The sequence below is a fragment of the Acanthochromis polyacanthus genome, chromosome 5 (assembly GCF_021347895.1).
Source record: "Acanthochromis polyacanthus isolate Apoly-LR-REF ecotype Palm Island chromosome 5, KAUST_Apoly_ChrSc, whole genome shotgun sequence".
In the NCBI taxonomy this organism is placed as follows: domain Eukaryota; kingdom Metazoa; phylum Chordata; class Actinopteri; family Pomacentridae; genus Acanthochromis; species Acanthochromis polyacanthus.
In genome coordinates, this window is record NC_067117.1 from 26,784,708 (window position 1) to 26,928,886 (window position 144,179).

The window sequence follows — 144,179 nt, forward strand, 5'->3', positions numbered from 1 at the left end:
CGACACATGGCGGCCATCTTGGGACAGGGCTGCTCCATCACTCATAACATTAAAGTCAATGGAGCATGGATTTTAAAATCAGTGTAGATTGCTCAATTTTCAACTAATTTTTAGAACAGCTTGGTTTGTTATAAACGTCAGAGATGCACTTCTTTTATTGCTTACGTAAGAATAATTAAAACCATCGAATTCATATAAAAATTATATTAAGTAGATAGGTAATAAAGAAATAGCTGTACACACACAGATATTATACTGTCAATCTTTAATATTTACAATATTCAAATAGACAAAATAAATAAATGATGATGAATAAATAAGAAAAAGTAATGCTAAAATGAAAAAAAACAACAATTACATTTGAAAAAAAATAACAATGAATAAAGAAAAATAATAACAAGGTTCCCACTCTTTTCAATAAATCATTTTCCAGGATTTTTGCTGTGTCCCATAACCAACTGAAGTTACAACAATGGAGTGGGCAATTTTTAAGTTAATCTAGCCTTCTTAAAAAAAAACAAGATTAAAGGTTGATGACCAATATCTCTAACTAGCTGCACAGTATCATGTTAAGCTTTTGAATTTATTTATTTCTAAATCTCGGGCGTGAAAATTGTCTGCTAGCTGTCTTTTTAGTCAAAGGTTATTTAGTGTCTTACTATTCTTAATTTATGGTTTATGCTTATATTGTAATCTTTATTCACCCTGCATTTTTATATTTTGCAGATTTACTGTTTAAATAGCCTAAATTTTATATTGTCATATTTTATTATTTCTTTTAGTCACAACTGTTTTGAGTTTTTATGTTTTATTCCTTAACTTGCATTATTTTATCTACTTGTACTTTAAGGCTAATTGTGTATTAGTTACCAAGTCCACTTTTACCTCATTTCTTCAGTCATTTCTTCAATTTCTAAATCAACTTTGTTATAAGTCTAAGGTCTCAATCAAAGTCTCTTAACAAGCAAATAAATACAACCACAATCACAAAGAATGTAATTTCGCCTAAAGATTAGGTTCTCAAAAATCGTTGGTCTCAGGAAAACCTAATAATTTAAAATCAGATTGTGTTCTCAGCCTTGAGTAGCCAGGCAGAAAAGACACACAACTATGCCGCATTTTTCAAAACAAAAAGCTGCGATTTCAACATTTAGCCTGAATCATAGCCATGTTAATAAGGTTTGTAATAAACTAAACCGTTTGTAAATCAATCAAGAATTGAGCGAGTTATGAGTGTTAAAGTGAGGAAATCATCCACCTTACCATTGACTACAGTACAGTGCGCCAGAGCAGTCCCCTGTCCTAAGATGGCCGCCAAGTGACGACGCTGCCGAGTCGACTCTGCCTTGAGACATCTAGCGTTTGTATATATCTATGGTTTTATGTTACTCTCTGGCACTATGCACCATCTAGTGACCTGTTTGAAAATTGCTTTGACACAGAAACCAGTAATACACCATGAAATTCTCTCTTTTAACATACTTAAACACAATGAGATTGTTTTTTTCAAGTATATATAGGGGTCTCTGTTTTTAAACACATTTTTAACATAACCTATTTTTAGCAATTAGTTGTACCAGTTTCAATGACTTTTTAACCTTTTCATATGACATATTTAACCTTTTCACTGTATTTCCATTCATCTCTGAAATAAACATTCTTAACCCTTTACATTAGCTCGAGCAGTAATTTGTTATTCTGAATCAACCTACTAGAAGCTGTCATTGTTAAAGACCACGATTCTTAAATTGCTTTTTATTAAGCTTTAACAATTCTTCTAACTAGCTGGCTTTGGAACTCAGCATCAAAGTGAGGAGTAAGCAGAGTTAGCTAGCTTATTTTAGAATGAGCAACTGCCAGAAAATCTCTGTTATTCAGGTGTTTAATAAACTCAGATTTCAAAAACTCCTGCAAACAGCTGGAAGCAACAAACCAAACTTCAACTCCTGTTAGGGTTTTGTGAAAACCCAGATTACATTTATTACCTCTCTAATCTGGTATGTTTGTCTTCATCGCAGTAAAATGTTATTTTTAGGGACATTTTATTAATTGGAATGTGAAATTGTAGATGACAGTGGATGAGATAGGTATGTCATGATTTTAATTTTGCTCTCTGTGCTGCTTTGAACCAGTACTGGTACTCAAATATGAAAAAGGCCTTAACTAGATCATTTCATACAACTCAAAGTACTGTCGCTTCTGTGCATTTATTAGGTGATATGACAGAATGTAGTTCAGTCTTGTGTCGTGTTGAAATTGTTGCATAAATGTTACTGAGGTCAAACCCAAATGTTACTATGAATTAGAAGCAGACATTTGAAAAAGGGGAATTTCCAAATCAAATGACCTTGCCTGAAAAAAAAAAGGAAGGATAGGAAGTATATTCATCCAATTTATAAGGAAAATATGTTGTTTATTTCATTTTGAGCACTCTGGGGCTCCATTATGTAAATCAAAGCACACATTTGGACACAAGGTGATGCCCTCATTCCTTTTTATTACATCTAATTTACTGAACTGCAATACATTAGTGACATTTAATTCTGTTGCCAAATAGCTGGAAATAGGCAATTGCAAACATTTGTTGCTGCTGTCATTTTCCTAAGGTATGCCCAAAAGTGAAGTTAAATGAAGGAAAGACTACTCTATTACCACTGAGTGAAATGACTTGTTACCTGGTGCATATGAGCATCATATACCTCCAGCTGCTGCTTGCTATTTAGCAGCTGTTGCTTCACAAATTAGATTACAGGAAGGAGTCAGAAGAGGGAGCTGCAGAGGGAAGCACATAATTCAAGGCATGTCTCAAGGACACTTTTCAGCTGAGTCACTGTCCTTGTGTACGTGTGTCTGCGAGGACGTTGTCTTACTAAGCATTTTTGTGCAGGCTTATGTTCTTACAGTGTGTTAGATCGCGTAGTGTGAACAAATGACACAAATTAGAACAAAGTGCCAGAACTTATCTTGTTTCTATTTTTCTGTTCCACCTGAAACAGCAGTTCAGTTGTTTTTAGAAGCTATTGATTTTTATCTTTATCCCAGACCTTGGGAACAGCGAATGACAAATGAGTGCTGTAATGAACTGTGACGGTCGGGAAAACTCCAGGGGATGGCGGTTAGCGGCAGCTTGTGTGTTTCCTCCAATCAAAGTGGTTTAACAGTGTCCTTTAAAGTCAGCAGCAGCACCACGTGTTGGTGACAGGTACAGCACCTGCTGCTGCTCTGAGTGCGTCACCCTCTTACAGCGAGGACATCGAGAGGAGGAGCTATCAAAGAGGGGGAGAGCACCTCTGCAGTATCCTCTCAACTGATCTGAAGAGAGACCAGGAGGAAGAGGAAACCTGAACAAAGGGGAGGTAGTCTGGTCACCTTGCTCTCACACAGGCATCTTCCTTATCATCAATCTTGACACATTCACTCACACGTGGTGCATCTCGTCCCTCCTCCGCCACCACCATCTATTCGTCTGGAATTCGAGGGGGGAAGCCCTCGCAAAGGCGCAACACTCGCAGTGCCTCTTCAGACAAAGTCTGTCCGACGTCACACTCGTCCATCAGCGCCACTTTCTCACAGCTCCCAGCCTGGACAGACACTCCGCCGTTCCCTGGTCAAAATGAGGAAGGGAATCCAGAGCGGTCAAGCTCGCTCAGGGCACCAGCACAGCGACAAGGAGAAGGAGAGGGAGGTGTGGAGGGAGCAGGAAGAGAAGGAGTGGCAGCACAGGAGGGCCGAGAAGAAACTATTGGCATTCTGGATGTCCTTGTCCTACAGGACCTGGACCTTCTTCAGGCCCCGCGAGAGACCGGGCTTCCAGAGGTCTGCCTCAGCCGCCCGGCTGCTCAAGAGTGAGGCATGAGGAGGAAAACGTGTGTGTGTGGCTGGAGTGAATGTGTGTGTGTGCGTGAGGGTCTGTCAGTAGCAGAGTGTTAGAAGAGGCCTAACAGACCTGCTGTCAAGTGTGTGTGAGTGTGTGTGTCTCCATTCAAGTGGATGAAAGGTTCCATTCCTCTGTCTCGTCCACCATTTGCAAAAGTACTTTGTGTCGCTGCCCTGCCACCACTGGAGCGACAGGTGACATTTAAAACAAGCTGGTTCAATCCTTCTTTGCAGCATTATTTTGTTTTTGCAAACCTACTTGGGGAAAAAAAAGGAGTTTTCAGACTAGAATCGCAATCTTTAAAGAATTTGGATTGAGGTGAAGAGAACTTTGAAATATTGTTGCCTTCCCTGGATGTGACTTTTTTTATTTAGTCTAAAAGCCAACTTTGTGGCTCAGAGGAGCTCTTCTTCCCTTCTGAGGCCTCGACATGGGTTAACAGGGATTAGACATGGTGGTGACCCATCTGGCTCTGGAGCTGCGTTTCCAGGGGAAGAAGCTGAGGGGCTTCACATGCAAACTGACCCGCTCGACTCACGGCTTCCTGTCTGAAAAATCGTGGACCATTGCAGCGCAGGTTCTGCTGCCTTACCTGGTGTCCGGCCTGGGCATGGTGGCAGCCGGGATAGTCATGGATATAGTGCAAGTAAGGGAAATCCTGCTCCAAAACTAGCACTAAACTGAAGAAATGTTAGATTCTAAAAATGTGCTATGAATATCACATGGTGATGCTTAGTCGTGTTTTGACTTTTTGTGATCCTCACTGTTCTTTTGTATCCTTGAGGTGAGAGGTTTTGAAGCTTTTGTAATTTGTTGCCTTTGGACAATCCACGAAAGCTGTACAGAAGTAGTTTGAGAATGTAATTAAAAAACATGCTGCATGCAAATAGTACAAAAGTTTAAAATGCTGGTGAACAGATTCTGGCATAAAAGCCTCTGACTGCATTTAAAGAAGAGTGGGGCAGTCTATTTAGCAACCTTTTGCAGAACCTGTACTGTTAACATATAAATTACAGAACATACCATCTGCGTCAGAAACTGAGCCAGACACAACAGAGTCCTTAATAGCTTTCTCCTTGTTCACCCTCTTGTAAATATCCTAACAGCAGCATGAGTGACAATCTGAATCCTGCAGCAGCGCAGCCACCTGCTGACACATTCAGTTTAATGGGATATATATATATATATATATATATATATATATATATATATATGCAGTCACTTATCAAACGATCTGCATTCAAACAATTCGGACTGTCTAAAATCTCTGCTGCATGTGGGAAGTGGTGAAAGGCATGATTAGCCACTTAGAACAAAATGTAATAGGCCCCCATATAATACAAAGTGTCTTTTGAAGGGAATTTTTACAATAGTGCTTAAACAACAGTTAAAGTTCATTCTCTGATGATATTTATTAAAGGATAACTGTCAAAAATGTGCCCAAACAAGACTCTATCAGTCCGGTTTGAGGAAAAAAAAGATGGACTGATAGGTTTGAGTGATGGAACATAAGCAAACAACCCCACAGCTGTCAATTCATTTTAAATTAGATGTAGCTGAAGCCATAATGGTACATTTGACAGAGCATTTTGTGACCACATTGCTTACACTTAGACATTGAGAAAATATGTTTTAGGATCTCTTAAAAGAAGGATTTTATTCAGACTTTTGGCAAAGGTTAAAATGCTCCTAACTGTGTGTTGCAGCTACATAATTGCCATTTTTAGTTCATTGAAAATTAAAAATGATAATCCATTTTAGCAAGAGGCAGTGTTAGATTCCAAGATACAGAAGGAAAAGATTGGTTTTGCGGTGTAGCTTCACTGTGATGTAATCAAACGGTCGGTTTTAAAAGACCACTGTTGTGTTTTTCAGCACTGGGAGGTGTTCAGGGAGATCTCAGAGGTGTTTATCTTGGTGCCAGCCTTGGTGGGGCTGAAGGGGAATCTGGAGATGACATTGGCATCCAGACTGTCAACAGCAGTGAGTGGAAACACACCGGCATGTCCACACGACACACATGTACCTAGAAAGAGATAAGAACAATTATTTTGTATGTATGCAACTTTAAAGCTCCATATATTGAATGTAATTTAGGTTTTTTGAACCAGTTCCATTCAAAACATTACATGCTTTGGGAACAAGAGCCACAAATTTAGCATCCTTCAATAGTAATTCATTATCAAAGGGATTTGCTTTTATTACACAAGATCTGAGTCACTCATTAGTAACACACAGCTTCAAAGCAGGACATTTATCAGGGTAATTCTGGCTTCACTTACCACTAAAACATGTAATAATTATATTGTCTACTATTGGGAGGGAAGTTTCCAAACTGACACTGAATAGCATGCGGTGGAGAAATGCGATTACATAAAGTCATTTCCATCCACAGGCCAACACAGGGCAGATGGATGAGGCCCAGCAGCAGTGGAGGATGGTGCTCTGTAATCTGGCTCTCATTCAGGTGACACTGCAGCACCGCACACTCTTCATCCTATTAATAACACGCTCCGTCATTTAGGCGCATCTCACGGCAATTTAATTTAACTCAAGAAGCTCCGCCGCTGTGATAAGATCATCCTTCCTTTCGAAACATTTCACTAATGCCGCTCAGCCCAATTAAACACACAAAACCGGAGATGGCTTCAAAGTGGCAGTTCTGATAAGATTTTGGAGAATGGGAATTGAAAAAAATTGGCCTCATTCTTTCATTGTCGGCTGAAGGACATTTAGTTTAGACATGTGGGATATCTCCTGACAGCCCACAATCAGATACAGAATAATATTAGTGACAACCTCTAATATTAAAACTGAAGATTTAAGGGAAAGTGATTACATAATAGCCAAAGATAAAGTAAAACTATGAAAAGTCCTACATTTTTATTAGTTATATTGTGTTGCATCTATGCATTTGTTTTTACATGCCAAGTGCTGGTCGGTTCATGGTCAAACCTGAACTGGTATATTTACTAACACTGAATTGATGTCCACAGAAATATCAATTTTCAAATGAAGAATCATATAGCAGCATTGACAGGTTTGTCTGGTTTCAATTTTGAACTAAAAACAAGAGCAGAAGTCATGTTAGATAAGGTACTTCAGGTACTGATTATTATATAATCAGTACCTGAAGTAAATAATTACAATAAATATATATTGTTTAATAGATATAAACAAAACTATTTCTTAAATACTGGAAGAAATTCATTCAAATCATGAATTAATAATTCTTCATTAGTGTTTCTTTTCATATCACTTAGAATGTCCAAAGCCTGTTTTTTTATGCAGTGTTGCTAGTTTTCAGTTACACTTCACTTCACAATGCATTTCCCCTCAGCAGCATACTTAAAGATTTTATCACAAACAAATAAACATTTATGCTTGTGTCCATCCAGACATGCATGTTTAGAAGGGTAAAAATACACCTAAAACCCAACTCTCAAGAAGTTAATAAGTCAGCCCCATCCTCATCATTCAAACATAAAATACATAATACCAACAAAATATGGAAAAATGGAAATGAGGATATGAATGTTAACCTTAGCTGGCAACACTTCCAGAAAAGCTTTGGGTGGACTGGTAATTGTATAGACAGAATATCCTGAACACGCTCTCTTACAGCTGTCCACAACACTTTTTATTTCATATTATAACGTTTTTGTGACGGTGTTGTAACCATCCTCCCTGAAGTAAACAGCCTCAACAGCTGCTATCAAATTTAGCCACTTAGTTCCTGTTAGACAGAGAAACAGAAATGTCAAAGTCATTCTGAATCAACAAACAGAAGCTGCTGCTGTCAATAATTACAGTTAATATTAAAAATAACATTGTAGGGTTTGGAGGAACCAAACGGCATTAAAGGGCAAAACATGATGGCACCATAGAAAGCAGTCAAACAGCAAGGAGTTCCAGTTTTTACTTATTTCCATGTGCAAAATACAACTAAACAAACAAAGGAGCCACCCAGGTGCAGCCGATGATGGCAGTTGCAGCAGCAGCTTCAGCCTGACCCCCTACTCCTCACACACTACACTGATTGCCCACCTGGCTCTTATTTTCTCCTCCCCCTTTGGTGACCTGCCCACACTTCTATTAAAAAGTACAATATTAAATATCTGTTATACTTAAAATACATAAATGCAATTAACAGTCTGATACAAAGGAAAGAAAACATATAATAACCCAAAGAAATACTAAACAAAGATCAAACTTATTTAAAAATCCCCCCTGTAACCCCTCCCCTCTCTCCTCTCTGATCACTCAATTCCATCTAATCAGATAAGTGACAACTGCTGGTGTTCTGTGTCCTCATGTGTGCACTCCAGGGAACACGCCCTCCTGAAGTCACCTTAAGAGAGAGAGAGGTTAACAGGTTTGCCCCCCAACACAAAACAAAATAAAAAAAACTTGTATCAGTCTGTACAATATGCATGTATACTTTCCTTAGTGAGGGGGATGCTCTCCAGCTCCCTCACAAACATTTTTTTCATAATTTAACCTTTATTTATACAGATTATCTCATTGGCACATGACGTCTCATTCTCAAGAGAGACCTGTCCATAAATAACATAACAAAACAACATGGAGTAACTGACAAACAACACTAAGGGATCTGTAGTAGAAAATACAACACTGAGTTATGGACAGGGTCATGACAAAACACAACATAGGCATCAAAAAGGATATGCAAAAGTGCCAAGCAATAAAGTTAAAATGCAAACTATTGCCTTTTGAATGGCCACTGGGAGAACCTCCTTTTTTGTCATCTTTACAGCTTTTTTTAAAATCTTTCTCTGAGAAACATCCCTAAAAGCAACATTAGCTGAATATTTTGTCTGCTTCATTTTTTCCTCCTGACACAGACAGGTAGATGGCACGGCATGTTTACACGATACATAAATATATAAAACTCACTTGTCCCTGTTTTGTCCTTCATGTCAAGGTTCAGGCCACCGTGGTGGGATTCCTGGCAGCGGTCTCAGCTGTGGGTCTCGGAGGTCTGACCAGGGGCAGAGTGGATGCTGTCCAGGCTGCTGTCCTGTGTGCCAGCAGTGTCACCACTGCTTTCATTGCTGCACTCTCTCTAGGTCAGACACAGACACCAACTGCTGCAGAGGAATGAGTCTCTGAGAACGTAGCTGATGAGCAGAATACATTATAGAGAACGGTAGAGCGAATTAACTTAAAGTGTAACTCCTATGTGCTCTGTCAGGTCTGGTGATGGTGGCAGTGATCATCAGCTCCAGGAAAGCAGGAATCAACCCAGACAACGTGGCCACACCGATAGCCGCCAGCCTCGGAGACCTCATCACTCTGTCTGTGCTCGCTGGGGTCAGCAGCCTCTTCTTCTGCTACAGAGGTCAGAGGTCATCTTACAGCAGCGGTCGGCAGATACAACGTGTGGATGTGGTGTCTGTATGAAGTTTGTAGATCATTTCCCGTTATCACAATAATAATTAAATGTACAACACCTTTTAATAACAGTCTGCAAAGTGTTTCACAGACAGGGCAAAAAGAAAAAGAAAGGAAGACATTAAACAACACAAGGCTGATCAGTGGTAAAAGATATACAAAGTGAATCATATAACAACACTAGATAAAATAATAAAAGAACTGCAAATGCCATATCTAAATAAGAAAAAAGACAAGCACAATAACAGACAACAGAAGATAAAACCAAGTAATAATAGTAAATAAATAACCAAAAAGGTACAGAAATAAAAGGAAAAATAGACTTAAACTGACCAATAAAATGAAACAGATGATAAAAACAGATGACATCACATAAAAGCAAGTCTATAAGAATGGGTTGTAAGAAGTGATTTTAAAAATACACTGATATTGCAGCTTCATCTCCTCAGGCAGGTTGTTCCAAAACTGAAGGGCCCTGATGGCAAAACCTCGTTCAGCCTCAGATTTCAGTCTTTGAACAGTCAGAAAGGTTCCATCTGAGAATCTGACCCTGACAAGCTTTGAAATAATCAGTAAAATCTTAAAAGTCTGAGATGGACTGGAAGCCAGAATTTGGGCGACATCTGCTCAAAGCCGAGCTGCTGTACTCTGAGCCAATTGGAGGCCAAATGATGACTTTTGGTCGATACGGGAGAAGGAGAATTTACCGTAACTGATACACCAGAAAATTAATGCAGGAATTACTTTTTCAAGATCTGATAGTCTGGAAATGGTTAGAATATGAAGAAACCAGGACTTTATGTGATTCAAAATGATCAAATTCATACAACTGGAGATTTAGCCAGACGATGGCAGCAAAGCCCACCTTTCATTCTTTAATTCTGCGGCATGACATCTTCCTGTTGGCTTTTATTATTTGCATCCTGGTCAGAATGCTATATTCCTCCCACCTCTCATAATAAGTATAATTTCTGTTCATACACCAATTTCTCATCAGATACATGGACAATGATATGAAGGATTTTGAGATTCCTGCTTTCCTTTGTTGCTATGCAGACATGTGGTACCTGCCTACTGTGGTTTGTGGCTTCTTTCTGCTCCTTATCCCAGCATGGGTCACTATTGCCAGCCAGTCTCCACCAATCAGAGAAGTCCTGAAGTCAGGCTGGCAGCCAGTCATTTTGGCAATGGCCATCAGCAGGTGAACAGGCTACGACAGGAGTTTCCTAATTTCAAAGTCTGTGTCTGTTACATTTGAAGAAATGCATCGTAAAAGGAATGTGAAAGCAGCTTACTGTGCTGTGATGCAGGTGTCCCTCTCAGACTCACTTCTACTGTTTTTTGTCTTTTTCCCAGTATTGGTGGTCTGATTCTGGATAAAACTGTGAGCAATCCAAACTTTGAAGGAATGGCAGTGTTCACCCCAGTCATCAATGGTGAGCAGAAGATCAGTTACATGCAAAACGGACCGTTTAGCAGTTATGAGTAAAATAGAAACACGGTGAGAATTAAAAGCAGATATAGTAACATTTTGGAATTTTTACTAATGCATTGATCATGAATTTCCGTTTTAATTTCAAAAAGCATTTATTAACTCTGCATACATATCTGACACACTGAGAGATGTTGGATTTTAGTTGTTTTCTTCAGTTTTGGACATAGTAATCTTGATTTTCCCTTGGGATTAATAAATTATCCATCTATCTGAATGGTATTTACATTTCAGAATTAAAGATGCCCTGCTGGGTTTTTACTATAAACCAGTAAAAGTTGTGCTTAATGTCAGTGTTGCTCACCAAAACACATTTTGTGCATCCTTGGCAAGCAGCCTTCTCTTTAATGCCTTTGCTGACAGGATATGCATTTATAAGTGAAATACTGTGACACCATCTCATCTCTCATGTTTGTCCTTGAGTGCGTGCATCATGATGTGTATCGTGTGCAACATTAAAACCTCAGTCAAGTGAATAATTTGACAAATATTATGGAAACCTTGGGTCCTGGCATTCATATGGATGTTACTTTGACATGCATCACTTACCTAAACACTGTTGCAGACTAAGCACACTCACAAATGCATCAGTGAAAACTTGTTGAAAAAATGTTCTCACAACTTCGAGCAACTGTATTCGTGTTATAGTGTTCTGAATGCAAAATTGTTGGCTAAGAAAGTATTACTGAGTTTATTCTTCCTCTTGTCCCTCAGTAATTTACATCGACATGCAAACATGCTTAGAGTGCTAACATACTGATGTTAAGATATTTACTGTGTTCACCATCTTAATTTAGCATTTGACAATGTATTTATATATTGACAAAATGATGACAGCCCTAGATGCAAAGTCCATGTCCCTGCAGTGGGATCAAAGTTCTTCTCACAGGGTCATGAATGTCTGTAACAAATTTAATGCCATTTCATCCACTTGTGGTGGATTTTTCAGTCTGATACCAAAGACCAACCACATTAGCTTTACCCCAAACCACTCTGCTAGCATTGGTAAAAACTTGAAAAAGCTCTTCACTTCCTTATATATCCAGAAGGGTTGAGAAATTTAAGGTTTTAGTCAGAACATTCATCAGCACAACTTAAAAAGGAGTGTTTAATTGATATTTACTTGGGTATTCTTGGGGAGATATGGAATATGGAGCTCTGTAGCTCCAATAGCTAATTGCAGCTAACAGCTGACATTTACTTTTTTATGCTGTACCTTTTTTTCAAGGACAAAATCTTAAGTTTGAAATTTAATGTGGGACTTCATCAGATGTTCTCCTTTTTAAAAAAAACCCACAAGTTAACAAAGAATGGTGACTTTAATTGCCTAAAATTAGGCCTTGTTGTGCATAGTGTTTCTTTAATTATGCTTAAACAAACATTGACATTTCTTCCACATGATCAGAGATCTAAAAAATGAACACTGACATGTTTTCCTGAAGGACTACACAGAGCTGGGATTGAGGGCTGTGGTGTTTTAATTCTCCTAATCTTTGAAGAATGACAGTTGAGCTTCATAATTAGCTTAATTGCTATCAATTTAAAGAAAGCCTCATGCCAACTGATGTCATGTGGAAATTATTGGAGCATACAGGAGCCCAGCAGCTAATCCCATTATTTATAAGTCCTGCTGTTTCCACACCCTGATAGTGTATTGTAACCGCTGCTGAAGACTGAGCTCCGCTTTCAAAGGGCTTCAATTTTGAGCTGTTACTCAATCACGAGGCATTAAAGGGCTGCTGAAGTCGAGGAGTCTCCTCCCTGTCAAAGGAACCTCAGAGAGGCGTAGAGGGCCACATCTTCCCCGACTGAAGTCTGTAGACCACAAAGCGGCATACTAAGTGGAGAGGAATAACAATGGTCTTTACATAAACCTCAAGCCTGATCAGAATGCCAACTATGCATTCACTGGGTCCCGTTTCCGCAGCATCTCTGCCAGCCTGAGCGCTACCAAAGACTCCTGCATGTATTGCCATCCCACTACAGGAAGTGCATTTGCATTCCAATTCATCGCTCTCCTTTCCTGCCTTGTTGAACAGAAACACTCCTCCTGTTTTGTTCAAATGATCCATGTGCTTCAAAACTCTGCAAGCCAAGAGGTTTTGTTCTGCTGCTAATGAAATCAGCCTGAGGGGTGAGTGGTGCCACGATGAAAAAAAAGACACGACAACGAGATTGCCTTTTTTCAGACGTACAGAGAGAATAAAGTCCCCTGGGTCACTGTGCTTCAGAAATAACTGCTGAATGGATTTCAATCAAAATTACTGTTTGGACAGTGAATTATATTTCCAAGATTGTTTACTCTGCAATGACTGCTGAGCTTCTCATATAACTCTCAGATGGAAAAAAAAAAGAATAATGGCTTAACAAATGATGATGGTGGTGCAGTTTACCCAATGTGATTGTATCATGAGAACTGCGTATTGGCAAATACCAAAGTAATCCTGCAATATTAACTCATAAATCAAATATAATGCAATCGTTATTAAATGCAAGCCTATTTTCTGTCGTAGACAACAGTGCGACCTCTACTCTGCTGTTGTTTTGTTTCATCGAGTTCATTCTTTTATTTAAATCTTTATGATGGAATTGTTCAGTGCTACATTCAGTATTTTTCCATATCCATACAGGTGTTGGGGGAAACCTTGTGGCCATCCAGGCTAGCAGGATGTCGACCTATCTCCACTACTGGAGCGTTCCTGGAGCTCTTCCAGATAAAATGAATGCAAACTGTCCTGGACCGTGTGCTACGTTCTGCTCTTCAGGTTAGATTGAATAAAAATACACAATTTAAAAGTAGCAGTCACGAAGAGAAGAATTATTATTGAAGCCCCATTTGCTAGGTTTCTCCCTAAACCTGGTCAACATATGTGTCTTTGTTCTCCTTTCCCATGTTCCACCATGTGCTTGGCCATGAACCCACATTAGGGCTGAAACAAAAGACGATCTGAAGCGGGAGTTTTCACTTGTGCGCTAACTGTGTGTGCCCAGTTTCTACAGTCCATGGACTGGAAGAAGGTTTCTCAATGTGCTTTTCTGCTAGCTGTTGGTCTGTTTGTGGATGAGCCAGGCTGGGAAGAGTTGTATTTCAGTCACAGAACTTGTAGTGGAGTTACTGCGTGGACACATTTGTAGAAGGCTGTGCAAACTCTCATGTACTTGGGCAGATGGTGAAAATTATGTCATGCAATCCCTAGCTTACTTGCAGAAGAATAACCAAACCACAAGGCCAGTCTAAACCATGCTTTCCTCAGTATTTCACGCTTGATGTAAATTTCATCATCCACCCAAGACCTTGAGGGTCAGCGGAGATCCCTCTGTGGATGTTTGCATGTAGTCCAACATTTGTGACCAGCCAGACTGTTCATGCTATGCTGACTGCACATGTGCCAGGAAAAGAAATTGTGTTTCAGATCCAAGCTTTGTTATAAGAAGAGGCTGTATGAAGAGATTTCCTGAATTTTGCCGTCTTTCCGAGTCTGTGAGAGTCAACAGCCCAGAATTTGTGTCCATGAAGCGACTATGCAACAAGGACGGGGCATGTTTGGCAGCACTCTGACCAGAGGAGAGGTGTCAGCCAAATTTGACTTTTACAGTGTGTTTCACCCGATGTGCTCTCAGGTTTCAGATATAGAGGATCTCTTTGGTTACTAGTACGTGTGAGGAAGCATTTTGAGTTTTTTTTTAGACAGAATGGAGATGGAAGCTAAATAATTGTAAATGGTGAAATCAGTGGTAAATGACAGGAAAAACTCACTTAACAGGGAGAAATCAAACTCACGGGAGATATAGTTAATTTAAACGTCTTGTTCTGATCACATAGTTTATTTTCATTTTCTTGTAATGCCAAACATCTGGTCACTAACATGTGGAATTACAGAATAGACAATCTTACAAATGTGCATTTTTAGGGAGTACATGAGCAAAAACAATACAGCATTACAAGTATGCATGTGAAAAATCCCAGAGGGCATGTCCTTTTGAATTTACTAGAGAACAGACAGGACAAGCTAACTTTCTGCAGCTTGGTGAAAGAGAAACATTTTGTATCATATCCACTACCATTCATACATTTAAGTTCACTTACAAATGTCCTTATTTTTGAAAGAAAAGCATTTTTTTTTCAGTTAAGATGACATTAAATTAATCAGAAATACAGTTTAGATATTGTTAATGTGGTAAATGACTATTCCAGCTGGAAACGGCTGATTTTAAATGGAATATCTCCATAGGGGTACAGAGGAACATTTCCAGCAACCATCACTCCTGTGTTCTAATGCTACATTGTGTTAGCTAATCATGTTTAAAGGCTAATAGATGATTAGAAAACCCTTGTAAAACTATGTTAGCACATGAATAAAAGTGTGAGTTTTCATGGAAAACATGAAATTGTCTGGGTGACCCCAAACTTTTGAACAGTAGCATACATGTTGTCAAGAAGCTCGATCTGCAACTTGCCGCTTTGGAGCCTGGATTCCACAAATTACATGGGAGCCATGTTTTTAATGCAAAAAAGGCGATTTTTGCTCAAAGATGAGAAGCTGTTATTGCTTCTCTCCATGTTTACCCAGATGTGAACTCCAAGTCAGCCAGAGTCCTGCTCTTCCTCGTGGTCCCGGGTCACCTGCTCTTCCTGTACACCATCCACCTGCTCCAGGGAGGCCACACTGCCATGATGCCCACCTTCATCATCTGCTACCTGTTTGCTGCTCTGCTTCAGGTCCGACGAGAACAAAAACACTCTTAGAAGACTTTGTTAAAACACTGCGTTTTGTAAGACGTCTGTGTGTTCTATCCAGGTGGTGATTTTGCTCTACGTGGCCGGCCTGATGGTGCGCTGGCTGTGGCAAAGGGGTCTGGATCCGGACAACTTCTCCATCCCCTACCTCACAGCTCTGGGTGACCTGCTGGGGACGGGCTTCCTGGCTCTGAGCTTCAGACTGCTTCTGTCGGTCAATTCCGCTGGGATGGGAGTTTGACACAGTCATGTGGCCCTGCACACCATGAAGGCTTCATTTATGCAAGCAGCTGAAACACGTTGCAAAGCTCACTGGGAATATAAAGGATGATAGGATAAGAGCAGACAGGGGGTAAGTATAGCATTGTATTTGAGCCTTAATACTGAGCAGGTGATGGTACAGTTTGACAACAGAAAAATATGTTTTGCAGTCACATAATTATTATAATGGACAGAATTACTGAATTCTAGCAAGCGCAATAAATGTCTACGTGCTTGTTGGCCATTATCTGTCTACTGTAGTAACCTCTCTGTCCGCTTTACTCTTTTATTCTCCGATTCTGTGCTTTGTGTGCTCTCAAACCCTTTAAGATCTGATCACTGTGTTTCTCTTGCTCTGCAAACCTTTCTGTTCTAGTGTGCCAAGCTCAGCACTAAAATATGTTCACACAGACTGTGAAGCAAATTTTAAAGGCAGCACAAGTCCACTGAGAGAAATGTGAGCTGGTAGGTGCAGAAAACTTTGATCATGAATCTGTTTTATAAAATGACATCAGAAGCTAAAAGCACAATCTGGTACTCTGGCATGCTGTATCTAGTACAGATTCTAAACATAGGAGATGAAAACTAATTAGTCAATCCTGAAGAAGTCAGCAGCTCTTTTAAGTATTTTGTGTAAATTTAAATCATATTTATTGTTTTTACTTTATGTTTATTTGATGAAACCTTTCATTAAATAATGTCAATCAGCTTCACTGAATTGGAAGACTGTGAGTTGCTGAGGAAAGAATGATTCTCAGCGCTTTCATTGCATCCTCTGTTGTCAAAATCATAACGAACCCTGCAGCGATCATGTTCAAATAAACAGCAACCTAAACCTACAAAAAATGGCCGTAATCCAAAATGTTATTCAATTTTGCACTTCAGAACATCACCAAACGGCACATAGTTCAGAACAAAAATACTTTAATTTCCTGTTTGTTGGGTTAAAAGTGCTTCCTTCTGGCCATGGCCTTTGATCTGTGCTGGTTTGTGCTCTTGGGCTTCCAGGATTTTGAGGGGAATCTCAAAAACAGTTGTTGATATAGCTGACGTTAGGAGCAGAGTTCCCAGACAGCGAGTAAGCCAGCAGGTCTTACATAAAGATGGTTAGCTGTGCTAATAATCAGGCTAATTTCAGCTCTGTGCTACTCTGCAAACCTTATGCGTTAAGTTGAGTAAGTGTCTGAGCAGCCAAGCCTGTTTGTAGAACAAGAGTACAGTATTCATTTCAGACTCAGGATAAATTTCAAGTCTTCCATTTTCTGTATACCACTTTATCCTGTGTGGGCTCACATGGGGGGGCTAGAGCCTATTCCAGGCCAGGTTAAATCCATTAAAGAGAGACAGAAACACTCACAAATATAGACAATTTAGAATCACCAATTATTAAGTTGTGAAAACCCACACAGGCACATGAAAACAAGTTTTATAGGTAGTTTACACAGGTGTAGGTGTAGCCTGTTATGCTTGTGAGACAGTCACCAGCTTCCTGATTTCTTTCTGACACCATGAGGGTCATAAGTACACCCTACAACTACCTGCTCAAAGATCCAGAGAGAGTTATCTGCTGCAAGTTAGTAGAGGTGTGTACCTCCCTGTTCACGATTACAACAGGTATGGAATTTTTAGGGAATTAATTCAGTTGATAAGTGATGAACTAGCTTCAAATGTGCAGAGTATTATTCAGGCTTATTCAGAGTCTGCATTAACAAGCAGCTTTAGAACATTATAAGAAAGAAATTGCCGGTAGGAAACAGAGTGTTAAAGTTTTTATAAAGGAGGAACTAATTGGGCTCGAGTGCTTTAGGGGCAGTCTGTTTGGAGCCCTTTTAATTTAATTTTTCAAAAGCAGAAGGATGAAAGTGGAGACAAAATAACCAGAATCCATCACAAATGATGTACTCCGTTTTTCACATTTGGCTGAAACTGTGGTACCTTGCAAGACCGAGCTGGAGAGGTAATGAGATGACATCAAAGCGAATGAGAGCACGAGAAGCCCAGAAACGGAGAGTAGAAGCAAGTTAAAACCTTTATGGGACATAGAATACATTTTGTCTGCACCAATGAAATTGTTCTTTATGTGGTAATCCATAAAATATCATTTATTTACTTGCAGAACAACCTTTCTGTGCTCCAAATATCACACTCGGGACTGCGGCTCAAATATAACGATGTCTGAAAACAGGTTACCTAAGGACACCGTGAACTTATTTTGCACTTTGTTCTCCATATTTGCCAGCTCACTGTGGTCAATATGTGTACACTGTTCACTGACCTCTATATCAGCAGCTCCCAGCTTGGCTTTGTAGAAACAACATCCGTTCAGAGTGGATGCAACCGTAATAACTGTCTACACATCTGTACACCTATCGTCAGCTCTTAAATGTTAGATGGCAAATGATTGTATTAAGGCAATAATAACGTATATAATTCAATGTCTATTAAACAGAAATCAGACACTGCACAGTCTGGATGAATGTTAGATTTCATCGTGTTTATTTTATGTAGATTTGTGCCTTTTAAACCGTGATAAGCCTTCCGTTGGTCCTGCTAAATTTTTACGAGATATTTTATTTTTTTGTGCAGCACAGTGCCACTGAGCATAGCCTGTTGTATTTAACCGTCTCTGTGTTAGTATGTGTTCCAGGTATCGACAACACAGACGTTTCTTTGTGCAATTTTTGTGAAGAAATGATTTCGTATGCATCTCTCTGTATGGGGCCTTTTCAACTGTATGATATGCACTTTTAGAAAGGTGCTCATCTTAAACGACCAGGAAGCAGCTTTAGAATACGGTAATAATCCTATTTTCATCAAGCTTGACTGGACTTTGTAGTGCTGTCGCGTTTGTAAAAACTTCTAGATGACACATTTACAGCCATGATTTGCTGTGTCAATAAAAGAATGATGTGAAAGTCATGACTGCTGTATTCTAAACAGAAGGACTCTGATTCTTTTTCCAAATATTATCTAATATTCAAAGCAATAAACACATTTTGCTGAAATGCATTTATTTGAAAATTGTGAGAGAATCTATTTTGGTTTGTCTGACTTTGAAGAGTCTGAAATAACAATAAATAAAAACTAGCATAGTTACACAAAAATCTACAGTAGAAAAAAAAAAACAAATACGAGTCACAGTAACAAAAGTTGACATCTGGAGACAGAATAAGGCCCACAATCAAAGGCACGTACGTTTGGAGACATTCACTGTCCAAATATGATTTTAATACTTATTATGCTACTGCACCTTGTAGAGATAATATTTGTTGTGCAAATACACTTTTGAAACAGCAGACAACAACCAAAATGATATGAAACCAAAAGTTGAATAGTGTTTTACACATTCAAAGGCAGTGACCAACATTCGTTTGATCACCGTTTACAGTAAAATATGGTTTTCCTTCTTTAGGCAACAGGCTTGATCTTGTGATGAAAGTTCCTCACAAAAGTTCTCCATCCTGATCTGTCTCTAAAAATAAATCTTTTTCTTTGGAGCTCCAATCAGGCCACATATTCAGTTTTTCAATTAAAACAGTACTTGCAGTGTCCGTCTTAAGGCCTACAGAGAGCGTCCAGGCTCAGTAAGTTCAAGTCGAGTTTGAAAGTGTGACATCCCAGCCTCATCTAAACTTGAGGTAGGCTGGTATCGAGTAGTTGAAGAGCAGGAAGTCCATGCGATAGAGATTGTACAGCTTCTTCTGGTAAAAAGGGCTGATGTTGTGGAAGAACTGCGCCGCCATGTCTCCTGTAGTCCTGGTGCTCTTGGACGAGGCGGGGAAGCTGATCTGGTCCTCCACCCCGGCCAGCTGCAGCACGTAGCGGGAGTCCTGCTCCAGCGTCTCGTATTTCCCCACCACGTCGTAGTGGATGAGGCAGGGGTGGCAAAGCGAGTGAACCCGCTCCCAGTGCTCGTTGAAGGGCTCCTCTCGCTGGGTGGCCGGGTCCACGAGGTAATATACAAACTCCTCAAACGAGACGTCGTTTCCTCTCTCCAATGCTTCTGGCTGTGGGTCCGGCCTGTGCCGCCGCACTATCTTCGTGCCGTATCGTTTATGAAAAGCGGTGTTGTAGCTACGCGTGAATTTGTTGCGGTACGCTGACACCAGCCGCTCGAAGGGCTCACGCACGAAGACGAACTTCAGGTAGGAGCGCAGGCGCTGGTTGATCTGGGAGGTGGAGTACTCCGACAGGGTTCGGAAGTTTCCTGCGACGTGGGCCTCGTTGGCAGGGATCGCCAGTGGATCTCTGTGGGACCCGTTTACGCCCGTCAGGACCATGAGCACCCGTTTCCAGTTGGTACAGGCCACTTTGGGCACGTAGCAGTACAACAAGCCATGCTGGTCGTCCACGATGACGTGCTTCAGGTCCTCGGGGATCAGGACTCTACGTTTGCGGGTGTAGGAGCGGCAGGCTTCTTCTAACAGCTCCCGTCGCCCCTGATGGATCGCCTGCACCGCTGACTCAACCTGCAAGGAAAGAAAAAAATGAATTAAACAGAATCAAACCATTGGTCCACTTTTAAAGGATGATGTTTAGGTTTGGCCACTTTTTATGTTAGTCATGACAACACAGTGCGCTCCAAAAGACTGAAGTGAAGTGATGAGGTCTGTAAATTAATCAATCTACAAAACTATTCTGCAACTTCTTTGATCAATCATCAAGATATTTTTCCAGCAAAAATTTATAAGCAGTTTTGTTGCACTTTGTTTTTTTTGTACTGTTGGTCTACTTTTTCCCCAACTTCCTGTGGTTTAATGCACAAACGACTGAGGAAATAACCTCAGCTCTGGTAGAACCGATGCAGCACTAAGCATAGTGGATTAGGCAACGCAGATTTTCTTTTTTTTCCAAATTAAAGGCAGAGACATTCTTGCAAAACTAGTTTAATTGATCATCTGTTTTGCCCCCATGTGCCTCCAAAACACTTTCAATGCACCTTAGCATTGATTCTCCAAGTCTTTTCAACTCTATTGGAGGGATGAACACATTTTTTTCAAAAATATTCCATTATTTAATGTTTATCTAGATGTTTGTGTGGTGATTTGATGGACATGTTGGTCCAAAATCTCAACAGTAAATGACTGGCATGATTGTCATCCTTGTTGCCCTGCGGATGGTGATAACATCATGTTGGAAGAGACCACATCAATCAAGATGGAAACATTTCAACATAACATAAAGGTGATCACTGCAAATTAGTACAAAGTTGTTCTGAGTGATTATTGTCATTAACAGGACAAATGGACTTAAAACATGTCAGCAAAATGTTCTGTGATATGCAAGTGAAGGTCAGTTTTCATTCTGGATGTGGTACTGCTTTGTGTCCCAGTTGTAGCTCCAACAGGAAGAGAAGTTCCATTATATCGTGTCGAGTATTGAATGCAGCACTAGCTGGAACACTGGGAGTTGTAACCTGAGAGGAAATGATCACAGACCTTCTTCAAAGTACCCCACTAATTTATTGTTGCACCTGACACATAGGCCTGTCTACTCAACACATTCTTCATCCTCAATTAAAACCTCTTGCCTGCATTACCCACAATGCCAGCTGACTACAGAAAATTCAGAGGCTCAGGTATGTAACGCCAGTAAGCTCAAATCACAGAGGTCTGCTCAGCTCACTTCTTCACAGCTCCTCACTTCCTGATTTCCTTCACACTTGAGTTCTTCAGACCAACATTTAGCTCCATCTGAGGCCATTAAAGATTTTAAGCTATTTTTTCCATGTACTGTAGAAGTTAGCCAAGAGCTGAGTCCTCTTAAATGTGGGAAAAAATATTCAGATTCTTCTCCTCTGGTGGTCTTAATTATGGCCCATCCACATACTAATAAAATCCAGTTGGAGGTCGTTAGGCTTGGCCCCTCCATGGCACAAATGTCGTATTTACTTCTTTCAATTACTCAGCCCGGCTCACCGCTGCAGCGGTCGGAGCCCTGAGACTCTCAGTTTGACTCGGTGCCTATGACCTTATGTGTGGCTCTCTGTGTTTACGGGCTCTGGAACATCAAGGATTCACCAGAGTGACCGCAAGCTGGAGAGACAACGCTGACCTTGTGGTGGTGTGTATACATTCCTGTTTTCACACCGCATACTTCAGTCTCTTCATGTGAGCTATATGCAGTTTTCTGGGGATATTCATATTCATTTGGATGCACCACAAAACAAACATTTAAAGGGGAACTTCGGGGTTTTTTTCATCCTGGGGTCTGTTTTCATATGTAATTTCATACATGAGTGATGAAGAAATGAATTTTCAACATAGCTCCAGTATTTAGCCAGGCAGGCAGCTTAGCAGCTCAGCTAGCGAAAAGTACGGGGCAACTTACTTGCCCCCCCCGCGTAAAAGTCCGCCCTCACGTGCTTTTTTCCCCCCACACTGACCGGCTCGGTCAAACCGTTGTTTTGGCGTGAGCTATCGCGCGATTTCGGAACGAGGTTTGCTTTCTAGTGTCCTGAGATTTGGATACAGACCGCAACAAAGAGCGATCGCCAAGTAATGTGGAGGTTTTCGTTCACTTCTCATCTCTAGTATGTTGTGGGACACTCACTGAGACTATCCGAACCGGTCAGTGTGGGGCAAAAGCAAGTTAGGGTGGACTTTGACACGGGGGGGGGGGGGCAAGTTGCCCCATACTTTTCGCTAGCTGAGCTGCTAAGCTGCCTGCCTGGCTAAATACTGGAGCTATGTTGAAAATTCATTTCTCCATCACTCACATGTATGAAATGACATATGAAAACAGACCCCAGGTTGAAAAAAACCAAAGTTCCCCTTTAAACATTCAGAAAGAAAGGTATAGAGCTGAAAGACTCATCAATTTCAAATCAAAGTCACATTTTGAAACAATGAAATTAGCTGATTGCAAAGGCTGCAATTAGAAACGCATCTTATGCAGCACATCTGACCTGTAGTTTACACTGTCATGTCAATGGTTTTACAAATGAGTGACAATCACTCTTTTTATGCCGTCTCATGTGGTGAGTAATGGATTTAAAAAACGTGTTTTAAATTCATTACTCAGTGAATATACCAAACACAAGTTCACAAACTTTTAAAAAAATAGCGCAAATTAAATCACATTTGCATTACATCTCAGAAAAATTGCACTTTTTCCCAAATCACCCAGGCTTAGTTGGATACACATGTGCGTGTTGAATGTAAAAAAAAAAGTGAGGCACTTCTACATTTAAGGCTAGATTCAAGCTTTTCACCTAAACAAAGGCAACAGAATGAATCACATTAGATTAAAAACACTCCAGTTGGACAGATGTTGCATTACTACTTTCAGATAGAAGATAATGCATTTTCTGAGGTCATGTGATATCACATATTTTACTGAAAGGGTTAAAGCTGCACTAATTTCTATCTTTATGATTATCAAAAATCATATGTGATATGAAAAGGGTCTCTTGTGGTTTTAAACTGTAGTAAGTATTCACTTTACTCTGCTATTTCCTTCAACCTAACGGGACATTTTATCCTCCTTCAGGTCATTGTTTTGGTTTTACGGCCCAAAGTTTTACTATTTTGGTGCACCATCATTGCTGTAATCAAGGCTCCAGCTGCCACAAACAGCTGTGATGAATCCACTGAACACCGCCTGCTCAGCCGTCAGCACAAAGTTAGACTGTAGCTGGTGGACACAGCGTCAGATCCAGCAGCCCGACAGCCTGCTAACTCAGACCCCGGAAATGAAAGCATGTAAATGCTGTTGTTGCTTCTTGCTACTGTTAAAAGTGCAATTAGGCAGTAGTTTCCTAATTAAACTTTATGAGGTAGTTATATGTCTGTGCTTTGTTGACACACGTGTTGCCGTTCCAAGCAGCCTGCAGCTTCAGGTTTAGCGCTTTTGCTAACAAAAAGAAAAAAAATTGAAAAGACAAATAGCATCCAAGGACCTTTGAGAAATAATGTTGACTATATTACCCCAATGCAATGATGTTTAAACATAAAAATAAAAAAAAAAGGTCGCTGGTTAAAGCATAAATCAGTGACAAACACACAGAGGCCATCAGCCTTCACTTCTGTCACTTGGCCTTTCACCTGATTACGTGCTGCACATCAGTGGAGAGCAAAAGAACACAAAATCATTCACATGTTGCCTTTACAGATGTAGATAAAGAAATTAATCTGCCTCGCACAAATCCAGCTCGCTGCCTGTTTCCATCCTGACAGCTTAGTGGTTCCCTCCTGTTGGGTAAGCGTTTAAGTGGAATGGAAGAAAGAAAATATCACAAGCAATTAAAAATAAATGGTGTCTGCTGGAGCTGGTTTGTTTTCTGGCATGTACACCTTCTTTCTCCTCCTCCTCACAGGGAGATTTAAGTGGAAACAGCTGTAACAGAGGTGCTTTTACAGCGCTGCGTCTCCTAATACAGCTCATAGATGAATATTAGAAAACACGTGTGACATGTAGGGAGGGACAGCGTGCATTCAGAGCCCCGCCTAAGGGTATTTATGAGAGAAAAGCCACTCTAATCGGCAAAACACAACAGCAAACACTATTACACTAAATAAAAACAGCCATATAGAACAGACGAGCTATTATTCAACCAGGAAGTTGATTTATTTGTGTTTTCAGTGTGTGAGGAGTTTGTTCTGGAAGGCAGCAGGAGCTGAAAGGTGAAATCTGAAGATCTCAGCCCCCAGCGATGCAGTCCTGCTACTACTGCTAGTACAGGGAGAATTACACATGCAGATAAGCCAAGTAAAATGGGAGGATAGACCCAGGATGAAGTAATTCATGACTACAATGGAAATAAAGAGTGCACGTGGTCAGATGTCTGTGCAGTTCCAAACACATGCTATTCTCCTGATATTCACAGCTCGAGTGCTGTACCCAACTCATTAATTACATTTCCTGACAAACAACTGATTCTAATGGTACTTGTTGTGCTGTATGCAATCTGTGCATGAACAAAACCAACGCCTGCATCACCGAGTCAAACACATCTCTCTCAATAAATGTCACTGGTGCAATAGATGGCCGACCTTTTTTACTGTGGGACGAAATAACATCAAAGTAGCTTTGCTCGACATAAAAAATATCCCAGCTTTGTTTCTTAGCCATATTCGGAGCAGGAGTTTATGATTCCTGGTTCAAAACAGATTTAGTTACACTGGATTTAAGATGCTGATGAAAAGTGGGCATTTATTCTTCGACCAAAGTGCATGCTGGGAGTGTTTCCAACACATCTATCGCTATGCTAGTGCACTCATAATCAGTGCACCACTAATTCAGTCCAAGCTGATCATGAAAAGAGTCATATTATCTTGATGAGGAATAACAGGATCACTGATGGGAATCATATTAGCCTGAATTAGTTAAACAGGCCCCTGGATGCACATATTAAAGGCCAGCTGTTAAACTAAAAAACGAAACTTGCTGGAAGTCAGATGGTAAAACAGAACAAATTATTACATTTTAGGATGAAAATATTCTTTAAAAGGTGAGGTTTAAGGATACAGCAAGCCTGAAATCCGTGCAACAACACAACAGCAACATTTGCGATAATCTGCAGCGTAAATTAACAAAATAAATGTCCCCACTGTGGCATTAGTGAAGGGTTATCTTATCTCATAACTGTACTACAATCAACAGACCGTATTTGTTTAAATTAACAGCTGCTGATGATTTCTTGTTGCTCTCCAGCTCTTTCTACGTAATAGGATAAAAAATAAGGTTTTTGTAAAAGAAAAAAAGCAGTAGCTGCATTGAAAACCTCCCTAATGAAGTCACTGCTTGTTAAACAAGAGGAAGATTTCCAGAATAACAGCAGCAGCAATAATACTAGTAATAAATACACTAATTATGTATTTATTTGGTGCAGAGGGGTATTAAAGCCTGGAGCAGCTATGAACAAATCCAGGTTGTAGGCAGAAACAAACTAAACAATGGGATAAACCAGCTTATAACAGAGTAACGTCCAAAGGATTTCACTTTTTGGCCAAGAAGCATGCCCACAAACACACTACTAGTATTTCTATGATGAGTGTGGTCATTTTACCCTCACAGTCAGATTGTAGACACCACTGTTAGGAACCAGCATGGGTTTATGAGTGAGGTAATGGGAAATGACTGACAATAGAGTCAACTGATTAGATTTGTCAGGATGGAAACAAATGGTGTTTATTAGTAACCAAAGAGACAGAAAATCCTGCTGTCAAAATTCAGAATAAGAAGCTCTAATTCTAAATCTCGTATTTCATGAAAAAAAAAAAGCATTTGGGAACAGCTTGGAAGCACAAGCACAATGCAGTTTCTTTCCTTATTTTTTTCCTTAGTTATCAGCATGTGCACTACCGTTCAGAAGTCTGGGGTCACACAGACAGCTTCATGTTTTTCATAGAAACTCACACTTTTATTCATGTGCTAGCATAACTGCACAAGGGGTTTCTAATCATCAATGAGCCTTTCAACACCATTAGCTAACACAATGTAGCATTAGAACACAGGAGTGAGGGTTGCTGGAAATGTTCCTCTGTACCTCTATGTAGATATTCAATTAAAAATCAGCCGTTTCCAGCCAGAATAGTCATTTACCACATTAACAATGTCTAGACTGTATTTATGGTTCATTTAATGTTATCCTCATTGAAAAAAAAAAAGCTTTTCTTTCAAATATAAGGACATTGTCAGGTGACAGTAGTGTACATCATTGATCAGAATTGCACTATAATGCACTGTGCACCTTGTATTTTCTAGGAAAATGGTACGCCTCAGATTAGATTGAGGGCAAAATACTTTTATCAGGACATTCCTAATAATTAGATTTCATGCCACTATTAAGCTCGCTTCTTAAACTGCTATTTTCCACTTCATTTAAATTCCCTTAGTCAAAAAATTCCACAGAAAGTCTGAGGTGCACTTGCTGGAACATCATTATAAAATCTGTAAAAATCAAACACGTGCTTATCATTAGACATTTGGCCAAGCTGTTTGTGGTTATTTCTGTCTGCCAGCTATTTTTCTGGTTCTTTAATGCTTTGGCCAAGCATGAAAAGCTTCTGTGCCAGGAACACATAAGGAATCACGAGTATCCATTTATTATTCTGTTTGGAAAAAATGCTTATCTGAATTTATCAGTTTGAGCTCAAATGGAGTTCGCAAAGAAAAACAAAAAGGCATGAGTGAATTTGAATGAATCCTAACAAATATATATTTGACGATCGCAGTGAAGAGTTCAGACTCGGTCGTAAAGTTTGGGGGAAAATGTTTAGAAAAGGACTGACCTGGTCACCATCGTACAGCGTCTGCAGAGGACTCCTCCTCGACTTCTGCTCGCTTCTGTCTCCTACTGGCTCTGAGGCTGCAGAGATACAACACATCTGTGATGAAATCGGACGGAAAGACCTTCTAAAGCAAAGATGCACTAAGCTAATGCAACGATCACTTTTAACAACACCACCGACTTTATACTTAATGGAGCAAAGTGGTCGAAAAAGTTAAAAAAATACATGTAGAAGAAAAAAGATGGGTGATAAAACCTGAATTAAATGGCTAAATGCTAATAAATGTGTGTTCACATCGCAAAATATGGCAAATACAAAGCATCTACGAATTAATAAAGGAAAAAAATCAACACTTTTATTTTGAAATTCTGTTGCAAAACTGGGATGGTAGAAACATAATGATGCACATGATGAATGAATTTAAGATCTAAAATTTCTAAATAGCAAATCAAGGTTGAAATAATGTAAGTATGTATTTATCTTTTATGTCTGCACTTTTATTGAATCATAATTGTGAAAACCTTATGCTTCAATGACAGTTTCTTAATTTTTTGTCTCCATTTCACTGCAACATCATCATTTCTTATCACATTAAAACCACACATTTTTACACCTTCCACAGTCTACATGGCAGGAATCTAACTGGCATTATTGACAACACTGACCCTCAAAATGCATCAACCTTAATATGTTCAAGCAACATGTGTTTCTTAACTTAAAGTCATTACAACAAATGTTTTCCCGTCATTTTTCTGTCATGATGTCAGTTGTTTTTGGCTCCAGTCATTGTCAGCTGCAGTCAGAGCTACAGTTTCAGACAAAGGCGGCGGCAGTGTCCGACTCGGTTAAATGGAAAAGTTTCTAAAGCTCAAGGCTTCGAGATGTTGGAAATATAAAAATAAATAAATAAATAAATAAAAATCACACAGCAGAGTTTTGATAGTAGCATCTAAAGAGAAACACTTTACACCTGTCTGCTTCTCTCTGTGCTCACATACTCTGTCAATAAAGCTGAATTCCCAATGAATCTGTTCACATTTCCATTTTTTTTTGTGTCTGTTGTCAGACAAAGAGTATAAAACAGTGACTGAAGTGCGGCTCATTAAGACGACGTGGTACCCAGCGGTCACTTCAAAGTTGCTGTTAGAATACTAAGTTTATAACTGCAATGTCACCTAATAAACTCATCATACACAGAAGAAAATCAAAGCTACGACCAAAGTCAGAAAACAATCTTAAAATAAGGAGTTGGTTTGGCTGCTCTGTGCAGTTTAGTAGAAGCTTCTTTAGGAGATGTACTACTGCCTTAAACAGGTTCTCTGTTTTAGTTGTGTTCCATCATGTTGGAAAATGGTTCAACTCGGAAGATAAATCAATATAAAAACAGCAGCATCCAAAGATATTTGTGCTTTATTTAAAAAAAAAAAAAAAAAAAAAGGACCTATAAAGTCTAAACACTGCAAAGAGATACTTGAATGTGGATCATCAAATGATAAAAATATACTGTAAAACACTAAGGCAAAGTGATAATAAAACATGCTGTGTAGGAACAATGAGGTGAACTGTATCGGTCATTACTGCCGTAGTTTTATCTGCTCCAGTGCCTCTGTAATGGTAGATAAAAATGGTTTTGGCAGTGCAGAACATGTCATTTTCTAGATTTAAAATTAGCTTTTGCCAGACTGTATGTCTGAAAGGAAGCAGAGAGCAAGAAGCCACAGAGGACCTGGGTGAGGTTGGGTATGTTGGGGAGCATTGCTATGGACCAGCTGGAACTATTGTTTGCATGGGTGAGTTTTCACTCCAGTATCAGATTACACAGCTTCACAGACTCACAGTCAAGTACAGAGTTTCACAACTGGATTCACCAATACTTTCATCAAGGAAACTCTACTGAATCTGTAGCTGCAAAGAGGAGATGTGCGACTGTAGCTCTGTAAGTCACAGCAGTGGCAGCTTTACTCCTACTACTCCAACTAAAAAAAAAAGAAAAAAAAGGCTTGTTATAATTGTAGTTTGAATGAAAAAAGACAGTTTGAACATTAAACTTAGAAGGGTTTATAGAAGCAAGTTGTGCTTGGTGTCAAAATTGAGGGAAATTCCTGTAATTTCACATGATGTCTTTTATTTTTTGATACCACCTATGTCACATGCTGATACTGACCTTTGAATCCGAAGGTCGGACAGATATTTTTGATTTTTAGCTGTTCGTATTTCATGCATTATATACCATAGCACTTTCATTTTATACATATCCAAATTATACCACATAAAATTTCTAATGGATATGATGATTAGTTTTTGTGTAATGGGTGGCCAAATGTAGCAGTTTAGAAGTTTGTGTTGGATAAAATCGCAACTTTGTCATCCTCTGTAACATGCAATTATAAATATAAAGTAAATATTTTCACATTTCTGAGGACTATAGGTCACTGTGAAATGATTGTGAAAATTTCAGATCTCTATCTTTTGTTGTTCAGAAGTTATACGAGTCTGAAAATGGTCGAAAATTTCAAGTCTTAATTTTGGCCGCAATTTTAGGGTACCCCCTACCTACTTCAAATGGCCATAACTTTGAAACTAATGACAATACAGCATTCAAATTTGGGATTTTCCCCATCATATATAATGTACTAAATGTATGTAAAAACTTAGCAAAATCTGAGAGGGTCAGGTGGGGACCACTGGAAATGATATGGAATGACCCAGTGGCCCTTCTGAACAATTGATATGTAGTTTTTAAACTCATTAAAATCATTATACTTCTTCACTACAGTCATACATCATACAGAGAAGAAATCAATATTGTGTTTAATTTTATTTTAAATGAAAAAATGTATACTTTGGGGAATATTTACTAGCATACTATGAGATAGATGGCAGGATAACAATTAGTGTTTGTCCATTAAATATGTAACGTTAGCTTAGCAACAAAACCCACCACACATGACTAAAGCTTAGGAATGTGTCATCTTTTTAGAGAAATCCTACTTTTTCTTTTCTTTTGGAAGGGAATTGATTTAAAACATTGAGCAAGATGAAAGATGTTGATTTGTCTTTGTGCTTTGCTGGCCGGACATCAGTCAACCACATAGAAGTCTTTATCACGGTGCTTCTTTACGAGCTGAACTCCCACAATGCTCTCTGCTTGCCAACACAGGATAGCTGTCTCCCCCGGTTGGGTACAGTATGGCTGCATTCTGCATCACATATTTTTCGGTCTTTCTTTAACTACGTACAGCTGAAATCACGAAGTACATACTGTTTAATGCACGATGGAAAAACCTTATTCGGATAGGGGGAGCAAATAAAAAGACACCCATGGTGCCAACAATGTCTCCTGGTGCTCTTTTTTGGCTGTGTTATGTTGGCTATTGTTTAATATGCGGCGTGACAACTTAAAATGCAGGAATTTGTGTTCTGTTAATGCTGGTTCTCTCAGGTTCTCACAACTATTAGGAGTGTATATGAGGAGTCCTTTAAGAGAGAAGCAGGGCCCTGACACTGTCATATGTGTATTTCAAGACATTAAGTATTAGCATTCATTCACTCTTTGACCAGCAGAGTTAGCCTTGATACCGATTTACACAGCAGTAATTCCCCTTTGCGAAGCTAAGCTACCTATTCTCTGGAAATAGCTTTACAGACAAGAGTGGTACTCCTCTTTGACTTTCCTCATTCCCCCCCTACATATTCTGTAGGTACATATGAAGCTATCAGTTTTATCAGAAATTAGCAGAGGTCACATGTTAACAGATTGGGCAGTTATCTGCTGGCAGGCATTGTGAGAGGGTTTAGCTAGTAAAGGGGCACCATGACAAAGTCCTCTGTGAGGTGTAATGACTACCAGTTGGAAAGTTGAAATCTGATGTTTCTTGCAGGACTTATGGTTTCTGATTGTGATAAATGATGCAATATTGTTGATTTTCTTGAATTCAGATAATTCCGCTTCATTTGTATTGCACCAATTCACAACCAGGGCACCTCCCATAGTAAGGTGACGACAGTATATGTTGTAGAGAGAAACAAAATCCACCAGTGGGTTTTGGGGTTTGTCAGAGAATAGCAAAAAACAGCTTACCAATATATTCAAATTGCCAACCAGCAACAAAAAAAAAACAAAAACAAAATATGCTGAGTTCACGTTCAGAGAAAATGATGAAACTAGCAAATCCTCAATAATTCCACGTGCAGCAGGAGTCCATAGCTCCCAAATCTTTGCCTGAGGGTCTCTCAGGAGGTTTATCCATGCATATTTTTTCATCAAAGCAATACTTTTCAAGATGATGAAGTGATAAACATTGAATTCATAACACTTCTTTAGGAAAGTACCTAATAAAGTGTCTTTCAAGTGCACCGCTGTCACTTAGATTATGCTTCACTCGTATCCCTTTGCTTTTCTTGTTCTGCTCGATCGCAAAGCCAAACTGTCATGCATCATATCCACTCCAGTGTTTGCATTCAAATCATCACGGTTCATCGGAAAAAGTTCATGGAAAGTTGAAACACACAAGTTCCCGTGTGAGACCATCTGTTTGGTCACAGAGAGAAAACTAGTTTTCACTGGAATAAATATCTGCAAACAGCTGCACGCCGGGAATCAACAGTGTATCAGTGGAGTCATCCTGTGTCATTAGTCTCATTAACTTCAGTATGCTCTGAAGCCTTGGTCATTAATCACATCCCCTCTGAGAGATAGACACGAGTAACCACATTTCTGTGAGCAGATCGCTGGGATCAGGCCAGTCATGACTGCCAGGATGCTGACTGGCAGTGTGGAGACAATGACACAGCAAAATATGTCGTTATGACTGTCTATTCCTCATAATCTCATTTATTCCTAAGAGTTAGGAACACACAGTTGATGCTGTAAGTTAAATTTAATGCTGTGTTGAAGGACCTCACCAGTGTATCATCTACAATCCCTCATTGTACAAGTCGATCTATACTGACGTGGTGCATTTACCTTTTCAACACCACAGGGAACACTAAAGTTTTATCATCTTGCAGTAATTATAGTGCAACAGATTTACAAGTTATTAAACTCTAATTTTCTTTTATGAGGCTTATAAATACATATATGATCATTAAACATTGTGACTGGCTCCGTGTTTTAATCTGAAACACATTATAGTCATCCCTCGCCATATTGTTGTTCATTTTTTGCGGTCTGACTGTATCACAGATTTTTAAATTGTACATATCTGATTTTGTATCATGGGATTTTAGTAGTATACGGGTATTTTTAATTATTTTTGCAGTAAAATAAGCATTTTGTAGCCTAAAAAATTCAAACTGTTAAAAAAAATAGAAAAATAACAATTAAAACATATTAAAAGAACATTAAATTTAACTAAAATGCATAGCGTACAACGCTGGGCGCTGATTGGCTCAGAAACTGTAGCATCAGTCTCCTCCGTCTCCCGTGTGTAACAGCATTTAGCATCTCGCCTTGTTTAAGAGCATAGGAAGTGTTTGTAAGAGTGTGAGAAAGGTTTATCACAGTGTGGGGAGAGTTTGTAAAGCCTTAAAATATATATAAATAAAAATCAATATAAGGTTGATACTTCGGATTTTCTGGAACCTAACCCTCACGATAGCTGAGGGACCACTATAACCGAAAGCTATGCTCTTTTTGGAACTTTCTTACGCATTTTAACTGAACTAGTTCCACATTTTTAATGTGAACATCAAAGTCAAGCTTCTTCCTTATGGAAATCCAGAATTTTAAATGTGATTAATACTGAATTAATTGTGCAGCCCTACAACTAATGCTGCACTTCGGTTTTTGCAACCAAATCTGTCTTTTCAGTGGTTCTCAGTTTCGAGCTCATTTACCTGTCAGCAAACTCTGCACCTCGTGAATAAAGTAAACAAAAAACTAACAAAAAAACTACAGAAGCAAGATCCAAGTTTAAGAATCAATTAGCCTTAAATTGGAGTAAATACTGTTCTGTCCAACAGACTTCAGTCATGTGTGACAGCTCCTAGGCCTCAGGACCTGTTCCTCTGAGGAAGGACGAAAGATGGAGATGACCCATGGCAAATTAAAGTTAAATTAAATTTATTAAAGAAACTGAGTTACGTGTGCAGTCAGTTCATCAGTAATGTGTGTTGTGACACGTGGAAAATGAAAACTACACAAGTTTTTTTTTTTTTTTTTTTTTTTTTTTTGCATCAAACAGCAAAAACTTTGTTGTAGTCTGAGGAGTTAATTTGCCTAACTTCACACTGCACTTCCAGCAATTTCAACGGTGAAACTATATGCCGTGCAGCGCAGGGTAAAAGACACAGCATCATGTTTGATAATGGCCATTTTCAGTCCAGGAATTAAAGCTCAAGTGCACATGAGGAGCCAGTCTCGTAGTAATTACAGCTAAATCTTCTGACACATGTATAATCCTTTTGTTTAGTGGATTCACCTCTGCCAAGAAGCCAAATGATGCCTTATTACGGGAAAGAAGAGAGACAGAGATGCTGCTGCCAAAAGGAGGTTTTGTCCTCTGCCTTCAGCTACCACAGTGAGAGAAGCACTCAGTACACTGATTTAACTGACCCTTTCTCCAAACACATTACCGCTTCCTTATGGAAACTACCAGTGACTCAGAAACACATTTCCAGCGTGGCCACTCCCAAAGCCATCTTAAATGAAACACCAGTCTGCAGAGGCAACGTCTGAAATAATTTAGGAACTGACAAACAGCTGCCAGACTGTGAGTTTTTCCAGCAACAAGCTGAGATGGCACTCTGAAAGAGCGCTTTGTGTGTCATCACTCTGCTGTTAATGTGGCGTCACTCAGCGAGCGAGGAAATTTACAGTCCACATTTTGTTATAAGGCATTTATGAAAAGATCATGGGGTGAACCGATTACAGAATCAGAATCACTTTATTCATCCCCGAAGGGAAATTCAGTATAATGATATAATACAGAGTTAAACCTCAACATTTGGAGATCAGACAAATGGAAGCAGGGGGTGGAGTACAGTGCAAAGGGAGGAAATCGGCAGAAAAAAAGCGTGCTAAAAAGTTATATTCAGCCATAAACATCTTCGAAATCATGTGCTACACTTTCTCAGCGGTCCTCAACTCCTCCATTGATACAAGACTCATGAGATGCACATTTGGACATCAGACAAATGGAAGTGGGGCATGAAGTATAGTGCACCGTGAAGAAACTGGCACAAAAAAAGTGACCTAAAAAATTATATAAAGCCAGAAACATCTTGAAAAAACCATGTGCAATGCTTTATCAGCCCTCCTAAGCTCCTCCATTGATACAAGATTCATGAGATTCAACAAGTGACAAACTGATTACAGTGATAAACGTGAACAACTGGACATCAGACGAATGGAAGCAGGAGACGGAGTATAGGGCACCAGGAGGAAGTCAGCAGGAAAAAACATGCTATAAAGTCATAAAAATGCTTGAAACCAGCAGTCCTAAACTCCTCCATTGAAGACTCATGAGATTCCCCGACTTTTCCAATTCAAAGGAAGCAGTAGTTGCTGTTGGTTTAACCCGGGATGGACCCAGAACCCTGCAGCATTCCTCGCGGTACGCACAGAACCGAGGGCTTAGGAAATGCGGAATATAGAAAGGCCGATGTGTGTTCCTCCTGTCCCGGCCATAAACAGAGCTCTATGTTTAGGTCCCAGTGGGAAAACTGGGGCCCCCCTTCTCCCCTCCTAGTCGACCTCTCCTGCCAAAGAGGAGCTTTACTGAGAGACACACTATACAAGGGAAAGCCTGATCCTTTTAGGCCACGAAATGTGTGTGTAAAGGGTGTTAGTGCAAAGGCATGTGGGTGGTGTACTGTCTGTTTATTGAGCCTTAGAAGAATGTATGCAGATGTGACCCTTTCTGGAGACGACATTATGAATTTGTTGGGTGACACATGTTATGTTAGTTTAACAGTTGCACGTTTCCAGCACACCTGCATTCGGACAGCTAAATATCTGTCAGCAAACGGCATGAATGAGGATTTAGACAAATAACAGTAAATCTAATGCTGAGTTCTGAGAAACACAGTTGGATAAACACATTTCCCTAAATGGCTCATCTGCTCTGAATGTTTAAATCATTAGCTGCAGAGTTGATGGCCCGCCACACTCCGCTGCATGAGTCTCAGTATCTACTCATTAATTATTCACAAACTCAAACACTGACCTGATGATGGTGTTCAATGAAAAGTTCAAGGATCACCAAAGCTAGTGGAGTTTATCCTGTGAGGATAATGAATGTCGCTACAAATTTCACGGCGGTCTACTTGATAGTTGTCGGGACTTTGCACTCTGCACCGTCGTTTCCACTCTGAGCTGCTCAACGTGGTCTGCATCAACAAAACCATGAGCTCACACTACAGGAGGTTTTGAAACAGGCTGCAACCAGCACAAAAACCCTGCAGATACTCCTCACTTTAATCTCAGACATGCACACCCTCCAAGACTGGAAAATAACGGTCATCACACACTGCAGAAGATTATTGTGCCAGAGGGATCAATCAGGGAGCAGAGCAGCACATCATGTGTTCTCATAAGGAAGCAGACGAAACCAAAATGAAGACTGCGGTCCAACACATTGTGTAACACGAACAATACTTTAAAGTAACAAAAGCAGAATGTGAAACAAGTCTAGATGAGGAAGTGGTCAGGAAGATCTGATCTGATTTGTTTACTCTTCATCGAGAACTGGAGTTGAGATTTTCGAGATCAGACCATCGTTATTATTAATATTTGAAGCTAATGGTAGTTTCGAGGGCTAGAATGTTTGGCAGTGCTTAGCACCTGAGCACCTCCATGATAATCACACCATCATACCCATCTCAGCTTAAAGTCCTAAATATCAAACACATTGAATAATATCAGGGCAGCTCTGAGGAGTCAGTTCTGAAGGTTTCACAGTGGATTTGTAAATCTGCCACATCATCAAACAACCTGGACCAGACTTTAGTTCAGACCACTTTCTGGCCAGAGGAGTAAAAAGGGCTAAATCTGGACAAAACTCCAGTGGTGTGAGCCTCTGGGAACCATGAATACATGCACAAAATTTTACTGCAATACAGTCAGATGTACAGATATTGGACTAGATAATTTCAGAAATAAGTCATGGAGAAAATAGATGAAGCCATTAGGATTCTTCCTCTGAGGACCATGAAGGTCAGTGGCAAAAATTCAATCTGGACCAAAATGGTTGAATGATTGAGATTTGCTTTAACAGACTTGCATGAATTTAAACAATGAAATCCTGTAGGGAAAAGGAGTTATTGAGTAATCTCAAATGGTGCAATCATTTTTAAAGCTCTCTCCAGTGTACTGGCTGTATAATGAGCTCCTGTGGTGTCATGAACACACAGCTGGCTGGAGGAGAACATTCAGCAGCAGCAACCACACCGACCTGTCATCCAACAGCCCCCAAGATCTGACAGCAGCTCGGAGGCAGAACCAATTTCAACCGGCAATTGTGCCAGATGTCATATGAATACCGGGTCACATACTGTTCCCTGGTGGATGTTTTGTTCTTTATTTAATTGGACAGCGCCACATCCACATGTTCACGAGATGTCAGGAGTGAGGACTGATGCCATGTGCAAATTCTGTCCTAAGGAGCCCCAGAGCTAATTTGTTTAGTGCACCACGGGTGTTCCAATAAAGCCGGAGCGCTAAACAGCAAGCTCTTATGACTTTCGTGGCCTCAAGTCAAGCCCAGGTATGAGGTCGGGGTACCTCCAGAGAACAGGGATAATGACAACTGCCCCTCAGGCCCCAATGTCTCGAGACCTGCTTGTAATTTAAACAACAAGCTACAAGAACACCTGACGGCTCACATCTGTATCTGTGATGTTACTGGTGACCTATAAATCAATATTTTTGTTTTTTTACTTCCAAAGATGATGACAGTGATGTAAAACATAACACCACATTCCAGACCATCCAGCTTCTTCAGTCTATGTGTCTGTTCACACCTTACAGAGAAACCAAAAGATGCTTTAGCGGTAAAGGAATGACAGACTGCCAGAAATGCCCGTCTTACTGGCAGTTTCTTCTAGAATGGAGCCAAAATAATCCTAAAAAGGTACAAAAATCTGCCAACATGCATTGATTTGAGCTAAGAAAATGCATGAGACTAAAACAAAAGCTCAGTTTTTGCAGCATGAGGAGCACCTTGTGGACTGGAACTCTACTATTTCCATACAGGACATGTACAGAAGATCCATCCTGCATCTGTATAATTATCCCAAATTTAGATTAGGGCTGTGAGACCTGTGTGCAGAAAACATACAATTCAAAAACGCACAATTCTAAAAAAAACACAGCAATCTGATACTGTAACTCTGACATGGCAGTGCATTCCTTTGTTATGTGGCTGCTCTCCTGAAGCTTTATATAGGCTGGTGTTTGAACAAACAATATGACCTTTACCCCAGATGGAAGGTGAACCAGCGCTTAATGCAAATAGGCCTGAGCGGCTGCATATCTGAAGCCAATTTAGTTTAATTTAAAGCGGACATGCAGGCATTAAAGCGGCAACATGAGCTGCATTCCAACTACATTCAAAATTCCAGAAGCAACCTCTTCACATTGGTGGACCCATGTTGGCGACCTTTGGAGCTCTGGTTATGCAAAATACCAGGAGTGACTGTAAACATGAACAGCATAGAGACCAGATACGAGGATGAGAAGAACAGTCAGCAGAAGACTCAAGAAAAGCAAGTGAGTTGTGCCAACGTCACAACTCACTTAAAGCAGTCTAGAGCTGAAATGACTGGTAGAAAAGCAATCAGCAACTATTTTTACATCTCTCCGAGTCATTTTTAAACAAAAAAGGGCAAGGACTCATTGGTTTTCTTGGTTGTAAAGGATGCAGGTTAGTAATTTTGGGACAATACAAGTAAATGAGTTACATTCTGAACCCCAAACATATTACTTTTAAGAAAAAAACCCCACCAAAATCACACCATTTACCAGATAAGCTACAGAAACTAAAGAAACTGCTGGATTATTAGCTTAGCTTTAACTAATCATTCAGTTCCATCAGCAAAATTAACCAAATTTCTTTCTTCTCGACTGAACTGCAGGCTGTGTAGGAGCACCAGTTAAAACTGCAAGTAGGAAAATATACCGTACATAGTATGGAGAGTCACCATTTCTTTCCAATGTTGGTAGAAAATGGGGACACTTGGAAAAATGCTGTACATGTTGATTACAGGTTGCTTTCAATATCTGTAAAGTAAATAATTTCTTTGTTTTGTGAAATGTGGCATTCTTACTGTGTCATTCTGTGCAAAAGACATGATTGTGGTGTTTAGTTAGGAGGTGCAGGACTTCATATTGCAGCCAAAAATGAGCTCACAGTGAGTAAATATGTGACAGGAAAAAAAAAAAAAATCACCAAGCATTGTTTCTTTCTCTAAATCGTGCAAATTATTTTCCCTGTTTCGCTTTCTATTGGAAACTGAGTCCAGTATTGAGAGCATCAGTCAGCGGTAATGTCATCCAACACACCTGTGCTTCTCCTGCTGCGACATGTCAAACGGTCTGCCTTTCTTCTCAGCTGCAATAAATGACCAAGCGCTGGCCACAGCAGGTGCAGCACATACACAACATGAGAGCTTTAACTTGTGCGCCTGATAATTAAATCGGTTTCTGCGCTTTGTCTTGCAGCATGTCTAACCCAGAGTTTAAATGGTTGCGTCAGTGATTTCATAAATTCCTCCTTGTGTGACAGTCATGCTCTTAACAGTCTGTCATGTGGTGCTGCTCCATCACGTTTTAAACTTATTAGACAGAGTCTGCAGTCAGAGTCGGCTTTTAGCGTTCTCTCTTTGAGCGTTTCTGCATGAAAGATGAAAACAAAGGAGTAGAGGTGCATCAAACATCACCTAAAAAAAAAACACCAAAAAAAGATGCTGGAATGCGCTGAAAATGACAGATTGCGTGCATTCAGAGCTTTTTCCTTGAATCCTGACTACTTCTAATAGCCCCTATAATGTATTTGAGCTGTGCAGCAGCGAACTGATAGCAGGAAATCCTTCTAGTGGGGACATGAGGCCGCTCTTTCATAGATTCCTAATAACTCTGGACATCCAGAACTCATTCACAGTATGAGCTACATATGCTTTTAGGGCCCTGATATAGCAAAAGCAACGACTGAATGAGGCCATTGTGTGTGTGGCAGAGTGGGATCCTGGAGGAGGTGGAAGCAGATCTCAGCGAGGGACGACCTCCACTACCAGCTGCAACTGCTTCCTCCACGTAGCAGAGGAAACCCTACAATTATCAGTTTGGTTATGAAGCTGCTCCAAGAGAAAGATCTGTGACTCGTTGGGGAAATAAAGACAAGGGTTTGGAAGCTTAGAGGAACGAGCATGATGGGTGGGAGGAGGCTAAAAGAATCAATAATGCACACAGATAAAGAACTGCTCATGCACCTATTTTCTTGCACTCGTATTGGATTTCTGTCACGCTACAATACATGATAAGAATGGATTTAAATATTAAGACACGGGTGAAACCTTGTGGTGACAGAATAGGCATGCTGCACAGATTAAACTCCCAATAGCCGCATTTAAAACATGTGTTCTAAATGCATGTCACATACAGTATGATTAAATATGAGTGTTAAATTCTCAGTTTTTAAATGGACTTTGGTGCACATAGATTGACATATAGGTAGATGGATTATAAATAGATTTAGGTGGAAACTTGCATTTTTTTCACAATTATTGAGGCATTTAATTCTAATATTTTCCCTTTTTTTAACTAAAATTTTTGTTCAAGTTGTAAGAAGGTTTAAAAGCAATAAATATATGCGTAAAATACAGATCTCTGTTTGATGATGGGGCGTGGAAGCAAATAATAAGAGCAAAACGTGATTTGTGCTCACCTGGCTTCAGACTGCTGTTAAAATAGAAGATGACCATAATGAAACACCCCAGACTCAAGGCAAAAACCATCCGGATCACTTTGGGTTTCCTCATCCTGAGCGTCTTGAACCGACCGGGACGCGGATCCGAGCCCTGCCAGGGTTCATGTAAAAAACGGCCCTTTTTGTGATCCGGCTCGCTCACTTGTTCTTCGTCTCCTCAACTTACTGCACATCCTCGCATGTCGGGGTCAGAGGATGACGGAAGGTAACGGACGGCAGAACCGGCCGAACCCCGGTGGCTGCAGACAGACCTCGCCGGTCCACCGTCGGTTACCGGAGCGTCTCTGGTTGCAGCTGCGGGGGGAGGAGAAGAGGAACCGGCTGCATTACTGCGCTGTCGGTCCGAGCAAGAGGCCGCCGGGCGGTTTGTGCAAAGAAGGGGGATTTATGTTTCCGAACAGCGGCTCTCCAAACGTTTGGCTTTAACCCCTCACTGACCGAAACAACCAGGACACCACGGTTCCGCTTACACTTTTCAAAATAAAGGTTCTAGAAAACGAGGGCTTCACCTGACAGAAACCTGACTCTTTCATGTTAAACTAAAAAACAAACAAACAAGGAATTAAAACTATAAAATGCAAAATAAATAAATAAATAAATAAAGTGGCTGTATAAGCATTCGCCTTCTTCAAAGTGATTACATAACTCAACACAGGTGCAGCTAATTGGCGCAGGAAGTCACACAACTAGTGAAAATGAGATAAACTCAGTCAATGTCTCTCTAGTGACTGTAGTATAAAAACACTTTTATCTAGAATGTCCACTTGTGAATCAGTACTTCTGGCTGTAACTACACCCTGAAGAAAGCACAGTAAACTTCGCGAAAGGTTACTGAAAAGCATCAAAGATACAAGAAAATTTTCCAAGTCACTGGAGATCCCTTGGAGAACAGTTAAATCCGTCATTAAGAAATGGATGAAATAGGGCACATGGGTAAGTTCTCAAAATACCAGGTGACCGTGCAAGATAGAGACTAGTAATTGAGGCCACCAAGACACCGATGACTCCTCTGAAGGAGTTACAAGCTTCAACTGTAGAGATGGAAGAGGCTGTGTATGTAAAAATGATTGGGTTCTTTACTAATCAAAGCATTATAGATGAGTGGCAAGAAGTCCACAGTGGAAAAAAGCTGTTTAATCTTAGCTAGACTTCACCAGTAGGTATGTGGGAGACTCTGAAGTGAACTGGAGTAAGGTTCTCTGATCTGATGAGAACAAGACCTAAGTTGGGTAGACACCAAACACTGTACCTTATCACAAACACTATGTGAAGCACGGTGGTAGCAGTATCATAATGTTGGGATACTTCTCAGCTGCAGACCCTGGAAGGTTTGTAAAGGTAGAGGGTAAAATTTCTGCAGCAAAGTACAAGGAAATCCTAGAGGACAACCTCATGGAGTCTGCAAGAAAACTTTGGCTTGGGAGAAGGCAATGACCCAAATCATACAACCAAAGCTATACAGCTACAAGTTATTTAAAGACAGTAAGGTGAATGTTCTGGAATGGCTCTGTCAGAACTCAAAATCAAAACTGTGCTTTTTTTAATAGATTAAATTACCCATGCATGAGTAGTAATGATTTGCAGTGAATACTTCTGATACATTAAATTTGTGTAACAGTGTAGTATTACCTCTAGCAGTGATTTGGACCGACAGTCCAAATTTCTGAACTAAACTCAGCGGTCTCTACTCCTAATATAAGGGAAGATTTATTTATATTGCCATAAACACTGAATGAATCAAACAAGCAAAAATAAGATAAATTTAAGCATCAAAGTGAAGGGAAACAAGTGTTTTTTGAGACGTGAATGAACTGGATAATCTAATAGTAAGAAAATGACAGCAGGATGAAACGGATTCATTTTGCTTGAATCCAAAAAAGCCAAGAAATATATACCAAACAACACCATCTATATGACTGCCAGGACACAAGGTTTAATAACACAAAACTGCAGTACAAGGACATGTTTTTGACTTCACCTGGCAGTGATTTTATTATTGTGTACTAATCTGTTTCTTTGCTTACTTTAAAGTGATGGAGTAAATGTTTATTGCACAGATCAGTGCAGTGGTGAGCATCACAGAAAAACTTATATAACAACTATAAACAAAAGTACTGATCAAGAACCATGTTATTTGTATTATACAGTGTTATTTTTAATGTCAAAAGGTGATGTATTGAACAAAAGGAAGCCCCAGACTGCCATCATCCTCACTTATGTTGGGATGTTTGCAGGACCTGCAGGAACTTACACTCAACAGAGACTCACTTTAATCACATTACTGAGCACAATTACAAAGCTGACAGAATTATTATGTCGATGACGATCAGTTTTTTCATTAAATCTTCATGACCTACTGGACACAGGCCCTGATTCACAGCAGCAAATGAGACATCAGACTACAAATACAGAAACAGAAGTACTGCAAACAGTATTTGAAATATCCGTATATAGTGTGACAAGCCTATTTGCAGATTGTTTTAAAGTATGTCGTATGAATTTTTAAGGTGAAAGTAAGTTATAAGAATGGTAAATAATTTTTTGTGAGGAGTGACATGCTAAAAATATTGAAAAAAATATGTTAGCATAGACATTGATTGTGATCCTTCCAATAAATGCAATAATAAATCAAAAACATTTTGGTGATGATACTCCACCGTCAGTCTTGGATTATAGAGAAAAGTCTTGCCAGTGTAAATAAAGCAGATCACGTCATGGGAATGTGATCGCAACCCAACCAAAAAATTAGCTCCTCTTTCACTTTGGGACTTGCACTATGTTTAAAACATCAGCAAAGATAAGGCCAGGATGGAAACATAATGTAAAGAAATGCATGTGGCACATATGGTATCTCATGAAAAAGCACATGACTGCAGCGAACCCATCAGCGAACCCGTGTGATTTGGCTGCTCCCAATCTGAACTTCCTGGCCCAGAAATGTTGAAGCAAATGGCATCTTGTAGCTCCATCTATCACAGGACAGGTTGAGCTCATTAGAACAAGGAGGGCTTCCTGCAGAGCTGCTTTTGACCTCTTCCACATTCCTCATGTCCATCGTTCCAGGCATCATGGATCAGATCCCTGGGAGAAGTCAGGATGGGTTAGGAGACACGCGGCTGATCAAACTCCAGGCCTGATAGCAGCCCGGTGTGAAGCCTGTCACTGTTTACTGTCTGAGAATGGAATGATGGGTAATGGTCAGTGGGTTAGTGCTGGCAGGGAGTCAGTGCACATTCCCCCAGTGGCTGACCAATCAGACAAGAGGTGTCAAGCAGAGTCAATACATGGTCAAAGGTTAGAAAGGCAGGCTTGGCACGGAAAGCTGCCAGTTTGAATCTGCGTGTTTGGGAAGTGATAGATGGATTACTAACAGGCTTATATGGGCACAGGAACAGAGAGACACAAAAGACATGCAAAATAACAAAAGAGGTTTAAAATAGCAACAAAGAGATGCAAAATGAGGAGAAACATATGTAAAACAACCACACAAATCAACAGAACAGTCACTAAACGATCGCACATACACAAATGTGAAACAATCACACAAATGCAAAAATAACCACAGAAGAAGTACAAAAAGATAAAAACAGCAACAAAAACTGGAAAAGAAAAATGAGGTAATCAAAACAAACGGATTCAAAATGAAAACACAAAGAAGTGCCAAATGCAAAATGACTACAAAGAGATGCACAACAGCTACAAAATATGTGTAAAACAACCACACAAACACACAAAACAGCCACAAAACATTCACAAACAGCACAAAATTACCATAAAGCAATGCAAGAAAACCACAAAAAGTACAAAAAGATCAAAACAACAGCGAAGAAATGCAAAAGAAACACAAGGTAATCTAAAACGACTGCACTAGCAAACTCAAAATGGCTACAAAGAGACTTAAAATGGTGACAAAAAGATGCAAAACGACCATAAACATGTGAAACAACCACACAAACACACGGAACAGCCACAAAGCGATCACAGTCAGCACAAAATGACCACAAAAGGATGCAGAACTACAATAGAAATGCAAAAATAACCACAAAAGATGTACAAAAAAGAGCAAAAATATCACCATATAAAGGCAAAATAAACACAATGAGATGCTAAATGCAAAAATGACAACAAAGCGATTCAAAATAACCACAAAATAGAAGTAAAACAACCACACAAACACACAAAACAGCCACAAAATGTTCACAAACAGCACAAAATGACCATAAAGAGATGCAAAAAAATTTAAAAAGTACAAAAATGGCCAAAACAACAGCAAGAATTGCAAAAGAAAATGTGATCTAAAACAGCTGCACAGACTCAAAATGACTACAAAAAGGCTTAAAATGGCAACAAAGAGATGCAAAACAACCATTAATATGTGTAAAACAACCACACAAACACACAGAACATCCACAAAATAATCACAATCAATATAAAATGACCAGAAAGGGATGCAAAACAAAGGCTAAATAACCACAAAGGAAGTACAAAAAGACCAAAATAACAGCAAAGAATTGCAACACAGACACAAAGTGGCTACAAACAGATTCAAAATAATCACAAAATATATGTAAAGCAACCATACAAACACATGGAGCAGCCACACAAGAATCACAAACAGCATTAAACGACCACAGACGCATGCAAACAACCACAGAGTTGCAAAATAATGACAAAACAAGAACAAAATTTGGACTTCAAGCAAACATGTTGCCCAATACCTGCACAAAAACTGATCAGTAAAATCTTTATACCAGATAGTAAACAGTGAGTAAAAGAAAACAACAGGACAGCAGTGGGAATTGCAGGACAGTTTCTTATAACTCAGTTGTTCTGCTTCTCTTCTGTCCAACAGTTTGGCAAAACCAGTAAACAGTGACATAAGTGCTGCTGTGAAAGCAGAGATGTATTCCATCTCTGTGTATGTGACACAGGTCCAAGGATCAAATCTCAGCTGCAGAGACACTCGATACACTGCAAAGCCTCCTCCCCTGGACAGTCATTACAAACACATTTTCTGCAGAAGAGGAGGAGGAAGAAGAGGAGGAGCCGGCTCACGCTGGTTTATGGGGAACATCATGTACAAAAAGACACTGCAGCTCATCAGTGCAGATGGAAGAGACATTTTGAAAGAAGTAACGATGCTTTGTGGACATGCAGTATGTGTCAGTGAACAGAATCAACTGTACTTGAATCATTTTGATGCAACAAATTTACCGTGTTGACAAAGTTTTCCATATTTTTCTATAGGGTGTAATGCAACGTTCTAGAAACAATGATGTTGTAAATCTGTCATGTTGAGAGTGTGTGAGTGCAGTGAGTGATGGAGTTGTTCTGTCACACTGCTGTACTACAGTAAGTGTTAGAGGCCACAGCAGGATGCAGACATTTGTGTGACTGAGCTGCCCTCTAAAGGCCAAAGACTGTCAGCAGCAGCAAACTCTGAAATCATGCAGAGCAGGTTGCAACCAAAACATGTGAATGAGAGTAAATGGAGATAATATGCTGTTTAATACAAAAACCCAAAGAAAGGAGAGATTAATCCTCATATAATGTAATGAAAGTCATTAGATCACATGAAAACCTGTTTATTTTTGTATATCTAAAATAAGTAATTCAAAAAATTATCAATATCTAAGCGTGTGGCTTTTTTAATTAGGTAATTGTCCTTTAATAGTAATCAGAGATATTCTTCTGCTTTGTCAGCACTCTTCTGGTTCCTGTGAGAAACACTTCCTAGTTAAATCCTTCCGGATTGCACAATTCCCTTTCTGGTAACGAAAATTAATCAATAACTATGTTAAAGAGCATGTCATTACACTCGAGGCAATATGCTTTCAACTCAAACACTGACTTAAACTCGTTTTATGAGATGAAGGTTAACCATTTGTAGAGAGTCAATATAAAAGGATTTTCTCGTCAATGCGTGTGTGTAAAGCTGAAAAAAATTGTGAGATTTGATTACATAAGAATGTGTTTTTACCGTGACTCATGCTGACTAGTAATGGTTATAAGTGTGTTGAAAACAGCAAGTCATAATGAGACAACTATGACTTTTGAGGTCATTACACTTCATTGTGCCCTTCTGGCAACTTCCAGCTTTTCCAGGAAACTTTATCTCGACCTGCGTCACCCACAAAGCTGCAACTAGAATTGCAGAATTAGATATTTTAAGTTATGTCCTAAAATACAATTACACAGCACTTACATCCTACAGGTCTCATATTATCAACCATAACACAGGGAAACACAGAAAAAAATTCCGCTGTGGTTTATTGTTGTCTAGTTAGCTGTTTCAGATGTCACTTCCTTATTGGAGTGAGGTTAAGTAAAAAAGATTTTGGTTTTGCATCAGTTTGAGTTTGATTCAGCACAATTTTCAGAACGCAAGGGAAAGTGGCAGTTTCATTTTGATCAGATGCATGTGATGTACGTAAGCAGAGAAAGATTTGGTGTTTAACACAATAAGAGACATGAAGGATGGCAACAGAGCTGCAAAGGGACAGTCAGGACAAACTAAAAACAACTTATTTTAAAAGCAACATGACTATAAACAAAACAGCCTTAAAGAAGCACAAAATAACAAGAAAGAAATGAAAGGAAAAGAAAAATAGAGACATGAAACAGTCTTAAGGAGATGCAAAACAACCACAAAGAAACACAAAACAACTACAAATACATAAAAGCAACTACAAAGAGGTGCAAAACATGTACGAAAAGGTGACAAAACAACGTCAAAGAGACACGAAACGACTATGAAACAACCAAAACAATCATACCACAGTCCAAAAGAACTCCAGAGACACAAAACTACCACAAAGAGACGTATAACAACTACAAAATAATACAAAGCATCCACAGACAAACAATAACGACCACAAAGAGATAAAAAAAAAACAACTACAAAACTGCAAACAAGTGCAGACGGAATACAAACCAAATGCAGGCATAAAATGGCTACAGAGAGACACAAAACATGTTCAAAATGAGACAAAACAACAACAATGTTGAACGCCCATAGAAAGATGCAATACAAACCACAAAGAGACACAAAACAGCCACAAGGAGATGCAAAACAACCACGCAGATACCAAAAACACAAAAAGAGATGGAAAACAACCTACAAGAGAGATGCAAATGAGCTACAAAATATACAACATAGCCTTGAAATATGCAAAACAACCACAAAGACACAAAGAACAATTTCAAAGAGAAACAAAACAACCTCAAAGGGTTGCAAGATCACTACAAAAACAAACAAAACGACCACACAAACCCTAAACAAAATGACTACAAAGAGACGCAAAACAACCACAAACTACAAAAATGGCTGTTTAGAATAAGGTGAGATAGAATTTTATTAATAAAGAAAAGAAATTCTTAAAAGTAAAAATCCTCAATTAGTGCACTGGAAAAATGCCCTCTCAAAACAAGAAAAAAAAACTTATTTCAAGGAATTTTTTACCTTGAAAAAAGTGAAGAAAAAAAATCTGCCAATAGAAAAATGAAACATGGCTTGGTAAGATTTCTTGAAATAAGATATATTTAGAACATTGAGATCTTAAAATTAGCTGGGAAAACTTATTTTAAGCTATATTTTACCAGGATTGTCAAGCTTAGGTGTCTTAAAATAAACCAGACATGTTAAAGAAAATAGTCGTTTTTCACTCAAAAATAGATTTTTGCTTCAAGTAATCTCCTAATATGAGATGTATTAAACTTATTTTGAGTTTTCTTGCAAAATTCAACTCAAAACAAGATAATTTCAAGATTGTTTGACTTAACAAGATATTTAAGATGCATTGTCTTAAAACAAGTCCCTCCATCTTGCTGAAATGTCACTTAAGTGAATTTATCTTGAATCGATTTTTTTGCAGTGTGCTGAAACCTTCCATAGACCTTTAGATCGTTACAAAAAAGACACAAAACAACCACAAAGACACAAACAATGAATACAAAGAGATGAAAACAGCCACAGAGAGTTACAGTTAACCATTCAACTAATGGTTAAAGACTGTTTGATTCCTGACGAGGACTTTCCAAAAGTCAGTCCACTCTCAGTTCCTTTGTTTCTTAACTTTACTCTGTCTGATCTAATAGAGGCAAAGAAGAGAGAGAGAGACAAAAAACAAACACAAGAAATGCAAAATGGCAGTAAAGAGACGCTAGAACAAGACAACAAGCAGCTACTTGTGTTTTTATTTCATTATACCATAAAAACCTGGAAATTAAAACAAAAGAACTGCAGTATTTATTAAAATAGTCAGTGCTGGGATTGAAAAAGCTTGTGACGCATCAATAATAGAACAGTAAGATACTTTTCTGATTATTATTATTTTTATAATATACTTTTTGGTGAAAAATAACATCGTGATTTTGCATCTTACTTTGGATGTTATTTGCATTTTTTCTTAAATCTAACATGTATGAGCTCCTGCATATCTTAATATCCTTAACTGTGCCCTATAAACATTCAGTCATTTGTTGTTTAAAAGAGCAGATGTAGATAAATCTAATAAATTCAGTGCATGACCAACTACTTAAAGGCATTATGGAGGATGTTTTTTTTTTTGTTTAATTTGTCTGATTCACATAAAATGAATATACTGACCTTGAGTGGACTTGTATGTATGGTCTCTAAAAGAATTTAAAAAAAAAACTGTGGACATGGCAGGACCTGAAAAACATCAGCCAATCAATGCGCTCGGACCGAGGCGTTTGCTTTGCTCCCTTTCCTGTCAATCAAAAATCTTCCGGCTCAGGCCTAGTTACGTAGATTACGTACGCCTTGGACTTACGTGTTTTCTGTATGTGTTGCTTTGGTATAGCTTCGTAGTTAGCTGGCGACTTGTTTTGCTCATCTTTTTTTACATAATGGCAGATAAAGATCCAGGAGGACCCAGCCGTAAAAGACAACTTCAGGAGTCCTACGCAAGTTTCTGGAGGGGGGCGTTTCTTCGTAAATGTTAAGAGGGGGGAGGTTAGAGGGGGGTGAGGGAGAGGTTGTATGTGCGCATGCGCATGCGACGTTCAAAGTCGTAGGAAATTAAATCTCCTCTACTGCCGTTAAAGCAGCTTTTAAACGGATAAATTAGCAAACTGATATTCTGATAGCCCAACACCAAACCCCTTCTTCATTCCTTTGCACGTGTAAGGATGTCAGCAGACTGGGAAAGCCGCAGGATCTCGGCTACATTTCACAAACACCCACACAGGCCTCAGTCTGGCATCACCGGTGAATCAATTAGTTGGTATCGCTGATAGATTGTCCGCTATCAAACGGGCATCACCAAAAATAAAACTCATCAAAGCGCCAGTTGTCATGGCAGCCCCTGCAGGTGACAGCATTTTCAGACGGGAGCTGGTGGACCCAACAAAGGCTTCAACCAGCTATTGATGGGGACCGCCACTTGTGGAGGCTGAATAGTCCCACAGAAGCCCAGACACCCAGAGGAAATGATGCTATTATTTTTCCACGGCTCTCTGATGTAGCTGACATGAATAGGCTGCCCACTTCAACGGCATGATTTTGATCTGCTGATGTGCTGTAAATATCCTCCCATCTAAGCGCTTGGTTGTTTAAGCTGTGCTGCAGTGGGAGACATGAGTGGCACTGGAACCAAGAAGCTCCAAAGTGTGCCCTATGATTAAACGAACAGTATATGTGAACGTTAAATGGTACTGGAAATATTAAAAGTGATTATTACTTGATTTGTAAAGCCTGCTTTTTCTCCCTAAGGCACATTTATCATTTTACTTTATGATATAATCTTAAAGTGCATGAAGTCATGGTTAAAATGAAGCTGATCAGATCAGGTTAACTGTCAGAAAAAAACGTGTTATATAACCAGAGTTCTGTAACACTGACTCAACAGGAAAGCTAAGATTTTACCATTGACTCTGGTGTTGTTGCAATACTATTTGACTTTATTTCTGCAACTTGGGGTAATTTAGATTTCGACTGATTTTATGTAGCATAGGTCTACACATTTGCAAGCATGCATGAAGCTAAAGTCTTAGCATTTATTACATGTAAATCATATTAAAGCTCTGGAAAAGGTCTTTAGTGGACCAAACCACCATTTTTTGAAGAACAGGATATGATTAGAATCCAATGTTGAGTTGTACAGCATAAACACTGAACAAAAGACAAATTTACAGATTTTAAGCCTCCATATCAAAATCACAAACAACATATTTTACTTCTTAAATGGCCCAGTTTTGTTTGAAGAGGACTCCAGTTGAAACTGATTAATTTACTGACATGTGTGTCACCAGTGGAACCGATGTCGATGATAAAAAAAAAATCTAACATCGTGTTGTAGTACAATAAATGCAGTTAAGTTGGTTTTCTTAGTATTTTGGACTGATATAGTGGTTTGTAGTTATCAGTACGGCAACCAATATTTGGACAGTCTAATCTAATCTAATCTAATCTAATCTAATCTAATGCTAATAAACTTATAATATAAACTTTATTGATCCCCAAGGGGAAATTCTGTAAATATTATACTGACTATATAGAAATGTTATACGTATATCCACTTGACTCTCTCCTCTATTTACCTGAGAAGAAACCATGTGTAATATTGCACTTGTGAGTCAACTCAAAACAGTGTTTAAAAGCAAATTTAGATGCTGTAAGTCAGTGTTTGGTTTATTCATAGACCATGATTTGCAGCCTTGACATATATGTAAGTTTAACATATTTTAGGTTTCCACTGTGAAACAATATCTAGATTTTCAGCAATTTCTTGTAACCTTTCTCTGTTTATAGCAGCTGTATGACCTTTTTTGAATAGATGTTAGAATTCTTCATGTGTTCCTAATAGCAAACGCTGCTCTCTCATCCTGATATTAACACACACACACACACACACACACACACACACACACACACACACACACACACACACACACACACACACACACACACACACATCTATCTTTACTATTTGAACCTTTACTGAATCAGCCTGAGTGCACGAATGTAACCTTTAAGGAACCGCTTTAGTGCTGACTGGTTTGAGTTCATTGAGGTCAGACACAACACTTTAATCTCCACTTTTCTTATCGTGCTTAGTGGATCAGTTATTTGATTCGATAAAGAGGTGAAACTTTGGTGCCAACATCACTGTGACATTAATGAGTATAATAAAAAAAAAACATCATTAAATGAGCTAATAAATGATTGAGGGACTTTTGAAATCCATGGGATATATCTTGCATACATGTTTATTAAAAGTAAAACTCGTGTTTTTTATGTTCATTATGATCATTTCTTTACAAATTCCACAATTATTTATTATGGAAACACTCACTTATCAATAAAAAATGACTGGATATCACTAAAATGTCGACTATATCACAGTCCGAATTTAACAACAACCACCTTCTAATTAGCTAAACAATAATAAAATGAGCTTATTCAAAATAGTCTTGTGTTCTTTTTGTTAAGTTGAGATAATCATGACAGGTCTTTCTTTTTAAGCAATATATCAAATTTTGTATGGATAACAGCAAATTGTATGTGTCCAAGAAATGACTTTCAACTAAGCTACCCATTACAAAAACACCTCTAAAGGAAGTGTGTTCATTCCAAATCACATGACCTGCTCCACATGATGTCACTTCCTCCTGAAGAAAGGACTGGAACACTCCAAGGATTTCTGAGTTATTTAATATAAAGTACTGTGTGAGTCAAGTGTCAACAGGTTTACTAGAATATCTTTATAAAGAACTTTCAATCTCAATTTCACTCAGTTGTATAAATAATATTTAGAAGAATATTTCTCTAAAATGCCATGTGGTGTTTGGTTAAAGGCAGCCATGTGGATTTTATTCCTGAAAACAGCAAAAATATCAACTATAATACCTGTCAACTATGCTACAAAAAGTCCCACAATTATATATGGACCAAAATAAAAACAGTATTGTCATCTATAAGTACATTTATGTTTTTATGCTACAAAAACATTATGCAACAAAAAACAAATTAACATTTAGTTTTTCATTAAGTATGCATTTATTGGTGTATTTACACTGCACTTACATTATCTTTGTATGTAATTATTATATTTATTAGATAGAGCGCTTTGGGCTTCAATATGGGATGAAACTGGTCTAAAAATATCAGTAGCATCCTTGTAATGTGATTAGTTTTTGTTGTGACCATGAAACTTACATCAATGCAGCTTTAAAACCCACTCAGCAACACAGGTTTTATAAGATAAGCTATTATAGGTAATGCCAGAAAGTTTAACAGTAAAATATAATCTGCTTTTTATATTTTGTTTGGTAGTTTAAAAAAAAAAAAAAGAATAATTCTCTTGATGTACCATTGCATTCAGGCACCAGGCCACATATTACACAGGTTCTCTCCTTTTTCCATTTATAATCCCATTTCCTGAATAATATCAAGCACTAAAACAACAATATATTAAACAGCAACTTCATGTTTTCATTGAGGAAAAGGACGAGGACGTTGCTTGGAAACATTTACTCTTTTATGGCATTTTATTTTCTGAAACCCAAGTCAGCTCCGTTTATGACTTCTCGTCAATCTGAAACTGCAAATGACAGTCTGACAACACTGAAGGTGAATCCATCCTTTATTAAATGTTGAGAGAAAGTAGTCTATAGTGGTCTGACACCAACAAACAAGTCATTTACACAGATGACCAATGTCACTCACTAACAGCAGCCAGAATACCGTCCTTTACAGGATCCAATATATCTTTTACATACACGTAATGCAGAGGCAAACAGCGAGAAGCAACACACAAGCATTAAATTAACTGAGTAAAAACTGTCGGTACAATTTAGTTTGAACTTTCCTTTCAGTCGTTTCAAAGTGTTTCTGAGTTGAAAGACGCAGATCTGCATGGTGTTTACACCTCTGCAGAGACAGAGTGGTCTCCGAGGAAGAAAACTCTGACGCCTCCATGAAGCAAATATAAATATTGACAACGACATGCATACATCTCAGATTAATCTTTCAGGAATGAAAAAGGCGCAGTGATATTCTACCGCAGCCGTGAATCCATTCTGGTGTCAATTTAAATCTGTAGATTTGAGTTTGAGTACCCTCTGGAGGGTAAGTGAGAAGTGTTTGAAGTTGGGGGTTGGACGAAGGGTTTGGACCGTCACCAGGTGCTTCTACAGAGACATCGATCCCAGCCCACCTCAGGATTTCAGGTTACGGGCAAGGATGTCAAAAACAGCCCAAACACACATATACTCAGCAGTAATGTGTGCTGGTGCTTCCTCTGAGAAGGACACACTGGTGGAGTCCACTAAAATAGCAGAGTAACCCCGCTGTTCAGCAGGCTGCCCTCAGAGCAAAACTCCCTCAGCCAGAGACTCGGCCTCTACCAGTCGCCACTTAGCTCCCTAAATGAGCGCTTTCACTCATTCAGACGCTGGAAATGATGTTAGGTTTGTCCTGAGAAGTGCCTGGAAATGAGGCTGAGCTTTTGAAGGCTGCCTGGCATCGAAGAGGAGGGAGTTTCAAAGTGGAGTTTAAAGTGAGAGCAGCCCGCTAAACGAGCAGGGTTTAACCTCAGCAGCCAGCCTGGGTGATGTCGTTGCCGGAGCTCTTCGTCACGGCCAAAGTGGTAAAGATCTGGAAGGTAGAGGGGATGAACAAGTGATAAATACACTTTCTTTTGCAGCTTTTACACCATCATATGTATTTAATCCCAAAGAGACCCATGAAACCGTTTCATTAGTTTAACAAGAGTCTTAATGAAAAGGCAAGTTTATGTTAGTGTAAGCGATAAAAACATCTTAATATTCCTGTTCTACCTTAGTAACATTCACAAACTGATAATTACAAATAAATGAATGATTACTTAACATTCAGTTCAGTATTTATTATTACAAAAGAATGACATCAAGTCCATATTACAGTATTTGTGCGTGGTTTGTTTCATCCCATTCTCTACTACTGAAACTCCTGTGAAGCTTTTATCAGGCAGCTGAACACGTTTTTATTTGGAGAGACTTTTGGTTGGCCTGTAGCTGCTCTATTTTATTCATTGTTTTTGTTGAACTATCTTGTACTGGAATTTAAATTTGACAAATTTATTATCTGACTTATTACTATTTGAATTTTCATTACTGTTGTAAAGCACAATGTGTCTGTGAAAGGTGTTATATAAATACATTTTACTTACTTTACTATCATCATTTGTGTTTTCATTTTCTATTTTCACTACATTTTAAAGTTCATACCTATACATGTGTGCCTGCAAAAGCTACATACTTTTGGAACACTCAGTTAACATTTCTCAAATCTCCCTGGAATCAAATGACTCAAAACTACAGAGCTCACTGGTCAAACAGGACATGATAGAACTGCTTCAACTGTGATCTGTGTTAACACTCCATGAAGATGTGGGTAAAACATTTTTTTAAAAATGGAAATGCAAGTCATGTAAAAAACATCAAGCAAGAAGAAAACGGCTGTTTAATGCGCTGCAATTATCACCAAAACACATTACCATGATGGATGAGTAAAGCTGCTTATTACTGAAGCTAATTAATACACCGAGCTCAGAAAGAATACAAACATAAACATGCATTCAATTTGAGATCTGCAAAATGACTACTAAATCCTCTTGCACTGCATGTTTAAGGACAGTCAGCCCTCCGAACTGATACGCAGAGTTGTTGTCTAGGCTTGAACTGCTTTAGTCTTTTTGCTTCATGTCTGCTAGGACAGCTACACACACAGCTAGCCGTTTCATTTCAGAATGTTTGTTGTGCACTTTGTCTGCCGAAAAGCACTTTGATATGCAGTATGTTGTCATTTCCTGCTCTGGTTGGGCAACAGAATACTGTTGCAACAAGCAGTACAAACCGTGTTTTATTGTAAAGATGGTGGTTTTCCATGGATGTGTAGCTCCACACCAGTCTTCATTGTGCTCTTAGAGAACTCTAGTACAATTTAAATAGTTCCCACAAAAAGCCTAAAGTCTTTTCCCAGACCAACACCACTAAAAGTCTTTTTTCACTGCTAACAAGTAGTTCAACCACAAGTTTCACAGCAACATGTTTTTGTCACCGTTGAGTTTGTCCAGGATGCAAATGCTGCAGCGGATGTGGACAAATGTTTTGATTTAGTAACTCAAAAGAAACTTAAGTGAAACCTCCTTTAAAACTTTCCTAATGCAGGCAAAGTGAAAACTTTGCTGCTGTGTTTCAAACGGCATCAACCTATTCTGAACCAACTTGTAGGAATCAAATTTTAGGCTACCAATTCCATAGCAACAACAGCATTCTACTGTTAATTTGTTATAGGAGCATGTGCAAAAATGGTACCTTCTTATTTCTTAGTTCTGTTGTCTATAGTGGCACATATTTGTTGAATGTGCTGCAAGTGTTTCACTGTAGGAGTCCAATGAACTAAATACTTCCAAGTTTTTGGTCACTTCAGGGGAGAAATGGACTGCATCTTACTCTAAATTCAATCACAGTTCTAAGACAGTCAAGAACTCTTTGTGCGACAAACAAATGTCACTGTACGCCTGAAATCTGACAATTAGTCTGACGTAAGCCCTGGACAAAGTCCCTCTTTGTCAACCCTTCTTCTATTTCAGTCAACATCCGTCTGTTTGTAAGACAGAATTCAACACACCTGACTGCTAACTACTGTTAAAGGAAGGCTAAAATAAATAAGCAGCCTTTTTACCTCAGCACAGGTCGGGTGGATGCCGATGGTGCCGTCCAGCTGCTCTTTGGTGGCACCGCATTTCATGGCTGCACCGAAGCCCTGTGTGACTTCTCCTGCATTCGGGCCGAGGTAGTGGAATCCGATGACTCGATCCTGCAGAGTGACGGAGTTACATTAGGCATAAAACACAATGAGGGAGGCAGAGTTAATGAGACGGTGTAAAAGCAGCGCTGATCTTACATTGTCCAGCTTGTTGCAGATTAACTTGGCGTAGCATCTGTTGTTGTCCCTGCCGGGCACAGTGAACTCCAAAGGCCAGAACAGACTGTGATACACCTGAACAGAGGGGCAGAAGAACAGTGACGGTCAATGACCGCAATGAGCAGCATTACAAACTTCAAGGGAAACGCAGACGAGAAACTGTCTGGATGAGTTCTTCAGTTAGTTAAAGGCAACATTTCTCAGCTGTACTGCAAACATCTAACATCAAGCTAGGATTGACAGCCACAGGAACCAGATAGTTCATCCATTATTCAGGTGTTTTACCTCGATGTTGTCCTGCCCGTACAGTTCAATAGCCTTCTCCTCCGACAGGCCACAGGAGCCGTACTCCAGCGGGGTGAAAACAGTGGTGGGAACATTGATGTAGTCACACTGCAGAAACACACAGTTAATCAAAGTTTAAGTGAAGTAAATAGTCCTGCTGTCAAAAGTCACACACCAAGGAAGGTTTGAGCTTCAGTAGGCTAACAGGAAATACCAGGTTGTCATTGTAAAGGCAGACTGCAGCACCTGAGGCAGCAAATATTGTACTCTAAGCTTCACCCTCCTCACTTTTTCAAGTCATTCTTCATGCATGTCAGAGTTTTATGCAGTTATGTTTGCTTAGCCACTGTAAGAAAGAATCACTCAGCAAAAGTAAGTCTTCTGATAAAGCAGTGCTGTCCTGATATACTGTGGGTCTGTTTCCATGTGCATCACAGTGAAAACCCAGACTGTCGATGACAAAACAGACACACCCAGCAAAATTTCACAACTTGTGCTTCTCTTTAACAGCCCATACGAGCTGCAGGTTGATATAAATGTTATCTGCAAGTAACAGCATACCTTCACTGCTGATCCCGCATAGAGACGTCGTGCCAACAGCTTGCCAGCCTGGATGGCGACAGGTGTCAGCTCCCACTTTCCCTCCAGAATGTCTCCGATGGCGTAGATGTGAGGCACATTTGTCTGCTCCTCATCGTTCACTGGAATTTTTCCATTCCTGAAGGGCGGTGAGGAGAGGTCAGTGAAGAAGAAAATACTCATTTTTAAGTTTTGTAGCTTCAAAGTACATATTTTCTTCCCTTATGTTGAAAATAAAAGAATGAAATGAAGTATATACCTTAACATGTGGACGTATGGGGAAATAGAAATCCAGTTTTCAGACATTTAAAGAGAACCATAAAAACTTTTTAAAAATGGTTATCATGAACCAAAAACTCACTGTTCAGAGATTTGGTCAACTTTTGAACGGCTCAAATTGTGTATCGAGTTAAAAATCAATTACAATCTGAATTCATCCAAGGGTTGTTTTAAATGCAAGAAAGTCGTGTAGTGGTTTGAATTTATGGAACAACTGTAGTTAGGATCTGCAAACATGTAGCACACCTCAGAGATATTTTACTGGTATTAGTACAACAAACTTTATTTTGTGTTGATGTTTGCTCTTAAATAGAGGTATGGTTAAAAAGATGTAAATTCCCCTTTTTTCTGGGATTGTAGGAATATTTATATTAATGTGCTGCAATGCTTCCAACTACAGGATTCAGATAATGATTTGTTTATTTACAGCCTTACTGCTGTTCGTGGTATTAATTGAAAAAACACACTACTCAATAGAATATTATAACCACTATTTAATTGTTCAATTTTAACTTTTTAAACTGCTAGAATTATGCAGAAACTCCTGAAACCAAAGGGACTGTCAGTAAATGTGGCACTTTGGGTCTAATGAACAACAGCATAAAGAAATAAACTCGGCCTAAGGTCACACAAAGCACGTTACAGTCGCTTTTCTATGAGCAACGTTAAAATTCGACAGTTTAGCAGCAGAACCACAAACAGGCTGATGAACCCAGTGGCCTTATGGTTGCATGTCGGCTTCATCCGAATATGACTACAGTCATGAGACCAGGGCATGACTTTGAGCGCTCTTTGAAGTCGGCCTCATGCCGTCTTAATCCCCGTTGGCTTTACAAAAACATGGAAATCCTCAAAGAAAAGGCTGCAAGTTCTATGCTTGCAAGATCACAATCAATAGTTAATTGCAAAATGCTGAAATAAGTAAGATTAATTCCATTTCAAACCAAATTTCCTGGAGATGAAAGAAGAGGGACAACAGGAAATGTGCTGCTTGAAGCCATTAAACAAACAGGGTAATCAAATTAGTGCACACAATGCAAAATGACACCAGACTGGAAAAACCTTTAAACTGAAGTTACATCACTTTCCTGCCATAATATACTGCACATCAGCTTTTCAATCTCAACAAGAAGTCAGCCCTTTTCTCTGACCAACAAATCCTCAGCACACTCACATGCCTCCCCTGCAGAGAGCCATGAGACGGCAAATACTGCTGAATCACTGTGACTGTACCGTGAGTCTTAAAGGCACAGTAATGAATGAATGCGCAACGACGGACCGCACAGTGAGACAATAAACTTACTTTGGGTTGACTTTGACCCCTGCCTTGTCCAGGCCAATCTTGTCAGTGCATGCGTCTCGGCCCACTGCTATCAACACCTAATAAACACAGAAGTTAGTGGTTTAGTCTGAAGGAAGAACTGAGTGAAGACAGCGGCTACAGCTCTGTTAGCTAAACAGAAAAACTAGGGAGAGGAAAACAGAATTGCTTCCTACTACCATTGTCACTGGCTCAGATTAATTATTTCCTTTCTCTTAAAGGAAAACGGATGGTTATCTTTAACTTTTAGGGCAAATATGTGGAAAAACTTAATGGTCTAAAGCATCCGAAATGTACTTATTATCTAAAATATCACAATATTTGGCCAGGTATCCACAAAACTAACAAAACAAAACCTAGTATGATATAAAAAAAGTAACTATAAAGCAGACAGTTTCATCTTTCAGCCAATCAATGCTTCTTGAACTAGCAAGCTGTACAACCGTAATCAGATTTAATCATTTAGCTCCTGTTAGTGGGAGCAACAACAGTGGAAATGTAATTTTTGAATCAGCTCTCAAGCAGTCGCTGTTCATAAACACAACACACAGACAAAGGGACAACATCCCTTTTATCTATTTAACGTAATCAGGCTACACAAGCTACCAAACTAGCTAAACCGGACTGTAAGCTCGCTTTTTCACTCAGTATCAAACTGAAAAGACAGTGTTCACAGCAGCATTTAATGTTTACTGGTCAATTCAGTTATCTTAGTGGTGGTTTGATTCTAAAGATAATCCCACCAGCAGCCTTAGCTAAAGTACTAGAGATATTTGTGTACTGTGGCATATAAGGGGCAGTGACAACACCACTCATTAAAGGTTACACGAAGTAAAAAACAAACAAACAAACATCAAAATGAAATAAATGGGAACAAATGGCAGAATAGGACAGGTGGCATTTTGAAACTGAAATTGCATCCAATGATATCCAGGTTAAAATACAATTAACAATAATCATTTCCCAAGTTCCTGGTTTTCGCATATATTTTACACAGTTTCTTTGCATTATTGTTTTTCGCTATGTATTTAAAGTGATCTATTATTGAACACTTTGGGATTCCATACGATGTGAGAAAGGAACTAGAACACCACAATACACATTATGCTGAAATAACACACATACTTTAGAAGCGGTCACAGACAGGAGAGTTACGTGAAGAAAGAATCAACACATTAATAAAAAGGTACGTACAGTGTTGTACTCGCCCTCGATGACCTCGTCGGATTCTGTAGACTTGGCTGTCACCTTCAGCCTGCCTGGAGTGCCTGCTTCCAGCTCCTCAATCTGACACATAAGAAGGAGAAACATGTTGAACCGTGTCAAATGTCAGGCTGCGAAATTAACTTAAGATGCAAGAATAAAACAGCAATAAATGGATTGCAATTAACTGAACCCATTTCAGAGTATGCTGACCACCTGCTGCGTTGGCTACGAATGAATTCAACACCTGAACACACTGAGGTATAGAGGCCTCATTTACAAACGTGATCAAATTTTAAAAAAATACGACTTGAAGCACATGCTAAAAACCTGATAGCTATCAGGTTTTAGCATGTGCTTCAGTTTTATCAACACTCACCTTTGTAGGGACATATTTGCGGAGGAACTTGACACCGTGCTCCTCCATGTGCTCTCCGGCACGGTTAGCCATGTCCTGGTCGAAGCCCCTCAGCAGGATGGACCGCACCATGATGGTGACGTCTAGTCCCAGGCCGGCCAGGAAGCCGCCACACTCCAGAGCCACGTACGACGCCCCGATCACCAGCGTCTTTCCAGGGCAGTAAGGCAACGAGAAGAGGTCGTCACTGGGGGACAAACACACAGCGGAGTTGATGAACAGAGCACAATAAGCAATGAAGAGCTCCCTTTTTCCAGCGAGTTTTGCAAGCAGATAAATCTTCTGGTTAAAAATGGGGCTTCATTTTTTATCCCGGCTGAACTTCACAGGTGTGGGAAGCTTTGCTGCTACCGAAAGCTGGATTGGAACTTTTCTCACAGACTTTTTCCTTACTGTGTATGAATAAAGGTCATCTAACTCCCATGTAAACTCTCCAGTATAATATATTGATTTTAAATGAAACACGGTGTCTGAAAACAAGATGCTGCTCATCAACCTTTTCTGTCACCCTGCAAAATTGTAAATGCTCCTGAATAAAACAAAAGACAGCAGTGGACACTAATAATACACAAGTACCCAGGCTATGATTGGTTCCATTTTGGATCCAGTCCACTAGTGGCAAAACACTTGGGTTCTAAACCTTTGATAAATCATTTTTCATCAGTAAAGAATTATGCTGAAAACAATTATTTGGGATCAGGTAGTCAAACAAGAAAAAACTGAACCAACTGTATTTCATACTTCTGTTTGTCACATTCTCAGACCGTCACTACATGCAGTAAAACTATATTAGGCTAAATTCAAAGTGACGTTGATTCAAATACCAGTTTACAATAAAAACCGTTTCTTGTCCGACAGCTAAGGGATCTAAAATGAATCCTTGAGTTCCAGTTAATTGCTAACGGTGAAAGTTAAACTAAATGAGATTCAATAATAAGTGGATTCAATTACGTGCTATTACACTCTAACCCATATCATTTTATCCTGTATTATGCGGTAACCCTTGATATGACGCTTGTGGGAGGAAGTGAGCAGCGAGAGCAAATGCAGCATAATCACCAGAAACACCTGAGAATAATTTGACATTTAGAGATAATTTGAGATTAATGGATGCCCTGAGGCGAGGCCACCTGTTAGGTCATGAAAGGGCGTTCTCATTGGTTCAGAGATTACACTCAGTCAACACACTGTGGCATAAGACACCCTTTTTCACCAATCTCCTGAACACACCCGCTGATCTAAAACTGAGCTCTGGCGAGGCTTCCAGTAGCACAGCATGCAATAGTGTGGATGGTGTCAGATGTGCAAAATACTCAGCACTGTGCTCTGACCTGGTGATGCAGTACTCCTTGTCTCCAGGGATGCCCAGGTAGCGTGGCCTCTCACCCGTAGCCAACACAAACCTGGCTGCTGTGTAAAACGTCTCCTTCCCTCGTTTGTTTGTCGCCTGTCAGAAAAAGCAAACGGAGGCTCAGAGATGCTGCGAGACGTTTAATGAGGAGAATTCTTTGAAAAGAGAAACCATTTGCTTTGTGTGCAGCTAAAAATGTGATCATGAGCAGGAAAAACAACAAAAACGCTGAAAAGGCGGACTAAATATTTAGCAAAGCAAAATGTTTGTTGCTCCATCACACAAGACAAAATTTCACAAGACAGCTCATAGAGATCAGTGAAGACTTTAGGGATGGTACCTTGAACAATGCCCTTTTTAAAAAATTAAGTCGTGGAAATGCTAGTTGGTACAGCTTCTAAAACTGGTTCTAAACCAGCACTTCCAGTTTAACATTTGCACAATTTCACTGAAGGTTTCTTTACATTACAAGTACCCATTTACCTTGATTTTGTGTGGTTCAATGAATTCTGCATAGGCGTTGACATAGTTGACATTCTTGTCTCTCAGTGCCACCCTGTAACCCCAGTTCAGCGAGCCAATGTAGTTGTTGACTGCCGTCTTCATCGTGTCCCAGTTGTGTTTCACTGAGGAATGACAGACAGACACCGATCAGTGGAATCAGCAGGAAAAACAACAAGCGACTCCTAATAATGAGCTTGCCTCTGATTTACCACGGCAAGCTGGTGTTATGTCCCCCCTCCGTGACCTCCTGGGTCGCTGCCCTGAGCCCTCACCTGTCTCGTCGAACTCCCAGCCGAACTTGCGGGCGTCCTGCATGGCTGTGGCCAGCATAGCCGTCTGGTGCATCAGCTTCTTGGGAATGCAGCCAACGTTCACGCAGGTTCCACCGAGACCTGATCACCACAGCGGGACACAATGGAACAGTTGGTTAGCATCTTAAATTACATCTCGTTAGATATCACTATAAAAAGGCATCTTACCCCAGGTGGTTCCTTTTGGTGTGGGCACCACATAGTCAAGTACCATGACCTTCTTCCCCAAATTAGCGGCTTCCTGTTGTCAACAGAGACAATGTTACTGCTTCTGCATGTGAAATGGTCATTTAGTAGTATGTTTATGCCACTAGCTACAGTTTCCCCTTGCATACCTGCAATCTGTATCCAAGGAGAAACTGTTTATGGTTCTAAATACACTAAATGCAAATTTTCTGACAGATACCATGAATAGATTTTATATTTTTACAGTCATGCCTTGGTTTGATATTCACAGCACAATAAATTTAAAACAAGCGATGGAGCGTCATCACATGAGACGACAATCAAAAGCATGACCGTCATAAAAGAAATACAACATGAATTTGTAAAAAAAACCTAACAGAACAGTGTAAAGCATGGGTCAAACATGCTTTAGAATGTATACTGTGCACTGCAGCACTCATGCTTTACGAATTGCTTTGCTTCAAGTTTCAATTTGACATTGATCAATTGTTCAACGCTAGGCCAAAGCGAAGTGCAGCAACTGATTGCAGAATTTCAACAGCTTCAGTTTCACAATGATTCTCTGACAAAGTGATAGCCACAAAATTGTGCAACAGTCAAAAGCCAGGTAATGCTGAATGTGCTGCAGTTAATCTCGTCACCTTTGAGCAGGCCAGGCCTCCAGAGCCTCCTCCAATGACGATCAGGTCGTAGTCGTAAGCTTCATGTTCTCCGTTCAGAAGCTGCTGCAGGCTGCCGTCTTTATGGGCCTGACACAAAGATTAACAAAATGCTTCATCAATACAGCACTACGTTATACTGATCATATGACAACAAAAAATGATGCTCTGATCACTTCAGACTGAATTTGTGAACGTACTCATAGAGAAAACAATCCACTGCCTAATGGCTACTTTCAATCATTAATCCTTGTTCGTATGATATAGTTAACTCTGTGTGAGGGTTCTAGGCAACTTACATAACATAAATGGGACAACGACAACTGACCTTCGAACAAGGCAAAGGGAAACTGTGCATTACTCTGACTGTGTGCGATCAACCTTTGCTAAACATTTTTGCAGATTGTTCGTGTTTCCGTTCTTACATGCAAGAGACACGTTGCAATGAGCATTGTCAACATCAACATGGTTATCTCTCTCACAAAATACACCTTTAATCAAGCAGAAAGGGAGCTGGTGACATAAAATATGCAGGATTTCATTTGTATAGGGATGATAAACCCGAGTCTATAATCTTCGGTTGCTCAGTACCAAGAACAGGGCTGATAGCGATGCCCATTGATGCTCCGGTATTTAATTATTTAACCCCAGAGATAACAGGTTTTGGCACTCATCCCTTCTGGCAGGTGCAGGCAACAAATACAATGTTTTTCCGATTACTCACATTAACTCAGCAGCAAAAAACAACTAATTTAAAAGCAAAGCATGCCATATTTATTTTATGTATCATTTTCAGACACAAAAGTTTGAAAATTAAACCTTGCTGATATTACCCTCTGTCAGAAATCAATTTGGGCCATTTCTTAATTTAAAGCATTTATCGGCCGATGCCAATGACGGATCCCGAACACACCTTTAAAAGAGCTTGCAGTGGATAAATTCACTTTAGCAACATTCATACAGCCTGCCCTCCATTCACACTGGCTAACGTGTTTATGTTGCATTGTACCACGTAGCAGAAAAATTCGGCGTACGCAAAGACAAAAGAAGGGTTCCAGAAACCAAACCTGCTGCTTTAACAGACCTCTGAGGGGACAAACAAGGCTAACCATATTCTCATTTTAATTATTAGCCCACAGGAATGATCTACTGGCACACCTAAATGTTTCTGGTTACACTTCTTCCTTTGCTGCCTTCACAAAGATCTATTCAGTACTCTCTTGTTTTGGGATTAGAAGGAAAAAGACATGGTACACTTTATGAGTCATATCTATCCAAAAGGGGGAAAAAAAGTGGGCTGAGCTTCAAGTACTGAGGAGTGTCGCACCATTTAGGGTCATGGCACACGGATTTGGAGTATCAAAGGAAAAAGAAAACGCTCAAAAAGATCCGCACTAAAGCATTTATCTGAGGACATTTGCTTGTTACCTGCAGTGTTTTGTCGCAGCCGCCAACATGCGTCTTACTGATGAAGACGTTTGGTACGGTTTTCTGTCCAGTCATCTCAAGCAGCATCTCCTGGTAGTTTGTTCCATCCTCTGCACAGAAAGGTGAATATTGTGTAAGCGCAAAACAAATATTAACAATTTCTTTAACTGCACCTAATTTTCACATGTATGCATTTGTTTTGAATCTTATAATACAAAAACAAAATGTAAGTGCAGAAAAAGTAAAAGCAATGACAGAAAACATTTTTTTCAATTAGATCACAGTTTTTTTTCATGACAAAACCCTCATGTGTCCTATTATATTTATAATAACGGCCAGTTATGACAATAAAGAATACATTTTGAGCGAAAATAGTCTGACTAACCGGTGGATAGGTGTTTTTCAGCAGTGACAGTTTACTAGTAACATGACACAAAGGCATATTGTAGCACCTGTTGATGCCAAATGGGAATTAAAAATCAGACACTTGAATAAAACTAGAAATCGTTTCTGTTCAAGCAGCAAAACGTGACTTCACTTTAATGGTAAATACTCCCTTGCTTCCTTTTGCAGGCAATCTTTGCAATAACAGGTTTCCCTGCTAATATAAATCCAGGTAACCCTGGTGCTGCTACATGCTTCAATAAAAAGCAATTTCCTGAGGTGGTGCCACTCTGGTTAATGCTGTATATTACTTGACGGCGATTAAGTTTATCAGTCTTGATTAATCTGGTTAATCATGAACATCCCTCTGTTGCTGCCTTCCACAATATAAACTGCGGCAGAAATAACCGAGTAGAAAGATGGGATGGAGTTTACAGAGTCACAGCACAAGGCCATCATCAAGGAGTGACTCAGCACATTTTGTGCTGAAGCAAAAGAGCAAAGTCTGGGCGAATTCAACATCCTTGTTGGACATTTACGTGTTGCAGGAAAACTGTTTGGATTCAAATCTAGTTGTGAAAGTATTATTTATATTTACATGACATGAATAATGGCAACACAAGAATATAAAAGGGAGAAGGCAAAAAAAAAAACGAATAACAAAAGTATGTTGATTCTCAGTCACTGAAGCTTTTAGAAACTTGCACGGAATGGAAGGAAAATGTGCACAGGACTATAAGACACAAAAAATAAAAGACGTGTATTATAAAACCCAGTGTGCATTAGTTAAACAATTTGCATAACTGATACTACAATAATAGAATATATGGTAATAATTGTACTTAGTATTGTTTTTTAAACCTGTTGAATATTTAAACAATTAAAAAAAAACAGACAAATAACACTTCAAGTAATTAATATTAGCCCAGATAGGTAGATAAAGACTTCTGGCTGCTGTTCCCCTTCACATTATCCAGCACCTGCTTTCTCTGCCTTTATAGCTGTCCAGCTACAAAAATAAGTACTTGTTTACTTGTTCTGATCAAGAACATGTTTCTGTGATTCATCTGTCACATATACCAATAAACACTACATTTTAAACATGGTTTATAGCACACTACAACATGCCATAAGCAAATGTACGGTGCCTACTAATGTGCACTACTCATTAAGAATCAGAACTTCTCCTACAAAGGCACATTTTATATTATTACACGTGCGTTATAGGATATTGTCTAACAACCAACATGATGTACTGAACTGTCAAAGATGTGTTCTTTGTACATGAAAAGCAGTATGCAAATCTAAATGTGATGATAACTTCTGTATCACAAAGAGGAAAGAAAATCTTTCCTGCATTGGCACCACACTTCCACAGGTGTGCCCGTCAGCCCTGATGAGCTAAACCACTGGTCTGACTGGTTTTGCGCCCTAATGATCAACAAGTTTACAAGTCATCTTAAACTTGCTAGGACACCTTGCAACAAATATGGTATTACATGGCATGCTACCTCTGCTACAAGCTGAAATAATCAACTCCATCTTACCTATGAGATCCAGCTCCACCACCTTGCACTCGACTTTCAGCTCTTTGAACAAGTCTTTTACCTGCGAATGTGTAAAAGATATATCAGATTCCGCTGTGGTGCAGAAAATACACTGATGCATAAATACCAACACACACACAATTGAAATAGTTGCCAAACATATATGCATAAACACAGAGTTATGTATGTATATAAATAAAGGTATGTTTGGCGAACTGACACTGAGCATCACCTTGTTGTTTTATCTTAGGGTCTGTCGAGCCAATTAGGTCTTAAGTTAGCCATAAATTATGTAAGCTAACTTTTCCAAGAACGGCTACCATATACAGCAAGGTGGCTAACAGCTTTCTGACTTGACAACACTTGATATTTTAAAATACTGTTAAACATTACGGCTCGCTGTTTAGCGTAATACTATTGACTGAAAACTAGTGGTAAAGTTTGGAATCAGCCTTAAAAGAAACGTAGTAGCGGACTGCATTGACGCGGCTAGTCGAGCCAGCAATTAGATGGAGCCCGTCTACTTCGCGGGAGAATATGGAAGTTTCTAACCGGCACAAAGCGAGATCTCCCGTCGACAGAGCAAGTAGCTTACCTTTACACAAAATGGACAGTAGCTTTTGCTAAAAACGATCACTTGATTGGTGTCGATAAGCTCCTGTATCCGAGTTTTGAGTTCATTCTTCTCGGTGTCGATGGGAGGCATTTTCAAGGTATTTCCGTCTGCCTGCGCAGGGCAAGCTTCGATAGAGGGTTGACGGCAGAATGACGGGAAAGAACTTCAGGAGCACCAACTCTGTCTTTCTCTCTCTTTCTTTTTTTCAGTCTCTTGGTTGTTTCTCTGTGAGGGTATTAAAGCAGCCGAACGACGATCCTGACCTCGGCTGCTCTCCCTCCGCTGTCAGCAGCTAGTCTACCAACCGCGCCAAACGTCTTTTATCATTGCTTTGGGTGCGCTCGATATTACTCACCGCGTTCGCCGTATTTATTATCGTCGAGCGCTGCGAACCGGAAGAGCCCCGCCCACACGGCAAATCTCGCGCTAAAAACGCGCGGAGCTACATCTACGTCACAAGGTCGGCTATTTACGTGCTGCAGAAGGACAAGAACAGTTATTTATCGGAAATATTCTCAGTATTTTAAAATGGTCTTTTTACAGCTTATCACCCTTATACGTAAAAATAAGCATCCCCTCATTGCTAAGGTGATGATAACATAAGTTTGGGGGCCTACAGGCGCCTTTGGAAGACTACTATTCCTAATTTAACACAGGAGTAAAGCGAAGAAGAGCTGTAAGTGAATGCATTTCAGGGCTTGTTATGGCTAGCTGTATAATGCTAAGCTAATAACTGCTAATCTATGAGCCCCGACCAATTTACTGTTACTTTTAAAATTATTTCTACTTCTTTGAGGGATGAAATAGTAGAGAATATTGTCCAGACTTAATTTTCTAATGTCTACCGCCATCTTCTGGTGAAAGCGCTACATGACAGCTAACAGATGCATTGTATGCTATGCAACTGCAAACTACTCAAACTACTATTTCTTCCTTTTCATGCAGTTTTCTGAATTTCTTCTTGATTACATATTTTATGTCCCACATCAAATATTAAATATTTTTAAAACATGAACCAAATTTTTATACCACTGTGCAATACAGTTACTTCTGGAACTAGTATGTATGATTTGGTTTATTTTTGTACTACATTAATTAAATGTGTGCACTATCTTTGCTCCTGTAATACTGCAAATTTCCCCACTGTTGTATTAAGAAAGAGTCATTTTTTATTATATCTTAAATTTTACAGACTGAGCAAACAGACAGTTGGCCTGACTGATCAATCCTTTTCCTTCTGATTAGTCTGTCACTATGTTCAATGTTTGTAGTGGAATTCAGAATAGTGCAATCAGTTGTTTAAGATTTATGATTTCATATTGCACATTTATGTATATAAGTTGGAAGACTCAAGAAATAAATTTTGCTGAGTTTTAGTCATAAATTAAACTCCAACTAACATTAGCAGGCATGAAAGTTTATTATAATAATACCTTCATTTATATAGCATCTTTTAAAAACAGACAGGACAAAAAAGAAAAGAAGAATACTCAGTAAGATTACTGAACAACAAAAGGCCTGTCAGTCCAAACAGAAAATGAAAGACTAGAGAGGCAAAAGTGTAGAAAGAGATTTTCTAAATGAATCAATATAACACCAGATAAAGTAAATAAAATTTCACATCCAAGTAAGAGAGTAGAACAAGGGGAATAAAAGAAAATAGAGGATAAAACCATAAATACATGGCTAAAAATAAGAATATAGTAGTAATATTAAATAAATGAATAAGTAAATAAATAAAAGTTAAAAAGAGTAAACGGAACAAAAAATAAAAACCAATTCGACGATAAACATAGATAATACACAAAATACAGAAAATTAAGTTAATTAGATAATCAAAAAAATAGTACAGACAACGGGGATTAATTTTATGTTTTTTATTTAATAACAAAAACTGATTGATTACAATAGCAAAATTACAAAAGATAATAAAAATTTAAAAGATATATATATATATATATATATATATATGATAGTGCATTTTAAAATAGAAAAAATAAATAATTTGATTTGAAAGTAATTCAAATTTGATTGATTCAACATATTTCTAATAATTCGATTCATCATAACAGCCAAGTTTAAGAACAAACAAAAGGAGTAATACAATAATCCACTTTGCAACACTGAAAGAATGAATGATGAAGGAATGCTTTTCTCAATCTTACTTGGACACAAATTTACTCCATATTGCTGTGTTTTTGAGATTCCAGGATAAGAATTACACTCAACAAAAATATAAAAGCAACACTTTTTTGCTCCCATTTTTTATGAGATGAACTCAACGATCTAAAACTTTTTCCACATACACAATATCACCATTTCTCTCAAACATTGTTGACAAATCTGTCTAAATCTGTGATAGTGAGCACTTCTCCTTTGCTGAGATAATCCATCCCACCTCACAGGTGTTCCATATCAAGATGCTGATTAGACACCATGATTAGTGCACAGGTGTGCCTTAGACTGCCCACAATAAAAAACAGAAATTCTTTGGTTATGCAAACCGATTGTTTCAGCAGCTGTCCGAGTGACTGGTCTCAGACCATCTTGGAGGTGAACATGCTGGATGTGGAGGTCCTGGGCTGGTGTGGTTACACGTGGTCTGCGGTTGTGAGGCTGGTTGAATGTACTGCCAAATTCTCTGAAACGCCTTTGGAGACGGCTTATGGTAGAGAAATGAACATTCAATACACGAGCAACAGCTCTGGTTGACATTCCTGCTGTCAGCATGCCAATTGCACGCTCCCTCAAATCTTGCCACATCTGTGGCATTGTGCTGTGATAAAACTGCACCTTTCAGAGTGTCCTTTTATTGTGGGCAGTCTAAGGCACACCTGTGCACTAATCATGGTGTCTAATCAGCATCTTGATATGGCACACCTGTGAGGTGGGATGGATTATCTCAGCAAAGGAGAAGTGCTCACTATCACAGATTTAAACAGATTTGTGAACAATATGTGAGAGAAATGGTTTGAGTTTGAGTTTATTTTCGAGCTTTTACAAGGTAAAGTTTATACATGTTGTAAACAGTACTTTAGCAGTTTTTCTACTATTTCAAGATGTTATGATACAATTTCTTTGAGCCTCCTAAACATATCAAACATGTCATACAAAAAAGGAAAAAAAGAAACCCCACACACACACACAAAAAGAAAAACAGAAAGCTCGAAAGGGAGTGGGGAGTGGGGAGAAGTAAAGCTTATTAAGCTCCCACCCCAGAAATGGTGACATTGTGTATGTGGAAAAAGTTTTAGATCTTTGAGTTCATCTCATTAAAAAATGGGAACAAAAACAAAAGTGTTGCGTTTATATTTTTGTTGAGCGTAAGTTGCTTTATTTACTCACAACACATCTTGATAGCATCTTTTCTTAGATCCTATCCTGCCATGTAAATCCTCATGACTGTCAAACTCCACATGCCTTTAGTGCTTGCTTGTCAAAAATTTGAACTCTATTCCAAAAACCTAGGTAACTAGGAGAGATTTACAAAGAAAAAACCTTTAAATGTCTCCCTTAAGAGACACAGAAGACATAGAATAGTTCTCATGTGACAAGTTAACAGACTTATGAGTGGCCTTTTAGTAAACTAATAAATAAAATAACTCACTGACATATGAACTAATGTTTTACTTTTGATTCATTTGCTCTTTAAATAATGAATACTGGCCAAATGATCAGATACAGATGCACACAGGTGTCTTTTTTATCTTTTTGAGGTTGTAACCCTCAAACAGGTGTTTGATGTTGAGGCCCAGATAAAATGTCCCCACAACACAGAAATATCCTCACTACAGTGGTTTTTAACAGAAAAATTGTCCACACAAAGACAGTAAAAAGCATGAACAGCACACACACACAGAGTAGCACTTCTGAACTTTTTTTCTGAAACAACCTCCACTCTGTGGTCAGAAAACAACAGCACTATAGACTGTGAGAATACACCAAAACACTGAGCTGAAATGAACTATAAAGCTTAATATACTGAAGTGGAGCTGGAGAACTGAGTGAGAACTCTTCAGAAGTTCCTCTTTTAGGTGACTTATGATGCCTTTCCCATTGTTGCTGTATTTTTACATATTGTCTTTTAATATACTGCCATAATAAATCATATAAACTATAACTGCTTTAAACATTATCCATTAATTATTTTGTTAATTTTGTGGTTTATGTTCTCTGTAAATTCCATCCCCCTACATTGCAGTCGAAATGTATCAGATGGAGAAACATACTAAATCATTTTCTATACTTTGTGTAAGAATAAAAATGCAAAATGTTCAAAATATGAAAATCTGCCCATTTGTGCAATAATGTTATCTTCTCAGATTGTCAGACTTATTACCAGAAACACTATAAAGGACATGATGTCAGCTATTGTCCTGAATAACCTTCAAGGAACCTCCAGGGAACATTACAAAAAGGCTCTCTGAAGGTCCTCTAGAGGTCTCACAAAATAACATTTAAACTTTCTCTTAAGCCTTTTTAAATTTTCTCTCAAAGTTCTATTAAAATGACTAAGAAATGTTCCTTGGAGGTTCCCTTGAGGTTCTGTAACACACTGGTTCCAGGGGTGAGGGGGTTTGTGAGACACCAAGTTGGGGCTGCAAAGTGATTTCCTGAAATCCAATTAGAAACTGCATGTTTTAACCTTAATCATTGCAAAACATTAAAATAGTATTTAAGCTTGAACACCCCCAGGGATAGTAAAGGTTGTTATTTTCAGGGTCAGAGGCTGAAAAGTTTGTAAACCCCTGTTCGAAAGTTTCCACAAAATAACCTTCCCTAAAGGTCTGTAATTGTTCCGCAGAGCTGTAGAAGTCAGTAGAGCTGCATTTGTTACGGCACATTACTGAAATAAACAATTAGATGACATTTATCCTCTGACTCATGAGATGTTTATTCCTTGACGCTACCCTGGGGTGAAACATGTTAGTCACAGTGCTGCACTGAGCCAGATGGGTTTTTAATGGAAACTCGCAAACAGGGCGGTTCTGATTATGAGCAAGTTGATATCATTTACAAAACTATCTCCTCATTTCCGTTTTATCCTTACCAGGAAGCAGGGAAAGTTCCCACAAGATTGGCTAACATTGCCTACAAGTTCTAGCAATGTTTAACAGAAAACATTTGAATCTAATGTTCAAAGAATGTTTTATGGTTACTTCTGATTTCTAATAATGTTCCTATAAGGTTAAAAATTAAATAATGTTTTAATTGGGCCATTTAGAGGATGTTTGGAGGATGTTCTCATATTATGTTCCAGGACAACAATAGAAGAGTGTTCTCAAACAAGTATTCAAAAATATTTTCAAGTTATTATCTCGACCTCAGACAGAACGTTTCTTTTCTGAGAATGTTTTTAGGATGTTGTTGAGGGAATATATTATAAAACATTCCCACAAGTTTACATGGAATTAGTTCTAAATGCAACATTCGGTTAACCCTTTAAGAAGAACATTTTAGAATGTATTTAGAGAACTTTATCTTGCCTTTAAGAAGAACAGTGTGGGACTAAAAATAAACTTCCATCTAAAAACAAGACTTGATTTCTCACCTTGACTGCCCGCCTTGCGTCCTACTTCCTCTCACCAGAGATTCTCATCACTTTCTGCCATGTTTTTGTATTAGTTATTGGCTCTAACAAAACAATAGATGCAGCTGTGCCATGTGTCATATTTAACTCATGTTACAATAAGACAGCTCTGAAGAAGGATGATTATGTAAAATGCTTTTTGGTGTGACTCCCCCCCTTACTTTCTTATCTTCTCCAATCACATATCTGGTAGCAGAGAATCAAAAAAAGAGGGATCAGTTGTTATAATCCAGCTGTGTGCCACCACTCATTTATACATCCCAGGTGTGGCTCAGACTTCTGGATACACCTGCATCCTCACTCATAGCTCCTCCGACAAACCTTCTCTTATAAAGTTACATACTGCTTTGTCATAATTTTGTGCCTTGGGCTTTGACTCTCTTGCTCATATGTCTGCCTCAGTCTAAGCTGTGTGCACTACTGGCAGCTCGGGTTTGTAATTTGAGCGAGACACTGTGATGTATCTTCGGCTGCAAAACAGAATGGTCAGAAATTGGCTTGCATACTCCAAAATGAAGTAGATGAAGAAGGATATCCTGGTGTGTATTTTTTCTGCTACACTAGATAGTAATATGGGTACTGAAAAATACTCTAAGAGCCTTTGATTAAATTATGTTCCAGTATCCACATTACCAGACTATACAGCGTGTAAGGAAAATGTGTATTTTGCACTACAACTGCGACAGTCAAAGGTTAAAGCTTGTTACTAGGAAGAAGTAGTAAGTCCTGATTTTATGCATACTAAATAAAGCAGTGCGTACTTTGTGAGGGCAGCTGCAGTTTTAACTAAGAGTAAAAAATGTGTGATTGAGAATGGAGCCTATGTGTGTGCAGGAGAAGAGGCAGCACTATCAGGACCACAGTTGTAGGACCCATCTTTCTGCATTAAGACTTTTGGTTTGAGAGGTTGATTCCACTTCAGTGGTTTATTCCTAAATAGTAATTTCTGTCTAAGTACTTATAGCTTTAAAGGTTTATTCAATCCAAATATTATTTCTCAAGTAACGAATAATGGTTATAAAGGTCTATGCCACCCAAAATACTGCTTTTGGGGCTCCACCTCGGTCCACCTCTTTACTTCGTCCCTCCAGGCAACATGGCTCAGTAAGATTCCTAATAGTAGCACTAGCAAGTAGGTCCACCTCAGTGCCAGTCTATGGCAGTCTGTGGTACCTCAGTGTTAGTCTATGGTGCTATAGTGGCAGTCTATCACATCTCAGTGGTGGTCTGTGGAACTTTAGAAGTTTGTAGCTTTGAAAGTGCCAGTCTGTGGCACCTTAGTGGCAGGCTTTACACTTCAGTGGCAGTCAGTGACACCTAAATGGTAGTTTGCAACACCTTAGTGGCAGACTGTGTCACCTCAGTTGCAGTCTGTAACATCTCAGTGACATTCTCAGTAGTACTCTGTTGAAGTCTGTGGCAATGAAGGACAGTTTGCAACACCTTAGTGGAAGTCTGTGGCACTATCGTGGCAGTCTGTAGCATCTCAATGGCAGTCTGTGGCACCTAAATAGATGTTTCTGGAACCTCAGTGAGGTCTGTAGCTCCTTAATGACAGTCTTTTACACCTTAGTGGCAGTTTGTATTGCCTCAGTGAAAGTCTGCAACATCTCAGTATCAATGTCAGTAGCACTTTATTGAAGTCTGTGACACCTTAGTGGAAGTCTGTGGCAACTCAGTGACGGTGTGTCGCAGCCTGTGGATCTTTAGTGGCAGTCATTTTACCTCAGTGGGAGTCTGTGGCACTTTGCAATCTGTGGGCCTAAAGTGGCAGTCTGTGGCACTTCAGTGGCGGTCTGTGGCAGTATTTGGCGCCTTACTTGCAGTTGTTTCACTTCTTTGCTGTCTGTGACACTTCAATGGCAGTCTGTGGCCACAGGGAGGATCCTGTCCCCTCTCTATTTTTCAGTAAACAAACTACAGCTGAGAATAAGTGTTTAACAGGGGTGAAAGTAAGCTGGAACGGTCCGGAACTGCGTACCGGCAAAAGATCTGGTGGCGGAACGCAGTTCCGGGAAAAGATCTGCTGGCGGTACGCCGCTCTTCCACCGTTATCTATGTGTACGCCGGTACGCCGCCCGGCCTGCCTGCTATCAATAGATATCGACCGGAGTTCACTCAGCAGTACGTGAGTGCGCATGCATGTCTACTTCCATAACACAGCGATTGTTATGGTCAGTAGTAGCCAATAGCAAATAGGTGCGCTTGATTTATTGCACTGGGGCGAGCAATAAATTACACCTGAAATTCCACACGTTCTTGTGATTGGCTGAAAAACTTTCAACAGGATTTACAATGGTTAGCATCGACGGAATGGGGTGAAAGTAAGCCGGAACGGTCCGGAACTATTACTAATAGTTCCAGCAAGAATTTAAAACTACTTTCACCCCTGGTGTTTAACACACAAAGCCGTGTAAAATCCTTCTGATATGTGAACTTAAAAAAATATTTTTTTCGACACATTTGAAAGCAGCACTGCTGCAACTCCTCCTGGTGACGTCACGTTGCTGAATCAGGTCCGCGTCATCGGAAAACGTCATTTACACTCATAATTTTCAGGTGAGTGTAGTTGGATGACTTCCACCTTTGGCAGACTGCAGGTGGGAGTGAAGTTACTCAACAGCATAGATGATGTTTGTTCTGAAACTGTTCCACATAATTCCTTCGACAAGTTTGAACAGGACGAGCAGCGTGATGATGATGATGATGATGTAGATGTAAAGCGTTTCCGTGCTGCTGGGCTGGTCCTGATCACTGCCTTGTCTCCGTGTTTGTCTTGATACTTGTGCCGTTGCTCCGCCTTCAGCGCCTTGAATTGAAGAGTGGATCCGCTGAGGAAGCAGACGGCGGACTGCGCTCAGGACGCACGAACACAGCTGACGATGGCGGACAACAAGATGGGCCCGAACCTCCAGGCTGGAGCCGGATTCTTTGCCAAACGGGTCCAGAAGTCTTTGAATCGAGCCCAGGAGAAGGTGAGCCTGAAAAACACAACTTTTCTCTGAAGGTTCACTGAGTGCATTTCACTTCTTCACTGCGCCTACAATGGCTGTCATGAGTCTGGTAACACATGAGACAGATTTGTTCAAGCTTCCTCGGTGGTTTAAAGTCATTAGGGGCCCCGATCTTTCCTTAGAATTACTCTATTAAGCCTCTGTGGAACTAGAAACACGAGGAATATCTGACAGCACTGGCTATAAAGTTGTGTGGTTAAGAAGAAACATGAAAATGACTTTTAGGTTCAGTTTTGCAAATGAGAGAGTGTAAGAAATGACTGTTTTCTCATGAATCATGCCATTTAAAACCACTTGCAGTAGGATCTGTACCGTTATCTTAGTCTACGCCTACTTGTAAGGGTGTAAAACCATTCCAACAGAGCTTAAAATTAAAAGTCAGAGCTTGTTCTGCACTCTCCTCAATGCAAAAGACTGTAAACCACTATCTCTATGTTTCCACCTGCCTGCATTTAAACCATTTTCCCTTTTGGCTGTTAGCCTGATGCCTTATTAAAGCAGTAGCTTGGACTTTCCCTATCAGAGCACCACAGTGTTGTTCAGTGCTGTACAGCTTTGTGTGGACACACAAAACCTGCCACTTCCTGACTGTGCACTTCCCCTCGCTTTTCTTTCTTACTCTGTCTGTGGTTGACTTGTTTGATTTCACTGCTACGCCTAAAAACAGCAGCTACGGAGGATTGCATGAACTCTGAAGACTTGAAGGGCAATTTTGCTGATTCAGAGGGCTTTAAAAAAAAAAGCTGTGAGTAATGGGACAATAAGCTAATTTCAAATTAAAGACCATGTAATGTGTCATTCAGATTTTCAAACACCTGCATGCACTGGACTGTGAACAACATTGTTATAGTTAAGTATGTGTGTAGTTTCGGTGAGGCACTGGAGTGTGTAACATTAGAGTCTGTTGTGGCTGTCTGATAAATCAACTGGACCAGTATTGGCACGCTTTGGCATATATGCTGCTGAATATGTTACCACTCTTCAGTTTGTCATATTAAGAGAGCTAACGGATTATTTTTTTTCACTGTAAAATGTGCTGATCAGTACATGTTATGGTCACAAATCTCCAAAAAATTAAACAAATGAAAGGTTCCTTTTTCATGTTTTTATTTTTGCGTAAAAAAATCTAATCCTTTAAAAAGTTTCCATTATGTAGATCTGTTTCAGTCTGAAAGTCCAGTTTCAGGCTGTTAGTTATTATTGGGGAGTAATTATTGCTTGACTGATGCTAGAGTTGAAGAAATAACTTAAAAATGCATCATCTGTTTCATTTCTTTTAAAACATTAACAAATACCTCAATAACAAATCCTGTAGATTTTTCTCTTTCAAACTGTGACCAACATAAATAGTAAGCTGGACATTTTACAGTTAGAAAAATAAACTTGCCACTAACAATTGGTGGATAAAATGTGTAACGAGAAACTTGCTTCTAAATAAACTCAAATATAGTTTGGCTTTTCAATAATGCAGTTTCTTGTTACTCATCTGACTAACCAGATAGATCGCAGGTCTTAACTTGCCCTTCCACTATCTCCATGATACCATTTTCAAATTTCCCTTCACTACAAGAAAACCACAACAAAAGCCTCAGAGCAGCAACCTACAACACTGGAAATTTCAAGTTTTTCCAAAGTTTTGGATTGTGCAATAAATCCGTCATGCTTGTTTTGTTAAAATGAAACCACCCTCCATCCACCCAAACATTGCCCTGTAACTATTTTGAGTGAACACCATTAGTGCATCTTGTTCTTAGCCCTACCTAACATGATTGTGATTGAAGAAATTCAAACAAGCTACATCTTTCTCTCCCACTATAGCAGAATGATGATAAGATTCAGTCAGACCATTCTAAACAACGCTGAGCCAGTGCAAGGAATGGTCTACGTGAAACTACTTATCATCTGACTTCTATACCAACATAGTTACATTCGTCAGGCAATCAGATTAAAGGAATAACATATTATGCATTTATGTTGGTCAGTTTAAAAAATAAACTTTCAGAACTGATGAGATGAAACTATGCACACCACACCATCCAAAACTTGGAATTTCTATTACCCATATTGCAAATCAATTATTGACAGTTCTATCAGATATTCAGGTGTCTTATGCTAGCGGTAGCTAACTTAGCCTTGGGATGCTAACCTTTTAAATAAGTCTAAAATGAGAAGTAGTCTTGACATAATTTTCCACATCCCGACATTAATTCAGTTTCAGATTTTAACTCCAACCAAACAGTCTGGTGACTTAGTTTGAGGACATTCATCGGATGTCACACGACTTCTTCTAAGGCCATAAAGGTCTTTTTCACATTTTCTTCCCAAACACATGTAAGCAGACTTTGTTGTGTCACTCAGTTGATGAACTGTACTCACTCTGACTCTGTTCTCTCAGGTCCTTCAGAAACTGGGTAAAACCATGGAAACCAAGGACGAACAGTTTGAGCTCTGTTTCCAGAACCTCAACAAACAACAGGTACTTCAGCACACTTTAACACGGAAATGTCTGTCTGCATGCTAGTCCCCTACTCTCTTCAGCCTGATCCAATATAAAACTTTGCTGCAATTCACTTATATAATTACAACACTTGTTTTATCCTCCACTGACAAAAACTCCAGCTAATTAGTGCCAAGTCAAGAAAAGAGAAAGAAACCCACAATGATATGTTCCTCTTGTTGTATCGAGATGCCAAACCACAAGTTCACAATCAACTTGACCTTGAAAACAGGAAATACTTTGTACAAGATGCAACTCTCTCTTATTTTCTTATCTATTCTGTTTAAACAGTGCTTATTATGTCTTCCCTAGAGATCTGTGAAACGGCATTACCCGCCTTTGTAAAAGACAGGAGACAACTTTGACTCAGTTTTGGTTTCTGAAAAGAATTTAGACTATGTCAATATGAAAAAAAGAAGAAGCATTATATATTTATACACTTAGGACGTTCATACCGTTCTGTTCATACTCCTCTTCTGTCCATACTATATCATGCTGTCTATACCATACTGCATACACTGCACTTTTACTGCTTTTTAGCACATCTAGTTAGATGCTAAGCTGCATTTTGTTGTCTTAGTACTGAAGTTCTGTGTATCTAATTTTTTTTTAAAATAAAATTTTAAAAACGGTAAAATGCACAACCACTCCTTGTAACACTCATGGGTTTTGCTGCTACAGCATTTTTGTTCTGATATGTCTGTTAACTTGTGTGCTGATGTTAGCAAATTTTAGAGGATGAGTTTTTTTCTTCTGTTTTTTTGTTTTGTTTTTTTGCGAGCAGGAGAATGACATGCAGTAAGGGTCTATGCTGGCTGGAAACTTACTGTTGAAATGCTTTTGCACCCAAACCGCTCAGTTATCAGGTCACACTGATGATAGCAGATAGATACTGCGACATAATTGGAACTGCGCAATCGGTGCATTGCTATGTTTGTTAGTACTTGTGTGACTGTTCCATTAAGTTTCAACATACATTATTATCCCCTTAGCAAAGTGGCCACCACCGCCCTGTTGGGCAAGCACTTTAAGTCGCTCAAAGCTCATTTAGTGTTTAACCTAACAACTGCAGCACATGTTGGAGGGAAACTGCAGAGGAGCAACAGGAAGGAAGTCTGTGCAATGACAAGACGTGCTGCTTTCACTTCACTACCATCGCCACATCAAATGTTGTGATTCTCATTTAATTTTAACTCAAAAATGTGGTGAGACGTTCAGGTGTTATGATCATATGCAGATTTGAGCCAGAAAAGGTTACACCGCAAATAGATGCAGCCCTCTGCCAAGCAGAAGCACACCGATGTAATCATTCTGTGTTGTTAAGGAAAGGATAAAGCACAAGTGGCACAGATCTGTCACGCAGATAATGTTATCGAGCGATACTGAATTTAACTTTATTTTCTTCTTTGCTTCTGCACGCAGATTGACGGGACCAGGTTGTTTAAAGATGTCAAAGCCTACTATGCAGCAGTGAAAGGTAGGTTTTACCAAACGTACTCAGCATATGCACACACACAGCACTGTGCTCTTTGTTGAAAATTTAGGGAAGTGAATTTCTTCTATTCTTGGACCCTGTGTCAACTTTTGCAATTCTGTCTGCGTTGCCAGGTTGTACAAGAGCAAATAAAAATCCTCCAGTGGAAAAACGGCAGACGCAGCACTGCTTATGTGATTCATGCGCAAGAAACTATTGTGTTTCTGTCGTTGTCAGCTTGTTGCTCCTGCATTGTGAGCTCCGATCAGGAAGCCGCTGTTGTTCTGACCTTTTCGATGTGGGTGTAGCAGCAGCGCCACAAACCCTAAAAACAATACCACCACAGTGCTGAGTGTTCTGCACGAGCTCCATGATAAATTGATCCTTATGGAGTCAGGGTTACATTTTAAGATTTTCTTTTTTCGTCCTCCTCCACTTTCCTCTTCCTTCTCCACAGCCATGCATGAGACGTCCAAGCGGCTGTCCCAGACGTTGCGAGAAGTTTACGAATCAGACTGGAACGGAGTGGAGGACCTCGCCCTTATTACAGACGTAGGATTATGATATATTTCATGCAAATATGTGCTTCAGCCATGTTTTGATAAAATCAGGTTCATTTCCAATGGTTGGGCTTGTTTTCAGAAAATTTGCTGCTACTGTGAATGTTTAATTAAGACAAATCAAGGTTGTCATGGAAACCTACACTTCCAGACTTGAGTTTGTTAACAGGGATACTGTACACATATGGTAGAAACATTACAGCTGCATTACTCAGTTTTTAAGCCGTTGGTGGCAGCACAAAGAGCTGACCATCACATGTGAGATATTATCACATTTGAAGTTAAATAGGCTAACATTAGCAAACGGATGGCCCAGTTTAGATTTAAGTCCAAAAATCACTCTCTGTTTTAGTCTGGTTGAGAATAATGAGCATAATTTCTGTGTCTTTTGCAGCTCAAAACTCTAAAGTTAATTAGCTGCTAACTTTAGCTTGGTTTTGAATGGATTCTCATATAGTAGCACGGTTGATGATAGCGCCCAAGTTGAAAACACTGCCCATGAATCCCAAGCATTGAGCTGAGAGATGGTTAAAAAGGTTTTTAAAATGAGCAGAATCGGGTCATAATTCTTTGCGGATTGGTCATTGTGAACGACCACTTTGTCATTTATTTTTACGATTGTTCCAATTAGAATACTGAGCAATGCAGCTTTAAATGCATGCATAGTCGTCCTAGAGATTTTCATTGCTATGCCGTTATCTTGTTCAAACTTGAAAAATGTTTGTTGCACTAATTTTTTTCCAACTGTGATTTCACACATTTCGCAGGTTTGTCAGAAATGAATTAGACATTGAAATTTAAATTATAAGCAGTCATGTAAAATGTGTGTATTTACCTGCATTCATGCTAATTGTAGCAGTTAAGTTCTTGATTGAAGTTGAGCCTAAAGTCCCTCTGCAGTCCTAGAATTAAACCCTGAAACCTCATCTGTCTATATAAAAGTTACACATTAAGAGATTTTCTCCCTGAAAATAATCCCTTCTTGCTCTGTAATTGCTTAGATGTAAGTGGTTCACCCTAGAATTTTCAGATTTCCCTGCTTCTTTCTCTTCACGCCTTCACCACTTGCTATAGTTTGAACACACCAGCTTCAAATGCTCAAACACTGTAAAAGTGCTGAACAATGGCAACTTGTAATATTTGAGTAATTTAATCATTCATGTTGAAACCTGAGATCAGTTCTGAAGAAGAATAATGATGATTCAAAAAGTCCCAACCTGCATGTGACAGGATTGATTCCTTAGGTTTGCTACATGTTACACTTCAGAGGTGTTTTTTGAGACTGTCATCAGGTGGGAATGCTCAGCCTGGCTACTTTCTTCACTCACAATCCATCTTCCAGCGTATGAAGTCCCTACATAGACATCTTCACCATGTAAAAATACCCTTATTTTGACAGGAGGGTTTTTTCCAGGCCAGTTTTTCTGTATCATTTAAGTCAGTGTAGCTTTCCATATTGTGATACAATGTTCATTTATACATACATATTTCCTTGTGGGACAGTCCCTGGTTGAAACAATGTTTGTGGCTTGGATAATGCTTTCCAGTTGCACTGATGTGACATCAACTGTGTCTTTTAGAGTGAAGACTTGCTCTGGAACGACTATGAGGAGAAGCTAAATGACCAGATGGTTCGCACCATGGAGAACTATACAAGCCAGTTCCCTGAGGTCAAGGTAACCCGAGGCTTCTTAACTTGAATCAGTCCTTGCAAAACTGAGTGTCCGTTTTAAATTCTCAAATGCTACCAGACTGATTTTCTTTTCCCATTTTCCTTTTTCAGGAGCGAGTTGCTAAGCGTGGCCGCAAACTGGTGGACTACGATTCAGCACGCCATCACCTGGAGGCTCTACAGAGTGCCAAGAAGAAGGATGAAGCCAAAATAACCAAGGTAGTGACCATTAAAGAAGTCGTAACACAGAAATGTGAAGTGTTATCCGATAACTGTGATTTTAAAGTTCTTCCAAATCATCTCTGACAGGCAGAAGAGGAGTTCAACAAAGCCCAGAATGTCTTTGAAGAAATAAATAATGAGCTGAGAGAAGAGCTGCCTGTTCTCTATCAGAGGTATGGTTGACTGGATTCCCAGATTAGTAGAATCTCAGTGGAATTTAGATGAACAAATCTGTAGGTATTCCAGAAAAACAAGATGCACAAGGACTATTTGGAACATACAATAAATGAGAAGTGTGTTGTACGTAGCAATCGCTTTCCTTCATTGTTTTTTCAATCAGCCAGTTGTTTAGTTTATGTAATCCTAAAGAAAATTAAATAGTGAACAAACTGAATTCACAGTTTCTCAGTCTGACAAAAATACATAATTTAAAAAAAAAAAAAGGCATAAACCTGAAATCGCACACATGAAAATGATTTGCTATCAGATTTCAGATTTAATTTATACAGAAGAGTAGGAATTGCATAATTTAGTGTTTTACTGTTTATTTTATTAAGGGTTTTTTTTTTTGCCTCCTTTAGATAGGCAATGGGGAGGTGATGGGAAATCTTCCCAAGACGATGCAGAAGACAGCATAACCAAACTTAAACATGTGTCCTGTGGATGAGCTGAGTGTTAAACTGCTTTCTTTGTCCTTGCAGTCGGATAGGTTGCTACGTGACAGTCTTCCAAAACATATCAAACCTGAGAGACGTCTTCTATAAAGAAATGAGCGTGGTAAGACGTGACACAGAGCGCTTCATTTCCTCACTCTTATCCTGTTTACAGGATGTACTTAATGGTGTAAAAATTAGAACGAACTCTCTTCGACCTGCATTTTTGATTGTAGTTGGTTGCTTATGTTGCGCTTTACGTTACAGCTGAATCGTGACCTGTATAATGTGATGAAGAAACTAGAGACTCAGCACTCGGGCAAAGCTTTCATCGTCAAGGGTCTGGACAGGTAAGACTTTATGTTGCAAACATTACCTCTTTGTGGTTCCCAACAAGAAATAGCTTGACTTGTATTTACACCCGTACACACGTGGCCAAAAGTGGTACAAGAACACCTCATTAAAACAATGCTCCATTCTTCCTGCAAAGTGTTGCAATTCAAAGCTAGTTTGCTCTGCCAATGTTGGTTCACCGTGGAATAGAACAAAGTAGTTGTGGAAAGAGCTGAACGCTTCATGTTCAACTAAGATCTTCTAAAAAGGTCTGAATAAAATTGAGCCCAATGAGTAAGTGAATTATAGTCATAGTTCAAGCAGACTGTTGTTTTCATTCAGTATCATACTCCTCTTCAATTATAACTTCACTTCATCTTATTTGAATGGAGAAAAGTACTCATTCTGCTCTTTGGTATCAATGTGTGCAGCACTCTCGGTATGGATAAGATTAAAAAAAAAGATTGACATGCATGATCAAGATAAAGCATACGAAACTGATTCTCTGCTGTACACAACTACAAATGTTATTATAAAGATTCAGGACCATTCAACTGTAGTCTGACTGAATTTAGATTGTAGGTATACATCTGCCACAGGCTGCGCATTTTACACAGCATTCTCCTCCCCTTCCTCTAGCTTATTGTTTTCAAAATCTATTTCTATAAGCAACAGCAATAACAATCTCTAGGCAGCAACCTACATGCTGAAAATGTCAAGTTTTGCCATAAGTTTAGTGGATAATCTATTTTAAAGACGGCACTCCCTTCACCATGTGCAAATGTTCCACAAAAACAATTCCACCATCACTATTGTCATTAACACTGATGGCACGCCATGCTCTAAACTCCAACCAAGACAACTATGATTGATTTAAAGAAATCCAAACGTGCCAAAGCTGTGATAATGATGTGAAGCCAGACAGTTGACAGTGCTGTGTATAATGGTCTGACTGTCTAAAACGAATGCAGCTGTAGCTAGCCTCTTTGGACATGGGCACAAGAAGGAAAACTGGTCCCATTTGTACAGAAAGGTAGTTCGAATGACCGAAAACTCAAACTCATGACCAAGCTGACCACTGTCTGAGCAGTGTCTGAATGAAACGGGGTTCATGAAAGAAGATCCAGGAGACTGTTTTAGAAAGTTTGCTTAAATGCATGCTAACAACAAAGAGAGGAGTGTCCTTTGGAGACGGTAAAGAATTTAGTCACGTCACAAGTAACATCAGAACTAATTCACATCACTGAAGGAAAAAAAATGAAGCTTTTAGTCACCCCTCCCCTCCAGTGAACCAAGAAAGCTCGGTTGTGTTATGAGGCTGTTTTTTTGTGTTAAGCTCAGGTTGCCTTGACACTGTGCTGGGAACAGTGAAATCAGAAGATTATGCAGGGAGCAAAACAAGTCATTTTATCAGGGAGGTCTGTCTCAGTCATGGGTCATGGCTCCATGATGATAATGACCAAGAAGCGCACATTTAAAAGCACCAACAATGGGTGAACAGAAAGAATAGAGCTACACCGGTATGATCTGCTTTGACTACTCATTTTAGTCCAAGTCAACCTTTATGGAAAGAAGTGAAAAAGGTCAGAGGAAGCACTAATTAGGCTTGTGTGCAATACTTTGCTTACAAACAGTCAAACTACTTGCTGAGAAGTGTAGAAGTCTCCAAAAAAGTCATCTGTTGTTGTGTAGAAAATAAAGCTCTATTAAACGTGGAATATACAGTGGTGGGTACCAGTTACTTCAGTCAGTCGACTTGTTTTGCAGAAGATTATGTTTTCCCTTTAAGTGGAATTGTATTGAGACTTTTGGCCACATGTGTATTAAACGCTGCAGTTTCTGTCCCAAATGTTGGACTATTAATATAAACTGTGTCAGAGATAATGAAAGTGCTTCTATCTCTCCAGTAACGCATCCAGCAAGTCAAAGAAGAGAAAGTCCTTGCTTATCTCCAATCCCATCCCCTGCAACACAGCATTCCCAGCCGACCATGTCTCCATCCTTTCCTCTACCCAAAATGGAAAAGACCCTGCACATTCTTCCCCTGTCCAGCGGACTGAAAGCATCTCTGAAGAACGCAGCCCGCCAGAAGAAAGCAGTGTTGCATCTAAAAGTGTCAGCTCATCAGACTCTGATCTCAGCTCTACTGGCATCAACACACCCAAGAGGCAGTCGGTCTGTGACAACGAGGGCAGCGACAGGAGCACAGGAAGTCACAGTCCAGAGGAAGCTCAGGCAGCAGCCGAGGCAGAAGCAGAGCTCGCTACAAACCAGTCAGATGACTCCGGAGTGGGAGTGCTGAAGTCAGAGGCTGCAAGTCAGGAAGCGACTAGTCCGTCTGATTCTGCAGATAGCAACGACCCGCAGAGTCCTGAAGAAGACACAGCGAACGATCCACCGTCAGAGGAGGCCAAGTCAAAACCTGCACCGGTTCCAGCCCCTCGTCGATCTTTCCGCTCCACAGAGAGACACTCACCTGCCAATAAGAAAGAGGAGACGGAGGAAGCATCTGAAACACCTGAGACAGCTGAGTCAGAAGAAGACTCCAGTTCCCACAATCCACCAGGCTTCCTATACAAGGTACATAAGAATGCTTTCAAGCAGCTGATATGTTGAAAATGAACATATGAAAACAGTATTAGCGTGGACACTCATACTGAGGAATCTGCACAGAATTATCAGATGAATTTGCATCTCCTTTCAACTTTTAGCTCACAGTTTAAAAATATGGCCACGGATTTATTGTTTTAGTTCACACTCACCACCCCTACCACTTAAGTGCTGTTCTCAGGTGCTTTCAGGGAAATAAAGCTCTAAAGCCATCAAACCACTGCCTGCTCAGCAGCAAAAGGACACAGGCATAGATGAGCTAATGGACATAGTAGCTAAACAGCTGCAAACATTTCCAACTAGAGTTAGTAGAGACCAAAAACAAAGATACAAGAAGTGAATATGAGACTTGCATTTGCCAGGTGGGCAGAAACAGGACTCCAAATAAATATACATGCTGAAGTTTATAACAAGTTGGTTATGTTAAATTAAAAGGCAGAGATACTGTATGTCACTGTTGTGTGCTCTGCTTTCTTTTTACTTTAAATTTTGGAGAAGGTGGACATGTAAGACTTCATTAATCTCAGAATGGGTCAGAACGTTAGCTTAGCATAAAAAACTATTGGTAGGACAAGCAGCTAGCCTGGCTAAAGTTCAGAAATATCTGTATATTTTATAGCTCGCTTATTCTCATTTACACTCATTTTTGTTTATCTAAAATCAAACAGAAATATACAACCAGCCCCCTGCTCCTCTTTTGTATGCTAAGCTAGGCTAAACAGGTTTTCCAAAGGGAGATGTTTTCTTCACCATGCTTCATTGTTGGTCTGTTTAGTTGTTTTCAGGCTTGAACCAGAACAGGTTTTTGAAAATTGCTTTAATTCAAAAGCCTAGTTACAATTCTTCACAGATTAATAAAACATTCAAAATGTGTAAGCTAACACTTGAAATAATTTTTTCCCCACATTTTTTTTGTTTGTTCTTACCACAAACAACAGCATGATGCATTCATATGAATATTTTTGGTTGATTTAATAAAATTATTTATTACTAGAAATCCTCAAATCTCTGTGAAAGCAATATTATTTGTACATGGTCTTTGACAAATGCAATAAAATAAAAATAAGGATTCAAATGTATTTAGACAAAGTTAAACAAAATCACTCCTTTATAAGTAGATGACACTAATTAACAGATATCAGATTTTAAGGATATAGTTTAAAATGAAGCCACAATGTTTTCTTTGACTTCTGATTGCATTAGAATTCAAATGTTTTTAAAGTTAGTTGGATCTCACTCATCATTCACACAATAAAAATATTCCAAAATATTCTTTTTACTTTCAAAATACAGATGGTAGATAAGTGAGACAAACATTGCTTTCTTTTATGTGTTGCTTTTGCACAGAGTTGTATCTTTTTTGTCATTTTTGAGCAATTACACAACTCCATGTTAAAAAAAAATGGTTTGTTTCAGGCAAATTACAAAAACAATGAAACAAATAAATACATTCTTTGTTGTGTTTGTCAGAGTTTTGATCTGAGATTTCTGTTCCTGTTTGGAAAACTGCTTTATACTAAAGAAATATTTCCTGGAGTGTACTGGTTGTTTTTCTTATCACCACCGACATAATCCATTTACCTCTGTTGTACTGGGTCTGAAGAGATCTCACAAATCATCTCCCAACCTGTAAGAATAAGTTTGTATTATTTGTGTGAACTCAGCTTGCATTAATGTATCCTGTGCTTCACACCAGGGGGTGGCGCTAGAGAGCCATGCAGCGTCTGATGAAGGCCTGCTGCAGTTTGAACAGGGAGAGGTCATCCTGGTGCTCTCTGACTCTCTAGAGGTTTGTGTTTGTGTGTACTTGTGAAGCATATCTCACTTCCTGTGATTACACACATCCTGTAAACTCTGGACCTCGATATGTCGTTAAAGCCAATACTTTGCAGCTTTGTCGTTTCTGTTGAGGCCCTTTACGTGCAGCCTGCAGCTACTTTTCATGACAAGTGATGAATTTTTATTTTTCCCCTCACTAAAAATGTGTCATGGAGATTTGCGCTGCAGATGAAATGAATCTGACAGCAGGAAATGTCAAGTGGAGGTCTCAGCAGAACATGAGTGGACGTTCTACAGCCGTCACACGTGGTTAGGATTAGGGATATGGTTCTGCAGAGGTTCCTTATTTAAATGTTTGAACGTCAGGGGACATATTCACTAAACATCCTGAGGCTAAAGGTAGCCCCAAAGTTGGAAGAGACATCCAAAAAAGTAAAGAGTACCTTTAGGATTACTAAGATTTTGGCCTGAAAGTGTTTCACAAACCATTTTAGAACTAGAAGTAGCTCCAGACTAACTTTTGCATTGCTTCCATATTGGTTGCATTGATCCGGCCAAGTTTGTCACTTAGGTGCACCCTAAATTTATCACCGCACCTTGTACCACTGTTTAATACACAAATGTAATCTTATATATCAGTTCCCATATACATCAGAAATTAACACATTATGTGGATTATTGTAAATAAGAATTAAGTTTAAATGTGTTGTACATTAGCTTAGAAATGCACACTAACCTTCTAAATGTTTATATTTTTTGTCAGGAAAAGTTGATTTATGGTCATTTTGAAGAATGTCATTTTTGGAGCTTTTGAACCCACATTAGTGTGAATGGAGCAGACAGAATAACAGAAACACCAGTCATGCCTTGGTACATCTAATAAAACACTGATAGCTTATTGTGAAAGACATCCATCTGATTGTAAATGTTACTTCTGAGATTTCTCATAGACATGCAGACTTGTTTCACTGAGGAATCTGAGGTGACTGTGACTAAACGATTTTTAGTCCTGTTATCAACTGGCGACCAGGATAGATTTTATAAAGCAGCAACTTGCGTTGTTTCTGTTCTAGATAGCACACACAGAAAAGTATAAATACACCACGTCTCACTGGCTATTTTACAGCCAATTTACCAAGTTCTTATTTAAAATCTTCATGTACAATGATTCTTTCTTATCTATAAGTCCTATAGACAATCAGGTGATGCTTTACTTTACCTGAGTATTTCCACTTTAAGAATATACTGAATAGCCTACTGCTATTAGTAGGAGGGCTACATTACTTATTGATACTACACTTCATGCTAGTTGAGTCTGCTACTTGCAATCTGTTACTCCATGTGTGGTCAAAAAGCACATAGTTGTCCTCCAAAATGGACAATGAACTAGTATGAAATGCCAGTATTGCTGTTTGATGGGTGTTATTATGGGCAACTGGAGTTGAATTAATGGTGTTCAATGAGTCCAGAAAAAAAAGGAGATTAAAAGCACAGAAATGTGGCACACCAATCTTGCAGTAGTATCTATATTTAAACTTTCATTACAATCTTTTCTATGCATCTGGTCCAATTCACTTGCATGCTCTAATGTATTTGTTACGTCAACCAGTACGTAAAGGAATTCCGACATCCGTCAACCCTGCCCCTTCTTTTAGGTTAGCAGTTCTTTCAGTTGGTCTGCAAAAGAAGGAAACTCTTTCTAAGGAACATTTAGTGCCATTTATTAAGCTTCCTAATGGTGAGATCAGACACTTTGTGATCCAGATGTTTTTTAGTCCGTCCCTTACGGAGCAGAAAATCGCCCCGCAAGTAAATTCTTACAGTCATTCACAAAGTATCTGATTAGCGGGTGGGGTTTGTGTCCTTAAGATCTTACATGTGTTTACTGTTTGTGTCTCGCAGCAGGAAGGCGTGGTGAGGGGGATCAGGGAGGAGAGCTGGAAGCAGCACCGGGATCTAGAAAATCACTCGGGGATCTTCTCGGAAAAACTCATCGAGTCCATTCAGGCAGAGTGAGCCAATAGTCACTCCTCAGCCTGTCACACGTTGTTTCTTCTGACGTGCTGTAATGGTGACTCAGACACACACACACCCACACAACACACACACACACACACACACACACACACACACACACACACACACACACACAGGGAGTGAGCACATATGTTTGGGGCGCAGGAGCTGTACAAACAAATGAGCACAAGTCCCACGTGTTATGATGTTGCAACCTGAGGAACAAATGCTTTTGAGCTGCAGAACATTTTGTAAGATGTTTGGAAATTCTACAGTATTTTGCTCTTTTTTTTTTTTTTTGTATTTTTAACGTCTTTCCATGAGACACTGTGAAACATAAAAAGAATCTTTTTAAGCTGATATTATAATCTTGTGTAAAATGTTCTAATAAAGTTCAAAGTAAAGCTGTTTAATATAATAAGTTTTGTGTCTTGCTGTTTAATTCAGTTGGTCGGGCAGATTTCCATTCTCAGAGATATCAGTGGGATTTGCATTTTGTAAATAAAGGAAATCGTTGCTGCAAGTCTGCAGATAAACAGCCAGAGATTGAGAAAGAGCCACAATGATTCACTCGAAAGGAATGTGAAAATATTGTCAAGACCTGGAAACTGAAACACAATGACTGATTGACTGTGAGAAGTTTATAGAGGAGGGATCTGTCTCGCATAAAAATTTAGGTAGCTGGGTCTGACTTCCCCTGGTTTGGCTGCTTCACTGTGTGGAAGCAATAAGCTAAAGTGAGAATCTAGGAATCAGAAAGGCACGACCAGCTGGACTTGGGTAAAGGACGAGAAATTACTAAAAGACAGATCTGTAATGCTGATGGTGTTTTTCTTATGGTTGTAATTAGCTGAGACTGTCAATGTGCATCTGCTCCAGCAGCCTTTAATTGTAATCTCCCATGTTTCTAAAGGATCAACATGAAGCAGAATCACTTGTGGTGCTTTATGCCACTGGACACTGCATACAGGGTGGTAGAATTCTTAGTTGTGGTGACAAAGTACCTCCATACCTGAATAACTTGAATTGTGAATAAAAACTGGTCAAACTGCTAAAACCAACCGTTAGGTGGGTATTAAAATTTGCACTTTATTGCTAAATAAGCAGCACTTCTGGTGTGCTTTTCTATCTTAGTGGTACTTGGTGAGCTTACAGTGTTTTACCTGTTGATCTACTCACAATCCAGTGGCACCAGAGCTGCTGTACAAAGTATTTGCCTTCCATGAGGAGCAATTTCAGCTTTCAGGACAATTCAGTATGCGGAGGGGTTTGGATTTGCACCACCAACCTTACGATTAGTCAACAGCCTGCTCTACCACCTGATCCACAGCTGCCCTCTAGTCCCAAGTGGATGGATGTATGGATGGAAAAAATACAGCATCATAGTGCTGCTAGCACTGACTAATGAGTCATGCTAGCAGCTCTTTACTTTTTCCATCCATACATGATCTATTTTCGGTGTTGGGTCACAGTGGCTGCAGCCTAAGCAGAGCAAATAAAATACAGTTGTAAACCAAAGCTTACAGGCACCTGAAAAGACCTTGTATATCATGATAGTCTTGAGTTTACGATGACTCCTATAACTTTAAATTTTCAGTGATGGTATTATTGAAACACGTGTCTTTGTCACAAAACGATCGAGCATTTTAGTTGTTTCTGAAGGTGACAGCCTGATGATAACAGAACCATGTCATCCACTAAAAGCAGACATTCTTCACTGAGGTTCCTAAACGAGACAACCTCCTAACTCCGGCTGTGTCTTGTAATCTCCTATGAATATCGCCAACAGGACAAGAGACCAGGGGCCACTCACCTATAACGTGTTTGGCTTTGTGCCATTACTATGACCACAGCTTTCAGTTTAGTTGTGTAGTTGTCACAACCAGATTGCTCATAGTAATGGCCCTAAAGCCCAGACTCCCACAGTACCTTCTAAAAGGTTCCTCCTGGTGATATAGTCATGGGCCTTTTTCAGATCTACAAAACGCCCCAAGACTGGATTTTTTCACCACTCTGGAATGAAACTTTCCCAGGGAGGATGAGCAGTCTGAGACCCCGATACCTAGAAGACGCCTTCCAGTCTCCCTCCATGAAAATGGGAGCCACCACCCATGTCTGCAACTCCACTTGCACAATCCCCAAGTCAGACATTTTCCAGAGCCTTTAGCATCTCAGAGTCTCCATACTTTCTTGCTATATGCTAACTTAGCGTGCCAACATGCTCAAAGTGACGCCTGCCTGAAATCATTCAATATTTCTATTTTATAATTCTATTTTTTGTCTAAACTCAGTAGAATGAAAAAAAAATACTGTCTTGCATCAACATTACTTTCTGCTTCCTTCACTGGAATGTATCTGTTATATAGGGAGTAGTGAAGGATTGAATGAGGGAATAACTGAAGAGTCTGCGATGATGCTAACATACATGCTAATGTTAAGTTATTAATTTGCCATCTTTGTCGTCATAGCGTGACATGTAACATACCTCATACACCAGTATTATTTTAACGTATATACTAACTTTTTCCATCATAATAGTCCCAGATCAAGGGATCAGCCAAATAATGACAGTTCATCTCATTAGGAACATGAATGTTTGGGCCAGCTACACAGCAGTCTATCCAACAGCTGTTCAGACATTTCATTCAAAACAGCAAACATGAGCTAGTACCACTGATGGAAGGACAGATAGCAGAAGGTTCATTCTCCGGGCATTATGAATCTCTACATATTTCCGTCTGGACATAAGTGGTACACCCTCTGCCTGCCTGACATCTGGCTAGCATGGGATAGCTTCTGATAAGGTTCATACGTTTATCATCCTGAGACATCAGGCATACCCACAGTGGTAGGAGTTATTCAGTTGTGCTATTTCGTGGAGTTGTTGAAGCCTGTCGGTGTTGTGGTGCATACTATGAAAAGGTGATGCAATAGCAGATGTTCAAATTCACATTTTGTGACAGCGAGTCTTCTCTTTGGCTGCACAGTGGAGTAGTGGTTAGCACTTTTGCCTTGCAGCAAGGAGATCCCTGGTTCAAATCCCAGGGTGGGCCTGGGATCTTTCTGCATGGAGTTTGCATGTTCTCCCTGTGCATGCGTGGGTTTTCTCCGGGTGCTCCAGCTTCCACCCACAGTCCAAAAATATGCTGAGGTTAATTGATAACTCTAAACTGCCCGTAGGTGTGAATGTGAGTGTGATTGTTTGTCTATATATGTAGCCCTGTGACAGACTGGCGACCTGTCCAGGGTGTCCCCTGCCTTCGCCCGAGTCAGCTGGGATAGGCTCCAGCACCCCCCGTGACCCTAGTGAGGATAAAGCGGTGTATAGAGAATGGATGGATGGATGGGTCTTCTCTTCCAATTGATTGAAAGTGTTGAAAAGTGCTAATCTGCTGATTAAGATAAACAACTTCCATGAGGGGAGATAATCAACGACCTTTTCTAAAGTTAAGAATAGTATTTTTCTTCTTTCATTTGATGAATTTCAACTTGAATGCGACTTTGTGCCAGATGTGACTTCATGATTTCAGGTGATTGATAAGGTTCTGCAAAGAGCTTGAAGGTAGGAATAAATATTCGACTCCTTCCTGTTCCCGATGAGATGATGCTGCTGCATGACTGTCAGAGTGTCTATTGTTGGAGTAAACTTCATTTTACACCATTCCTGCTAAATGAAGTCATCATGATGACACAAGGCTGCGAATAACAATGACTGGACTTGGATTAGACTGCTTTTCTTCCCTGATTACTTCAAGAATAGTTCTTCATTTTAAGTGATACAGTTTTGTCATGATTCTCTTATAAAATAAGAGATTGTTACTGTAAGTGGTTCACAGCTTACAGAACATGATTTACAGCTTTTGTTTCTGCCAATGAAAGGCAGAAAGCATTTTCCTTCTCTGAAACTTTATGTTGACACACTACTGATTTATTTAACACGGCGAAGAACCCATAACATGGTAGAATCATTTTACAGCATTTGTAAGCATACTTTTCAGTTAAAGTAGGCCTTTAAAGTTACTTATTATTTGCACTTCTGCTTCTGAGCATGCTCTGTCCTCAACTTCCTTTAAAAACATTGTGCTCTTAGTTTCTTCCTCTCATACAGCAGGAACATTTACTAGTGATCGAAGGACTGACAGGAAAACCTGACATTACTGTAGATTGCAATGTTTTTCAGGCAACCTGTGGGAATACATGCTGACGGATCAGGACACGGGCGACCACACTCCCAAGTCTCCCTCGTACATAGAAATCCAACGGTAAACCGAGATTGTTATTAATAGAACTGCTACGCCACTGAGAGGTTAATGTTGAAAAGTGATATTCACAGTGGAAGTCTCTGGGCTTTGCTCCAATATGAATATAATGCATTGTTGCTTGTCTTTTTCTGAATGAGCGGCCTTCATCTCGCTTAGAGAACATCTCGGAGGCCTATTTCTTCTCGGTTGGCCTCGTGCTGCTCTGCTTGTTTGCAGTGTGAGTTTTCCTTGCGGCTCCTCTGAGGAGTAGGTTACACCGGGCTAACTGCTGCATTAGCATGGGTCCATTAAGAAGTATTGTTGTGCTGACAAGGCGAGTGATAGACAAACTCAGACAAGGTTCCCTGGAGAGCGATGGAGTTTCAACCACTGCTCGGTCACAATCCTCCCTCTGCAAATCATTCCAGATTAGACTGATAGAAATGAGATTCTAGTTTCTACACCTCTGAATCTCATTCATAAATACTGCAAGTTTAGGGTTGCTTCTTCCCCCGTTGTTACATAAAAAAAGTTAACCTATTACTGCACAATACACTGCATAAATTCACTTCTCAAAATGGAAAATAACTCAAATTTTGACAGTCTACAATGATCAAACACAGAGACAGGGAAAAGATTGCAAAGATACAACCCATTTACTTGACAGAGCATGAATGAACAACTTAACGTCTGTGGAAACTAATTGAGGAAAGCTTTAATCTGTATTTCTTCCTGTGAAAGTATTCCTTTTCACCATGAAGACTAGAGGTCAGGGAAAGGTCAGAGGTCAGGCTCAGGAACAGAAATATCATGTTTAAATAGTGAATTAGATGAGAGTGTGTATGCTCTTTTACAGCAAAGCCTTTAATGCAGTAATAAATTCTATAGAACACAATGTACAGGGGCTGCACAGTGGAGTAGTGGTTAGCACTTTCGCCTTGCAGCAAGAAGATCCCCTGTTCAAATCCCGGGGTGGGCCTGGGATCTTTCTGCATGGAGTTTGCATGTTCTCCCTGTGCATGTGTGGGTTTTCTCCGGGCACTCCGGCTTCCTCTCACAGTCCAAAAATATGCTGAGGTTAATTGATTACTCCAAATTGCCCGAAGGTGTGAGTGTGAGTGTGATTGTGTGTCTGTATATGTAGCCCTGTGACAGACTGGCGACCTGTCCAGGGTGTCCCCTGCCTTCGCCCGAGTCAGCTGGGATAGGCTCCAGCACCCCCCGCGACCCTAGTGAGGATAAAGCGGTGTATAGAGAATGGATGGCTGGATGGACAATGTACAGGCTCAGTGAAAACACTCACAAGCAGGATAACAGATTGTTGAGAATGTGCTTAAAGCTTCACAGGAGTAAAAGTATTTATTTTTAGGTGACATTGCCAAATCAGCCAAGACTGAGATGGACGATGGCAACAAGATGAATAAGCACCAATGGTTTGACCTCTTTTAGATAAGGAATGGCAGTCAATTTAATATTACAAAATGCAGGGGAGAGTGTTGTAATCATCTCCTGCAATAATTCTGAAAACTGACCTTGAACTCTCGTTCTGTCTGCAAAAGTTCATTATAAAGGACTCGTATGTGTAGTTTAAATCCAAATTTCTCATCAGGTAATATTGCATACCCTATAATCTAGAAAACAGAATCACGTTTTTGTCATTTCATTCTAATTTGAGATTTGCAAGTACAACTTTCAATGCATTAAAGCAGAACTGTGGAGAACAGAATCAGTGGTACAACATAAAACAGTTTTGTCTGCATTAAGATGAATTTTACAAATTGACAAAGAAGAGACGATCTTACTTACATTAATGATGATGTGGAAAAGGCCCAAAATAGATCCCTGCAGCAGCCTTCTGAACCGCCAACAAAGTGAAAGGTGTTGCTTCTGATAATGAACCTACAGGGAATTTTTAACTGAATTTGTAGCTTTGCTCAGTCCAACAGATCTTAATAATAAGTTCCAGCTCATTCTTTAGCTGATTGGTCCATAAATCTACTGCTTTTATGCATTCACACTGCTATCAGAGTGCAGCTGTTTTTAGGGATAAATCTCTCAAAGGCAACAACACACAGCTTACTCAGCTCCAAACATCAGACAGACACAACTGGTGGCTAGCTGAAGCCCAGAGATCAGCCCAGACAAGGTTTGTCTTCCTCCAACTGTGGCCGTTTTAACTGTGCTCAAAAGACATTTATTCTTTCCACTGCTTTTAATCAATCAGTTTTACTTTATGAAGCGTGGTCTCAGCTTCCTGTATTTTATTAAACATTTGTGCACTTTTATTCCCATCATTATAAATAATCAATTTCCATTTCATTGTATACTTAATCTTTTATGTTTCCATATTTCCAATATTTTTTCTTTTTGCAGTTTTTGTCAACCACTTTGAAATAATCTGTTATGTTTGTATTCAGTTTGTGTAATTTTATTTTTTTGATGCTGTATTTTGTATTTTACTTACTAGTAAAACACTTTGAATAACATCTGTGCATCCTAAGCTGCTAGAAAAATAAACTTGCTTGTGTCAGAATGGGGAAAAAAGCCCATTTTGGACATCATTGGAAATCACCCACCTTTCCTAGAGAAACGAATCCTTCCCAAACGGAGCTTCAGTCCAGTATTAACTCAACCTTAATCTCCAACTTGGTCTCCTTCAGCCTTTGAGAAAAATATCTGCTACTTTAATTTTCCGGTATGTTCACTATCTATCTGCTCCCTCTATCTGTCAACCATCTGATCCTGGACTACATTTGGTTTTGTATTTTTTAGCTACTGAGAACAAGGAGGACAACAGTGCTGAGCTGTAGTAAAAACTTAACAGTGAGCTAAAGATGGAAAGTACCACTGGGCCGAGAGAAACTGTGACGTCACACGGCAGTCCTTTCTTTTTAAACATAACCATTTGATCCACTCTTGCTGCCTCTCCCATTATTTGTGCTTCTTTGTTCGTCCATGCTGTATGTCCATATGTGCTATGCAACTACCAGCAAACTGGAAACACAAAAGATCCCTTTGCCAGAAGGAACATGTTGTGCTATTTGTGTTCCGACTTACAAACACACCAGGGTTAAATCAAAAAAAGCTGACAAACTGTTGGCCGATTCCTCATAGATCAACTAGGGATAGAGAGTTGCATGAATTTCTAACAGATTGCAATTTCATTGTGCTGCAAAAGTTTTTCGTGTGGGAAAATTTGAGATTAAATCAGCCATAAAAATACTTGGGTTTTGTGGTCTTTGAATCACACATATGGAATATAATCACATTTTAGATCTTGATGACTGCAAATGAAACATAGATGCAATGTCTGAGACAAGTAGCACCTAAATGATGACCTTTAAGCAAAAATCCCCCAGACTCCCACATAGCAGCCATGTTGTTGTTGTAATTGTGGTAATTCTGTGGTCTTCCAGGGTGTGTAGGTGGCCTTGTGCTTGTGTGTGTGTGTGTGTGCAGAAGAGGTCAAGAAAACATGCAGACACTCCCAGTAAATGTGGGTTATGTCTCTTATCACCTTTACTCTGACATGATGCAGACAGTTTGACGTGCCAGGGTGAAGTAGGGGGGAGGTGGTGCTAATTTTGGCTGTGAAAAGACATAAATAATATCCCCCACATGGCTGGCGAGTTGACCAGTGGAAAATGGAACATTTTAAACTTTACAAGCACCCACATAGCAAAATAATTGCCGAAATGCTGAAAAAGGTGTTCCAGCGTGCTTCTATTCTCAGGCCTTTCCAATTAGCCCGCAGATTTAACTAACACAGCAGGTCTTTGAGCTTTTGCCGTTTCAGCGAGCTTCTTTGTGGCTGAAAATATACACTTTTTTTTCCACAGTCTTGAGCCAAATCAATAAAGATCACTCATGTTCACCTTGTTTTGCTTTTACTACTTTATAAACTGGATTAAAAAAAAAAAAAAACAGTCCAGACTGCGGCACAGAGTCAAAACATCAGATGGTAATATCACTTCCCTTCTCAAGGTTGTAAAAGCTGATTGTTCTTTCTTCAATGTGATTATTGTCTTTGGTTTATGGCCCAGTCTTCATCCTGGAACAGATTTGAAGAGCCACGATTGGACACATGGATCATCCTAATCTCACCTGGAGCTAATAGGAACTACAGGTTTTGGGTGATGCTTTTGGCTTAATCATGAATGAGATCTTTCACATTATACACACGTGGACAAAATTGTTGGTACCCCTCAGTTAAAGAAGGAAAAACCCCACAATTCTCACAGAAATCACTTGAAACTCACAAAAGTAACAATAAATAAAAATTTATTGAAAATTAAATAATCAAAATCAGCCATCACTTTTGAATTGTTGATTAACATAATTATTTACAAAAACAAACTAATGAAATAGGGCTGGACAAAAATGATGGTACCCATAACTTAATATTTTGTTGCACAACCTTTTGAGGCACTCACTGCAATTAAACGATTTCTGTATTTGTCAATGAGCGTTCTGCAGCTGTCAACAGGTATTTTGGCCCACTCCTCATGAGCAAACAGCTCCAGTTGTCTCAGGTTTGATGGGTGTCTTCTCCAAATGGCATGTTTCAGCTCCTTCCACATATGTTCAATGGGATTCAGATCTGGGCTCATAGAAGGCCACTTTAGAATAGTCCAACGCTTTTCTCTCAGCCATTCTTGGGTGTTTTTGGCTGTGTGTTTTGGATCGTTGTCCTGTTGGAAGACCCATGACCTGCGACTGAGACCAAGCTTTCTGACACTAGGCAGCACATTTCTCTCCAGAATGCCTTGATAGTCTTCAGATTTCATCGTACCTTGCACACTTTCAAGACACCCTGTGCCAGATGCAGCAAAGCAGCCCCAAAACATTACTGAGCCTCCTCCATGTTTCGCCGTAGGGACAGTGTTCTTTTCTTCGTATGCTTGGTTTTTGAGTCTACGAACATAGAGTTGATGTGCCTTACCAAAAAGCTCCAGTTTGGTCTCATCTGTCCAAAGGACATTCTCCCAGAAGCTTTGTGGCTTGTCAACATGCATTTTTGCAAATTCCAGTCTGGCTTTTTTATGAGTTTTTTTCAGCAGTGGTGTCCTCCTTGGTCGTCTCCCATGAAGTCCACTTTGGCTCAAACAACGACGAATGGTGCGATCTGACACTGATGTACCTTGGCCTTGGAGTTCACCTTTAATTTCTTTGGAGGTTGCTCTGGGCTCTTTGGATACAATTCCAACGATCCGTCTCTTCAATTTGTCATCAATTTTCCTCTTGCGGCCACGTCCAGGGAGGTTGGCTACTGTCCCGTGGGTCTTGAACTTCTGAATAATATGAGCCACTGTTGTCACAGGAACTTCAAGCTGTTTAGAGATGGGTCTTATAGCCTTTACCTTGAAGATGTTTGTCTATAATTTTTTTTCGGATGTCCTGGGACAATTCTCTCCTTCGCTTTCTGTTGTCCATGTTCAGTGTGGTACACACCTTTTCACCAAACAGCAGGGTGACTACTTGTCTCCCTTTAAATAGGCAGACTGACTGATTATGAGTTTGGAAACACCTGTGATGTCAATTAAATGACACACCTGAGTTAATCATGTCACTCTGGTCAAATAGTTTTCAATCTTTTATAGAGGTACCATCATTTTTGTCCAGGCCTGTTTCATTAGTTTGTTTTTTTAAATAATTATGTTAATCAACAATTCAAAAGTAATGGCTGTTTTTGATTATTTAATTTTCAATAAATTTTTATTTATTGTTACTTTTGTGAGTTTCAAGTGATTTCAGTGAGAATTGTGGGTTTTTCCTTCTTTAACTGAGGGGTACCAACAATTTTGTCCACATGTGTAAATGAACATTTTTTTCAATATAAAAAATATAAAAAATACTAGTCTGTGCAGCTTTAAACTGATTTCTTAAATTCACAACAGCTGTTTTCCTAATTGTATCAGGGCATTTTATTTTTATAGAACAATGAGTGGTTTTGTTGTCTTCCATGGAAAATGTGTTCAAATTAGTATCATGTTTAGTTTCCATTGAAAAACTATGTCACAAATCCCTGAGATCCCTTCAAGCATCCAAATACACCAACACAAAATGTGACTTTGCCAGAGCTGCTCATGCTTATTTCATATTTTACCGTGCACGAATATATGACAAAAAACTATTTGAAATATTTGTATTGCTTTGGAAAAACTTAATAGACTACATGTTGTTTTTCTTTTACAAAGTCAACACAAGAGGCCTTCAGTGCTAATTTAGTATGGATTTAATCAGTGGTTAAATAATTACAGTTTCGTCTAAAATATATGACAGAAAGTTACAGTAAAGCAATACATACAATAAATTCCGTTTTAAAATATATGTTCTTGAAACTAAAACTTACCATTAGATGGCCAAAAAGCACTGTATGACTCACCATTATTTTGTGAAAAGCTGTATGTATGTAAAGTCAATAGATAATGTATAAAATTACAGATTAACCACATGACTGCTGGTGAGAGAGCCATTGCCGACCGACTAAGAGTCATCAAAGTAGCTGTACATTAGAAGCTTATGAAGAAAGTACGGCTCCACCAAGAACCGCAGAGGAAGAGGCAGAAAACTGTGGTCAAAGTGTTCTAATAATTATTTCCAAGGCAGCTGTGTCTTTGCGGGTACATTTAATGAATGTACAGAATATGGCAGCCTGGTCTAAAGGAAATAGTGCTTCATGAGTCAATGAAAATAAAGTACTGTATGTAAGTGACACTGTGCCATAAATTATTTAATCCCCTTGAGCAAATAGTGTGCACATCAAATCTAAATTAGTGGTGAGTCAAACAACACAGTGTTTGTCAATTAGTGTTTATCATTATATTTAAGTGTGATTTTCTATCTTTGCTCTAATCGTCGGCTTCTAACTTTATATTATATAAATAATGTAGCAAAATACCACGTTTCTTAAAAATCTGCACCTATTTAGGAACTTGTAAAGAATGTCAGGTTTCATCATTTTGCAGGTTAATGTCAGCAAAGGTCAATAAAGGTCATGGATTGTTTTAGCTCCTTTTAGCCACATTGAAATGAGAGATGATTTATTCTATGAACGGTAATTTAATTTCCAAATTTAATAGAGATTTTCCTCTCAAATCCATGATCCTTCTTCAGTCGGAATGAGCTGTTAGGATCTTGCTCTGGCCCCTGCCTTTCTTCCTCTTTTTCCTCTCTTGTTTCCTGATCTGTTTTGGTTTTGTCCTGTCTTTTTGGTTCTGTCACCTCTCCATCATGTCTCTCTCTCTCCCTGCCACTCGCCCTCCTGCTCTACCTGCACACTTCCTGCTGATTACCTCAATGACTGTCAGCTGCAGTAATCAGTAAACTCAGCTCACCTGTTCACAAGCTCTCCTCACGATGTAAACCCTGCTCAGTCACTCAGTCTCTGTCTGATCATAGAAGCTGTTTCCTACCAAACCTGCCACCTTCAGGCTGCTTCTGCCTCATGGATTCTTCTGCTTTCCCCCTCTTGGACTCCGTTTGCTCCTGTCACTGGTTTTTGGATTCTCCCCAGCCTGTTTTCCCCATGGTTGGCAGTTCCCTCATGTTGTGAGAACCTCCCTTTAGCTTAGTTGTTGCTTCAGTTTTGTAGACCAGTGTTTTGTATTTCTTAGGGTTTTGGTTGTAGAGTTTTTGGTAGTTTGATTTAGTTCTGTCCTTCCATTTATGTATTAGTTGACTACTTGGTTTCATAAATCTCCTTCTGTTATTGGCCTGTCAGCCTGTTTCTGTTTGGCTTCTCCTGCTCCCCCACATAGCAATAGCTACTGTATACAGATGTTAAAATAAAGGTTTTAATTGGAGGAGACTGGCAGAATTGATCCAATACAGTTCTTGTAGTTATGTGATTCCTTTGTTTAAAGTTGATTGGACAGATTTTGTAGTGAGCCGTATAATAACTTTGGTCTCTTTCATTTGCTGTTAATGGAATACACTGATAGATGAAACATCTAGCGCATAACTACATCAGCTGCTATTTGTTACTACATGAGGGGAATTAACTAACATATGATCAGTTTCTACAAAGCCACAGTTTACTGCCTCTGTTCTGAGTGAAAATGTGTTTTTACGCAGTGAAAACTTTCTTTGTGTGAGTTCTGTTGCCTTTGGCAAGTAACACATTGTGACTCACTATTACTAATCTGGGGCCCTCTTCTCCTATAGCCTACACACACACACAACCATGAAGAGACCTACAAATAATCCTGTACTGTATGTTTGCCGGTCTGTCACTCTGCCATTATAGCCTGAGGTTCAGTTCCAACAGAGTGATGAGAGATGGAGCTGAGGATGGATGTCTGTGGGCTTTTCCTGGTTTAGTCATTCTGAATTGTCTCAACTTCTAATATATGTTAGAAACCATAACTTCCTGACAGTGAGCATTCTGTAGTTGATTTGTGGAACATACAGGCTTTAACCTATTTTGTGATGTTTACAGAGTTCAGTGAACTTCTGCTGCTATATTAGCTGTGAAAAAGGTCCCTGTTGTACTCTTTCCATGGGCAGATGACCATCTCTGTGGAAGCTTAAAGCAGCTGTGATCAACAGTTTAATGACTGTACAATTACAATGTGAAAATAATGCAGTAATGTGAACAGGACTAACAGAGAATCAAGCTGTCTTGACTTAATGGAGTGATTTACTAGACTTAAGCTTATTAATTTATATTGGTTTGGAAAATGAATGAATGGATAGATGAAGGAAAATGATGTGCAGAAGAAGATGCAATTCATGTGCAGATTGTGTTCATCAAAGAAATAAACAGATAACATCTACAATGAGGTGCAAATTTGCTGGTATTCAAACAAAAAGGAGTTGGTGTATAAATAGAAACAATAAGTATATAGGAGAGATGAACTATTTGTTTTATTGAAAAGATGGCATGACTTTTGTTTTTCTTTAATTTTCATCAAGACCAAATTTTGATTTGTAGGAACTGTAATCTGTGTCAAGATGGATTTATTGATTTGGCTCAGGAAAAAAAATGCCGCATTTTATACGTTCAACTTGATCCATGTAGCAAAAATGTGCCACAGAATCTGTTTGGCTTTTAAAAAGTCCCCATTGAACATGCTGCTGTTTCACCAGGATGACTCCAGCTCTAGAAGCAGTCTTGTTTGCACAGAACAATGGAACCAGAATGCTTTTGCAGACTTTCTTCAACATTTTTCTTTTCAGTAAGAGACTCACTTCAAAGTTATCATGATTCTAGCTATTTTGTGGTCCCAAAAGAACCAAATTTTGGATTCTGAACTTTTTTAATTTGTTAGTAGCATGGAGCAGTCTGGCAAAAAGTCAAAGAAAGCAGTCGGCAAGCGAACTGAGCAGACTTCTTCAGTGCAAAAGAGGTAAAGATTTTACTCTACAGTACTTCTCCATTCATGTGAGACTCAGAGTAACAAAACAATAATAAATCAGAATATTCCCAAATTCAAAAGAAAACCAAACAAAAATGGGAACATTTTAGCAGCACAGCCTCTACTTCTCACCTCTACTCCTTTATTTATATATAATGATCAGTTCATACCTTTATCACTTCAGCCCTACCATAATACAGCATGGGTATCTTCTCTATAACCTGGAAGCAAACATCACTGTACAAACTGGTTGGCATTTCTAAATGTAGCCCTATGAACTAAACATGTAAAGTCTTTACTAAGTGATGCCTTTTTATGCAAAACGAGCATTCATAAAGAGAGAAGAAAACCCTCCACTTGGTCTGGCCCAGTGATGTCACTCTGACTTTACCAATACCATAAATTCAGGAAGTGCTGGATGGCTTTTGCCCAAACTTTAATCCTGCATGGAGAGTCAGAACAATTAACAAAGACAGGTGAGTTTGAATAAAAGAACAAACAAATAAACATCTCAACTGTAACCTAATACTGCAGCAAATTAATATCTGTGCGTTTTGCTTTAATTTCCCTGTGCCACATATGTAAACTGGAACGTATTAACACAAGTCTGGGAGAGTATGTACTGTGATGTTCCAATTGCATGATTAAAGAAAAATGGACACAAGGAAAACGCCATCGTGTAATGTGTAGCATGAAAGTATCAAGAGGAACATTGAGTTCTCCTACACTTTGTCACAATTTAAAACACATGGAATCGTTCAAAGTCGGGTTCACAAACAAGAACCCAACCTACTCTTTATTGCTGTAAATGGTGCTACACTTGCCAAGTGGACCAGGAATGACTTTCAAAGTAGTTGTGATGTTGTATATCCTGCTCAAAGGCATGCATCTTCAACTTTTGGTAAGTTCAGTGGACCTTTTGTTGTTCTTGTCAGTGGCAAAATGTTTTAACACTCATTACCTGAATCTGGCTTTCCTGAATTAAAGTTAGAGATCTCAACATCAAATGTCTTTAAAGTTGTTCTAATCAGTCATGGTGACAGTTGTGACTAGTCTAAATAATAGCTGTGGAATCTGAAATGTCATGACTAGTCTGAACTATTTGCCATCATGTTACCAATGCAAGGCTTCCATTGCTGTTATGGTGGACAGGATCACTAAAAAATATTAAGCAATGAAAGAGCTGATTAGCAGAGAATTGGTGAGGAACAAGAACTGTTAGACTTGTAGGAAATTAATTAGAACATTGGCCTCAGGCTTCTGACATGGCTCTAAAAGGAGGCTTACAGTTGTAGTTTATGGAAGTAGCTGCCTCTGCCTGTTTTAGTTTCTGACATCATAGCAGATCTTTGTAACATCATTCTAGTGCTTCAAATGCTAATTCAAGATATCTATAATTATGGTTTGACTGTGCAGAAATCAGGCTGTAGATATCTGCAGTGTAATTATATCTAGCTCAAACTGTTTAAGATAAATGGCAGAGATATTTAATTGACTTAATTAATGGAATATTGAACTAGAATTGGTTCAGGAGTTGTTGTTTTTTTGGTTCATTTTCCATTTAGGTAGATTTGCTGTAGTTTTTCTTTTTTTGTGTGTGTGTGCCCATTTAAGAGTTAAGGAGGATCAGCAAAGTAAGAATTTCATTGTGAAGTGTCTAGTTTTCTGTGCCTATGACAATAAACCTTTTAAATCTTGAAAATATTCTTGATATATGTTGAATTATTTAGTGAATGCTCAGAAACTCAGTAAATTCACATTATCTTGGACAATCATTTACAGTGTTTGACTTTTTATTGACTATAATCAAATTCCAGAGTAATTTTCTCTGTTCCCTTCATAAAAGATTTGAGCCCAGATTGAGGTTTTAGATTCTGAGCCTTGTAGTGCTTCACAGCGCTTTTTTTCTTCCTTCTTTCTTTGGGGGACTGTCGGGTAATATTCAAAGCTCCACCCCAAATGAGGCTGCAATCTTTCCCTCCCTCTCTTCCTCTCTGTCTTTCTTTACATTTCACCGTCCACTCTGGATCAGCACGCTGGACCTGTTGGCTCTGCAGAGGACCGTTCAGGACTCCAGTTTAATGACCACGACGCCCAGGTTTCCCCTCCTCAGACGGATCAGCACGGATGATGCGTTTTGCGCTGCAGCTATTCAATGAAAGAAAAGACGCGCAGCAGCAGAGATGGGCACCGTTCCTGGACCTCCAGCTCCCCGGTCAGGGAGAAGTTGTCAGAGCACCGTGTTGGCTGTAGTCGCTCCAGCGGTGCTTCTCATCCAGCTGTGCGCCGCCTTTAACCTGGACGCAGACAGACGCGTCGTTTTCACCGGACCACCGGGGAGTTATTTCGGTTATTCAGTAGAGTTCTTCAGCAACTCATCCAGGTAATATCATTATTATGGCATCATTATATTATTTTAGACATTTGTCTGTAGTGTCCTTATTACATCCTAAAATCTTGTCTTTTTGTTGACCAACCTCTACTTTAATCCACAGAAAGACTTTTATTTTTTTCTTTAAACTTCCTTTTACTAAATACTGTCTCATTCACTTCTGATCACATAATGAACTGATTTTTATACTGTAGAATATCTAAAAAGTAGACATTGTCCATGCTTTAACGTCTCTTTATGCATTTGCACAGCAACTTGCGTTTTTTTTGTAGTTTTTACTTTATAATAAAAATGCTGTCATTTTATAAATCAAAGGTAAGCTGTTGAATATTTCATAGTAATATTGTGCAAATGTCTGCAATAATGGTTACATCATTCATATACTCATGCATCTCCCTCTCCTGCGTGCGCGCGCGCGCACACACACACACACACACACACACACACACACACACACACACACACACACACACACACACACACACACACACACACACACGCACACACTGGATTCCAGCCCAAGTATGATTGAAAACAGACACACAAGTCTGTGTGTGAGAAATTGAGGGAAAGGGGGTTTTCACCTACAGCAAAGTAAGAAAACTGCTAATCTTATTCTGAATATACACTCTAATAGAACAGGAGGGGTTTCCTGCTGTTTGTTTTTTTTTTTGTTTTTTTTTTGACAGATGAGGAAATGATTTGTGAGAAAAAGCCAGATGTGTTCGTCTACTTGTGTTTTGGCTAACCTCTGGCCACGCTAACGTGTCGAACACTCACAATCCAATAGTATCATAGATACGAATAAGAAGTTTATCCACCAAGATGCTGTAGCAATCAGCTGCGTTCGGATCCGCCATGACAGAATTCTGGAAAAATAAATGAGGATATCTGAAATCGTCACATCCTCTTGAAACCATGTGGATGACAAAATATTCCATATTTTTAATCCAAAATCAGCTAATGGCTGTAAAAGGCATATTTCAGTTTGTACAGTATGAACTAAAATAAACCTCTTAGATGTAAACATGTGGACTTCGCATTAGAACATTTATATTTTGATGTACAAAATTATGCCATCATAATCTGTCATGCAAGCATGGATATATATCTTTTATAGGTAGCTGGATGGGAAATTGCACAGCTGGAGTCATCATCAGTCTATTGACCTTCAAAACAGTGAAGACTGGGTATTTGTTTTTCAGAAAATCACATGCGTCCTGTAGGTCTGTGGCTTGAATGCAGGCTAATTGTCAAAGCCTACAAGGGAGATACAAACATGTCTCCAGTGGTTGCAGAAGTCAGTGTTGCTGGATAGATGTTTTTCAATAGTTGATGCTATGGAGCTGTTTTGTATCCACTCTGATTACTTATAATACATAACCAATAATGTATTACAGAGGACCCTAGATTGTTCATTAATGATCCAGTTAGTGTTGTGAGACAGCCACTGACTACATAGAAGATGGATGTAGCCTTTGAAGCCAATGTGGAAGTAGTGTGACTCACCAGATGTATGTTGGGGGTATAAGTCTATTATCCGACACTTATTTCAGGTGACTTTAGTCATCATGAACTACAGAAGTGACACTAATGTGGAAGTAACTTAAATCTGCATTCCCTCTAACAGCCATCAGGGGATGACTCCTCTGGTTGTATAAAAAGTCTGATTGTGTATAAGTCTGAGAAAATGGTTCTGTTTCTAACTCGATCTGTAAATTCAGAACATTTTCTTAATTAATCTTTGGTCTCAATTGGTAGTTGCAAGTCTCCTTCAGTATAACATGTTAATTTTGTTGATTATGTCCCCATTTAGAGTAAAATAGACGATGAAGCTTGTATGTTTGAGGGTGTGGCTAACTTATGATTGACAGGGTGCTTCTGTATCACTATGCATAGTGTCCTTGAATTATCCAGTCAGGTCCTGCTCTCGCTTTTTATTTCAGCTTTCAAAAGACCAAGATGGCTGTGCCCAGTTTCCACACTTGGTAGCCAACTCTTGCTAAATCCGTCTTTTATCCAAAGTTTGTGGGTTTAAGAGAGGAGTAAACTGCAGCTCCCCACATACATTTTACTTCAAAACATTCAATCACTTTGCATTACAGTCTGCCATTTTTGCTACTAAAGGTCTGTGAATTGTGTCTACGGTAACTAAAAACACAATCTACAACTTAAATCGGCTCATTTTTCTATTGTGTCGGTTGAAATGATTAAAACTGGTGGTCATGGCATAAACCTAAAATAGTGTTCTTCATTTAAGAACTTAATAATGTGTGGGTCAGAACAATTATAGTAAATTGCTTTTAAGATTTCCTCTCAACAAGACGAAAAAATTGCTGTAACAATTTATAAATAATAAAATTGTCCTTTTACAGAGAAATTTGAATTCATAAACAACAAACACTCTTTATCAATTCAGACTGGGTTTTACTGCTACTTAATTATCCTTACGGTAGCTAACGTTAGCTCACTAACTCATGGCTAAACTACATAGAAGTTGGGGAATCACTGAACTATACTATAATTTAGCTTTTTTTTTTTTTGTTGCTTAACTGTTGTTAACTGTAACTTGCTACATTGTCTATTAGCATGTTTTTTTCTGAAGTTACATTGAGCTAATTATCTGGCTAACTAGCAGCCTCAGTTCAAACAACTAGCTGTTAGCTTTTAATCAGATTGGCATGTTTAGATTTCTTTTAAATGAGTAACTGTTTTCAAATTGATACTTAACTTTTTTTAAGTCACGTTGCAGACCTTAAATATGAGGGTATGTTGTCACCAAAACAAGTTATCAGTATGATGGAGAAGCAGGTTTTATTTCTTCTTTTGTATTGAGCTCTCTTTGCTTTTTTTATTTTTTTATTTTTTATTTATTTTTTTTACCACTCCAAAACAGTATTGGTGGTTTAGCAGAATCCACAGTAGTGCTAATAGACAGAAACATAGAACAAACTGGTCATTTTCAGGTTCAGTATTTTTTCCAGACTAATAATATATTTTGTCAGCTACTTGTTCACAGCTGCTGTAGACCTCCAGAGGATGTACTACATACACCACACTGAAAAGCTCTTTACAGATGTTGACAGGAACGTAGTGCGTATCAGCTGTTTCGTGATAACCCGTTGGAGTGCAGCCTGTAGCTGACATTTAGAAGTGAAAGGTTAAATAGCTCAGATATTTGCCCTATAAATTATGACTGACGCTTTATCATCTCTGCGTGTCTCAGTTTTTCCTCATCAATATCCTCCTGGGCTTACAGACTAAAAGCAATTTTGGTTTTATGACCGTCGATATTTTCCTGTGAGGAAATTGGTTAAGATTCTCTGGGTTTGCTTAACTAAACTTCTGGTGGTTAGAGGGCATGTTGTGGTGCAGTTACTGAGATGTCAATTCACAGATTTCATCCACACTGAGCTCTTTTTCTGCAGCAGCTTTGCCAACACAGATCAATGCCACACTTTGTCCCATGAATGAGTATTGGCTCCTCACAGGAATCCACTGGTTCCATCTTCTGTTGGGTAAACAACGCAGCAGGAATAGGATGCTTCCGTGAATTTTCTTTCTGCTGATTGGATCATTTTTGCTCGTTGTCATGCATTCTGACAATTACTGGGATGTTTGTCTGTAGGGAGCCTCGTAAAGAGTCGTGCCTGCAGCTCGCCATGCCATCTCTGCTTTCACTGGTGTGAGAACTTGTTCCTCCTTATATCAAGTGCTGTGTTCAATAGTCATGTCTTTGTGAGTTTTTTTTTTGTTTTGGTGCATTGCAAGTAGGGCTGGGCGATTTGGTCTAAAAAAAAATCTCCGATTTTTTAAAGAAAAATTCGAGTTTCGATTCGATTTTTTCTTTCAATGCACTTAAAAATTACTGCAGACATCAGATATACTGTCAAAAGTAACTTTATTGCTGTAATTGTCCTCAGAATAAAAAACGCATGTAAACAATTTAATGAACAAGTTAATGAGGCTCTGTAATTCAACAATTTCCCCAGGAACTGAGAGCATCTTTTAATCCGTGGGCAATTATTTCACCGGTGTGGTAATCAGGGAAATATGCTGTCTGGAGGCAGATGCTGTGCATGGTCCAGCTGTCGTTGCGCTGTGAGACTCATGTACGGCTGCATTGTCCGGCCACCTCCTCCAGCTCGTTGCGGATCTTTTGCCGAGTGGTATTGTACAGGTGAGGCAGCGCCACATCGGCGAAATACTTGCGACTGAGTACAACGTACCTTGCATCTAACACTTTCAACAGCTGCAGTCAATTCCAGCCATTTTCAGTTCAAATAATTGCTAATATTCTATTTGTAAATAAAAAATATGACGAGAAATACAGGGAATATTGGACACGCATCGCGAGGTGCATTTCCTTGAAAACGACCGATTCGTGGATTATATACCGACTTCAGGACGTTTTGGACAAAATAGTTTACTGGCTTGTGTCATCTGGATGTCTAAGGTTGGATTATGGCCGTTTTTTGTGGAATATTTTCATCTGTATGTAATAATGAACCTGGAAATGTGAGTTGCGCTGTGTGCGTTGAAGCCGTGTACAGAGAAAGGATGGATGGATATTCGTTGTTTGTCGGACAAATGTGTTTATATTACCCGCTGTGGTAATCACATCTGAAAGTGGTTTATACCGGCGGATCCATGAGAATCTAAGCTTTCCATCGGCGTATAGTGTTTATATAATCGCGTTTGCAGCCTTCGGACATTCTTGAAATTCCTATGCAAATTAGTAGGTGTACCGCCGGCGGTACACTGAAGTTTTAAAAACACTTTGCAGCGAGGCTTTGTCTGTTGTTCGTCTGAAGCATCAAAACCGAACCAGTTCCAAATGATTGAGTTAGCTGTGCCTTTCTTTTGAATGAGTTCTCTGTTACATGTTGCCTGCCACGGGGAAGGGGGCTGTGTCACACCGCGCTACGGAAGCCCACGAGGAATGGGCGGACGGAAAGCGAAAGATGCCGGAAAACTGCGGGGGAAAAACTCGAATTTGCAAAATAAAAATCTTTTTTAGCAACAAATTCGATAAATCGATTAAATAGATTTTTTTGCCCAGCCCTAATTGCAAGTATTTCAGTAGTAACTGGAGAAATTTTGGGATGTCAGATATGTGGCTCAGTGCTGCATCCAACTTCCATCCTGTATACTGATTTTGTACGTATTTAATACATACTATATACTTACTCTATTATAGTGCACTATTTTTGCTGTTGGTATACATAAAACTGAACATACAGTATGTTACCATTTTGTAGTGATGGGGAAATGATTACGATGTCAGTGTCGTCAATTAAACTTTACCCCAAAACAATTAACTAAAGATTTATCTCATTTGTTTGTTTACCAAGATCCTCCTCACAATAGTTTACCAGTAAATGCAATTTAAGTATTTAAATTACTTGTAGTCTAGAGTAGGTTTTCATCTGTGTACTGCACTGTGTAACTGGGTACTTTTCTATTTTGAGTCTGTCTGAAGATCTTTTCCTTTAACATTTTGTCAGCTTAAAGAACTTTTTCTTCATTTGACATTGAGAATGTTCAGGTGTAGTTGCTGAAGCTATTTTTGACGGTCAAGACAAAGATGGCAACTAAAACTGATCGAAGTTCCAGTGTGATAATTTACACGTCCATGGATGTAGGGACTGAATTCAGTTCTAACATTTGTCAGGGTTGCATTCATTTTGATTGTTGGGAAAATAAACAACTATAAATCCATTTAACATGTACTCAAGTAACACAGCAAGTTTCCACCATGTCTTTCCTGTTGAACTACAAACAAGAGTCTCTGGAACATTTTAACTCTAACAATGTCACCTGGATGTCTGCTTATATGCTCGTTTTGTTCCTTATAAACTTAATTTTATGAGTCGAGTGAACTTTCATCTGTTAATTTAACTCGCCATTTAAAGTCAAAATAGCTCAAGTTATATCAATTTATATTTTGAAGATCTAAAGTGGTCTGAAAAAATCTATACCTTTCAAGCTTAATTATCTAGAAATGGGCAAAGGTCATATGTGTACAATAAGTAAAGTAGAAAAGATAAGTCGACTAAATTGCTTTATCGTGCATTGTTAGATTTCAACCTAGTTGTTATTTGCTGAAATATCTCCAGAAGTCCACAGCATGTGTGTACAGAATGGTGTGGAATTTGATACAGACATTAATGGAACCCAAAGAATGAATGTTTTGTCCCTTTTCATCTCCCACCACAATCAGATAAATGATCGTCTGTGTAGATCATCGACATGCCAGCATTATCAGAGACTGCATTCAGTTGTTTATGTATGGTTCCACAAAGCCTCTAGCATGAATATAGCACGGGTTGGTCCTTTTTAACACACACCTGATTTCATCGGTTTCCCACTATAAACACGCTACATACCTTCACTCAGCTTGGAAGTGGTATGTTGAGCATAATAGTTAATGGCTATTGAAATCTTTGGACCTGATGTCACTGCACTTCTGTTTGCCGACCTGTCTGTGAGCTCTACACTAAAGGACACCAAAGGCAGAATTGAGCAGTAGTCAGGTTTTGTGCAGTCCTTATCTGCCAGCAGAGAAATTACCTTTCCAGATATCAGTGTAGAGCAAAGGCTCAGATCAGCAGGAAAAGAAGATTTCCTGCAGCCTATATTTTAGTGCAACTTCACTGCACTACTCCAACAATTATCCTGACTGTTTTGCCATTCTATTATTACTCTGTATTTCTATTAGAGACCCACTTGTGATCTCCTGGTTGAGACAAAAGGAGAGAAAACATATGTATGAGTTTAATAAGCACATTTGGGTGGTTAAAAGTAAAGCAGATATTTGGTTTGGAGATGTGCAACAACCCAGATAACATCTTGAGAAACCTGAACAGACTTATTTTGGATACAGGCTCTTTGCTGGTTTCTGTGAACATATATTATGCTCACTGTGAAAAGTGTTAGGCCAAGATATCGTGAAACATCCGCATCTTTTGACCTGTGCCTCTTAAAATAAAGCAACGTCTACACGTTCCCTTTTTAAACTCGTTATAGTGACTATAAGTCTTGAGCAGTTCAACCAAAGTCATTGTCCTTTCTTAAAAGGCTTGGAATCATTTTAGAGGCGTAGTGTCAAAAAACTGTTAAATACTTTAGAGAAAATGAAGAAAAGGAGCATAATCTTGTGTAGTGGACAGGTTTTTGAATAAGTTATGATGCATATGAAGAGTTAATTTATCTACAACTACTATAGTGGTGCTCATAAATCTGTTGGTATAAATTACATGTTGCGTCTTTGACCTCACCGCACCTCTAAACCACTTCCTTGTTGACAGATGTTCCTGCTGAACATGAGTTAAAGGAAAGGAATCCTGTTTTCAGGTCTCAGCATTGTCCCATTATCCCCTCCATACGCATTATGTTGTTAAGGAGTCTACTGGCGACTCTTGAGGTTTCTTTACCGGTGCTTCAAATTGACTCATATGTTGTAGCTCCACAGAGATCACAGAAGGTGGTGGGAGGCTAAAAGTCCTGCACCTATTTGAAAGGAGGTACATGAAAGAGGGCAATAGAAAGCCTGCACCCTGGTCCCTCAGTGGCTGTGGAGTGAACGGTTTATGAGGAAAGCTTAACCAGCCATGTAAATATTCCTCTTGTGCTCTCCAGACGTTTTGGGGGATGGTGAGAGTACAGAGTCTGTCTGATCTCTGCTAATGTCATCAGTCACCAATGTCTTAAGTTGTGCCATTTGCTCCAAGCCAGGCCTCTCGAGCTGGGCTGCCTGAATACCTTGAAAGCACTCTATAGTACATGCTTGTGCGTATTTTTTCTTAATATTCATACGTGCATCCATGCAAATAAATGCAGAAATAACATTCAGCTGCAGCATGTGTTTTACTGCACTGCTCTCATGTGTCCCGTCGCTCATTTCCAGACACTCGTTTGGTGAAAATATGCAGAATCACACACTTTTTGTCTAGTCTTGCACTCTTTATGTCTGCACATATGATGTTCTGAAGCTTTGTGGAGAAATGTGATGGAATATTTAAAAGAATCTTCATGCAGAAAGTGAGCATTGATGGCAACAGGCTTGTGTACTTGGTGAAGCTGCAGAGTTTCAGCTCTTATGAAATAATCTGTCTTCGCTGTAAGGCAAAAAAACACAATGATCTTTCTTTGTCTTGATACAGTAAACAAAGACTATAACTGTAACTAAACTCTACATTCAGAAGGATGATTGCTATTCATTAAGCTAAAAAGAGCTACAAAGATTGCACTTTTGCAAGTCGCTTAGCAGTTAGATTTCATAAAGGCTCATTACAAATATAGTGGTTGTTTCAATTTATGGAACTTAGCAGAAAGCTCTCATTAAAGCTGCTCAGTATGTGTTTTGTAAAAAGGATTGAAAGTGGCAAACTCAGATTTATTACCTAGCTCTGCAACCCTCCTTGTTTTGTTTTGTTGTTTTTTTTTAGCATCTTGCAGCTAATAGTTTTAGTTTTGTGGTACTTGGCTGTATTTCTTTTGGCTCTGTTTTACCTTTCTCATCAGTATTGTTTCCAGCAGCAGCAGGCTGTTTTCCCTGTGATAAACCTATCGTACGCTACCTGCCTAACAATAAACAGCTGATGGACAAAATTAGCAACTTGTTGGTGAACACAGTGGAGCGTTCAGCAGCCAAGGATTTGATCCAAGAGACCAAACAGAGAGCTAAAAGGAGAGTAAATATTGGACTTAGTAGTGCACCAACAAGCAAAACTGCTTCTTAGATTGAGAGGTCTAGACAAAAAGATAGGCAAGAGAGAAACTAGAAGCAGAAACGGAGCAAAGTCCTCTTCTGTGCACAGCTTTGCAAATTAAAAGATAGACAACCAATATTGTCTTCTTTGTGCAATTCTCAGATGGATCCATGGTTGTCATCTTTGTATGATTTTTAGACTTTTCCAAACACAAGTCAACCAGTGTCATTCAGATTTTTTTCTTTACATTCTTGTTTCCAGGACTTATCTGCTTTCTAGGTCCAGTGGCAGATCCAGACAAATTTTAAAGGGGCGTCCAGACTAAGACCATGACTCGCAATGTCTTATCATTGCTCTATGCAGGCAAGATTATCATGTAGAAGTACATGAGGACTCATTTACAGTATAGTATGCTGCAACCTTCAGTTGATTTAAACCTGGAGTAGGTGCTTAAGTTTTGTTTTTGTTTTTATTGCCAATGAACCTCATGAGATAATTGCAGTTTAGATTGCATGAGATGAGTGTAAGTAAGACACTTAAGTCTCTAAAATGGACTCTTAAAAATGTCCTTGTTCTGCCCAGGACACCCTGCTAGTTAAGAAATCAAACGGTGTCCATTTAGTTTCTTTCTTTTGGCTGCAGGTTCTGGGTCTGTTTTTCATTATTCAGCAGTTTGTACTCGTTTCCAGAGTTATTCAAAATAGGTTTCATCTCTGCAGTGTTTAAGAGATTGTGGAAGAGCTCCAATGTAATCCACTGCTAAACCTAAGTCATAAACACTTCAAAGAATAAAAACATATGCCCACACATGATCTTGGAATTGCTGCAAAAGTCATTGTAAATGTTCTTTGATTGCTCAGAACTCTTTGACAGTATGTGGATGAGTGGAAGGTGGATAAGCTGTTAAAATGCACCTCTGTGACAAAAATGGCTGTGGAGAAATAGTTGTGCAAAAAAAAAATTCTGACTGGAAAAATAGTAGTTACTGTATGTAACGGAGTATGTGTGTAGCTCTATGATAACCTTAACTGCTGGTTATGTGGAGTAGACAGACTTTAGTTTGCGGTGGTAATGGCCACCCTGGTCTACTGCTTGGCTCCGCCTCTGCACAGGTTGGCAAACTGTGACTGGTTGGGGACCAAAGTGTAGTTTGTCAGAATTTATGACTATAATTGCGTTTTCTGACACTGAACATCATAGTAGCAGTCTGAACCTGCCACCCAAAATAAGATGCTCCATAATCTTGGGTCTCATTACACACGACAAGACACTGAGAAACCAAAATACAAAATGTTTTTGACTTCTAGGAAAGTAATCTCTGGCTACACTTTTTTTTTTTTAAGTATACATTAATAGGGGAGTGGGAATACATGATTATAATGCTCACTCAGGCTTTGAGTTCAGCTTGTAACTTGCAATATTATGAGAAAATGCATTGTTGACCATAAATTTATGCCAGATGTTGTATTTTTTTTAACTGTACCTTACATCTGCTCCAAAAAAAACAAAAACAAAAAAATCCAAAGGTAACAGAGCTACAAGAAAACAGTCACTTTGGTAATAACTGCAAATTGCTCTTTAAATGTTCTTTATATTACCATATGAAACTGTTGTGCTCAACCTTACAAGCCCCCATAAACAGAACCGTGTGAAGATACAACTTCTCAGGCCTCCTTTATGGTTGCACTCAGTGTTACTTCTCAGTTTTTTTTTTAAACTTGTTTTCAGTACATAGTTTGCCGTCCTCTTTGTCATGATTTTGGGTATGATTAAAGGAACAGTTTGACAATTTGGGAAATACACCGATTTGCTTTCTTGAAACGAGTTAGCTGATGATATTGAAACCAGTCGTAAGGTTATGCAGCAAAAAAGAAAAGAAGGCATTTATCAAATGAAAGGCATATGCTACTAAACGTTGTAAGGATCAAGAATCCAACCAGTCTTTGATTCTACATTGGCCTTTCCACCCGATTCATTTTCAAAAATTACAGTTCAAATGACTAAAGGTCAAATGAAATGCACGTCAGTTCTTCACAGCAACCAGTAAGACTTTGTTTTCTTTTCTGCTCTCTGGTTTGTAGCATTTTGATCGGCGCTCCAAAAGCCAACACCAGCCAGCCGGACATCGCCGAAGGAGGAGCTGTGTACTTGTGCCCCTGGAGACAAGCTAACTGCAACGTTATCAACTTCGACAAGAAAGGTAGGGTTACTTGTTAAATCTGAATTCATGACCCAGATAAAAATGTAAAACAAATCAAGCTCAATATTCCAAATCCAAGGGAGACGATTTTCCCTACATCATAATCACAGCAGTAGTTGGTGAGACAGATTGTTCCAGGGAATAAAAATGTCACTTTCTCCAACGGTGCTGTTAAACAGTCGAGACCGGACTGTGTAGTAAACTCTCAGCTGTCTCTAACCAGCCATAAAAGTGGCTATGAGAAACTAAAGGTACCATCTCTAATTAAGCACCAATGTGCTTGACCCCGAAGGTCACAAGTGCAGCTCCCTGCCATCTTACCCCTCCTAATCCATGACTCCTGTGTTTTGATTGAAACCAGCCTTTGATGCCGTTGCTGAGTTTTAATGGTGGTTGAATCTTTCCTCCACCCGTCTCCATGTTGGGGCACGGGGCTGTGTTTGCTGTGTTTTCACAGAGCTTTGATTTTTCTACTCGAATCGGAGCCCAGTTTTGTAAGCTCGCTCTAATTAGTGCAGAGTCATTACGGGGACAAGGACCCCAAAGGACCCAAAAGGGAAAATTATCACCACCATCAGAAAACGCAGGAAGCGATAAGGACCACCGTTTTGAGGATCACAGGGTGAAACTTATCGCAAGCGTCTGCATGCTGATATCAAACTGCAGTTTACGCAGCGCTGCGCCTGTGCAAATACTCTGTACATAAATACACACATGCAAAATATTTACAAACGCAAATTATCTCTGAAACGTGATGCATGTAGGAAAAAAGCATATAAAACCACACTTGGGTTCACACACATGTTCATACGTTTACATTCAGTAGTCTTGCATTTCCCATTGCAGACCTCAGGATTCATGGTGTGTTCGAGGACACAGGCCAGACTCCTCTAACCAAACAGGCCTACTGAGCTCCAGCCAGGAGACTTTAATCTCACCACTCCACTACAAACAGCAGGCGCATATATCAAAAAAATACCACCATAAAGCTCATAGTTACAGCCGCATTTTAAGTATGATTTACGTTTTTTAGTGCTTTAACAGGGACTGAAAACAAGTGTACTCATTCAGCCACGTTAAAGGCGTCAGCTTTTGTTTAATGACTTTACAAGGAAGCTGAATATGACTATTTTTTTTTTTTGTGCATGAGGACAAACGTGCATGTGAAAGAAATTAGGGTCCGATCACAAACTTTTATTTAATACTTAAATGTAAAGAGGTTTTCCAATCAAGAAGCTTGTTTTTACAGCATTCCTTAGGATGTAAATGCCCTCTGGCTGACCTGGTTGGCTCAGGGGAAGGAAAAGCAATCAAAATGGACATTTTACTGTCCTAATTTTCCAAATTAATCATTCTAACAGAACATCGTTGAAAAGCATGGAGGTGCAATGCTGCTGAAGTTGCAAAATTAAAACGTTGGCAGTCACACACATGCTCCTAGCACACCCCCACCCTCATCACTGCTCCAGTACTGCTCGGGCCTCTTCTTAAAACAGATCCTGACAATGAGGTACAGCCGTTTGGGTTACAGTAACAACAAGGCCCAAGTCCCTTTGAGCTGTTTGATGTCTGCCGTAGCATGGAGGATGGATTAAGACTGCAGATCCCGGGAACATGGCCATAAAATATCCATGTAAAAAGCCAAGAACATGTGGGGAACACTCAAATGAAGCCCTGACAGCGCAAAAATCAAACACCGATGACATGGCGATCAGAGTTAAAGTAGCACCTCCTGACATCACAGAAGTTTCTTCCAAGTCAAACTTTCTGAGAAACTAAATTGTGTGGCTAACTATAAATCTTTCAGCTGTTAAAAAAAAAAAAATGCTGCTTGCAGCTCTAATTATACTTTCCCCTTTCTGTTTTTACAGGTGACCGGTATTTTAATATAAATGATGTGAACACTCAGGTTGAGTTCAAGTCCCATCAGTGGTTTGGAGCTACTGTGCGTTCCCATGGTGACAGCATCCTGGTAAGAACTGTTATGTGAAGGGTGGTCAGTTTGTGTGATTACACTATAATTTAAGTGTTAGTGTAAATTTTTAGTTCAAGTTATAAAGAATCAAATAACAGAGGTGATGGTTCAAAATGTCTGAGTTTTGGAAAACCTTATGGAGACGCTCGACGTGTTAGAATAGACTGTTGCAGAAAAGATCTATATAAGATCTACATCTGTTTTAATCAATATTTTTATACACTTTTTGAAATTTTACATTAGAAAAATGGAAACACCAACATTTGGGAAAAAAATGTCCTTAATTTTTCAAAAAGCTTGCCTGAGATGGTATTTGACTTTTTTGAAAGAAGAGATTGTGTTTCATGGCAAATGAAAATGCCTTTTCCAATTTAATTTTGGCAGAATGAATATTTAAGTCACACGACTGATTTCTAGAAAGGAAAATGAAGAAGCTGTTCTGGGTGTTCCTGGAATTAAATTCCTAATGACCTCCTTCCATTTTTTTTTCCTCACATAACTGGCTAATTGGCAAATAGTTTCTTTGTCTTTGACTATTTGAAATTACCAAACAAGTGGTTTTGACTCCAGTTGGCACTCTGTATTTCTTTGACTCTCTTCATAACCTATACTACCTTTGGACTATGATGCAGCAACTATTGACATCCTTCAGGCTTTGACGTAACTCTCTAAAAGCTGAAGATTGTTCATGGATTGCGGGTTGGGTCTACTTGATGATAGTGACAAAGTTTGAGGGTTTTTATTTTTTGCAGACATTTTTGAACAAAATGTGTAACTTTTACAAAAATAAAAATTGACTTCTGCATATTAAACATTTGAGTCTGGAACCCAATGGTTGACTAATGTTGTGCTACGTGGAAGGTTTTCTATCAGGTCTGGTAAGGCCAGGCGTACTAGGGTGACTTGCAGACTTGCACTTTTGACCCCCTAAAGACTTGTTGTAAAGATTTGAAAATTGACGTTGGATCTATGACCTTTTAACATTTATCAGCTAGAAAACTTCTTTCCTTGGTCATTGAGCCTTCTTCCTTTGTTTTCCAGGCTTGTGCTCCCAGGTATTATTGGAGGACCGAGCACGACACACCCTTTGCAGATGTTACAGGAACATGTTACCTCTCTGTAGATGGTCTCAAAACATTTGTGGAATACGCACCATGCCGAACAGGTGAGCTACTGTAGTAATAACCAACCTCCGGAGGGATTTAAAACTGCGGTGATGTCCGACATAAACGGCTACCACCAAGTTAATACAGCTAACGTGTGGCTTTTTTCCACAAAACTGAAAATTTATTGAAGTTTCTTGTGTTTTGCTGCTGCTTTCTGCAGAAAGACATGGACCTGCTGGACAAGGCTACTGTCAGGGGGGATTTAGTGCTGACTTCACCAAGGTAAGAGAAATATTTGTCGGAGTGTTTGCTGTTCCTCTGTGTTGCTTGATGTAAGCAGTGGAGATTACGCTGTGTACATCAGACTTGCAGAGTTTGTTTGATCACGAATAAACTGGTGACACACAGATTCCTCAGCTCTGGCTACTGTTTTGTGTGTGTTTCAGGATGGGAGGGTTGTGCTTGGAGGACCAGGCAGCTTTTACTGGCAAGGTGAGCTCACAGGAATGTGGAGCAGCATTGATTTTTAGGAAATGTTTTCCATTGTTTTTGTCGAATTTTCCTTTGGCTGAATCAGGAAATCAATCCTTCATGAGGAGTTCAAAAGTCACATGTCTCTTGACCTTTTGTTGCCCTCATGTCCTGCAGGTCAGCTGATCTCAGCCACTACAGAGGAGATTGTGAAGGCTTACTATCCTGCTTACTTCCTGCTGTCGGTCCACGGGCAGATTCAGACCCGACAGGTGCAGGGGACCTATGATGACAGTTACCTGGGTGAGGAAGTACACTTGAAGCATGCAGGATAATTCGAATCAGTTCTGCTGTCCATTTCTTGTACTGTTACCACTAGATATACCATAGTCTTCTCCTCATCTTGGTTCAAAGCATCATGGTTCACGGTTCCCAGAGGCTATATTCTGAAGGGTTGGCCTTTTATGTGGCACTAGCATGAGTTTCACAGTTCTCTTTGCAAACTTATGATTGGATTTCAGAAATTTTTCTGTGGCTTTATGTGATCCCCAGAGGATTTGGCTGTTTTCAATGACCCCTTGACCTAAACTCTTGTGCCACCATCTGGGCAAAATTTATCAACCTGCAGGGCCTCACTTCTCTCAGCGCATGCATGCTCCCCTGAGGATACTTCATTTGCTCTCTCTGACAACACAATCCTGCCAGCCTTGTACACAGACAACTAAAAAAATACCAGCTGGATTGCAGTAAATTAAATCTGCAGTTGATTTTTAGTCTGAGAACCTTTCCTCTGGTTCTGTTACAGGACAAAATATGACACAACTCATGAGGTGTCCCAATCTCGATGACTGATTGTAGTTTTCTTGCTGAATTGCTGTCATATTTTGTGTATTGCTGCACAATATTTTCAGAATATTGGTGTGTGGTGAATGTAAAGAGTATTGAAGCACCAGGAGAAGCTGCACAAAGTTCATTCAAGGTTCATTCTCCTTCTGTTCTGCAGGCTACTCAGTGGCTGGCGGTGAATTCAGTGGGGATGATGAGGAAGGTAAAGGTCATATTTACAGTACAGAGAGCTGACATACACGTGTTTGTGTTGTAACGGAAAGGGATTATTTAGTCGTTCAGGAAGCAGGAACATTTAGAAATCTGATAATTATGTTTATGCCTCTTGCTTTCTTTTTCTTTTTCTTTTTAAACAGATTTCATCACAGGAGTTCCAAAAGGACTCATGCTGTATGGTTTAGTAAGGAGCACCCACATTTTCATTTCATAAATTGTACAATGTAAAATTTCCACAAAATATAAAAATATTCCTAAAAATGAATGAACTTTAGTTGAATAATCCAATGTCACAATGCATTTTAGGATCTTGACACACCATTAACAATCAATGACAACTCTTGTCTGTTTCATTGTAGGTGTCCATACTGAGTGGAGGGGATCTGAAGCCTCTGCTGAACCTAACAGGGGAGCAGGTATGTGCACATCTGGCTGGAGATTGTCTTTTCTTGAGCTTGGCCCCCTGTTTTCATATGTGGGTACACATTTAAAGTGGCATGTGCAATGGAGGTTTGAAGATGAAGGAATTTGCCCCGTGGAGAGGAGGCCTATTCCAGGGTCAGAGGTCCCGCTTACTGTATGCACAGCTCATAAAACCCAGAAACCTCAGACACCAAGACAGTGTTCATGTTGTCCCTGTATTAATTCAGCATGTGCTTTTTGGAATGGGGGGGAGTGGCAATGTTGTGTCAGACAGTAGCTCTGTTTTTAGTCATATTTCTTAAAATAAAAGTCATGCATGAATCATTTTGGAACACAAATGTCACAAACTCAGTTTAGCGGCCAGCTTTATTTTGGGACATTTACTCATCACTGCTGTGCATCATGAACTGTAGAAAATGTCTCTTACTGATTTAACTTCCTACTGCATGATAAATAACAGATTAAAAATGTGTTGTAGCTGCTTTCACAGATTTTCTTTATATCATTTAACAGTGCTAACATGTTAATTGTATATTGAAAGGCTGCAATTGTTTCAGTCTTTATCAAGTTGATTTCAGTGTAAGTGATCCACAGTCTTTCTGCAGTTCAGCTGAAACTGATAGGAGTCTGATTTTGAAAGATAAAGTGACTCTCTTTGAAAGTTCTTGTTTTCAGAATGAAGTTCTATCTTTCGGCTTCCATAGACCATCTCCATTTACATTTAACATAATTCCTTAATAGAAAATCCAAGAAAAACAAAGGAATGTAATGTGATGGAATGACTTTAGTCTCTTCAAGGGAGAACATGCTATTTGTATATTATGATAAATTATGTGTGCTTCTATTAACTTTGTTGAATTTTCCATTAATTTAAACACCACCATCCATACATATAGGCTTTTTGTTATATTTTTAATGCCATTTCCACGCTTTTATTTAAAATGTGCATGGAAGGTGGATGGAAACAATTTACTGTTTCCTCTGAAAGACACTGCCCTGGTTTATTCTAAGTCAGACTACTGAAGCTCAATTTTAGCTTTTGAATGTACTTTTACACAGAATGAGGACTGTGGATGTGTCACCATCATTTACACTGGAAAGACATATTTGAGCATATCAACAAACCTCTGAATATTGTTTAAAGCCTCACTGAGTAAGATGAGACCACGCACACATGAGAAAACATACATCTGAGTGTGTGTGTGCGGCTGTGTTTGTGTGTTTTCAACGAGGGGAGTCATCAGTGACTGCTCAGAGGTGTCAGTCTCCATGTGGAGGGCGCTGGGTAAACTGTAGGGTCGTAGTGGGAGTGATCTGAGGTGAGCTCATGGCTAAATGATGCTCTGCTCTCTGTGGGTGAATGCTGCTCTTGGACTGTGATGTCAAAGTCAGCTGCAAAAACACACCAGAGGCTCTTTGTGCAGGAGGCCCTGTTGGTTTGGTGAATGAAACCGCAGAGTTTGTCATTTATGTCATTAAATGAAGTGGAGTCTTGGAGAAAACCAAGACACGAGGTTAATTAGCTTAACAGTCCATGGTGTGCACTCTGCACTGAGGTTGGTGACGTGACATACTGTACATCCCAACTGCCTTTCTGTTTCTGTCAAGGTAGCGCTCTTTGTTATCTCTGGTGGAAGCAGACAGTGATGGACAAAGCAGCAGGTCCATTTGTGCTCTGGTTCTTTGGGAGTAGTTTTTTTGTTTTGTTTTGTTTTGTTTGTTAATGTGATAATGACATTTCCCTTTTGATTATTTTATTCAGAGGTTGTTTCTTTAAAAAAGGGTCCATTTCATAGTATTACTAAAGATTACAATGCCTTAATTTTCTATACACCAAAATAGTTTTTCTATAAATGTATTGTATAAATTATACAGAGGCAATATCTAGTATTATTTCAGATAAAATTTTAATGACATGGCCAAGAGGCACTATTTTACTGCTTGGAAGTTGCCTTTTAATTACGTTTTAGTGGTTCCTGTTGAGTTAGCAAGCACAATTAAGTACATTTAAAAGCCACATTATCTTTTGGTAGAAGGAATGTTTTTATGCTTTTTGATTATATTCAAAATTTGGATGTCATTTCTTCATCCAAATGACTCAACATTAGCTTTCACTTTGTCTTTTGCATGACGACACACAGATTTCCATCTGTGACATTTGGTGACCCAAGAACCCAAGCTGCAGTTCTAGATTTTCTCTTATTACGTTTGCCATTTGAAGTTCTTTAGTTGTTTTTAAGTAACTTTGTCCACCTTTGATGCTCGAATTCATTCCTCAGTCATCAGTGCGACTTTCCCTGTGTGCTGTTTGACTGGACGAGCTGGGTTAGTTATTTTTGTGTATTACTACTATTGGCATGATTAATGTTAAGACAGCTTGAAAACTGGGCAGAAAAGCAAAACAAAAATACAACAATAGATCTGGCTGTATTTTAACAGATCTCCATAGGCTGGTCCTTGTCATGTTATAGGAGAGCAATGCTAAACCTTGGAGTACATCACATTCACTAAACAATCGAAGGAATCTTAGAGGCAGTCGATGACTTGGAAAATTCATCAATTTCTTCTCATTTGTTGATCTCATTTCACTTCAACACACCTCCAATGGACATTCCTTCTGGCCTGCAGGAAGTCTTGATCATGTTTCTCTGTGAGTCTAAGGCAAAACAGTGTGACCAAGGTATCGTGTTGGATTTGAACTTTGTCCTGAGCCTCGGTTGGATTTATGAGCTATTTTGCATGTGTGACACCAGGAGACAAACCTAATATTCAGATTGTTTTTCACAAAGTCTCCAGACCTGCTTCTGTAAAGCGACACTACAAATCACTTGGAAGTGAGAGAGACCCAAGGATGTAACTCGACCCTAATTTATCATACGTGGTATGAAATTAAACAGGAAAAACCCAAGCCCCACGAGCGAGTTTTAAAAGAGTTCAAGTCCCAATCCTCGGACCCCCTACCTCAGCTGGAGCTTACAGAAGCTCTAACACTGAGCTCCAGGAAAAAGGGGAGAAGAGGAGACCCCGGGGGATTGAGAGATTGAAGAGGAAAGCTTCTGGGGTTGGAGGAGGAGGGTGCAAAAGATAAAAAGGACATGGAGGGAGAAAATTAAAGGAAAGAAAGGGATCTGTGTGCTGTGGTGTGATTACAGGCTAACTGGGTCTTGTTTGTAATGTGTTCCAGATGGGGTCCTACTTTGGCTACGCAGTGGCAGCCACCGACATCAACAAGGACGGGTAAGTGGATGGAGTCACGGTGACTCATATGGTGGTAAAAAATAGTGAAGGGGAGATGAAAATGGTAGACAGAGGAGCAGAGGCTAAAACAAGAAACTAAAAGTGTGGGTTGAGCTCATTGAAACAGAGGTCAATAGTGTGACTTCTTGGACATTTCCCACATTGATTCAATGTCCTTCCTCTTCTGTGTTTAGTTTCTCTCTGTGTAAAGTTCTTCTTGGCCAGTTTCATTTCCTCAACCCTGGCAGTATCATGACGTGCACCTTTTTAGCTTCTAAAATGTCAAGAGCGCCCTTAAAAGTGACTGTTTATCACTCTCTGATTTAATCTGTATTATATATATTTTATTGCTGTTAATCTGGTATCAGTAAGATTAAAGGAACACGTATTTTTAGTCGCTTTGATTATTATAACACCCACATCTTTCTCCAAAAAATACTCACTTTCCCTAATGACTCAACTGTCCTCTGTACTTTCCTCAGTTTCAGTCATGATGTGAGATTCAGATTTAACCTGTTCCAACTTGATGACTCAGTGTACTGTACACACAGTGTGGAATAAGATGATTTTTTTTTCCCAACCAGAATGCTGTTTAAAGCCACAGTGAAATGGCAGTCTGAGTGTCTTTCACTACTGTAATTTATGTGGAGAACTATGTAGTGATAAGGGTTAAAAGAACAAATTAGACCTCAGTTATGCCCTCTGGAAATGTTGAAGCAGAAATCCAAACACACAGGAGCTAATGATCAGTGTGGTTTTACACAAAGTGCACTGTTTATCAGCCAAATCAACTATAATTGGATAAATTTATGCAACTTCCCAAATAGGACTATTTACCCCACAATGTCATAATTATTCTCTCCTATTGATCCTCTTTTTTTTTTTTTTTTGTCTCCTGACTTTGCTGCTGTCCCCAGTCTGGATGACCTGGTGGTCGGAGCTCCGATGTTCATGCGTCGAGGCTCTAACGGGCGCCTGGAGGAGCTGGGTAAAGTTTACGTTTACCTCCAGAGGGGTCCTCTGCAGCTGGAGCCGAGCCAGTCCCACTTGCTGGGTACGCAGGCCTTCAGCCGGTTCGGTACCTCTCTGGCACCGCTGGGCGACCTCAATCAGGATGGATTCAATGGTAAATGTGCTCCGTAGAGTGTGTACTAAATATAGACTGAGTGGAGAGAAAAATGATGGGATTCCTCCAAAAAGATAGGTCCATATATTTCATATTAAGTATTTTTAATATTATATTTCATATACATATTTTTAAACCACATTGATGTTTGTTCAAATGTCCCTTTTTCTGATGAATTTGTTTGTCATTAGTTGTTTCATGCTATCAAAAGGGATTTAAAAGGGTAGTAAAGTGCAGCATAGCGAAGTAAAACTCATTCTGACTGACAATGATATAAAGCAAATTCATACATTTCTGGCTCAGGAACAGCAAAAACATTAATATCCTCATGTTTTCCCTGATTTGATGTTTCAACACTGGTTTAAACAACCTCAGGCGCTTTTCCAAATGTGAAATAAAGCCTGGGAACTGATCTAACGGCAGAATTTGCGTTTTACTCACTAAGAATTCAGTCAACATCAACCATCATTCCACAGAAACCAATCTGTAAATTCTGTATACTATGCTGGTCCATAACAGTGGTTCCCTACAATTATGTTAATCAAGAAACTTGATCCCATTGTGCTACACACACTGTGAGCTGCTCTGCATGTCCTGTAATTCAGTATGCATATGTGAGAGATTTTTTACACAGTGTGTTGTTGCTATTTACAATCAGACATGGCTATCGGCTGTCCCTACGGAGGAGACGACCAGCAGGGGTTGGTTTTTATTTATAACGGTCACGCTGGAGGGCTGAAGGATGCTCCGACTCAGACCCTCTCTGGCCAATGGGCTTCCAGCTCTTTCCCAGCTAGTTTCGGCTTTGCTCTGCGAGGCGACAGAGACCTGGACCAAAATGGATACCCAGGTACTGCAGAAAATCTAATTACACTGTAGCGTTTTCCTCATTATTCATTTTATTATTCATTTCCTCATTTAACTCACTGTCTCCTCTCGCAGATCTGATTGTTGGTGCCTTTGGGATAGATAAAGCTGTGCTGTACAGGTTTGTTTAAGTACTTTTCAGTTCAATGTCAAACAAATAGGGCATTCTTTTTATTCTTATTCTGTGTCTTCGATTAGAGCTCGACCAATAGTGAGCGCCAGCGCATCCCTCACAGTGCAGCCGACCATGTTTAACCAGGAAGAGAAGACATGTTTGCTGGTCACAGGGAATGAAACCATTTATGTGTCTTGGTGTGTATGCCCACTATTTTTCTTTCAACATTTTTTTTTATTAATAGGAACATTATACTCTGTTTTCCAGGATACAAGACTGGGCACTGTGGCAGAATTATCTCAAATGTAGCTTAAGAGTAGCTGAAGTAGTGCTCTGACAATAACAGAACATGGAAAGTCTTGCAGAGGTTATGTAACACGCATCTTAGTTTGTACTTTACCTCACGAGAATGTCAAATGACTTCATGTTAGCCAGTTTCCTGTCCCGGCTGCTCTGCTCTACGCACTCAGTATTCTTAGATCCAGTGGAGGGAAAAAGGAAAATCCACCAAGCTTTCAATGTCAATTAAGCTCTTTCCACATGTTCACTTTAACCGTTGTATCAAATGTGGAACATTTTTAGACTGCTGCGAGGCATTTGCCAAACTGGCTCGTGTCTCAGTGTCCGCCCGGTAGGTTGATACAAGTAAGTCCTGTTTTCGTGCTTACTAGTGTTTTCTGCTGCCTTGGAAACAAAAAGGGAGACAGAGGGAGGGAACAGGAGGGGCAGTGGTGGGAGAAAAGTAGACAAGCTACATGGAAGGGGTGAAGGAGAGTGTAGAGTGCAGTTATGAGCTCTGGAAAGGTTGGAAAAAGGTTGTAACATTCTTAAAATGAGTGAGATATTGTTGAGCATCAGCAAAAACTCTTTGTAGAGCATGAGATGAGCCTTCCTTCCATTGACATGTGTGCTTCTTGAACCACTTGCGCAACTACGCTCTCGGAAACAAGATTAACAAAGCAGCTGATCAGTCTTTGCTCAGTGCAGCCAAACAGACCGGCGCTGCTAGGAGATATCGGTCACAAACAACCACAATGGCCGTCTGATTTCATGATACATAAGTAGCAGGATGTAGTGAAGATTGTTACCAGTTTTATGTTGCTGATGCATTTATTTGCCTTAAAATGAAAGCCACAAAGTACAGTTTTAATGTGAAGCAGTGGCATCAGGATGTATGGTTTGCATTACCAATAACGGCTCTAATACGAGGAAAAGGTAAAATCATGATTGCTGCATTCTGGTGGTCAATAACAGCAAATATAGATGATCAAGATGGTAAAAACGATAAATTGGAAACTTTCAAAGAACATGACTCAAGATGAGGTTAAGCAGCATCCTGGTGTCAGCAACAACACAACAAACAGCTTGTTTCAAGTACTTTATGTACAATACACATATCTAATTCTAAGCCACATAATGTTGATTTATTTCACTAATGCTGGTTATTCAGACAGGGTTACTGGAGATCTGTAGGTCTTGAAAGTCACTTAAATTCGTTCAAGTTAAAATAAAGGTGCCTTTTTAGTCTGTAGCATCTCATCTGTCACTCCTGCTTACTTTCAGCAATCACACTGCAACTTTTCCAAGAATTGCCCTTTCCAGTCACAGTAAACAGCAGGTACTGCTAAAGGATGGACCTGTAAATGTTAATGGGGACTTCTTTTTGCTTCATATTTACTCCTCAGTTCATCAGAAAAATCCTGGTCCTGTGGATCATTTGAGCTTTAGGAAAATATTTATTTTCTGGGTTAATCGTTTGGTCCCAAAAAAAATCAAAATGGCTTTAAAATTATTTTCAGAAGTCCTATTTTGTCCAAAAATATTTATCTTTATATCATAAGACATATATACTATGTTGTTGAATAAGGTCCAAAACTTTAATTGATTTAATTTGGCAAAACTTGCACAAACCCTGATTTAATTAAAAGTAGATCTTTGTCTTCACTATCTGATCTTTATTGGAATTCATTGCAGGACTGGCAAATTTTGTCACTTATGAAAAGGATACTATATAGATACATAGCGTAAACTACAAATTTAATTACCAATTGGAAATACTTTGATTCACTGTTGCTCTAAAAACCGTAAATGGCACCAAAAAAATCTTGAAAATGTTATTGGTAACTTAAATCTACAAAAGAAGACAAAGAAGTTCCCCAAACTGATGTAAACACATCTCTGAGCTCAGCACATACTGTATGTATGCTAAGTCTTTTTTTTCTTTAATATTTTTGTCTGTGTTAAACCTCCAGTGTCAGCATCAGTTTCTGCCTGCTGGCTAATGGGAAGCACCTCCCCTCTCATCTAGGTGAGGCATGCACACACACAATCATGCACACACACAGATGGTCCCCATTACCTTGCTTTCTTTGTGGAGCCACAAGTATGCTGGACCTCACTGTGGTCAATTTGGCAGTTAAGATCAAGATAAAAGAACAATTGTATAAATACAGGGTAACTTGGTGGGCTCCGGCATTTTAGAAAAGTGTGTGTGTGTTTATTTAAAATGCGTGGGTGTGTATTGTCTGTGTTCTCTGGGCAGTTGTTGTCATGTGGTCTGCAGCCTGTCTGTTTTTGTACAGAGAACAGCACATAAAGACAATGTTTCCCACTGAATATGTTTGTATTTGCATGTGGTGAGGCAATCACATAATGTGATCTGTGCATGTGGCTGTGCATATGTTAACATGCATTTTTGTGTTTTTTAGAGGCACATAATCGTATAGATGATGTGCATATTCACTGTTTTTCTTGCCGTGTGTGTCTATATATATATTATGTGTGCATCTTCAAGGTTTTGTGGTGGAGGTGCAGTTGGACAGTGTGAAGCAGAACCAGAAGCAGTCTATCAGGAGGACTCTGTTCCTGGAGAGCCAGCAGCCCAGTCTGGTGAAGACCTTCAGTCTTGCTAACGGAGAACGATTGTGCCACGACAGCAAGATCTATCTGAGGGTCAGTCACCTTAGCTGTATTTTCACCTCGGCGTCAAGCAGATGGAACAATCATGCAAATACCTAGATGTTTTGGATTGCTAATATACTTAAAGATCGTTTCAATAAGTACATCTGAATCTGTTAAGAATGTAATTGGTTTTGATATTTCATCACAAACCAAACTTTTGACCTGATAAAGGAACAAGCTGCATGTTTGAGGATCAACATCATTATTAGAAACATGGATGTCTTTTTGTAGCCAACATATGTTGAGAAATGCCACTGTAAAGCAAGGAAATGGCCTATTGTAATTGTGTCACTATGTAACCTAAGTATCATTGTTATAGGTTAGTGATATATTCATTGAAGTTACAACAAGCCCCAAGGTTCATTCAGCAACAAGTCTTGTAAAAAAGTCAACAAAAGTTCATCTATCAACAAAAACAAAAGTCAACTCAAAGGTCCTCTTGCTACCTTTTTGGATCTTTCATCTGTATAGAAAAATAGAGCTGGTTCAGATGTCTACAAGTGTTAAAAGGCCTCAGTAGCGGAGTTCCCTGTTTGACTCATAGCCAGCCAGACCTTTCCCACCTGGTATACCCCTGTTCTCCTTCCCTGCTTATCTAGTCTATTCTGTAACTATCAAAAAATGGCAAAATGCCCAAAAAAACTTTCATGGACATGGGCTCATTGATGGCTGGTGTTGGTAACGCACCAAAAAAAACTTATAGTAGCATCTCCCCTAGCAAACACTGATGTAAATAATGATTCAGGACGATCATCAAATCAGCTTTACAACTCTTTACTGAGGCATGACTGGCATTTAGTGTTTTTCTACAAGTCAAAGATGCATTTTGGTAAGAGACAAAAAAAACAACGTTACCAGCTGTTTCCAGATAAACAGACCTGCTTCTACAGATACATATAGAACAGTTACAGACCAAATTATAGTGATAAGTAGCAGGTTGTGAATAAGTCAGACATTTTTAATGCTGTTGTCTGAGGATGAAACAAAACATTTAAAAACGGCCGTGTGCACCATTCTTTAGGCCAATCATCTCAAGATGATTTCATTCAGTTCAGTTTTATTTACATAGTGCCGATTCCTTTGTCATCTCAAGGCACCTAACATGGCAAGGTGAGGACTTTACAATAGTGTCAAGTTTTCGTTTAGATTTTCTTTAAGCAAGATCTTGGAAAGATCAAAATGAGAGAAAGGAAAAGCTCCCCTTTACCAAGAGGAAACCTCCAGCAGAACCAGGCTCAGGGAGGGCAAACATCTGCCTCGACAGGTTGGAGTGAGGGTAAAGGATAGCAGGATAGTAGGATAGAGAAAACCGAGTCCATGAAAGAACAATGGGCACTTAGGATGACTGTGATACCAGACGAGAAGTAACCCTCCAGCCAGCCTGTTGTTATGCCTTTCATATCTTTCACAAATGTTCCTGTTTTTAATCCTGAGGCCTGCTGGTTTTCATTGGATGTATCTAATGAGAGGCTGTTCTACACCTGCAGCACTTATTGAATGTAGCTAACTTGTTGGAAGGACAGAGGTTAAAGTCATTTCCTAATAGACTGGGTTTGAAGTCGTTGTTTGAAGTTGCTGTTTGAGGTGAAACTACTCCAGTACCAGTCTTCTCATCACTTAGTGGTGACCTGATCAAAGATTCGGCTTGACAACGGCACTTATGTCATCTGTGTATGTGTTTCCTCTAAGGTGCCGTGATCAGAGCACTCTGGTCTCTGACAGGATAAGAGCAGAGTAGAAGCTGCCAGCCATCCACTCACCTGTCCATCAACATTTCTCTCCCTGCTGCTCCTTTCTTGTACCCTTTCTTTGAAGGGGCCACATCATAGCGGCTGCTCAAACAGAATTCATGCCACATTGTGGAGAAGCTGAAAACACTCTAAATCCTACTTGTAGGCCAGTTGTTGATGTAACATCTGCTATTGATTGCACAAGACTTTCTGTCTTGTACACTGACTCGATCTTGGGTTTTGTTTTCATCAGTGAGTAACTCTTCAGTTGCTCATGTAGCTGCTTGTTTCTCTGTTACAGGCTGAGGAGGAGTTTCGGGATAAACTCTCTCCCATTTACATCAGCCTCAACTTCAGTCTGGATCCTCAGGCCCCGCTGGACCAACATGGCCTCAGTCCCATCCTGAATTATCAGACAGAACAACTCATAGAGCAGAAGGTAGGTGCACTATCTAAAGACAGGGATCACAATAAGCCACCTAACAGATCACACATTATTTGACATCAGACACCAGGCATCAGTTTCTAGACTTTTTTTTTTTTTTTAAACCAGGGCTTCCATTTGTTGGGATTTTTTTCATGGCACTCCCTTGATATATAAGGATGGTGACAAATTTGGTGCTCAGTTTTGGTACTTTTGTTCAGGTTGAGGTGAAACTACTCAGAAGTATAGTATGCAATTCTTTGTATATTGAGCCAGTTTCTGGTTTTATGCAGCAAAAATGTCATCACTTCTTCTAGTAGGCTCTAAATTTAATCATTACAAATCTTGGAAAACTTTTACTGTGACAATTGGCAACCATAACTATGTTGTCACTGACTATTTAACAAGGCTTTTAATGTAATGAGTTTAATGATAGTGCTCATTTATCTGTTCGTGTATGTCTGGAAAAAACGATGCATGTTAAGAGAATGATGCTTTTTTTTATTTTAGACCATTTTAAAAATGAACAGTTCCCAACCCAACAGCCAATTTGTTCTTTTCTAGTGAGAAAATGCCAAATGGCTGCAAGAATTGGTTAATGAATGGCAGAAAATGAACTATTCTGAGTTAGCTTGTTAGTAGGCAAAAAGGTCAGTCATTTTCTGTTTGAGTCCAGCTTTTCAAATGTGAAGACTTGCTGCATTTTGTTTTATCATATATGGTTGTTTTAGCTACCTGGATAAGACGAATGATTTGAGTAGTCAGGCATAGCTTTTTTTGTATGTTCAACATTTTAAAGCAAGATTTTTTTTGCATTTTAGCTAGGTTTCAATCTAATTTTTTTATAAATAAATTGAGGAAAATGCCTAAAAAAGGTAACAGTTTTCTTTTGCCATTTTAATGTGAATATTAGGAGTTGGTAGCTTAACTCAACAGCTGGTGGCACTAATTCTCCAGGCTTTCTCCTCCTCTTGCACTATTTTCGTCCTCTGTTTGTTGTTTCTAAGAGCCCTGTAATGTTAAATTTCTCCTTTGTGAGATTAATAAAGTCTATCTTATCTTATCTTATCTTATCTTATCTTATCTTATCTTATCTTACCGTTTTCAGAATCTCCTCCATTACATGAGAACAAGCTATTTCACTATTTGGATCATGCAGTAAGGGAACCCTGCAAGTTTTTTTTTTTTTGTCATTTGGCCATTTTAATGGCAGTGTTTGCCTCCTTGGATGCAAATGTTCCACCAAAACAATTCCAACGTCACTATTTTAAAGGGAACACCGCTCCCTTTAAACACTCTAGTACAATTGTTGTATTAGAGTGTGGGTTTTTCCCCTAGCTGAATTCTAATGAGTTGCAGCACACTTCTGTGCTGCATTATTTTTCTAGAAAGACAGCTTATTCTTACATTCTCTACCCAGAATCTCCTTGTTTCAGTCCTCGTTAAAATCTCCAGGGATCTGAAGTGTATCTTTGTGTGGAGCTGTTGAAGTCTATCTAGATACTGTCTTACATTACCCACACTAAACATCTCGACCACACCACTTATACGGCCACACGGCTTGCATCTGAGGAACTAAACAGTCGGTCGCCACAACGGTTACCAGATGAGACAAGAGAATAGCAGACGGCTTGATGAATATTTTCATAATATTTCACCAGACGACCTAAAATCACGGACTGCTGCATACACAGTGATTCACTCTCCTCACCGCAGCACATCTTCCACTGTTACTTTTCATACTGGGAAATTATCTGAATGACGAAGACAGGGGTTAGCATTTAAAAACTCATCAATGGAAGGCCTCTTTATAGTGCAGGAGAGGCTCAGCACTGATGGATCAAGAGCTGCTTACTGCACTCTGGTATTTTTATTTATTTTTTCATCTTTTTCTGTGTGTTTCACATACGAAGAGCTGGAAGGTTTATGGTGGACTGCCGAGTCATGGCTCTGCAAAAACACAGTGGGAGGACTGACGGCTCCATTTGGGTGGGGCGGTGCTCGACTCTCAGACATCTGGTTGTGGTTTGTTTATGTATGTTGCCAGTGGTCCCCTCCACCAGGCAAGAGCTGGAGCCTGCACAACGTGCACATGTTTATATGAATGATATAAGGTGAAGTGAGTGTGTGATGTGGGTGTGCGAGCGTGTACATCATGTGCTTGTAATTGGCCTTTTTTTAACCAGAGTGCACCAATTTTTCCAGCTCAGAATCCTTAAAGGGGAACGCTATGAATTTCATGTGTTCTTCCTTCACTGCAAGTGACAGCAATCTGCAGGCCTTTCATCCATTCGCTGATTACCACGATTCCTGGTTGTTTTATTTGCATCAGACATTAATGTCAGGATTTGAAAGGATAGAGGACACTCGTTCTAGGAAAATATGAACTACGATGGTCCAAAAATATGTATCTGTTGATAATGATTTCTAACTTTTTGCTATCTTATTGTATTTGGGATATGCTCTAAATACTTGAACCACAAATCCTATAACGCTTTGATGAACAGGATGTCGTCATAGAGTCAGAAAATTACATTGCGGTCTGCAACCGGTCCCCGTTATTTTACTATTTTGTTGTTCACATGTCAACAAACTAGCTCTAATAAAAGTTTGCCACGTGAGTTATCAGCTGTTCCTACTTGAACAGTATAGATGTTTTATACTGAAGAAAGCATAGAATTGTGCTGATTATAAGGCAAGTTCTGGAGGTATAAGGAGTTTCTGTATATGATTTCTCAGCAGATTTATGGGTTGTTTGTTTGCAGTAATCTTATGTGGAGTAATACCAGACTTCTATGCTGACAGTAAAGCGTACACTATGTTAAGTGACATCAATGCCTTGAACAGCCCTGCATATGTATTTAGAGTGGATTTGTCTGCTAGTCCATCAAGAATTACAGACAATAAAATGGAATCAAGAATCAGAGGAAATGAACTGGCTGTTAAGTACTTGATATTATGGGAGTGATGCAGCGATGCATTTCATGTTAGATCATTGCTGGGTGTGGTCACAGTGCAGCAGGCCACACTTCTGACCACATCAGCTGCAAAAGTTACACTGCTCAAGATTTTCATTATGTCAAACCGCATTTTTCGTAGTATTAATGGCTCGTCACTTATTGCCTTTAATTGCATTCATGGTCTGTAAATGTGTCTTTTTATGGCAGATTTTGCAGCGACGAGCCCAGTTTGCCGATCTGCACTGAATTGCCCATAACTAATACGAGAGGCGGCTGTTGGAGAGATAATTTCCTGTTGCTGCGCCCAAATATGCCAATGAAAACCATAAACCGGAATACCAGGATGATGATGATGATGATTCATTTGGCATATTAAAACTGCAGATTCATTCAGATTAAGGCATTATGATTTCAGGCAAAACAAATGTTCTTAGCCTTGCAGAAATAGGCAGATTATATGACTCATGTGATTGAACTGGACCAGCTGTGAATGTTGTTCATGTCTATTTTTTTTTTTTTTTTTTTTACCTAAGAGAAAAAAAATAAGTATGTTTCAAGTGTTTCACCTGAAACAATGTTTCCCTTAAGAACAAACATAATGTACAAAAAGTAACAGTACAAACAGCAAGGATTATTACTCTAAGGAACGCAGCGGAGCTATGTGACAATCGGCGTATGTTTGTCTGTGTGCAACATTACTCAAAAACTGAATAACGGATTTGTTTGAAATTTTCAGGGAAGGTCAGAAATGACACAAGGACCCACTCATTAGATTTTGGTAGTGATGTGACTTATAGTCTGGATCCATGGATTTGTTAAGTATTTCCATATATTGTGAGATGGTCTGTATTTATATAGCGCTTTACTATACCTGCAAGGTACCCAAAGCGCTTTACAAGATATGTCACATTCACACACACATTCACATACTGATGGCGGAAGCTGCCATGCAAGGCGCTAACCACGACCCATCAGGAGCAATTAGGGGTTAGGTGTCTTGCTCAGGGACACCTCGACATGAACACGATGGCCACTCTACCCACTGACCCATGCCACCCCCGGATAGCAGCATGGCGTCCCTGTAACTATGACAACAAGTGAACACTACGTCAGCTGCCTGCTGATGATCACATGATTGCAATCCTACTACAAATCCACAGGCTTCTCAGGACTTATCCATTGGAAATGATACAAGGAACAATTGATTAAATTGTGGGGTGTTTGAGTCCCATCAATTCCTGCCGCCCGCTATATATTTAGGTCACGCAATTCGGTATTTGTACATAACGTACACATGCGTAACACATGCCTGTCCTCAGTGCAAGGTCATTTTTTTTATTAAAGATTTCGTCCTTTGGAAATGATACTAAACTGAGCAGCCTTGACGGAGTACTGTGCTCCGAGTGCTTTTCTTGTTTAATCTGTTTTTGTTGAAAGAGAAAGCAGCAATCCTTAAGCTATAGATAAATGACACTGAATGGTACAGTATGGTACCTATGTTTCACCTCACCATTTGATAAGACTACTGATAAGTATATATTATAAACATTGGTGCTCTGAACCCCAAGTAGTTTCTTGGCGTTTCTCTGCTCAAATCAAATTTTTCTCAATTTGTGCTCATTTTTCACTGCACTATAAAATTTTGCACAATCATGGCTAGAAGTAGAGAGAAATGAAGCTGAAATCAAAATGTAGAAACCTTCTTCAAAGTGCCCACAGGTTTTTACCAATACCAAATTAAAGTGGTGACTCTACATACAAGAGATATTTTACAACTTCCTACTACTTACTTTGTACACACAGGCTGCAGTTCAGCCCAGTTCACCTGAAAAGTCCCTGAAGTCTTTCAATGTAACTGCTGAGCCCAGCTGAGTCCGTCATGTCTTCACAACTGCAGTTTTTTTGTTCTACACAGATCCTGATTTCTGCAAATGGTTTATTTTTGGCGAATTTTTAGATGAAACATGTAGAAAAAAGTGATTCTATTAAAAAGTTTAGATTTGATTATGTTTTTCCATTGAAACCAGATGTCACAGATTAGTAGTTCAAAAACTCTTGGAATATTGAAAACTGGAGAATTCTTGATGTTCTTGTAACCTCTGAGTCTGATAAATGGTGGAATTTTGCCTTTTTTCATGTTCATTATTCCCTTCAGTTAAACAAGTAAACCAGTAATGTACTTGACTACAAAATTACTTCATCTGATACCAATCCAGTAACACCAACTATAATTTCTGCACTCATTTACACGCAGCAAAAATATAAATGCAACACTTTTGTTTTTGCTCCCATTTTTTTATGAGATGAACTCAAAGATCTAAAACTTCTTCCACATACACAGTATCACCATTTCTCTCAAATATTGCTCACAAATCTGTCTAAATCTGTGATAGTGAGCACTTCTCCTTTGCCGAGATAATCCATCCCACCTCACAGGTGTGCCATATCAAGATGCTGATTAGACACCATGATTAGTGCACAGGTGTGCCTTAGACTTCCCACAGTAAAAGACCACTCTGAAAGGTGCAGTTTTATCACACAGCACAATGCCACAGATGTGGCAAGATTTGAGGGAGCATGCAATTGGCATGCTGACAGCAGGAATGCCAACCAGAGCTGTTGCTCGTGTATTGAATGTTTATTTCTCTACCATAAGCTGTCTCCAAAGGCGTTTCAGAGAATTTGGTAGTACATCCAACCAGCCTCACAACCGCAGACCACGTGTAACCACACCAGCCCAGGACCTCCACATCCAGCATGTTCACCTCCAAGATGGTCTGAGACCAGCCACTCGGACAGCTGCTGAAACAATGGGTTTGCATAACCAAAGAATTTCTGCACAAACTGTCAGAAACCATCTCAGTGAAGCTCATCTGCATGCTCGTCGTCCTCATCGGGGTCTCCACCTGACTCCAGTTCGTCGTCATAACCGACCTGAGTGGGCAAATGCTCACATTGGATGGCGTATGCCACGTTGGAGACGTGTTCTCTTCACGGATGAATACCGGTTTACACTGTTCAGGGCAGATGGCAGACAGCGTGTGTGGCGTCGTGTGGGTGAGCGGTTTTCTGATGTCAATGTTGTGGATGGAGTGGCACATGGTGGCGGTGGGGTTATGGTACGGGCAGGCGTCAGTTATGGACGAAGAGCACAGGTGCATTTTATTGATGGCATTTTGAATGCACAGAGATACCGTGACGAGATCCTGAGGCCCATTGTTGTGCCATACATCCAAGAACATCGCCTCATGTTGCAGCAGGATAATGCACGGCCCCATGTTGCAAGGATCTGTATAAGATTCTTGGAAGCTGAAAACGTCCCAGTTCTTGCATGGCCAGCATACTCAGCAGACATGTCTCATGCTCTGGATCGGCGTGTACGACAGCGTGTACCAGTTCCAGCCAATATCCAGCAACTTGGCACAGCCATTGAAGAGGAGTGGACCCCCCCCCAATAAAACAAAACTGTACATTTCAGAGTGTCCTTTTATTGTGGGCAGTCTAAGGCACACCTGTGCACTAATCACGGTGTCTAATCAGCATCTTGATATGGCACACCTGTGAGGTGGGATGGATTATCTCAGCAAAGGAGAAGTGCTCACTATCACAGATTTAGACAGATTTGTGAACAATATTTGAGAGAAATGGTGATATTGTGTATGTGGAAAAAGTTTTAGATCTTTGAGTTCATCTCATAAAAAATGGGAGCAAAACCAAAAGTGTTGCATTTATATTTTTGAGTGTATATGGCTCATCTTTATCTCTGTACCTCTTTATCTCTTTTTCTTGCTTTAATCCCCAACTTACATCAAATACAATATTATGTATGATCCTGTTGTGTTCAGTGTGAGCAAAACTGTCAGAACAGAATGAATTTCTTAACTTCTGTCAAGTGAAACAGTTTAACAATAAGATAAATTTTAACCAAAATAAGACAACTGATCTTCATCCTCCAGAGGAGTCACACTTTAGTCCAGTTTACTGTCTTTTTATAATACATTGTTGAACTGTTGATGTATCTAAATCTAGTCTTTATTACCGGTAGATGTGGATGTTTCAAGATCTTCATCCATATTTTTAGAATCTAGTTGTCATAGAAATGATCAGTTTTTAATTTTGGTTCAATGGTTGTAGGAGGAGTGAGTCTTTATCAATCTATACATTTTTGACAGAATTCTTATATTTGCTGTAAGTGATGGTCCACCAGGTTTAATGTTGATGTCTGACTTTTCATTCTGTCATGAGGCCAACAGAGTGGTTTATTCCTCTCAGAGCTGGAGGAAAACACGAGCCACATGGATTGAACATATAGGAAGAAAAAGATGAAAAGTGGTTGGAAGGGAGAGAAGATGAATTGGAGCTTATCACTTGATCTTAGTAACCTTATTACAGGCCGTGCGTGTTCCTGTTTGTTTGGTGTTAAATGACCAATAGCCCCTTGAGTCCTGAATAAATGCAAAACCAGCAACTTGAGGGAGGAATCTCCGCTGAGACACTGTTAACCATTGCCAGGATGATTCTTTGCTCTCTGTGGCATTCTTTTAGAAAGTAATGTTTCCCATATGTCGGAGAAAGATGAAGCCATGGCAACAATGACAGCATGTAGCTACACGAGGGAACAGAAGAGAGACAACGGAGAAGGATCAGGAATAAAGCGAAAAGCTTAAAGGCCAACAAAATGGAAAAGACAGTGCCATCACATCACATTTATCTGTCACTGTGGTTTTAACCAAGTCATCTGTCACATGAGCCTGAGGAGCAGATTATTCCTTCTTCTCCTAAATGTGAGGTTTTCACCCTTTTTGATGGAGACTCCATCCTTTCATTTTTCCCAAACCTTCACCATGTTTTCTCTGTTCTTCGTTTGCCTCCTTTCCACATGTAAGGCACATATTACTTTTATCCTGCAAACATGAAAGGAGACTGCTTTCTCACAACTTCCTGGCATCTGGTTGTTGCCAATATTGCATTAGAGTTTTGTGTATATATGGAGAGCATGTATAGTCTCTATCCTCTCTTATCCTTTCATTAAAGCACGAATCGAGTGTTTTGCCCTCTGTAAACATTCACTTCCTCCGAAGCTTTTCTCCCCCAGTACCTTTGGACTTTTCACCCACCACATACATCCCTCACTCCTCCTCCTCCCTCCATTTATCTCTGTCCTTTGTTCTCTCTCAGGCCCAGATTCAACTGGATTGCGGAGACGACAACATCTGCGTCCCTGACCTCAAGCTGGCTGTTTATGGGTGAGGGGAAGTCACCTTTCTGTTACTTTACCTAATTCAACAAACAGAACCTAGACCCTCCAGCAATTTAATGCTGCCCACCACTTTCTCCCCTCAGTGGCTGATACAGCACAACAAAACTTGCCTGCAAGCTTTCAAAAATGTACAGAAAGTGATGCGTTTAATGTCTGTGGTCACTGGATGGATTATATAGTTGGCTTGAGCCGCAGTTGCCATCTTGACTAAATGGACTAAGCAAAGAAATCGCTTTCTGCTGCAAAGGACACATTTAAAGCACCTTTAACACTTTTATTTTATGGCAACTTGAGTGCAACAGAACAAGACGTTGTTGTGTTCAAGTTGACATGTTATCAATATTCTGTAGAATTCGTGTTTATGTCCAACCAACTGATGTAAGACCAATATTCACTCTTCTTTAGCTCTATAATGGTTTCTACAGACTCTTGAGGAGTACGTCAATCTCTTTAGCTGCTAAATTCTCTGCTGTGTTCTCCAGATAGCTGCTAGTTTTGTCCATATGCCTTTGGTAGTGTGTAGTAGATTGAAAAGAGCTGCCTGCTTCAGCTGAAAACATTGAGAAGAGAGTGAAACAGAGCAAAAAAAAAAAGAAAAGAATTGGGCCTTAAAACTAAAACATTGAGCTGAAAAGTGCTAAACATTAGACATAAGTGTTGGTCTCTCTCATAGGCGTCAGTTTAGGGGGGGACGGTGGGGATGTGTCCCCCCCACTTTTTGTCAGGGGTCATTTTGTCTCCAACACATTCAAATTCTTCACATGTAAGCCGTTGTAAACCCAGTTATTTTCAGCAGTATAGAAAATTCCAACGCTCCTGAACGCACCATCCGCACTCAGCCGAGAGTTTCACAGACATGCAGCACACCTTCGTGAGGTTAAAAAAAACGTGCAGATGCTAAATTTGTGCCCGTGCCAAGTGGAAGCTCCGACCAGAGGCGTGCAGGGGCAAAATTTCGGCCCGGGAGAATTCGTACTATAGCGACCCACAGACCCCTCTATCTGCATGTACCGATAGCTCAAACGGTTGAGTCTCCACTTTTGGTGCAGTGGTTGTGAGTTCGAGCCCAGTTTATGGCATTTTGCCGCCGTTCTTCGACATTTTCTCAAAGTGCTGTCTTACCAACGACACAGAAGCATATGAGAAAAGCAGGCGTACCGCACCAATGCTAAACTTTGATCTCAAGTAGAGTGCCACAAAATATCGTCCCACGGGCCGCAGTTGGCCTGCGAGTTTGAGACTCATGATTTAAAGCATTATTATTATTATTATTATTTTATGACTGGAGCGGCCCACTGGGGATATCCCCGGTGTTCCCGATTACCCAGCACGCCACCCAGGGTGTGCATTTCCATCTGACAATGGCTGTGGTCTCCATCCCCCCCACTTTTAAAAACAAACTGACGCCCTTGGTCTCTCTATATTTGTGTGAACTTTCACTGATGTTATGCATTCAGTTGCCCCTTACACTAACCTTAATGATGACTGATGCAGACTTTAAAATGTAGAATGGATGTACATGTAGTTCTATTCATACTACAATAGATACGCATCTGTTTGGAGATGGTGGCATTGCCCTTCATACCGATTCCAGAAAAACACAGAGCGCAATTTATCTTAAATATGTACAAATCAAAGCACCAGCAAAATCTGGCAGTGACTACTCTCTTTTAATCATAAATTATAAAGGTGCTGAGCTCTTCTAATGGTTAACAAGAATTTGTTTCATGTACCATCTATTTTCTTGGCACATGCGTTGTCGGTGCATTTGCAGTGTGGACTATCTGTGCAGCCACATTCTTTGGACTGTGCGGAACCTTATGTCAGGCGCCTTCACTCTCAAATTGTCCTTAAAAGTTGTGATCACTGGCCTGAAGGTCCTTACAACATGTGAAATGTTCTCACACCAATAGTTCTGAGTCAAAACCGGTCCTCACAAAGTCAAATTGGGCGTCACAAAGATGGCAAAGCTGAAAAAATACTGTACAATGGTAGCGATCTTATACCCGTGATTTTCTTTTAGCATTTCTGCTTTTGACAGTAACATGGAAGGAGAGAGAGGGTTTGACATGCAGCAAAAGCTCTCTGGCCAGAACCAAATACGGGTCACATGGTATCTGCATGTTTACCATTATTCTACCGGGTCACCCCAGTTATCCACAATTTTAAAGATCTGAAGTAAAGAACATTGAACAGTGCAAACAGTATGAATAATTAGTGAATCACCAGAAGCTGTTTGTGTTTAGTTAAAGCCATTTCATGGAGTTTTTAACTTCTGGTAGTGGTGTGGAGCAAAGTGCTTATCAGCAGGTCCATGTATGCAGGAATGATGGTGCTCCATCAATTCACATGACTGCCAAGATGCAGGTTTACAAATACAAATGTTTCACGAGGAAGGGAACAGTTTTAGGCCCCTGTGATACACAAAATGTGTTTTGTTGAGAAAAACTGAATGTAAGCAATCCTGTCTTTGCTTATGGAAAAACTCTGAAAGTGAATTTATACCAGGGGTTAGTTTTCACGGACACCGTACAATCTACATGTAATCCATCAGTGTAAATGTCAAGTGTTGAATTTGTTGACAAAGAAGAGAACATTTTAAAACACAAGATTAGATGGATAGAGTGAAGCTATTTAAAGAATAGAGTAGATGAATAGGAATGATTGTGGCTTATAACAAGAGTACACTGGGATACAGATTTGGCATAATCACAGTTTATTATTAATTAATCCTGCATGCTCGTTTGTGAAATCAAACCAACCAGATATTTGGCAGAGTCTCGGTCCATTCACAAAGTGAACACACACGCTCTGACTTTCTCCTCCCAGCCAGCTCTGTTTTCCATTACGTGGCCATGTGATTTATCTTAGCTGCAGAAATACAATCAGTGCTAAAAAATTCCCACGAAAACTCAAAGGTCTGCGTGTGTAGTTTCCACGGGACCGAGCTGAAATGATTCAGCATTTTAACTAAACAGAACTCCCCTTCACTGACACTCTAAGGCAGCATTTTTCTCTTGCTTGCCAGGAATTTGCAAACGGTGGGTGTTTAACGTTCACATCCCAGAGATTGGTGTTTTAGTTGTTTCTTCAGGCTTCAGTTATGCTTTTAGGAGCATTGTGATCCACTGCTGTATTTTCCCAGCAAATGAAATTCAGGTTATTGTAACATCCCACCGATGTACTGCAGATTTCTGTCTGCGGAGGGTTGCTGCTATGGCATTAGTGTTACTTCCTCTGCATTTGCTAAACTTGCTCTGGTCTAATTAAGATCATCTGGTGGTTGTCTTACCTAGCGTGGGGTCACTGTGTCCAGACCCTCTGAAGATGAAGGGGGAGGGGAGAAGGAAATGGAATGAAAGAAGAACCCCATTTCAACCAGACTGTTTCTCCCTTTTCAATAGAAACATGAATTTACTACCAGTAAGTGCAGTCAATGGGGGAGGGTTTGGAGTCGGAGGGTGTCGAGAGGATTTACGGAATTACACTGGAAATGTGTTTGCACACAGGGGCGTCGCTGTGAACATGCAGAATAAGGTGGGGGTCGGTTTCCTGAGACAAATCACAGTGATCAGATTTGGGTCGTTTCCCAGGTCGGTCATGCAGAGATATGCAGGAGAAAATGGCCTTTGGGGACCCTCAAACAGAGATGCATTGTCTGGAGAGACTCTGCGTTCCTGCTTTTCATTATATTTTACGTTCTTCTTGGGCATTCTAGTCATGCCCTGCACCAGGGGACTTCAAATAGATGTGGCAACGAAGGTAGAACAAACAAAACTGTGCCAGCGTATCGAGGCTGTACAGGCATGTTGCTGCTTTCAGTCATTTTGATTGCAACAGATAAATGGGCTTTTTGAAACTGAAAAAAATAATGCCTGTGATAGTCATGGGAAATCCCACAAAAACACATAAACAACACAAGAAGAAGCATCTACAGCCATGCTGTTGGCTAAATGCTAATCACAGCATGCTAACATGCTTTCAAAGGCAATTCTGACTTAATATTTAGCAGCTATGCTGTTTTTTTTTTTTTTTTTTACCATGTTTCCTTTCTTAGTTTGCAATCAGGCTTTCAGGTATATGTCACTGTTCAGACTATGACTGGGGTAACTGGACCAGGTTGTACCAGTCTGGTTCAGCAAAAACCATCCCTTAGTTTGGGATGTCCAGTCATTGAAAGACATCCTA

At 39.5% G+C, this 144,179-nt stretch overlaps 5 protein-coding genes across 8 annotated transcripts in view; 3 read left to right on the forward strand and 2 right to left on the reverse strand.

Annotated features, from left to right (window-relative positions):
- The first annotated feature begins 2,828 nt into the window (after positions 1 to 2,828).
- LOC110951277 (solute carrier family 41 member 3-like) lies at positions 2,829 to 18,702 on the forward strand. 3 transcript variants are annotated; one of them, XR_002595713.2, is made up of 11 exons: positions 2,830 to 4,523; positions 5,753 to 5,860; positions 6,273 to 6,344; positions 8,823 to 8,967; positions 9,093 to 9,239; positions 10,349 to 10,493; positions 10,649 to 10,728; positions 13,415 to 13,549; positions 15,356 to 15,504; positions 15,584 to 15,874; positions 17,900 to 18,702. XR_002595713.2 is itself a non-coding variant. In XM_022194252.2 (10 exons), exons 1-10 carry the CDS (start codon positions 4,329 to 4,331, stop codon positions 15,761 to 15,763), a joined length of 1,356 nt encoding a protein of 451 aa, XP_022049944.1. In that variant the 5' UTR covers positions 2,830 to 4,328; the 3' UTR covers positions 15,764 to 18,702. The 3 variants fall into 3 exon arrangements, 2 of the variants coding, with proteins under 2 accessions (XP_051804285.1, XP_022049944.1); XM_022194252.2 differs by having other exon boundaries at positions 15,584 to 18,702; XM_051948325.1 differs by lacking the exons at positions 10,349 to 10,493; positions 10,649 to 10,728 and having other exon boundaries at positions 2,829 to 4,523; positions 15,584 to 18,702.
- Positions 18,703 to 18,989: 287 nt separating this feature from the next.
- On the reverse strand, positions 18,990 to 40,402 carry si:ch211-236h17.3 (carbohydrate sulfotransferase 11). Its single transcript, XM_022194255.2, has 3 exons — positions 39,902 to 40,402; positions 27,018 to 27,094; positions 18,990 to 20,252 (listed from the first exon to the last, which is right to left on the reverse strand). Exons 1-3 carry the CDS (start codon positions 39,993 to 39,995, stop codon positions 19,407 to 19,409), a joined length of 1,017 nt encoding a protein of 338 aa, XP_022049947.2. The 5' UTR covers positions 39,996 to 40,402; the 3' UTR covers positions 18,990 to 19,406.
- A 12,131-nt stretch (positions 40,403 to 52,533) lies between these two features.
- Positions 52,534 to 67,299, reverse strand: txnrd3 (thioredoxin reductase 3). The gene is made up of 16 exons (XM_022194251.2): positions 66,928 to 67,299; positions 66,333 to 66,393; positions 64,402 to 64,511; positions 62,956 to 63,063; positions 62,297 to 62,369; positions 62,090 to 62,209; positions 61,797 to 61,939; positions 61,294 to 61,409; positions 59,924 to 60,149; positions 59,536 to 59,628; positions 58,324 to 58,400; positions 56,724 to 56,880; positions 56,163 to 56,270; positions 55,857 to 55,952; positions 55,635 to 55,769; positions 52,534 to 53,564 (listed from the first exon to the last, which is right to left on the reverse strand). The coding sequence occupies exons 1-16, from the start codon at positions 67,036 to 67,038 to the stop codon at positions 53,502 to 53,504; spliced, it is 1,797 nt and encodes a 598-aa protein (XP_022049943.1). The 5' UTR covers positions 67,039 to 67,299; the 3' UTR covers positions 52,534 to 53,501.
- Positions 67,300 to 75,278: 7,979 nt separating this feature from the next.
- On the forward strand, positions 75,279 to 89,776 carry bin2b (bridging integrator 2b). Of its 2 annotated transcripts, none has more exons than XM_022194250.2 (12): positions 75,279 to 75,513; positions 77,948 to 78,028; positions 79,472 to 79,526; positions 79,981 to 80,075; positions 81,664 to 81,759; positions 81,867 to 81,974; positions 82,065 to 82,150; positions 82,679 to 82,754; positions 82,898 to 82,980; positions 84,871 to 85,543; positions 87,270 to 87,362; positions 89,258 to 89,776. In XM_022194250.2, exons 1-12 carry the CDS (start codon positions 75,421 to 75,423, stop codon positions 89,366 to 89,368), a joined length of 1,650 nt encoding a protein of 549 aa, XP_022049942.2. In that variant the 5' UTR covers positions 75,279 to 75,420; the 3' UTR covers positions 89,369 to 89,776. The 2 variants fall into 2 exon arrangements, with proteins under 2 accessions (XP_022049942.2, XP_022049941.2); XM_022194249.2 differs by having other exon boundaries at positions 75,284 to 75,513; positions 89,255 to 89,776.
- Positions 89,777 to 104,928: 15,152 nt separating this feature from the next.
- LOC110951273 (integrin alpha-5-like) overlaps positions 104,929 to 144,179 on the forward strand; it is a 53,347-nt gene continuing 14,096 nt past the window's right edge. Inside the window, exons 1-19 of the mRNA XM_022194247.2 lie at positions 104,929 to 105,351; positions 116,156 to 116,274; positions 118,146 to 118,246; positions 119,291 to 119,414; positions 119,576 to 119,637; positions 119,802 to 119,847; positions 120,004 to 120,129; positions 120,830 to 120,874; positions 121,029 to 121,072; positions 121,248 to 121,304; positions 124,496 to 124,548; positions 125,466 to 125,674; positions 126,333 to 126,524; positions 126,617 to 126,662; positions 126,740 to 126,853; positions 128,909 to 128,964; positions 129,451 to 129,608; positions 131,649 to 131,786; positions 139,910 to 139,977. Coding sequence (XP_022049939.1) covers positions 105,152 to 105,351; positions 116,156 to 116,274; positions 118,146 to 118,246; positions 119,291 to 119,414; positions 119,576 to 119,637; positions 119,802 to 119,847; positions 120,004 to 120,129; positions 120,830 to 120,874; positions 121,029 to 121,072; positions 121,248 to 121,304; positions 124,496 to 124,548; positions 125,466 to 125,674; positions 126,333 to 126,524; positions 126,617 to 126,662; positions 126,740 to 126,853; positions 128,909 to 128,964; positions 129,451 to 129,608; positions 131,649 to 131,786; positions 139,910 to 139,977 — 1,958 coding nt within the window. The 5' untranslated portion in view covers positions 104,929 to 105,151. The remainder of the gene's footprint in view (positions 105,352 to 116,155; positions 116,275 to 118,145; positions 118,247 to 119,290; positions 119,415 to 119,575; positions 119,638 to 119,801; positions 119,848 to 120,003; positions 120,130 to 120,829; positions 120,875 to 121,028; positions 121,073 to 121,247; positions 121,305 to 124,495; positions 124,549 to 125,465; positions 125,675 to 126,332; positions 126,525 to 126,616; positions 126,663 to 126,739; positions 126,854 to 128,908; positions 128,965 to 129,450; positions 129,609 to 131,648; positions 131,787 to 139,909; positions 139,978 to 144,179) is intronic.

Bases quoted from the DNA above. Each gene is read 5' to 3' on its own strand.
- LOC110951277 (XM_022194252.2), top strand. From the start codon at position 4,329: ATGGTGGTGACCCATCTGGCTCTGGAGCTGCGTTTCCAGGGGAAGAAG. The intron at 8,968-9,092 runs GTCAGACACAGA...GTGCTCTGTCAG, and splicing joins CATTGCTGCACTCTCTCTAG to GTCTGGTGATGGTGGCAGTG. The intron at 13,550-15,355 runs GTTAGATTGAAT...ATGTTTACCCAG, and splicing joins TGCTACGTTCTGCTCTTCAG to ATGTGAACTCCAAGTCAGCC.
- si:ch211-236h17.3 (XM_022194255.2), bottom strand. From the start codon at position 39,995: ATGAGGAAACCCAAAGTGATCCGGATGGTTTTTGCCTTGAGTCTGGGG. The intron at 27,095-39,901 runs GTGAGCACAAAT...GTATCTCTGCAG, and splicing joins TAACAGCAGTCTGAAGCCAG to CCTCAGAGCCAGTAGGAGAC. The intron at 20,253-27,017 runs GTCAGTCCTTTT...CTTTCCTTGCAG, and splicing joins CGCTGTACGATGGTGACCAG to GTTGAGTCAGCGGTGCAGGC.
- txnrd3 (XM_022194251.2), bottom strand. From the start codon at position 67,038: ATGCCTCCCATCGACACCGAGAAGAATGAACTCAAAACTCGGATACAG. The intron at 66,394-66,927 runs GTAAGCTACTTG...ACACATTCGCAG, and splicing joins ACTGTCCATTTTGTGTAAAG to GTAAAAGACTTGTTCAAAGA. The intron at 55,953-56,162 runs GTAAAACACCTG...CCCTCTGTTCAG, and splicing joins ACGGGCAGGACAACATCGAG to GTGTATCACAGTCTGTTCTG.
- bin2b (XM_022194249.2), top strand. From the start codon at position 75,421: ATGGCGGACAACAAGATGGGCCCGAACCTCCAGGCTGGAGCCGGATTC. The intron at 79,527-79,980 runs GTAGGTTTTACC...CCTTCTCCACAG, and splicing joins CTACTATGCAGCAGTGAAAG to CCATGCATGAGACGTCCAAG. The intron at 87,363-89,254 runs GTTTGTGTTTGT...TGTGTCTCGCAG, and splicing joins TGCTCTCTGACTCTCTAGAG to CAGGAAGGCGTGGTGAGGGG.